A 144179-nucleotide genomic window follows, 5' to 3' on the forward strand; every position below is an offset into this window, starting at 1 on the left:
TCATTTTTTTTTCTCATATTTTGGACGAAATACAAAACTGTGTTTTTAGGTGCTTTCTAGGCACTTTTTGACGTTTTTAACCTATTTTGGACGTCATACCAAAGTATGACTTTTTTTCATTTTTTTTTCTCATATTTTGGACGAAATACAAAACTGTGTTTTTAGGTGCTTTCTAGGCACTTTTTGACGTTTTTAACCTATTTTGGACGTCATACCAAAGTATGACTTTTTTTCATTTTTTTTTCTCATATTTTGGACGAAATACAAAACTGTGTTTTTAGGTGCTTTCTAGGCACTTTTTGACGTTTTTAACCTATTTTGGACGTCATACCAAAGTATGACTTTTTTTCATTTTTTTTTCTCATATTTTGGACGAAATACAAAACTGTGTTTTTAGGTGCTTTCTAGCGACTTTTTGACGTTTTTAACCTATTTTGGACGTCATACCAAAGTATGACTTTTTTTCATTTTTTTTTCTCATATTTTGGACGAAATACAAAACTGTGTTTTTAGGTGCTTTCTAGCACTTTTTGACGTTTTTAACCTATTTTGGACGTCATACCAAAGTATGACTTTTTTTCATTTTTTTTTCTCATATTTTGGACGAAATACAAAACTGTGTTTTTAGGTGCTTTCTAGGCACTTTTTGACGTTTTTAACCTATTTTGGACGTCATACCAAAGTATGACTTTTTTTCATTTTTTTTTCTCATATTTTGGACGAAATACAAAACTGTGTTTTTAGGTGCTTTCTAGGCACTTTTTGACGTTTTTAACCTATTTTGGACGTCATACCAAAGTATGACTTTTTTTCATTTTTTTTCTCATATTTTGGACGAAATACAAAACTGTGTTTTTAGGTGCTTTCTAGCCACTTTTTGACGTTTTTAACCTATTTTGGACGTCATACCAAAGTATGACTTTTTTTCATTTTTTTTTCTCATATTTTGGACGAAATACAAAACTGTGTTTTTAGGTGCTTTCTAGGCCACTTTTTGACGTTTTTAACCTATTTTGGACGTCATACCAAAGTATGACTTTTTTTCATTTTTTTTTCTCATATTTTGGACGAAATACAAAACTGTGTTTTTAGGTGCTTTCTAGGCACTTTTTGACGTTTTTAACCTATTTTGGACGTCATACCAAAATATGACTTTTTTTCATTTTTTTTTCTCATATTTTGGACGAAATACAAAACTGTGTTTTTAGGTGCTTTCTAGGCACTTTTTGACGTTTTTAACCTATTTTGGACGTCATACCAAAGTATGACTTTTTTTCATTTTTTTTTCTCATATTTTGGACGAAATACAAAACTGTGTTTTTAGGTGCTTTCTAGGCACTTTTTGACGTTTTTAACCTATTTTGGACGTCATACCAAAGTATGACTTTTTTTCATTTTTTTTTCTCATATTTTGGACGAAATACAAAACTGTGTTTTTAGGTGCTTTCTAGGCACTTTTTGACGTTTTTAACCTATTTTGGACGTCATACCAAAGTATGACTTTTTTTCATTTTTTTTTCTCATATTTTGGACGAAATACAAAACTGTGTTTTTAGGTGCTTTCTAGGCACTTTTTGACGTTTTTAACCTATTTTGGACGTCATACCAAAATATGACTTTTTTTCATTTTTTTTTCTCATATTTTGGACGAAATACAAAACTGTGTTTTTAGGTGCTTTCTAGCCACTTTTTGACGTTTTTAACCTATTTTGGACGTCATACCAAAGTATGACTTTTTTTCATTTTTTTTTCTCATATTTTGGACGAAATACAAAACTGTGTTTTTAGGTGCTTTCTAGGCACTTTTTGACGTTTTTAACCTATTTTGGACGTCATACCAAAGTATGACTTTTTTTCATTTTTTTTTCTCATATTTTGGACGAAATACAAAACTGTGTTTTTAGGTGCTTTCTAGCACTTTTTGACGTTTTTAACCTATTTTGGACGTCATACCAAAGTATGACTTTTTTTCATTTTTTTTTCTCATATTTTGGACGAAATACAAAACTGTGTTTTTAGGTGCTTTCTAGGCACTTTTTGACGTTTTTAACCTATTTTGGACGTCATACCAAAGTATGACTTTTTTTCATTTTTTTTTCTCATATTTTGGACGAAATACAAAACTGTGTTTTTAGGTGCTTTCTAGGCACTTTTTGACGTTTTTAACCTATTTTGGACGTCATACCAAAATATGACTTTTTTTCATTTTTTTTTCTCATATTTTGGACGAAATACAAAACTGTGTTTTTAGGTGCTTTCTAGGCACTTTTTGACGTTTTTAACCTATTTTGGACGTCATACCAAAGTATGACTTTTTTTCATTTTTTTTTCTCATATTTTGGACGAAATACAAAACTGTGTTTTTAGGTGCTTTCTAGCCACTTTTTGACGTTTTTAACCTATTTTGGACGTCATACCAAAGTATGACTTTTTTTCATTTTTTTTTCTCATATTTTGGACGAAATACAAAACTGTGTTTTTAGGTGCTTTCTAGGCACTTTTTGACGTTTTTAACCTATTTTGGACGTCATACCAAAGTATGACTTTTTTTCATTTTTTTTTCTCATATTTTGGACGAAATACAAAACTGTGTTTTTAGGTGCTTTCTAGGCACTTTTTGACGTTTTTAACCTATTTTGGACGTCATACCAAAGTATGACTTTTTTTCATTTTTTTTTCTCATATTTTGGACGAAATACAAAACTGTGTTTTTAGGTGCTTTCTAGGCACTTTTTGACGTTTTTAACCTATTTTGGACGTCATACCAAAATATGACTTTTTTTCATTTTTTTTTCTCATATTTTGGACGAAATACAAAACTGTGTTTTTAGGTGCTTTCTAGGCACTTTTTGACGTTTTTAACCTATTTTGGACGTCATACCAAAGTATGACTTTTTTTCATTTTTTTTTCTCATATTTTGGACGAAATACAAAACTGTGTTTTTAGGTGCTTTCTAGGCACTTTTTGACGTTTTTAACCTATTTTGGACGTCATACCAAAGTATGACTTTTTTTCATTTTTTTTTCTCATATTTTGGACGAAATACAAAACTGTGTTTTTAGGTGCTTTCTAGGCACTTTTTGACGTTTTTAACCTATTTTGGACGTCATACCAAAGTATGACTTTTTTTCATTTTTTTTTCTCATATTTTGGACGAAATACAAAACTGTGTTTTTAGGTGCTTTCTAGGCACTTTTTGACGTTTTTAACCTATTTTGGACGTCATACCAAAGTATGACTTTTTTTCATTTTTTTTCTCATATTTTGGACGAAATACAAAACTGTGTTTTTAGGTGCTTTCTAGGCACTTTTTGACGTTTTTAACCTATTTTGGACGTCATACCAAAGTATGACTTTTTTTCATTTTTTTTTCTCATATTTTGGACGAAATACAAAACTGTGTTTTTAGGTGCTTTCTAGGCACTTTTTGACGTTTTTAACCTATTTTGGACGTCATACCAAAATATGACTTTTTTTCATTTTTTTTTCTCATATTTTGGACGAAATACAAAACTGTGTTTTTAGGTGCTTTCTAGGCACTTTTTGACGTTTTTAACCTATTTTGGACGTCATACCAAAGTATGACTTTTTTTCATTTTTTTTTCTCATATTTTGGACGAAATACAAAACTGTGTTTTTAGGTGCTTTCTAGGCACTTTTTGACGTTTTTAACCTATTTTGGACGTCATACCAAAGTATGACTTTTTTTCATTTTTTTTCTCATATTTTGGACGAAATACAAAACTGTGTTTTTAGGTGCTTTCTAGGCACTTTTTGACGTTTTTAACCTATTTTGGACGTCATACCAAAGTATGACTTTTTTTCATTTTTTTTTCTCATATTTTGGACGAAATACAAAACTGTGTTTTTAGGTGCTTTCTAGGCACTTTTTGACGTTTTTAACCTATTTTGGACGTCATACCAAAGTATGACTTTTTTTCATTTTTTTTTCTCATATTTTGGACGAAATACAAAACTGTGTTTTTAGGTGCTTTCTAGGCACTTTTTGACGTTTTTAACCTATTTTGGACGTCATACCAAAGTATGACTTTTTTTCATTTTTTTTTCTCATATTTTGGACGAAATACAAAACTGTGTTTTTAGGTGCTTTCTAGGCACTTTTTGACGTTTTTAACCTATTTTGGACGTCATACCAAAGTATGACTTTTTTTCATTTTTTTTTCTCATATTTTGGACGAAATACAAAACTGTGTTTTTAGGTGCTTTCTAGGCACTTTTTGACGTTTTTAACCTATTTTGGACGTCATACCAAAATATGACTTTTTTTCATTTTTTTTTCTCATATTTTGGACGAAATACAAAACTGTGTTTTTAGGTGCTTTCTAGGCACTTTTTGACGTTTTTAACCTATTTTGGACGTCATACCAAAGTATGACTTTTTTTCATTTTTTTTTCTCATATTTTGGACGAAATACAAAACTGTGTTTTTAGGTGCTTTCTAGGCACTTTTTGACGTTTTTAACCTATTTTGGACGTCATACCAAAGTATGACTTTTTTTCATTTTTTTTTCTCATATTTTGGACGAAATACAAAACTGTGTTTTTAGGTGCTTTCTAGGCACTTTTTGACGTTTTTAACCTATTTTGGACGTCATACCAAAGTATGACTTTTTTTCATTTTTTTTTCTCATATTTTGGACGTCATACCAAAATATGACTTTTTTTCATTTTTTTTTCTCATATTTTGGACGAAATACAAAACTGTGTTTTTAGGTGCTTTCTAGGCACTTTTTGACGTTTTTAACCTATTTTGGACGTCATACCAAAGTATGACTTTTTTTCATTTTTTTTTCTCATATTTTGGACGAAATACAAAACTGTGTTTTTAGGTGCTTTCTAGGCACTTTTTGACGTTTTTAACCTATTTTGGACGTCATACCAAAGTATGACTTTTTTTCATTTTTTTTTCTCATATTTTGGACGAAATACAAAACTGTGTTTTTAGGTGCTTTCTAGGCACTTTTTGACGTTTTTAACCTATTTTGGACGTCATACCAAAGTATGACTTTTTTTCATTTTTTTTTCTCATATTTTGGACGAAATACAAAACTGTGTTTTTAGGTGCTTTCTAGGCACTTTTTGACGTTTTTAACCTATTTTGGACGTCATACCAAAGTATGACTTTTTTTCATTTTTTTTTCTCATATTTTGGACGAAATACAAAACTGTGTTTTTAGGTGCTTTCTAGGCACTTTTTGACGTTTTTAACCTATTTTGGACGTCATACCAAAGTATGACTTTTTTTCATTTTTTTTTCTCATATTTTGGACGAAATACAAAACTGTGTTTTTAGGTGCTTTCTAGGCACTTTTTGACGTTTTTAACCTATTTTGGACGTCATACCAAAGTATGACTTTTTTTCATTTTTTTTTCTCATATTTTGGACGAAATACAAAACTGTGTTTTTAGGTGCTTTCTAGGCACTTTTTGACGTTTTTAACCTATTTTGGACGTCATACCAAAGTATGACTTTTTTTCATTTTTTTTTCTCATATTTTGGACGAAATACAAAACTGTGTTTTTAGGTGCTTTCTAGGCACTTTTTGACGTTTTTAACCTATTTTGGACGTCATACCAAAGTATGACTTTTTTTCATTTTTTTTTCTCATATTTTGGACGAAATACAAAACTGTGTTTTTAGGTGCTTTCTAGGCACTTTTTGACGTTTTTAACCTATTTTGGACGTCATACCAAAATATGACTTTTTTTCATTTTTTTTTCTCATATTTTGGACGAAATACAAAACTGTGTTTTTAGGTGCTTTCTAGGCACTTTTTGACGTTTTTAACCTATTTTGGACGTCATACCAAAGTATGACTTTTTTTCATTTTTTTTTCTCATATTTTGGACGAAATACAAAACTGTGTTTTTAGGTGCTTTCTAGGCACTTTTTGACGTTTTTAACCTATTTTGGACGTCATACCAAAATATGACTTTTTTTCATTTTTTTTTCTCATATTTTGGACGAAATACAAAACTGTGTTTTTAGGTGCTTTCTAGGCACTTTTTGACGTTTTTAACCTATTTTGGACGTCATACCAAAATATGACTTTTTTTCATTTTTTTTTCTCATATTTTGGACGAAATACAAAACTGTGTTTTTAGGTGCTTTCTAGGCACTTTTTGACGTTTTTAACCTATTTTGGACGTCATACCAAAATATGACTTTTTTTCATTTTTTTTTCTCATATTTTGGACGAAATACAAAACTGTGTTTTTAGGTGCTTTCTAGGCACTTTTTGACGTTTTTAACCTATTTTGGACGTCATACCAAAATATGACTTTTTTTCATTTTTTTTTCTCATATTTTGGACGAAATACAAAACTGTGTTTTTAGGTGCTTTCTAGGCACTTTTTGACGTTTTTAACCTATTTTGGACGTCATACCAAAGTATGACTTTTTTTCATTTTTTTTTCTCATATTTTGGACGAAATACAAAACTGTGTTTTTAGGTGCTTTCTAGGCACTTTTTGACGTTTTTAACCTATTTTGGACGTCATACCAAAATATGACTTTTTTTCATTTTTTTTTCTCATATTTTGGACGAAATACAAAACTGTGTTTTTAGGTGCTTTCTAGGCACTTTTTGACGTTTTTAACCTATTTTGGACGTCATACCAAAGTATGACTTTTTTTCATTTTTTTTTCTCATATTTTGGACGAAATACAAAACTGTGTTTTTAGGTGCTTTCTAGGCACTTTTTGACGTTTTTAACCTATTTTGGACGTCATACCAAAATATGACTTTTTTTCATTTTTTTTTCTCATATTTTGGACGAAATACAAAACTGTGTTTTTAGGTGCTTTCTAGGCACTTTTTGACGTTTTTAACCTATTTTGGACGTCATACCAAAATATGACTTTTTTTCATTTTTTTTTCTCATATTTTGGACGAAATACAAAACTGTGTTTTTAGGTGCTTTCTAGGCACTTTTTGACGTTTTTAACCTATTTTGGACGTCATACCAAAGTATGACTTTTTTTCATTTTTTTTTCTCATATTTTGGACGAAATACAAAACTGTGTTTTTAGGTGCTTTCTAGGCACTTTTTGACGTTTTTAACCTATTTTGGACGTCATACCAAAATATGACTTTTTTTCATTTTTTTTTCTCATATTTTGGACGAAATACAAAACTGTGTTTTTAGGTGCTTTCTAGGCACTTTTTGACGTTTTTAACCTATTTTGGACGTCATACCAAAGTATGACTTTTTTTCATTTTTTTTTCTCATATTTTGGACGAAATACAAAACTGTGTTTTTAGGTGCTTTCTAGGCACTTTTTGACGTTTTTAACCTATTTTGGACGTCATACCAAAGTATGACTTTTTTTCATTTTTTTTCTCATATTTTGGACGAAATACAAAACTGTGTTTTTAGGTGCTTTCTAGGCACTTTTTGACGTTTTTAACCTATTTTGGACGTCATACCAAAGTATGACTTTTTTTCATTTTTTTTTCTCATATTTTGGACGAAATACAAAACTGTGTTTTTAGGTGCTTTCTAGGCACTTTTTGACGTTTTTAACCTATTTTGGACGTCATACCAAAATATGACTTTTTTTCATTTTTTTTTCTCATATTTTGGACGAAATACAAAACTGTGTTTTTAGGTGCTTTCTAGGCACTTTTTGACGTTTTTAACCTATTTTGGACGTCATACCAAAGTATGACTTTTTTTCATTTTTTTTTCTCATATTTTGGACGAAATACAAAACTGTGTTTTTAGGTGCTTTCTAGGCACTTTTTGACGTTTTTAACCTATTTTGGACGTCATACCAAAGTATGACTTTTTTTCATTTTTTTTTCTCATATTTTGGACGAAATACAAAACTGTGTTTTTAGGTGCTTTCTAGGCACTTTTTGACGTTTTTAACCTATTTTGGACGTCATACCAAAGTATGACTTTTTTTCATTTTTTTTTCTCATATTTTGGACGAAATACAAAACTGTGTTTTTAGGTGCTTTCTAGGCACTTTTTGACGTTTTTAACCTATTTTGGACGTCATACCAAAGTATGACTTTTTTTCATTTTTTTTTCTCATATTTTGGACGAAATACAAAACTGTGTTTTTAGGTGCTTTCTAGGCACTTTTTGACGTTTTTAACCTATTTTGGACGTCATACCAAAGTATGACTTTTTTTCATTTTTTTTTCTCATATTTTGGACGAAATACAAAACTGTGTTTTTAGGTGCTTTCTAGGCACTTTTTGACGTTTTTAACCTATTTTGGACGTCATACCAAAGTATGACTTTTTTTCATTTTTTTTTCTCATATTTTGGACGAAATACAAAACTGTGTTTTTAGGTGCTTTCTAGGCACTTTTTGACGTTTTTAACCTATTTTGGACGTCATACCAAAGTATGACTTTTTTTCATTTTTTTTTCTCATATTTTGGACGAAATACAAAACTGTGTTTTTAGGTGCTTTCTAGGCACTTTTTGACGTTTTTAACCTATTTTGGACGTCATACCAAAATATGACTTTTTTTCATTTTTTTTTCTCATATTTTGGACGAAATACAAAACTGTGTTTTTAGGTGCTTTCTAGCACTTTTTGACGTTTTTAACCTATTTTGGACGTCATACCAAAATATGACTTTTTTTCATTTTTTTTTCTCATATTTTGGACGAAATACAAAACTGTGTTTTTAGGTGCTTTCTAGGCACTTTTTGACGTTTTTAACCTATTTTGGACGTCATACCAAAATATGACTTTTTTTCATTTTTTTTTCTCATATTTTGGACGAAATACAAAACTGTGTTTTTAGGTGCTTTCTAGGCACTTTTTGACGTTTTTAACCTATTTTGGACGTCATACCAAAGTATGACTTTTTTTCATTTTTTTTCTCATATTTTGGACGAAATACAAAACTGTGTTTTTAGGTGCTTTCTAGGCACTTTTTGACGTTTTTAACCTATTTTGGACGTCATACCAAAATATGACTTTTTTTCATTTTTTTTTCTCATATTTTGGACGAAATACAAAACTGTGTTTTTAGGTGCTTTCTAGGCACTTTTTGACGTTTTTAACCTATTTTGGACGTCATACCAAAATATGACTTTTTTTCATTTTTTTTTCTCATATTTTGGACGAAATACAAAACTGTGTTTTTAGGTGCTTTCTAGGCACTTTTTGACGTTTTTAACCTATTTTGGACGTCATACCAAAGTATGACTTTTTTTCATTTTTTTTTCTCATATTTTGGACGAAATACAAAACTGTGTTTTTAGGTGCTTTCTAGGCACTTTTTGACGTTTTTAACCTATTTTGGACGTCATACCAAAATATGACTTTTTTTCATTTTTTTTTCTCATATTTTGGACGAAATACAAAACTGTGTTTTTAGGTGCTTTCTAGGCACTTTTTGACGTTTTTAACCTATTTTGGACGTCATACCAAAGTATGACTTTTTTTCATTTTTTTTTCTCATATTTTGGACGAAATACAAAACTGTGTTTTTAGGTGCTTTCTAGGCACTTTTTGACGTTTTTAACCTATTTTGGACGTCATACCAAAATATGACTTTTTTTCATTTTTTTTTCTCATATTTTGGACGAAATACAAAACTGTGTTTTTAGGTGCTTTCTAGGCACTTTTTGACGTTTTTAACCTATTTTGGACGTCATACCAAAGTATGACTTTTTTTCATTTTTTTTTCTCATATTTTGGACGAAATACAAAACTGTGTTTTTAGGTGCTTTCTAGGCACTTTTTGACGTTTTTAACCTATTTTGGACGTCATACCAAAATATGACTTTTTTTCATTTTTTTTTCTCATATTTTGGACGAAATACAAAACTGTGTTTTTAGGTGCTTTCTAGGCACTTTTTGACGTTTTTAACCTATTTTGGACGTCATACCAAAGTATGACTTTTTTTCATTTTTTTTTCTCATATTTTGGACGAAATACAAAACTGTGTTTTTAGGTGCTTTCTAGGCACTTTTTGACGTTTTTAACCTATTTTGGACGTCATACCAAAGTATGACTTTTTTTCATTTTTTTTTCTCATATTTTGGACGAAATACAAAACTGTGTTTTTAGGTGCTTTCTAGGCACTTTTTGACGTTTTTAACCTATTTTGGACGTCATACCAAAGTATGACTTTTTTTCATTTTTTTTTCTCATATTTTGGACGAAATACAAAACTGTGTTTTTAGGTGCTTTCTAGGCACTTTTTGACGTTTTTAACCTATTTTGGACGTCATACCAAAATATGACTTTTTTTCATTTTTTTTTCTCATATTTTGGACGAAATACAAAACTGTGTTTTTAGGTGCTTTCTAGGCACTTTTTGACGTTTTTAACCTATTTTGGACGTCATACCAAAGTATGACTTTTTTTCATTTTTTTTTCTCATATTTTGGACGAAATACAAAACTGTGTTTTTAGGTGCTTTCTAGGCACTTTTTGACGTTTTTAACCTATTTTGGACGTCATACCAAAGTATGACTTTTTTTCATTTTTTTTTCTCATATTTTGGACGAAATACAAAACTGTGTTTTTAGGTGCTTTCTAGGCACTTTTTGACGTTTTTAACCTATTTTGGACGTCATACCAAAGTATGACTTTTTTTCATTTTTTTTTCTCATATTTTGGACGAAATACAAAACTGTGTTTTTAGGTGCTTTCTAGGCACTTTTTGACGTTTTTAACCTATTTTGGACGTCATACCAAAGTATGACTTTTTTTCATTTTTTTTTCTCATATTTTGGACGAAATACAAAACTGTGTTTTTAGGTGCTTTCTAGCGACTTTTTGACGTTTTTAACCTATTTTGGACGTCATACCAAAGTATGACTTTTTTTCATTTTTTTTTCTCATATTTTGGACGAAATACAAAACTGTGTTTTTAGGTGCTTTCTAGGCACTTTTTGACGTTTTTAACCTATTTTGGACGTCATACCAAAGTATGACTTTTTTTCATTTTTTTTTCTCATATTTTGGACGAAATACAAAACTGTGTTTTTAGGTGCTTTCTAGGCACTTTTTGACGTTTTTAACCTATTTTGGACGTCATACCAAAGTATGACTTTTTTTCATTTTTTTTTCTCATATTTTGGACGAAATACAAAACTGTGTTTTTAGGTGCTTTCTAGGCACTTTTTGACGTTTTTAACCTATTTTGGACGTCATACCAAAGTATGACTTTTTTTCATTTTTTTTTCTCATATTTTGGACGAAATACAAAACTGTGTTTTTAGGTGCTTTCTAGGCACTTTTTGACGTTTTTAACCTATTTTGGACGTCATACCAAAGTATGACTTTTTTTCATTTTTTTTTCTCATATTTTGGACGAAATACAAAACTGTGTTTTTAGGTGCTTTCTAGGCACTTTTTGACGTTTTTAACCTATTTTGGACGTCATACCAAAGTATGACTTTTTTTCATTTTTTTTTCTCATATTTTGGACGAAATACAAAACTGTGTTTTTAGGTGCTTTCTAGGCACTTTTTGACGTTTTTAACCTATTTTGGACGTCATACCAAAGTATGACTTTTTTTCATTTTTTTTTCTCATATTTTGGACGAAATACAAAACTGTGTTTTTAGGTGCTTTCTAGGCACTTTTTGACGTTTTTAACCTATTTTGGACGTCATACCAAAGTATGACTTTTTTTCATTTTTTTTTCTCATATTTTGGACGAAATACAAAACTGTGTTTTTAGGTGCTTTCTAGCACTTTTTGACGTTTTTAACCTATTTTGGACGTCATACCAAAGTATGACTTTTTTTCATTTTTTTTTCTCATATTTTGGACGAAATACAAAACTGTGTTTTTAGGTGCTTTCTAGGCACTTTTTGACGTTTTTAACCTATTTTGGACGTCATACCAAAGTATGACTTTTTTTCATTTTTTTTTCTCATATTTTGGACGAAATACAAAACTGTGTTTTTAGGTGCTTTCTAGGCACTTTTTGACGTTTTTAACCTATTTTGGACGTCATACCAAAGTATGACTTTTTTTCATTTTTTTTTCTCATATTTTGGACGAAATACAAAACTGTGTTTTTAGGTGCTTTCTAGCACTTTTTGACGTTTTTAACCTATTTTGGACGTCATACCAAAGTATGACTTTTTTTCATTTTTTTTTCTCATATTTTGGACGAAATACAAAACTGTGTTTTTAGGTGCTTTCTAGGCACTTTTTGACGTTTTTAACCTATTTTGGACGTCATACCAAAGTATGACTTTTTTTCATTTTTTTTTCTCATATTTTGGACGAAATACAAAACTGTGTTTTTAGGTGCTTTCTAGGCACTTTTTGACGTTTTTAACCTATTTTGGACGTCATACCAAAGTATGACTTTTTTTCATTTTTTTTCTCATATTTTGGACGAAATACAAAACTGTGTTTTTAGGTGCTTTCTAGCACTTTTTGACGTTTTTAACCTATTTTGGACGTCATACCAAAGTATGACTTTTTTTCATTTTTTTTTCTCATATTTTGGACGAAATACAAAACTGTGTTTTTAGGTGCTTTCTAGCGACTTTTTGACGTTTTTAACCTATTTTGGAGGTTTTTAACCTATTTTGGAGGTATATGAGTATATGGGTATATGAGTCTGAGGAGTGACTTCATTATCAAATACCAGATGTTTAGCTCAACATACTCACGGGTGGTTTTGAAAATAAAAACATCATCAAAGGCAGCAGGGATCCACTTTGAGTAAATTCATCCTCAGAGGACGACCACTCTTGAGTCACTGAGGCGCCAAATATGGCACCCAGCACTTTAGCGTGTCCATAACGTGTGATGCCATAGATTCTGACAGGAGGAGAGTGGTTGAGATAAGCAGGGGGGGGGCTGTTGAATCCACTGTATAAAGCTCTCACATCTTTCACATCGAGCAACAAAATGACCTTGACTACACTAACCTTTGCCCCTATTTCCTTAATGTTTATAGAATGCAGGTAGAACGGGTTGATCAATATTTCCATTTTAACATTGGATTAAATCACTAATGTGGAAAATGCTGCTTGACACCCAACTCTGCAGCTGTCCTCAGCTCTACAGAACATGTCAGCAGCATTATTGGTCAAATTCACTCTTATTTTTTTAGCTCTGTTTTTGGTCTCCAGCTATCCGTGAGGAAAAAATCTGTCTTCAGCTGTTAAATGGTTCACTAACTTGGACTGACTGTGGTTTGGTTCAGTCTTACTGCCCTTATTTACATTGTTTCCAGCCTCAGCAGGCAGCTGCATTCAAGGGGAAAAACTTGGAAGGCCCATTGTACTCGACTTGTTCAGCACCAAACAACATTTAACGGAGCATTCAGGACTTTCTTTCCTCTGGGATTGGTAGAGACCAAAAATAGAGCTAAAAAGAGAGCGGATTTGACTCCCTCCTGACAAGCCAGAGACTTTCTCACGCCCTTTTTCCCAGCGACGCTCAAGAAAATGATAGAAATTGTAGATGCAATGGCTGGTAGGCTAGAGCTTCCAGAGACAGTAGCCTACTACAGCCACAAGAGGGCGGCACAATGCAAACTGGCAATATCAGCTCAACAGGGAGAGATATCTCCTCCACAGCATCATTCTCTTTAATGTCCTGATCCCAGCCCACTGATGAACGCTGTAAGGTGATGATTTCAGTTGTGTTGACACCTTGGTCTGCTTCCCTCAAGTGGCCAAAACATACAACAACAAGCGAAACGCAAAAAGAACAATTGATGCGGCTTAAATCTAATCTATGCTACAAACCCTTAAAATAGACACATTAATCACTTTTCAAAATCTAGATTTTAGAAAACATAGCAGACCACGAGTCTGCAACTTTTCACTTGTCAAACACATATATCAGTAGCAACAGTACAAATGGCTGCATTCCATTTACGTGTGCCAGGGCTCTCGTATGGTGCATGCTGGCTTACTACTAAAATGGAACATAGTACTACTTGCACCTGTGCTCCTGCAGTACTTCCCCGTGCATTCTTGTATTTCAATTGACTCAGTGCAAAAATCACAGCATGTCCCAGCTCCAGTTCTGCAGTGTTCTATGACAGAGGGACACAGAGATTTGGTTGAGTCATATTAAGTCTGCTTGTCTTTAACTATTAGTACTGCCAGTAAGCAAATACAGACCAGCTGAGGAGACAGGTTATGGCTCATAAACGAGGTCAGGTGGGGTGGAGTGACTGTAAACTCTCTGTGGACACCTGGTGGGCAAAAGTCTTAACAACAAGCCCCACAAGGGAGCGTATGAAGCACAGTGAAAACATCTGCATGTTGGCAACACAGCTTTTTTTGCATTTTGTTTGCTCCAGTTACTACAGGAAAATCGAAATAGCGCTGAAATCATAACATTTGTCAAACCATGAAATGACTTATTGGGATTGCAACACGTGGTGGATCCTCTCCTCCCACAACGGAGGCCCTGATCAGACCAGTTATCTTGTGTCCAGATGTATCCAGAGTGTAACTCTCCTGGATCCAGCCGAGTTTAACTGCAGCTCACATCTGGCGTCTGAAGTGTGTCTCAAGTGAAATTTCATTTGAGACGCACTTCATTATCCACATTGTATTTTTACAATGTTGCTAAAGAGGCCCAATAGTTGGGTGGATCATTGAGTGTCCCACAGCTGAGAGCACAAGACTTCAATTTGATTCAATTATAAAAGTAATCACTTGTTTTTGAGATGAAAAAGAAGAGTTTCTTTTATACGTATGACGCACAATCCTGCAATTTTGTTGCAGAGAGGAAAATGCAAAAGATACCTCACAAAAACATCTTGTCCTTCAGATATGATTTCTATAATCTCATTAGGGTGGAAATCACCTTAGGGTGGAAATCACCTTTTCATTAAAAAATACCCAGAACTTCAGGTTTTCTCCTCTTTCTCAGTGTTTGCAATAACTAATAACGTTTTTTATTTAGCCCCAAATCAACGAAAGTATAGGCCAACTGAATACAGTGGGTGCCATATTCACAGAATCAATATGGTATCAGAACTACATCTAAATTACATTTTTTAGTAAATAAATATTCTGAGGGAATTCTGAGCAGAACGGATTTAAGTCAATCGTTCTTTGTCAGCTGGCTTGTGGTCTTTCGTCTTTCCTGTCAGACACCAGCAATGAGTGAGAAGAGATGGAGCAAGAAGCGAAAAGACTCATGCTACACTTCAATAAAAGTGGATCGTAAAAATACACCTACACTGCTCAATATCTTTGCATTTTACGTTTTTCTTATGAGCAAATGCAACTGTATTTCAGGGATCAGAGCAGTAGTGAACAATGTTCTTTACTCTGAAGTAAAGCCATTGTTGATGTCAGCTTGTTGGGCCCCAACAGGACAAAGCAATCTATTGTTACTTTTACTGCTTCTGCTTGCAAAATAAAAAGTGACATCTAACGTGAACCAACCACAGGAAATGACCCCAAAACTCAACTGCTGCTGGGTACAGACGGATCAATTTCGCAATCTTTAAATCTGCTTCATGCCCCACAAAGACGACTTTTACAGAATACAGAAATGTTTATCACTACTTTTATTACATTACATTTCATTTAGCTGAAGCTTTTATCCAAAGCAACTTACAATAAGTGTATTCAACCATGAGGGTACAAACCCAGAGCAACAAGAATCAAGTAAGTTCAATTTGTTTCACAAAAGCCAGACTACAAAGTGTTACATGCAATATAAGTGCAACTCAATTATTATTATTTCTTTTTTTTTCTTTTCTTATATATATTTTTAATAACAGATTTACTGCTTTATGAGCTGTTTCCTTAAATGTTACAAGATGATTTACTTTGTTGAACTGGAGGAAATGGAGCCAACACTTCCCAGGAGAGGACTGGAGATATTTGCAAATTACCCAGAAGTACATTTTATTTTAAAATTATCTGAGGATAAAAACGCTTTCCATTAACAAGCTTAAAAAACTTGTACTGTTTGTTAAAATGTCTCTCTGGAGAGTATCATCCAACAAGGCCAACTGTGGCTCAGCTACTGTGTTCTTCAAATTAAATCTTAAAATCAGATCAGGCAGTAACTAAGCAGCTTTTCAAGTCAATGTATTTCTTTTTCTGCACATATATAAAAATGCCAGTTTATTATGAAAATATAAAATATGTATGATATAATAATTGTTATAATAAAACGTGACATGGCGAGAGGACTCCTGCTGGTGGACTCAATCCAGCACTACCAGGTGAGTTGGCAGTTTCACTTTTAATCATATTCAGAATTTTCAAATATCCTGAATGTTACTTTTTTTCAACAAATGTAGTACAGAAGCTTTTATGTCTATTTACATATCATACAGTTACAGCCCAGTAGCAACTTGGACGAGAGGCTCCTGTAGCATCAGCAATGCTTATTAACTGTAGGCCACAGCATCATGCACTGAACGATGACATGTTGTTAGAGGCCTCGGAAGACTTGAGACCCGAGGTGCAAATATCAGAGGTTCCGGGTGACGAGCGAGCAGAGTAGATGTACTTTTTGCTGAAGCACCAGAGATCCACCACTATTTGCCTGAAGTGGCTCCTGAACTTCACCCCGATGAAGGCGTAGAGGATGGGATTCAGACAGCAGTGGAGGTAGGCTACGACCCTGGAGACGTCCAGAACGCTGAGATTAATCTTTTCCACCACACAACTTCTCACCTTAAACAGAGACAGGGTGTGTGTGAGCAGGGTCACGTTGTAGGGAAGGTGGCACACGATGAAAACCACCACGACTGCCAAAACCACACGCACAGCCTTGTGCTTCTGGCTGTTCTGTGCCCTCAGCAAGGTGCACATGATGCTGGAGTAGCAGAACACCATCACCACCAGAGGCAGCAGGAAGCCGACGGCCATTTGGAGGCTGGGAACCACCACCTTCATCAGCTTCGCTGTCTCATTCCTGCTGAAAGACAGCTGACACGTCACGGTGACGCCCTCAGACCCCATGTTCGGCTCTTCACTGCGCTGGGTGTAGAGGAGTGTGGGCAGCGTCAGGGCCACAGCAGACACCCAAACAGCAGAGCAGATGAGGCGGCCGTAGATCAGAGTGTGTGAGCGGGTGCCAAAGGATCTTCTGGCCTGAACTATTGCAATGTAACGATCGCCACTGATGCAGGCGAGCAGGAGCATGCCACTGTAGAGGTTGATGCTGTAGGCCGACCTCAGTATCTTGCAGGCCACAGAGCCCATTAGCCAGCTGTGCTGCTCGTTGTAGCTGATAAATGGCAGGGCCACCACAAAGATCAGGTCCGCCACGGCCACGTTGTAGAGGTAGACGTCCGTCATGGTCTTGGCTCTCTTGTAGAACATGTAGGTGACGATCACCAGGACGTTTCCGATCAGTCCGAAGGCACAGATGATGGAGTGGACGTATGTTTGGGTGATGACCTCCGTGGGGCTCGGTTCAAAGATGCAGAGGTCGCCATCTACATGCGTAAAGTAGTCATAGTCTGAAGTCGTCGACGCCATGTTTTTAATCTGGAGAAGAAAAGACAAAACATTTGCAACAAACAGCAACATCATTGAAAATATAATTAATTTATTTGACATCTTTATTCTGGTTAATTTACACATTAGACTATTATTTCAAAATAATGTATTTTGGCAAGTTACAAAATAAAGTAATAATACCCAGTATTACAGTACATTTGTGTAAATGTAACTTGTATGTTTTCGCATTTTGCTGATATTACCTCGTTACAGTAACTGAGCCGTAACTTTTATTAATTATTAAGACGATTAAAAATAAATAATATATTTGCTATATTCTGGTTAATTACACATTAGGATGCCACTTAAAAACCTATACAGTTCCTAACTTTATATAACTATATAAGTACATAACTCAATGTTTTAGCACTGCTGTAATTTTCTGCATCATTGTGTTTTTGTAATTCTTCCTATATAATTTTTTCCCCCTATTTTTATTCTCATCTATTTTTATTCTATTCTTTTTTATTCTATCCTTTTTTACCTGTATTTATTCTGAACTTGTGCTACTATAATCCTTGATTTTACCCCATGGGGATCAATAAAGGATTAACTTATTTTATGAATTCCAAAGTGATTTATTCCCAATTTATTTGTTAATGGTAAATTAAGAAATTTCATGGTCAATAAGTAATGTGTTCATTCTTTAACAGACCTGTAATGGGTGATCCTCATTGAAACAATACCCCAGTGGTAGTTTGTTGACACTGCGATTGCCAAACAATATATTCTAGTGCATCATTTTGACAGTTTAGTGCAAAGCCTTCACTTGACGGAGACAACTCAGTTTGCTTCTGTGTTCAGAATAAAAAACAGTTTCCTAGTTCAGATCTTCCTCCGGTTGAAAATGACCCACTTTCAGAACCCTTTGCCTTCAAGAGGATGCACGCAGAGACCGGCTGCTGGAGGCTGCACTCTGTGCTCTGTCTGATCCCAGCAGCTGATTAGATCTCAGCAGTGAAGATCTGAGATGTTTCACACGACATAGAACAAGGTCAACAAGCACTTACAAAGCTACTAATAAATACAAATGATTAAGGAAAAATAAATTAGGAAATAATTTATATATTAACTGATGAATATAAATGGACAGTATTATGTCTCATTCATGCAAATAACAGCATGTGAGAAACTTTGACTTCCTCGAAAACAGGATTTAATCTTTTGCTGATTATGTCTCTTGCTTCAGCACTTTCACGTCTCACAAATCACTATTTCAAGATTAGACATAGTACAGTGCAGCTGCACTCGTTGATAAGGAATGTATGCTGTGCCCATGCAGATCTTTTGAGGAAGATAACAACATGAGAAGGAAGAGCTGTTTGTATAGAAACACAATTTTAGAACTTGCACTTTGTAATTATTTTACAGGAGTGACAGTTCTGTAAAACTGTCTGTTGGAATCTGTATTTAACGGTGATCAATGACTGTCCAAATTCAAATTGATCAGTCGCTTTCAAACTTCAACTTACATAAATGAAACTTAAAGTTTTTTACATTAAAAACTAAACATCATGAACATTTCATATAAAACATATTCCAAAAAAATGATGGATCCAACTAAAACACTAAATTAAATAGTAAAATTGATAGTAGAAAAAGTTACATTACAGTAACAAAAAACGTGCCAAAATAAATAAGACCTCAGTAAACATTTAAAAATGTGGACAGAGCTTGCATTTCTAATTTTAGATAAACCACTCTTTCAGAATCCGGTAGTAGCTGAAGAAACTTTAAGAACAAGTCTCCGAGGACCTAAGGCCTCTCGGTGGTTGACAAGGAGTTAAAAGGTCCTTGATGTAAGAAGGTGCTTCATCATTCGTAGCTTTGTATACGAGTAAAAGGAGGTTAACATCAATTCAAATAGAAATGGGGAACAAGTGTGGAGCAGACGATGAGGAGCCGTGCTCTTGTCCTGTTCTTTGTGAAAAGGCTGTTGGTAGAGTTGTGAACTCACTGAGGTTTTCCTATCAACTTTTTTGCAGGCTAGCGAAGATTGCATTACACTGCACCAATGAGACCAAGAAAATGATACCGAGACTTTTCACTTCTGAGTTTTTCTGATTCCCAAATCTTCGTACAAAGCATCTGTTGTATTTTGCCCCTGTCAGCATTACCTTTGCACATCTCAAGCTCAAAAAGTGATCATTATATGTTTAAGTTTGAATTACCGCTCTTACTAAATGTATAACAAAGATACTGTAAAGGAATCAAAATACATTGTGCGATTACAAAATTGCATATAGTAAACAAATCGGTAGTGTGCCTGTTTTTTCAGAACATACATACCTTGTAAAATGATGACTTTCAATCACTTAATTTCTTTATCTTCTGGATAGGAAGTGTCAAAATAAAGCAATATTCCCCTCCAGCTGCCAGAGCTTTATTTGTCTCAGAGCTGCATATGAAGTAAAGAACTCAGTGCGAGAGCTTTATCTCACAGAAAAAAACGATGAAAATGAACAGAAGAACACGATAAAGAAAAAAAACCATTCTCAGAGGCTGTGTGACGACAATACATCAATGAGCTTCCTGCTTTTGATCTCACACTCAGCTTTGTCTTCTACCCACAGATGTACACACACTGTCCTTATCTGATGGTTCCACTAAGAAAATAACAGCTTGCAGGGACACCCCGCCCGCAAGACATGTTTTGTTCGCTTTGATTTACAGCAAAATTGCAAAATTGACTCTTCCGGCCACCTCCACCTAAAAGGTTATTTTTCAACGGAGAGGAGTTTGTTGTTTTGTGATCAACTCAGTGATTTGACATGTCATCAGTATTTCTGCCAATTTGAAATTGATACCATTACTGAAATTTGAAATATACAAAAAGGTGCTATTGGTTGTAATGTGGAAAAATTATGTCACGTGAATGACTGGGAGACAGTGGTGGATATAGGATTTTTCTAAATCAGGGGCCATAGAGGGGGCCACAGTTTAGACAATTATATGTCCAACCTCTATGCACAATTCCAGATTCAATACGTTTCACATTAAGTCACTCCTTGTTTACTCTGTAGCGTAGGTTTTCTAAATTGAAAAAATAAAAGAGTTGGGCGCCAGACAGGGCTTCTTCACCTGTCAAAAATTGTAATATCTCTGTAATAAGAGAATTAACCCGGATAGCTTATTTACCTAACTACAAAAGGCATCAAAGAAAAAGAAACCACAAACAATCAAATCGGTTAATCAATATATATTCAATTGAATTATTCAATCAAGTTAACAATCAAATCAAATAGGTATGATTGATAAACAGACAAAGAACTAATTTTGACCAAAATATCCAGTAATCAGTGCAAACAATTTCATTTCCAAATAAGAACAATTAACCGTCCATTAAATAAACATATGAAAGAAGCTTCCATTAAGAGTTCATGATGAGTATAGTTCGAGTTCAGATCAAGTGTGAGATTGTGTGGGTGTGTGGTTGTTGGAGAGGGGAGTTAGGGTCCAATGAAAAGGTAAAGTGAGGGAAATGTGTGTTCTTTTTGGTGGTCCTTTAATCTCCAGGTAGAGGGAAGATGAGGGGTGAAGTTTCAAGAGGCCAAGGGAAGTCGGTGAAGCCAGGAGAGTTTCAATAGGGAGACTTAGCTTGTTCGGTTCATCCAGGACAGAGGGAATCACGTTCCAATCCGAGCAGGTTAGATGGGTTTTTAAAATCCACTTCAGACTCCAGGGATCAGCTTTTTTGCCTCATGGTCCAGGACGTTTGTGAAATAAATCCAGCCGGTTCTTGGATCAACTTTCCAGAAACTAGTTTATCTTTTTCACATCACAGTGATGCTCTCAGCCCCCAGAGTCTCCTGCTAAGCGTTGTGTGTAGGTGAGTGTGGGCAGAATTAAAAACCACTGCAAACAGCAGAGCAGGTAAAGCAGCTGCACAGGTTGAAGCTGTACACTCACCTTAGCAGCTTGCAAACCACACAATGCTGGTTGTGATAAATGGCAGAGCCACCACAGAGATCAGAAGAGCCACAAACACACTGAGGAGAAAAACACGTGCCATCCTCAGGGTCTACAAACTGACAAATGAAAGCTTGTTTCCTTGCCCCCGCTTACTTTCTGTCTTTGAACGCCCCACGCACAAGAGCTGAATTTTCTCTTCTTCTCATGCCCCCAAAACCCAATTGGGTTTTCCCATGAATTCGTTTTTCCTTATCACATTACCATCTTATTATTTGCTCTCCTTTGTTTTCTCTTTCTTTTTCTTTCATCTACATTCACCCACATAATCTGTCTTTTGGTGTTTTTTCTGCATAATCTAGTTTATGTGTCAGGTTAGTGGTTCAAATGGGTGAATATGAACCTGACCGTACAGTACGCAATAATCAAGACTGTTGCTTTTCCCCAACACAGCCAGCAGATGGAGCTGTGATTATAGGGTACACTCGATAATAAGACTTTCTGAAATGAAAGACCTGTGGGAAAAAATGCATCATAACTTATAATTACTTCAGGTTCAAACAGAATAGATCTAATGTGTAATTTTCAGATCTTAAATTGTAGGGATATAATAAAGACTAAATCCATCACTACTGAGCTTTTACTTTAGGAAGCAAACATCAGTTGGACCTCATTTATATTCACACTATTCAACTTTTTAACCTGAAAATAGCAGCGTCAGAATTAGATTGATGTTCACTGACTTGGAATATGGAGAACGGTGCAGATTTCATTCCCGCTCCTCACTTTGAACGCCTGTCCTCGCTCTATGTGACGTTGTTGAGTGGGTCCTGTGGGAAGTGTGGAGCTGACTGATACTTGCAGCATAAATAACCAGGATCAGACACAGCGAGCTCATGAGTAATGCAGAATGGTAGATCAGTTAGAAAGATTGAGAATACCTAAAAAATATCTCCAATATTCAGTGAGGAAACTTAAAGTATCAAACATTCTGAACAGAGTTTAATGTATTTGTCACAGCAGCAGCTCTTCTGGTTCAGAAAGCAGAGGATTGTGGGTAATATCCACCGTTGAGTTGTGTTTAAGTTCAGGGAGTGGGACTCCAGTCAACTTATTCACATGACCCACTTACATTTCTATTTACATGACCCAATGACAGAATAAATCACCACATGTGGCTGCAGAGGGCGCTGTTGCTCAGTAGAAGTTACACAGTGTTGCTTTAAATTCTCATGACACACAGTGCAATTCAAATCTACGTCACAGTGAGTAGTTACAAACTGATATATGAGACATAAATACAGATGTTTTGTAGGGGAAAAACTATATTTAATAGTCAGTTAAATCATTTTCAAGTTGTACAGAAGTTTGTTGCGCAGAGAAGGACCTTCACATTGTCGGTAGAAATGAAGAAAGAGACTTTAATTATCATGATTTTCCACACAACTAATATCTTTGACTTTCATGGAGAGAAACTTTTATCACTTAAGATCTTATAGATTTATATACAAACATACTTTTGCAGGAGATCAAACTAGAAAGGCATGTGAGGTGGTACAAGCCGCATCAAGCAGCAAGCTAAGAGTTAAATGTTTGCTTTCAAAATAAAAGCTTCTTAGTGTAGTATTCTCAACCACTTGTGTGACACTGTTGATGAAGTTGGGGTTAACCTGTTTCCATCGCCCCCGGACTAAGTAGTGATGACTAGTACTGACAGTGGTGACTCATATGCTTTTGTGGCATCTCAAGAGTCAGTCACGACATACCTGTTTCATTATGCCTGCAGCCTTCCTGCATTATATCATGTGTATGTGTTAATAAAGTCCTTGTTAAAGGACCTTGGTGCATTCTTCTTATGATTGTTTTTATTGCATTTATTTCTAACAAAATAATATTTTGACAGATAACAGGACACTGAGGTGATGACATTTTACCCTTTTAGTGACATCATATTAAAAACAGTGACTAAATTGATTACATCCATCCATTATCTTATAACTATCTTATTCTTTAAGGGTCGTGACGTGGCTATGGTCATATTAATTACAAAAAACGTAAGCATCTCAAACATGATGGTTTAATTATTTACCATGTCATCCTGTATATGAGACTTAATAGCATGAACTGTCTTTGAATTTGAATATGTGACCCTGGACCATTTTAATTTCGAATCGCTGATTAATCAAGAAAATATGAATATAAAGTTCATATAGCTAAATAACTCATGATGATGTAATCATTAGTGGCAGCGCTTATAAAAAAAAACATTTTACATGCAGTATTTGTGAAAATTTAAGTTGTTCTTTTACCGGCAATTTTCTTTTTTGTTTGTCCCCAATACATTTAAACTTTTAACAAAACAAAACAAAAACAAAAAATAATATACTTTATTTATAAATCAACTTTCAAAACGCAGTTATAATGTGCTTAACAAGTCAAAAATGAAACAATAGGAAATTGTCAAAATGCAAACAAGAAACACTTAAAAAAAAGTAATTTGAAGATCAGACAGCTTTAGAGCACAGATACGGAAATAAACGAAAGTTGCAAATGAGAAAAGAGTGAAGACAAGATAAAATATAACATTATAAAATGATTTATATAGACAGTGAGAGCAGAACTGAAGCAAACTATACAGCTGTGTCTGTAAATAAGGGACTCTGTTAATCTCCACCTAAAACAACTAAAGATAAATGACCACACAGCCTTGCTGCTTGCTCACTCGTGGACGTGCTCGGTTATAATATATTAGTTTACTCGAGGACACACTGTTGGTCTATTTGTATTTTTTGTACATATATAAAAAAGAAAGTAAAGACGGAAGGGTAGTTTTATTTGATTTATTCTGAAGGTTACGGCCGGAAGTGTTTCCTGTGGGCAACTTTACGCAGCTGCACCTCTCTCACCTGCACAGAGCTCCGCACCTCCTCCCGCCCGCAGCTGCACTCGGTCCCCAGCAGCAGCAGCCTGTAGTCGGACCCCTCTCCTCTCCTCTCCTCTCCTCTCCTCATGGTCCGCTGCTCCCCTCTGCTCCGCACACCATGAGTAAGTCCAGCACGCTCAAAGTCAAGAGTCTGTTCAAGTTGAAGTCACCTGAGAAGGAGAGCAAGGAGCTCCAGCGCGCGGCGACCCTCAGAGATGGAGCTGCCGCCGGCCACAAAGACATGTCCGGGACGGTACCGACGAGCCCCGGTCCCCTCAGCCCGGGAGACGGCGTCACGCCGCCCGAAGAAGCGTCGCCCGTTTCCCCGAAAGATAAGAAGAAGCGACGGCTGCTGTCGTTCAAGCTGAAACGGAAGAAATCCAAGAGCAAAACTGTGGAGGGGGACGTGTTTTTCCCTGAGACTGATGAACTGGACAGTTTCAGCCGACCCATGTGAGATCAAGTTCATTTATTCATCTCTTTTCTACTTCTAGGGCTGACAGGTCGTCTGAAGAAGTCCTGGAGCTCAATAAACAGCAGCAGAGGTCTTAAGGACCCTTATCAGAGAACATCATAGTAGTTACACTGACTCATGTTGTTGTTATCTAAGTGGTTTGAGAAAGCAATGGGACCCTGGTCTCTCCTCAGTCCCTTGACCCCCCCCCCCCCCTCTCCTCCTCCTCCTCCCCTCCTCCTCCTCCTCCTCTCTCCTTATTTCACAGATTCACAGCATGAAGCAGCAGAGACGTTTTTGCCCGCTGGCACTTTTTTTTTAAATCTAAGCACAATGTCATTGAGTTGTGGCTGTATCACGTGGGTTGGTTTCCAGTTTGGAAAAAAATATATATACAGTGAGAACTAGGGCTTTTCCAATACCAGCTTTTCACTATACGATTATAGTGACTAAAATATTGATGATTATCGTGATATCTATCGGGAAAAACAAGGGAGACGCCCCCCCCATCCCCCATTATCGTTAATCTGGGATAACCTTGTCATCCCTCATGGTCTATTTTTGTGGCACAGGAGAGGTTTTTTTGATTTTACAAATAATATCCTTTACTTTGTGGGAAGATGAAGAGAGTGAATGTGAAATGCAGATTGACCCCATTCTGCTTAGGTGCCCTTGAGCAAGGCACGTGATCTCCCATCTCGTCTATGCTGTGGCTCACTGACCAGCCGTGGGTATAGCTCCCTGATGGGAACTGTGTGTCAATGTGAAGCAGTAAATATCCTCTCTGACTCACTCTCCCCTGGACAAATGAAAGATTGAAAACAACAAACTGGTTAACCTCAGATGGCCACGATAATGACAGAGGAATTTCCAGTGCTCTTAATTGTTTATTCCACGCATGCCCTGTTCCCTTTTTATTTTTGTTCCTTGTCTCAAACCAGTCAGATGATGGGCTGAGACTCTGCATCTGACACGGGTGTTGTTGTCACACATTGTCAGGTTAACCTACTCTGACATATGCTGTTGTGTGCTGAGGAGGAAGGCAGGCATGGCGTAACACGTAAGGCTGGAAAACCTGCCGTGCAGGTATGACACATTAACATGTTCAGTCCAATTTAATGTGGCTTGTTCAAGTTGATTTAGTGTCTGAGCTGGTCTGGATGTGAGGGAACATGTCTCGTACAGAGGACTGACAGAGGGCTCATTTTGTCAGCTATTTTGAGATTTAGTCCTAAAATTTGGCCTGAGCTGGAATAGTCCATGTTAGATTTAGTCCTATTTGGTCAAACTCACCCTTTTAGCTTTGAGTCAGTTTTCACACCTGAAAGTTGGAACCATGGAACTGAACCATTCCGATCTGGTTAGTTTTGGTTGCACGTTGCAATTGAGGTATCAGACTTAAGACTTTGGTGTGATATGTGCATCCTGTTGTAATCATCTACGTGGACTGTGACCCCTACTTGACCCTGATTGGTTGGTCGACGGGAAAGCATCTGAGGTCAGCGTGTCAGTTTGGACCTTGTTTCTGTTTCAAATGAGGAAATGGATTACCCGGTTGATATTGTTGTTTTTGTTGCCACTGTAATATTATTATGGTGTTACTACCAGCATCACCAACATCAGGGGCAGCACTCCACACTAGTTCAATTCCCCCGCATGAATGTCCTCGCCATTCAAACTATATATTGTCAGAAGCAAATCTACAAGTAATCCTGCGCGCCACTTTGCTTCTTTTTCTTCTTCTGTTGTTTGATGCTGTCTGAACTTCCTGCCACTCCTCCGAAAAGCTGAACTATCCCAAACAATGTTTTCACGAACCATGGTTTGTTTGATCTGGACTGAGACCATGCACCTCTGTGGTCCTGCAGACAGTTCAGACCAAACAAGGCTGGTGTGAAAGCGCCCTAAAAGTCTGACTAAGACAAGACTAAAATGTGGAAGGAAAAACAATTTAGTCTAGTTTTAGTGGAAGAATGAGCCCTTCAGCAAGCTGCTTTCAAATTAGATTTGATGACAACTGATTGTAACTGTCAAATCTGGACTGATGCAACATTAGAAGAATCCAAAGCGGTTAACTCTTTGGGAGGGAATCAGAGAACTCAACCCCGTACAACAGCGCTGAGATAAATCCTCCATTTATTGGTTGAGTTGTGCCAGGAAGGGGTTGCTTTTGTTCAGTTATTTTGTCGGCCTCAGTGTCAGTGCTGCACTAGACCTCATAGTGTAAGTGTTTGTAATAGGCGGCACACTAGCATTTAAAACCATTTGTAAAGACAACATTTGAAACGTCTCTTTGCACACAAAGCCAGCAGACTATTAGACACCTACAGGGACTACTGCCCAACAGTGTTCCACATTACAAGCTGTGCCTTTTAAATACCCAGCTGTAGATGCTGCATGTCCATGTTTGTAATGTAACCGTAAACCTTCAGTTGGTAATTTAGTATAATGAGATTATATAAATGTGGCTACTGTCAAAGATTAGGCCTTTTACTGTAAATGCTGCAGAAGCTCTCCCTTTAATACTGTATGGACAACACTGTGGGTAAACATCTAAATGAACAAGAAGGCATTCCAACCTATAGTGATATAGATAATGGAGTTTTGCATGAATGAGGTAAATAGTACTTTTTCAGGTATATAATTCCCTGGATAAGCTAAAAACAGACATTCCTGTCTATAAGCAGTTTTACCATTTCAGAAATTGTGTCTTATCATGAAACATATAAGCTGCACATGTGTGTAAGAACGCAAAGGTTTGAGTCAGGTGTTTCAGACATTTCCCTGAACTGTTCAGACAATTCACCGCGAGCAAGTGGGTGTGTTGACGTTTTTTACAAGCAACAGACGCAAAATGATAAAAAAACAATGAGAAAACACATATCTCAGGATGAAACAGATATGTCACACATGTAGAAGACGCCGATAAAGATGTCAAATCAGAAAGACAACTAGATTCAAGATTGTCTTTGTGCTGTAAACAAAAATATGTGATTTCCGCAGAAGATCTTTTTCCTTCATGTCCTGCCTCCACCCCTCACCTGAATGCTGCGGACATTTACATGTTATTGTGAATGCATCTGACCTGCGCAATATCCTGCTGCGTTCTTCATAATGTGAAAGGCAAACTCAGAAAAATGTCCGCAAAAAATCGGGGCTAGACATGTCTGTAAACGTATCACAATTTAAAGTTACCACTCCCTTATTACCCAAAAAATTAGTAAAACACTTCCTGCTAAGACGAAACCTAATGTGGTTTATTGTGAAACAACTCTGAAAGTAATATCAGTTGGGAGAGTAGCTCTGTATCCAGCCAATTTCAGTGTGGTTGCTCTGTGTGTTTACATAATTTGCACCAACGTGAGGCGTGTGTTAGCTTTGGCAGATTTCAGTTCTTACTCTTCTAATAGTTAAGGGAGTAAATCTAACCTTTATTTACCTCCAAAGACGTTTTGTTTTCACCCCTGTCTATTTGTTTGTTAGTTTGTTTGTTTGTCAGCAACATTTTCCAAAAACTCCTGCACGGTTTACTCTGAGATTTGGTGGAAAGATGTGGTAACGGTCAGGAAAGAACCCATTAACATCGGACATTTCTCAAAATTTTCGTTAATTTCTCAAAGATCAAATTCAAGGACCTTGAAGAAAAGGGGACTGATATTTGTGAGTGTGTGCTGTTTGGTGCAGATCCAAATAAGACTCCGGATCTATTGAATTTAAATGTGATTTCATAAGGGGACTATTGGGCCTTGGCTGAGGTATTGTGCTCTGAGTGCCATTCTAGTTCTATAATAACTGATAAAATAGACTTCATCAATATTCCAGTAACATAAGCTCAACTGCCTAAACACAAACACATATTGGTTTCCAGTTTAGTCACTTTAATCGTAGCCACACTTTGCGTAACTGTAACTCTTCATACCACTGTTTGTTTTGACAGTACTGTGTACACACAGACCTTTCAGGCATGTGTCACCTATTCTAAAACCTGATGTACAGAGGCAGATGGTGGTGATATCAGTGTTTTGGAAGAGAATGAGATCACTTCGCTTCCAGGTATGCTTGTTCTGTAAGATGTGAGGTTTCAAATGACAGGGGTTTGGGGCTTTTCTTTGGGATGTGACAGCAGCAGCAGCAGCACAAAAAGGTCCGTAAGGTATCCATTTCACTGAAACGTGTGGACTAAAGTATTTGAGAGTAGAGCACGAGGAAGCTAATCCAAAACAATCTAATCTAGCAGACAAGATAGAGCCGTCACACCCACCAACGGAGGCAGGGGAGTCCCGCTCTTACAATTTCTAGACAATCCCTAAGGTGAGGGTGTGGACACTGAAAACCAAAATGAACAAGTCAACATTTTTGCAGTGTGTGGTCGCATAGCAATGCAGGAATTTACAAGTGAAACACCTTTAATGCAATCATTAGACGCAGGCCTTTATTCATCAATTACTTGATTGCACATCCATTTATTAGATATAACTTATCCTTTGAAGGGGTCCCACGGTCGGTAGTGGAGGGGTCTGCAATCCCAGCTGATAGTGGGTGACAGGTGGGTTACACTCTGGACAATGTCCCAGGGCTGACAGATGAGCTGAGGAAATCCCATGTTGTTGTTTACAGCATGACACAGACGTCGGCCCTTATCACAAAAAGCTGTTGAATCTCTTTTTTGCAAGTTGACATCTTTTGCTGCGTCTTCTTTAAGGACACTCTTCATAAATACACAAACCTTCAGGGGCTATAATATTTTACTATAAGACCTGTTTCTACCTGAGAGGTTTCTGTAGGTGGGATTTATTTCTAATTATTCCCCTTACCCCACTTCCTGTAAGTAGTGATTGCACACTAGTATTTATATCCACAGGTTTCTCATATCCTGAGTTTGGAGGGAATTTCATCTTGACTCGTGAATTCCTGGAGAGCAATGCATTGTTTGCACCATATGCATTCAGCAGGGGGGCAGACGGAAATTTCTCTTTGGCCATAACTTATCTTACATGATACTGCTGCGGGGAAAGTGACGGTTTTGTGACGTGATGACGGTGGAGATAAAATTCACTAAATGCTTCCGATCAAATCTTCTTATCACAGTAACATTCAAGGCAGAAGTGACAGACAGCACAGGACAACAGCCCGAATGCACAGACAGGTGCGGCCGGCTGTGGCGGCTCAGCCCGTCTATGAAAGTGAAAGTGTTTGTATGCATGGCGTGGAATGAGAAGGTGTTGACTGGCTGACGTGAGCTGTGGCTAAGTGCTTTAAACACACGGCTGCTCATTCATTTGCAAACATATATGAAGCTGGTGTCCGTAGGAGGAGACACTTGCATCAGAGCCACTCTCAGATGATTACATCATACAAATACAGGGTTATATCTTGATATTAATGTCATTTATATAATCAAAGATGAATAGATGGTAAACAGTCCCTATGAATATATATTTGAACTTTGACAATTATAGGTGCAAGAAAAGAGACTTTTTGGGGAATTATCTGCAATCATCTGTAAATGAGTTAAATCAAATATGGTCAGATGGAACTTTAAGTGACATTAATGGCCAAACACATCTATTTAAACTACTAACAAATGATTGTGATGTTCTTGTTTGGCTCCTAGTACTGGAGAAATTAGCGAAGTAGGTTGTCTGTTTATTGACACATAAAAGTTATATTTTATCTCATCCATAGGACATTGGACTATGTACATTGGAGGGAGGTCAAGTTCAGAAGTGGTAACACTTAGTTGTCTGAGCAATCTGTTGAAACAATAATAAAAGCATGGTAAATATTTTATTAGTTACTTATTAGTGTATAAGTATTGTATCAATAAGCAGCAGATTATGTATTTCTTTGACCATTTATTTATCTGTAATTATCCATATTGTGACTGATTTGAGCCATAGTACTTGCACCATTATTGTACTTCAAATGTTACTGACTAAGAATCTTTGTAAAGGTCAAACATGTATGTTAGACTATCCACCTGATGTAATTTTTTACTGAAGAAGAGAGTGTCAATGACGTTTTATTAGAGCCCATTACACTTAGCTGTGTGTCATAAAGATAACATGGTGACCTGGTATCAATATTACAAAGCTCTCTAAAACGATACTTGAAATTTATTGTGCCCCACTGCTGACAATACTTTAAGACTGAGAAGTGAACTACACCTTACAACCCTAATGCATTTTCCACTGACACCTGTCGCTCAAACCAGTAGCAGTGCAGTCAGTCTGTCATTGACGGGCAGCAGCACATCAGAGAAGATGAAGTTCCTCAAAACAGAATGATCCTGTTTTGCGTATCAGTGAGAAACTCGGTTCGTGACAGAGAATGTGAAGGGGGGGGGGGGGGGAGCTCATTAGGGCTACTCCTGTTTTCTAAGTGAATTGTTAAGAACTGGTTATTATGAGGAAGTTACAAATAATATGATAAAATCAATGATGAAAAAAAACAGTTTGCATGTCACGTTTTTGGCAAGACAGTGTTTTGGTGTAGTGATCAAAGCCAGTACAGTCACACACTAGGTCTTACATTTATATGATTGTTTAGTTATTTGCTGGTTCTCTCCTTCCCTTTGGCTCGGCTGCTCTTCATCATTCTACCTCTTCTATTTGTTAAAAGCCTCTCCGTGCAGGGCTGAGATAAGTATCTAGTGCTGACTGATTCACTGCCGTTGTCCAACCTTTAGGGGCCTTAAACAGGTTTTGTCACATGATCCTTAAAAGGGAGATTTATGAAGCTGTTTTTGTAGACATAAACTCCAGAAAATGGTTCGAGACTATTTCCAGAGTTTGCCTTTCCCATGTGAAGAACACAGCAGGAGATTGTACGGGTCAGACCTGTACACAACAGCAATACAATGTCTAGAACCTTCAGGCGAGGGGTGGCGCCTGTGCATGCAGGAGGCAGAACATGATGCATAAATTCTGGAAATGTGTTTTTTCTTTTCTGCACATTGACACTGGCGTTGGCCCTTATCGCTCAAAGTTGGTAGGAAAATGTCAGGAGTATGTCTGGAGTTTGGTGCATGTCTGAAAGCAGCTCAAGAGTGACTATATCTATAAGTATTAAGTATTGTTACTACGAGTGCTGGCTGTCTGACCAGAACAGAAATTGCTGAGTGATTTGGAGAAAGTGGGCGTTGAAGTAGAGTTAAACAGACTTTCTGGAGCTGTGAGAGACATCGCTCCAGGGCGATGCTCGAGTGAAATTTGGTTTTTCAAGTTTTAACCATTTAGAAGGATTTGTGAAGTTGACAAGTGAAGCTTGACAAAAGATTTGCAGGTTGAGAAGTATTTTTCTCTCTCTACATTAAGTCTAAAGCAAAAACAAAAATTATAATTATTGTCATGCCCCTGCGATGTTCATGAAGTGCTGTTCAGTCTTCGGATGTTGTGTAAAACGTGATCTGTTGTGATACATAACCACTTATACAACTACCGAATGTCTTGCCAAATGATTAGAGTCTTTGTTTTCCGGATTAATTAAGCACAGGTTCCAGAGCAATGTTTGTCTTCCTGCTGCCACCCAGCATTGTTACTGACAGGTGCAGTTAAAAAAGAGCCCTTGGCCTCACGTGCAGTGCTCTTCCTTCTATGTGATTATAGTTGAAAGGTGTGTCCTCAGCTAAGTGAGGAGGTGATGGAGAGAAATGCCAAACACACACAGCCCCTGTCATTAGCCTAATTCCTAACGTTTTCCTGAAGTCTTGCTCATAGTATTTTTCGTAATACTAGTGGTGTCGCAATGCTGCAGGAAAAACATCAGTTGGTTGGTCAACACTTTCGGTACAGAGTGACATGTCTTATAGGTCAAATAGGTAATGTTTGCACGAATTATACACAGATGTTCCTGGTCTTCAGAGGAGGAATCTCAGTGAGAGTGATGACTCTAACTTTCCCTCTCGCAACGTAAGGTTGCCATTTTGGGTTTGGAGTGAAATGTTTTCTTGACTACAATTGGATTGATTGACGTACTGTAAAACTGCATTAGATATTCATGGTCCCCAGAGGATGAACACAAAATAATTGTAGTGTCTCTAAACTGGCAACATTAGCACCACTATAAGCACCACTTATACAGTTAAATATCTCACCATCTTGATGGATTGATCCAAAAATGTGATCGAGACATTCAGACAGACTTTTTGTGTCATTCTATCAGCTGGCTGGTCCAGACTCGAACACTTCTCTGAAAAAAAAACTACTTGTAACAGTGAACGATGCATTGCATACGTGGAAAGCACCTACAGCGCAGTGTAAAAGGTGAACATGTTTCAGAGGGCTAAAATGCTCACAGTTTTGAGTGTCAGTCATACTCACTGAGGCTAAATACTTGTCTTTAGAGAAGCCAATTTGCTTCATTCTTAGCAAACACACAAGGAGGGATCCATAGTTAAAGACGTGGAGACTCCGACGTTTCCATACATCAAAAGATAATTATGAGTGGGGCAATTTCCCTTTTCTCTGTATAAAGCTCTCTTCCTCGTCTTCCTTGTAGTTTTGCCAGTGCAATTGCTCTTTGCATGAACATGTAAAAGCCACGGCTGAATACAGCTCTACAAATTACAGCCCTCTCCTTCTGGTTATAGTCTGTGGTGTAAAGTCATTTAGGAAAATTTTGGAAATCAGTGATCCAGTTGTGGTTTGGTTTGGTGAATCACAACTTCTTCTTTTTGTTTTTTTTCTAGCTGCACAAATTGGAAACCAATTTTCTCACTCGCAGTAATTTGAAAGTGTGTTCTGTGTTAGAGGAGTAATGTCTCGATCAGTGACAGCTTATTGTTGTGCCAGGTGATGGTGACAGGTAGAGTAATAAATGAGCCTCATCACCACACCTCTATGGATTGTTTCAGTTCACATCCACAATTAAACAAATTAAAAGCTCATTTTTGCCAAACAACATTGTTCTGCTCCTGTGTGAAAGAGTGAAAATAAAAGTAGTCAAAATCGAAGGAGACTTGTGAGGTGGTGATGTGATGAGATCCTGACGTCAGCAGGTGGAGGCTCAGAAATGAGAAAAAAAGTGTATGAATGTTTTCTTTATTGAGTAAATAGAACGTTCCTGAGAATCATCATGTTCTCTGATAGATATATTATATATATATATATATATAATATAATATATATATATATATATATATATATATATATATATATATATATATATATATATATATATATATATATATATATATATATATATATATATATATATATTATATTATATCTTATATCTTGTATCAAAGTGATAACTTTTACATCTTTGGATTTGTTACAAACAAGAAATAGCTTCTGAAAGCTATTGCTATTGTTGTTTACGGTCTGACTATTTTCTTTCATCACAAACCACAAACAGTAATTTTTTTGTCTGTGTTTTAGCTCCAGATGACATCTTAGCTAATCTCTATTAACAGCTATCTGCATATAAATGAATATAGATTAAAATGTTGATAGCCAATGCATTTCGGTCAATGTGTTCCGCCTCTTTTGCTCTTCACACGGACTGTTTATCTGCTGGTAACCAAAGGCTGCTCAAACATGATTGTTCAGACGGGAACCAGAAGGCTTGCAGACCCAAAATCCTGTCCTTCACCTACAGATTCATATGCACATGCAGAATCTGTTATAGAGGTTAATGTAGATATATCTGTGCACATACTGCTCTTTGATAAATCAGTTGCAAATGGGACAGTAAGTTGGATCAGCCTTCATTTAAGCCTTGGTGTCGTATGGGGCCTGATACTAGTACAGCGACTCGATTATTCAGGGTGATTTGTCCCCTTCCTCAGTAGATTGACTAAAGAAATTCCAAGTTTGTAGTTAGGGATGAAGTGGCCATGTGTTTCTTTACGAGCTGAGTCGTGAAATCTTGGCACTCGAATCCACAGTTATGACTGTTAATCCTCGTGTGTGTATGCGTGTGTGTGTGTGTGCGCACCTGGTGTTATTGAGTTGTGTGCACTCACAGTGGGACCAGTGCTCTGCTGACTGTGTGCAAGCCTCTTGTTTTGTTTAACTCATAATTTGACTAAGTCATTCAGTTTATTCTCAGTGTCGATGGTTGTTTGCCATAGAGGGAAGTATAGGATCTGTCATCGTAACTGCAGTTATGAGGAAAGTTGCAGAAGCCGGATAATGATTTTTTTCGTGTTTTGTTTTCATAGATTCTCATGTTAGTGTTTGCATGACGGAAACATTTAAAATTGTAACGTTAACTCCAGCATACGTACTGTATCTCATGGTTTACCCTTTGTTTTATCAGAAGACCCACAAACAAAATCAGCAAGAAGGAGCAGCAAGGCTTAAGTCATTGGTATATTTCAAACAGAAACTAATATACAGTAAGACATACTGTACACCTAAGCACACATCCATGTAGTTGTGCATAACTGTGACAGAAACACACCTCCAGGACTGGAAAATGAGTCATTTCAGTTCAGTTGGAATTAGGCAAGCTCTGTTGACTGACTCAGGTTTTTAGTTCTTATTTTTAAGTAATATTCGACACCAATACTGCAACACGATGAGCACAGGTGCCAGCTTTGTGAAGACACTCAGTTTTTACTGCCACAGTTTGAAAATCTGTTCCTTCAACTTCTTTTCTTCTCGCCACTTTGCATTTTTATTTTTGAAACAGAAAAAAGAGGCCTAAGGCAAGAATAAACCTGGCAGTTTAATTCATCAGTGAGAAAGTATTGTCTTACATGTACCGTAGAAACAAGTAATATTTTGTGAGCATAAATAAAACAGAGAAGCTTGCTGTCAGCGTGTAAAATTATTGTTTTGAAAATCCTAGTTAGAATTTGACTGTAACAAATATATGTTATGACAATTACTAAGTCTAAACTATATTATACTTATTACTAATAACATAGAGTATCTACCAGAATTTGTACTTTATGCAACTATATATCGGTTCCTGTTTCCCCTTCCAAAGTCAACATGTCAGCATTGTGAGCTGCCTTTGTAACTCTGCCATCTGCATGTAGTTGTGGTAACATCACAGCTGGCTCTGATCCTGAATGGGACTGTCTGTGACAGTGATATACTGTGTGCATTTTATTACCACTACACTGTGCTTTCTGCAGGTGGGAGAACATATGCCCTTGGCTCTGTTCTGCAAGTCACCGTGCAAGTTTTTCAAACGATGCATCATGTCTTCACTGAAAATATTTCCAAACCTTTGTTGGCTTGGCTTTCACCGCTCTGGTTATTGGTCCATGTGGAAATGTGGGGACTGCAGCCTACTGGTTGTTACGGACCCGCCCAGCATCTGGCAAACACTGGGCCCTGCTAGAGTTGCTCAGGCACTCCCAGTAACTCTTATTGTGCACTGCTGTTTTGGAAGCACAGTGCGAAGCCAATTCAGATCCTATTTATATCTTGTCATTATCACTTCAGCTCATCGTAGTATTTTGTTTTGTAGGTGCATTATTTGTTGCATGTCAGGCTTGTTTCAGCTGCCGTGTTGTCTGAACATGAAATTGTAAAGAAACAAAGAGTGTGACATGTTTTTCTCAGCTCAGTGGCTGGCTCCAAGTTTCTTGTTGGGCAATATGGCCCTAGAACTTACTTCAGGCAAATATAGGAACAAGATATCTTCCATCAACAGCCTCCAGTGACTCATTATACCCCTCATATACCCGACCGAGGGTGAGTCAGTGTTTGACATCTTTCCATCCCTTGTTTGAGTTTATCCAGTAGATCTACGCAGAGCTGCAGGTTTGCAGAGCTAACTGAAATCTGTTTGTTTAATTTGCCTTGTTGTTGCTGAGGTGAAATATGAGTGTGTGTTGATAACCCTCTTTGTGGCACCACTCTGGTTTGCATGAGAGCCATCAGTAGATTAGGTTTGGTGGATGTTTCAGCATGCATGTATGTCATCCTACCGAATAGTAAATAGATAGATAGATAAATAGATATATGTGCATAACACATAGATGAAAAAGGCAAGTGAGGTTACCATGCTATTTACAGTGTGTTCTCTATAGTTACAAACTGAGACTGTATAGATGGACAAAATGTCTACTTCCTTCCATTGTACAAAAATGAAGCCAAATTTCCAGAATACGGAGACTGCCATCTTGTTGTGCTGTGGATCCACAGTATCGAGGTCCGACCAATACCGACCAATTGTGAGTCAGTTTCAGCTATTTCATCCTGCTTTTATAGCACCAGATAATAAGTCAAAACCAAACTTAGACATACATTTGTGTGCTAACTACCTAAAATAAAAGAAATCCTATTTGAATAAACATATTTGACTTGTACTTTGAGTTTTTAGTTTGATTTTATGTCCTATCTGCTAACATGGAGGAGATGGGGCTTATTACCTATACTGCAGCCAGCCACAAGGGGCAATCAAAATTGTATGCCTCATGTAGCCAAATTTAATTATTTCTGGTGATTCTTTGTATTTCTCATCAATGGCTTATTTTTCTCTGGATTGGGTAGAAATTTCCACTGAAGATTCAAGAAACCCTAAGGGTCATTTGCAAAAATGTTTTCATTTGTATCCTATTATTATACTTCAATGAAATATAGTTATATGGTTCATAACAAATAATTGTTGCTACAATCTGACAAACTTGACTTTAAAGATATTTTGACTGTATATATCTTCTATTTTTTTTCCTTGAATCATTTCAATGGGAAAATGCTAACATTCATTGCAGATGTTGGTATGTTTGTACTTTTAACTGGCGGTCTTTCTAGTGGTTTTATTTCAGTTTAGCCATTTCTGCACAATGTTGATTTCAAGGTTTTCTTTCTCTGTGGGATTTCTTTTGAGACAGTTTTTCCTTTGATTCAGGAATTTTGCAGGTTGTAGCTTGTAATAGCTTGGTTTGCTGCATACTAGATGATGTCATCTATGTGTGGGGTCATATGTAAGGGATCCGTTGACAGTTATGGAAAATAGGGAGCAATTGAGAGAAGGGATTGCATATGAGAAATGTCACTTGTCGGATTTTAACTGGTGACTTTATAGTCAGTCTCGGTACTGACTATAAGTGCGCTTTGAGAGGACATACCTCAGCTAAGGCTAATGCTCTATCTGGCCATGTCAAAGTAGTCTTTCCCATTATTTATCTAGACTGGTGGCCATCCATATTCTAATTCCCTGCCACAGTTTCATAAGGTTTTTTCACTTCTCACAATAAACATTAGATGATCTCTAACTTTGTGTTTTGTACAGTTGCTGCATTTTATATCTGTGTGCACTGTTGGCTCGTGCTATCACCTATAAAGTTTTTATCATCCACGCAGACCTCATAGTTTGAAGTTGTGAACATAACCGCTAGTGGAATGCAATACAGTTCTGTCTCACACGAGAACTTGTTTTTCACCTTTCAGTACCTGTCATTTGGAATCTGTCACGTGTGAGAGCAGGAGTGACAGTTAACCCCACAACCGCCATAGATTTAATCAATTCTGTGGGAAAAGCTGCAGAGAAAGTGCAACAAAATTCCTGAATCCATCCATTTATTTGAATCCGCACCAAACTTTAATGGGTTCTTTCCTGACGTATGCAGCATCTGTCCAAAAAGTTTCATGTTAATCCATCCAGTAGTTTCTGCTTAATCCTGCTATAATTTACAGACAATGTTAAAACATAACCTCCATGGTGATAATAATAATGTGATATTATTTGGCCATATTGCCCGTATAATGGTCAAGATTTAAATCGCTAACTTCAGCTGCTTTACACTATTTCACAGTGCCTTAGATTTGCAGCACTGAGATGCATTACTGAGGGGGAAAGTTTTGACAATGTAGACTTGCAACATTGCTACACTGAAACAACCCTTATCTATCATTCCGGGGCTAAAATTGTCTGTTTACTAATCTAAGGGTTAGATAACAGGCCAGCCACAGTGAGCAAATCGGCCGTCCGACACTTTGCCATCGTGCCTCAAAGACCTAACAGCAAATATTCCTTGCTAAATTCTCATAAATGGTGTGCTCTCAACAGTAGAGCTTTTGTCTTTGTGCAACAAACAGAGGCTTCAGACAAGTCAGAGCTGGTTTGTTCCTGCATTATGACGTTGAGCAAGTGTGAGGGAGACGGATTTCAACTCAATGTGATTCTGCAACTTTTATTTAACAAGGTCAGGGTTTAGTCTCCTGTGGTCTTTTTTCACAGGGATGCATAGGCTGCATTTTTCTCCTACAATTAACTTTCTTAGTAGATGTCATCTAAGCTGTAACCCCAACGGCTTCCAGACATTCAACCTCTTTTGAAATTCAGCCTAAGGGCTGTGTTGGGGTCAAAGGTTGCAGAAGGCTTTGGTCACCTTTCCCCTCTCATTCAACTCAAAACTGCCCATCCCTAAAACGACCAGCCCTGACTCAGATTGTGGAGTGTTTGTGTTCATTTCTTTTCTTTTGTATTGACATTTACGTCAAGGTTTGCTTCAAATTGAAATCATTACAAGGCAAAGTGCAGCGCGATCACCGACAAACCCAGAGTGAAAGAAAAGCATCGGCAGGTTCACTCTCTCCACATACATGTTGGAGCATGATCAGACTCACATGTAATTTTTATTCCTATACTCCCATGTTTGATTGATTGAAGACAACATGTCCTTGCTTGCTTCTTGAGGGCTAATCTATGGAAATGACTTGTCTGTGCCCCCGAGTTTTTATCCTCCCTGTTTCTCCTTAGTCAAGTTAAGTATATTTATATAGCAAATTTAAATAAATTGCTTAGATATACAATATGCATACTGACATGCACCACCATTGTTAGAACAAATTATTATTGTCATTGCCGCTCCTTTTATCTCTGACACTTTCTTATGTACAAATACTTCAAACGTGGATACACCTCACCATTTATGTTAGACACTCAACATCTGTTGCACTTCTGTCTGTCCTGGGAGAGAGATCCCTCACTTGTCTGATTATGACCTCTAACCGACTTAATGTTGCTCGTGACGGTTAATTCAGTTAATACTGTACCCAATGCGCACATAAACGAACTGTCGGGTTTCCGCTACGTTCTGTGCAGTATCACTTGGCTGCATGTCCTCCTTCGTCATTCCCCCGCTGACCTGTGCTCACTTTACACATTAACAATAAACACCAACACTACCCAGAAGTTATTGGGACACGTACAGGAACGTCAACTTTGTGTGTGTTTGATTCGCTCAACAGTTTATGAGACACGTATTTAAACACAGTGGAAGAAGACAAGACGAGAGGTAATGTGATGTGCACAGCCACGACATCAGGGTAACAGTGAGCGGAACGATCCGGATTCATGATCCGACACCATCCATTAATAACCAAAAAAATGTGTGAATAGCGATAGACGAGGCGACACACACACTCAAGCAGACAGGAGAGAAGTTCTTCCAGCAGATTATGAAGGAATGCAGTGATTTAACATTATTGTTGCAGAAGCCTCGTTTATCCAGGAACATTATTATGAATTCAGCAGGTTATTATAAAGATCAGTTCTAAGTGTGAGTGATTAGAAAAGAGCAGTGGAGCAGAGTCACCTTTTGACCAGCGCTGAGTGACGCGCCTCATGCGTGGGGGATCGTGATATTGATTTGAAGTCATATCGCCCGGCCCTAAGGAGTTCTATCCTCTATCCTCCTGGCTCATGTCCTCCTCCACTGGAGAGTGATGTCAAACACCAACAGCCACTGCTCCCTGGAATTCAGCCCCCTCTGCCGGCCCACCACCTCCACATATAGGCCACTTTTGTCTTTTCCCTCTGTTATGCTTTTGCATTAGATATTGCAAAGTGACATGAGTCTCCATGCAGAAAATGCCCGTATTCTGTCCTAACAATTCCCCTATCTGTTAAATGAAATGCTGGTGTCACTGTTAAATCACCTTTTAGGTTTTTGTCTTGCTTCATCAGGACAGCAGTGGTAGCGTAACAAGGCCAATCACCAGAGGGGACTTTGTTGTGCAGTACAGATGTAACAAGTTTGGGCAAAAAGACACCAATTATTAGAATAGTTAACCTGTTAATTTAAGAAACAATAGTAATCATCAAAGCTGTTTTAAACAAAAACTGAAGACATGGCTTGAAACAAACCAAACTTTTATCTTATGTGATTTAGTTTACATGCATATTTGTAGCTTTGTGTTGTATGAGTGCTGCGTTATATTGTTGTATTGTATTTTAATCATGGTTTTGTCGTTCACTTAGTTTGGATGGGATGAATAATGCGAGATATATCATAGAAGATATGCCATTTTGTTTTATGTCAGGTTGCCTTTTAAAAACTGGCTATCGGGACAACAGATAAAAATAAGCCTACACCGGTAACTCTGGCTCATTTACAATATTCTGTCTGTTGATTAATGAGCACTGTCCCGATCAAATATATAAACAAATGAAATCAATGAAAAATTGTTTAATAGGACAAATGGCCAAAGAAAACCGTTGCTTTGTCTGTGTTGGATCACATGTAGATTTGTTTTTCATACGTACAGCAGACTGCGCAGTCTGATGATTGGCCTGTTTATCAAGCATTATGTAAAAGGTGCATGAGGTTCATATCAGGTGAGGTGTGGTGGACTCATCCTACAGGTCATGCTGCGTGAAAAGAATGTAAACATCATGGATGAGCTCTCTGAGCGTCTTGAAGCTGCAGTGATCTGAATGTGCACAGTTTGGAATCAGATAATGGATCTTATCCAGTTTTCTACTGTACATTGATTACTGAGACTAGTGTATCTGTACCACCCAGTCATTGTGTGCAAGGAGACGGCTGGCTGTTTATCTCCATGTTGGTCACAATGTGTTTCTCAGTCGTGCAACAGCCATTAACTGAAGTGGTTTCACTTTCTACCACAGACAAATCCCACTAAAACACTAAGTCATGTCAACTGGAAAATGAATCCAACTCTGACCCCTTGTGGGTAAACACAGTACTGCACAGGCCTGTGTCCTGGTCTGGGGACATTCTGGAACAGGTTATGTAAGATTACAGACGCGCATGCAAAGAATATACATTCATAATTCACCTATGTGTTCACATCCTGGAGTAGGTTGAAGTTGTTTTCTACCACAGCTGCAGAGTGAAATGCTGACATCTTGAGGAAAACATCACAGAACTCACAGCTGGAGGCTCTGTTTTGTGCACTGTGTTGACAACAGCACCTCACACTGAGTCACATGACGTGACACCACCTCTTAGCCGTGCATGTTCAGACAGTTCAGAATGCCCTGTGTTATTGTACAACACTGCTCGCTGCGCAGGAGGTGATTGTTGGGTCCAGACTGGGTTTGCTGCGTCTGTCAATGCTTTGAAGCGACGCACTAACTTTGGCAGCAGGAGAAGAAAAAGGCCACTCCTCTACCTCCTCATGCCACACACGTGTTCTAGAATCCTCGGCTGCCCTCTAATTGGGCGGCGTGCATGGCTCGGCGTTCTCTCTCAGGTGTCATATTGTCTGCCTGTGTGTGTTTTTCCAACTCCACGCCACAATTATGTTGAACAATCAGAGGTGTCAGCACTGAGGAGCTCTAACTTGTCTCTTCAAAAGCTGAGTCAGGGTTGGGTCTGAGGTTTTAATTTTATGTTTGCACTGGAGATGGCTCATTATCCTTTTTCTTCTTTATTATAAACCAACACAAGAACTTATGCTGCAACTACCATGTGCTCGTATCATTTGACTTTATTGTCTTATCTTATATTTTTAACCAGAAACTGTAAATAATCAAAGACATGGAAATCCCCAAAAGTTTTAATGTCAGGCTGTTTGATGAATACATAACAAAAACATTAGCTTTATACATTGAGAAGCGGAACAATAACCGATGACCTAACATCCTCCCTGTCCCTCTCCCCACGTCTCCCCCTCTGTGTTTCCTGCCTCCCTCTACCAGGAGCTTCGACCAGATGAGCATTGCCACAGAGTGCAGTTTCCGCACTGAGCCGGACTGGGACCCTCAGTTGGATTCCACCTCCATGATCAGCTTCGACATGACTCATCCAAACAGCCAGATTTCACCCTCCAAACTTTCCAAGGTTGGTTTTACACATATATGTTCTCATAGTTGAAATGAAAACTGAAGATGTTACAGATTAGTACTTGAATTTTGTACTTGTATTTGTTTCCAGGGGCAAAACGCAGCTGCATTTATCCAATAGCTCTAGTTGCTATAGTAACTTTTCTGGTAGCATCACAACATTTGAAATGACAGAGAATACTTTAAAATATCTTTACCTCAATTAGATTATATATGATTTTTACTTTGTACTTTTGTAGTTTGATTAACAACTGGAAGAAAACACACTGGATTATAGTCCAAATATAAATTCCATGAATTACTAAATTTAATAGCTCCAGGAAATCTTGGATATTTGAAGAAAAATGACAAATTCTGTTCCCGGATGGCAGGATGGTTGCATCTAATGTAGTCTGCTGACCGGGAGTGTAAGAGCTTCATCCACCTTTTATAGGATATGAGGACTCAACAAATGCTAAGAGCGATTAGGTCACAGGTAAAAGAATGTGTGGCAGCGTTCAGTTGATAGGTTTATATTTTAAGTACCTACCTACAAAGATCCAGCTCAGATAATCATTTTACACTTTTTATAAGCTGTCAAACCTGCTCACCTTGATATTTATTTGACTTTCATTACGTTTACAGTAGGGCCGAAGTGTCCTTGGGCAAGATACCAAACCGCAAATATCCCCTTCTCATAGAGAAAGCACATCGATGCACTGTATGAATGAGTGTGTGAATGGATGAATGTAAAACTGTTCTGTGAAGCACTTTGAGTGGTCATCAGGGTTAGAAAGGCGCTGCATAAATACAGGGCATTTACCATAAAAAAGAGTTTAAACTCACGAACTTCAGTCAAGAGTAAAAAAATCTGTCTTTAAACTTAAAAGAAAAAATTATGTGGAATTTATTGTGATAATTTCTGATATTGACAGGTGGTATTAGCTCATTATATAAGATTCATAGCTGAAAAAAGTAACTGTAAACTCATTTCATGTACATTGTGTCGCGCAGCCTTTCAGACCCCAGTGCCCTGCAGCGCTTTACAGTAATATCACAACATCGGTGTTGCTGTGTGTTTTTATATCAGAGAATGCAGAGCAGAGCTTTTGCTGACAGATAAGGAAGTGAGCCAACGTGCTCACAGGTTCAGTGCGGTATCTCCACCTACCTGACATTTGTCATTGCTATGAGTAAATCGACTCGGTGGAGAGCTTGTTCTACTGTGGTCGCTTGGCATTGAGGGCCGACAAGTAGCTATTCAAGACACAGGATATTACATTTTTTTCAACGTCCTCTTCCCTTCAGCTCGGTGGATTTGTGAATGAGTCAAGACAGCCAGGTACAGTGTCACAGCTTCGACTATATGATACTAGATCCAAGCGAGGACTTGGTTTGGTTTGGTTTTTGTGTATTTCACTCTGTTTAGACATGAACTGGAAAACCCGGCCACAGACCGCCTGTACCTGCTGTTTGCTCAGTGAAATTATGTGAATGTTTAACAACGCTGGAGAGTGTGGGGACTGTTTTTTTTTACTGACACATTTCAGCCCAGAAAGCACCTGGGGAATGCTCAGGTTTAACCCATACATCGGTTGATTTGCCTTCAAATGTATTTACTTACTATTACAGCACAAAACCTTTGACCCGTGTCGCTGTACTGCTCCAATCTGAATGAAACAAGTTGAATTCTTCTAAAAGCCACAGTAGATAACAGACGTCCTATTGATTTTTCCAGCCGCTGCATGTTGAAGGGTGGGGTTGTCTCCAGCACTCCTCTCCACACCCCTTCAGTTTCACTGGAGTGAGAGGATTTCTTTGGGCTTGTTTGCCATGTGATCCTCGTTTCACAATATTCGCTTCTCTCCACACTGTTGCTTTGATGCAAATGACCATGCCCTCAGGTCAGTCACTTTGTTCAGAGCTGGGACTCTCTGGAGAAACTCACAAGCGAGTGCTGCTCATCTGCTCAGGAGGGACGACTGATCATTTGAGTCTTTTTTTATGTAATTCACATGAAGAATTAGGACACTGGCTTTTATATTTAACTTTACAAGCACATTTGTGACTTCCTAGTGTAAGGATCATTCCGAGGATCATTATATGTCTTCATTAACTTCTTTGGGCTGCGATTTTTACATTTTAACCATTAATCAGACACTTGCTCCTCAGGAATTCTTCAACTTAGACTCCAGGAAGTCCCAATGGTATGTAACTGATGTTTGTTTAAATGTGGTTTCTAACAGTTTTTTTCAAAGTGTGATTCATGCTTCTTGCCTTAACATGTGCTCAGGTTACTGTTGCTCTACTGTGCCAGGTTTTCCAAGGTGTGTTATGGTGGCACAATATTTTCTTCCTTTGTGTCAGGGCTTCTTTGCTGTGAAGTAAATCCTGTTTCATATGTTTCGTGGAAACAATAAGACGTGGTTTATATTTGACGACAGCTGCCGCTTAACACTGAACCCTACTTGTTCAACTTAATTTGTTCTTATTGTGTTTGTGCACTTAGTAGCGTTGGTGAGTGACCCTTGAGCTAAACAATAACAGGTTTTATATCTAGTTGGTCATTAGTGCATGTTGTTATTGACACGGGGATTCTCGATTTCACCAGGCTCTCTTCGTAAAGATAAGAAAATAAAATCTTAAAGAAAACTTTTTTACTGTCAACTTGAAAAAACAGTACCCTGACAACTGAGTATTTTGGCAAAATAAACAAGCTCAAAGAGGAACAAAAATACTAAGTATATATATATATTTTTTTACGTGCTTTTGGCGATTCCCACTGTCACTTTCATTTCTTACCTAGTCCATCTGTTACATAGTTTAGGCACAATTCCGAAAACATTTTTTGTCATATATATTAGAGTGTTGATACCTGACCCGAGGATATTCAAATTTGAGTCAGGTTAGGTCACATTGGCTTGGCTAGCTACTTCTTTTTATTTTTTGCACTGCACATGGCTGTAATGTGGGAAAAGATCAGGCGCACAGAACAGAGTATCTGTTGGGTTGTGGTCACAGGCTCTGCTCATTTTCTCACTGGCTCAGTTGGGTTTGGACAACAACTTGCAGCCAGAGCCGCTCTCTGATATACTTTAGACCTCCACACTTTTCAATTTTCTAACCCCCTTCAGCTTTACTTTCATCCACGCACGTGTTCAAAGCCTTTAACCGATCATACACATCTTCACATCTGCCTTCATCCATTGCCCTCTGCCCCTTCATTGTCTCAATTCTGTTGACAGGACATTATAATCCAGGGAAAAGGTTTTTTGTACAACCCTTAGTTACCCAATAACAACTGCGGGGGGGGGGGGGGAGAAAAAAAGACAAAGAAAAACAAAAACAAAGAACAAACAGACAGATCAAACAGAAACTATACAGCATACACACCAAATGTACTTTTAAAACCATAACACAGACATTAGCGGCTTAAATAACCCATCATCACATCACCAGAAAGCTACTCGCAATATAGGTTGATGAAACATAACAATTTTTTAGGACATGCCTTGTTCCATGCCTCCCCTAGAGCCTTGAGTAAATGTGACCATAGGTCTGCTAACTGCGCAATTTGTCAGTCTGAGCATGAACACATAGATACTTTTGTATCTTTTTCTAACAAGTTCATCTTTATCGTGTTCTTGTTCTCAAGCTTTTATTTTTAAGTTAATGGCAGTGTATAATTGAATATGATGGCACAAATATATGTGAATTCACTTTGGATTCCAGTTTGTGTAAATCGCCTCTGGCCTGGAGATTTCTAAAAAATATTGTAGTCCATATTTTATATATATATAAGTGCAGTTTCAGGGAAATGTGTGGTGAATTAAATTAGGTCTGTTTGTCTCATAAGCTTTTTGGTTTTCTATCAGCTCAAGAGTATATTTGGAGTTTTCATTTTCATTTCTCCTTTTATATTGAAGCCAGAGAAAACATGATGTGCTCGCTGCTCTCTCCCCACCTCAACATTTGTCTTTCTGTCTGCTTCTTGTCTGTCTGTCTTTCAGAATTCGGAGGAGAAGCGAGGAGTGTTAGATCGCCTCAGCAGCTTCTTCAACAAGAGAAAGAAGAGCAGTAGCAGGCACCATTCAGATGCCTCCAACGATGCACGCTCCCCAGCATCCCCCTTGTCTTCGCGTTCAACGCAGTCTGAGGATGAGGAGGATGGGCAAAAGACACCAACCCCTTCTCGAAAAGCTAGCGAGCTGCCCCTTTATGGCGAGGCCAAGACGGGAGCAGAGCAGGGCAATGCCCGCAGCCAATGCTCCAGTCCCAGCGCCTCGAGCACAGTCTCTCTGTTGACAGATGACGCAGATCTCCCATTCGCTGACAGTAACAGCAGCGGCCGCAGCAGTGTGAGGGAGATAAATGTGTGCAGGATCAGCACAGCCAGCGGTGAAAGGAATTCTGGGAATGTGACTCCCGCCACTCGGAAACTTGCTTCTACCACCCATCCAAGTGCTGATTCAGGCACAGAAATAGGCTTTGCAGAGTCAGTGGTGGAGGAAGTAAACAAGAAGCTGCAGGTTAATTTAGAAGAACGCATCCAGACAAATGCAAAGGCTTCCACCAAGGACAGTACAGTTAGATCGACCACACGGAAAACCCCACTTCCCAAAACAGCTGAGGGTCCAAAGTCACCTAATTTAACTTCTATAAGCTTAGCATCAAAGAAAAGCTCTGTGAAAGTTGGAGGGAGGGGGCACAGCACTGCGCTAACAGGAATACGTTTAGGCTCTCAGTCTTCCACCTCAACGGAAGAAGGAGAATCTGTAGACAAAGGGAAGGAAAAGTCCAGAGACAGGAGGAGAGGTCAGATATTTCTTGAAACTAAACCTATAGCATGGGACCATTCATGTGAGAGCGGGGAAATAGCCAGAAGGGATTCTCCTGTCGGACTCCACAAAGCCATCTGGGTTGAAACACACATGGGCGAGGAGGAGACAGTGGTGAGGGAGGGGGAGAAAGAGAATGATGCAATGACAGAAAGGGAGGAGGGCTTCAGAGCAGACTCGCCCCCTGTCTTTGCCATACCTGTCATGGTAATACCTGAGGACGATTCCATCTCTCAGGACACTGCAGACGGCCCCTCAGAGACGTTGCCGCCCAGTGGCAGCCTGCCAGAACCTGCCATCTCCTCGAGAGGGGAGTTCCAAACAAGCTCGCCGCCGCCAGAGGAGCCTGACGCCGGTACAGACTCACAGGAAAGTTCCCTCCCGGAGAGGCGCAAGTCGAGAGAGGTTCGCATCACACGCAAGACTGTGAATCTGCCTTCAAAGCACAAGGTTTTTGCTGAGAAGGTGTACGTTAGCGAAGAGCCGGGTTTGGAGGACAACGAACTGACGGGAGAGGAGTGCAGCAGAGATTCAGCTTCAAAGGATTCAGATACAACAGAAGTCCAACTGTGAGTTTCTGTCTATTTTACCTTTCTGCGGTTATTGTGTTAAAGCCCATTTGATCCTGGGAGAAACAGAAAGCCGGGGAGGTAAATAGAGCTGAGCTGACATGCAACCTGAGCTCTGAGTTCCCATGCTCCATTGTACCAGAGGAGAACAAAACAAACCAAACCTGCGCTTAGGCACTGAAATATTCATACCCAGCCCATCTAATCATACAGAAACAGCGAATCTATAATGGACTCCTTAAAAATGCTTCAAAAGTAATTGTTGGTTACGAAACAATAAATTGCAGTAGAGAAGATCTTCTTTGCTGTGTTTACCTATGGTGTATATTCACTACCTGAATGAGTTGGTCATTACAGAACTTGACAGGCAACTGGTGAGTACAGCCTGCAAACGTTTGTTTGACTTCAAATACATGGATACGGTTCTGAAACGGATAAAGAATGAGTAATGGGGTGAACATGGTAATGCCTTGTAAAACTTTGAGTTACTGTGCAAAACCAGGATAGAGATGACCATGCATGCCTGGAATATTCCTGAATACTGGGACTAATTTATGGTTTCAGAGCTACTGCAGGGTTGAAAAGTTTAAACTTCAGCCCAGCTAAAGGTTAACTGTTTCAATCTAACTAGTTCATTTTCTGCCTGTCAAGTTTAAACTCTCTCCCAAAACACTGAAAACTTCACAATATAAATAAAAGTTTTAGATACTTTGCAAAAATATAAAAAATGTAGATGACAGGATTGGCACCACTGTCACATCTGCATGCTAATATTATCGCTACTGCCACAGTTGGTTGGCTTAGCTTAGCATTAAGACTGTAACGTTAAAAATAACAATAATTAATGTGTAAAAACCAGAAAGTATACAAAAGCATGTGCGTCCAAATTTGATAAAAATACCAGGTGCTGGACAGAAGAGACAAAAATCAGAAGAGGAGAATGTTGAGGCTTCCACAGTTATTTATTTTAGCTCCCAGGTAGGTATTGTTTGTGGCTTAGATCTGAAAAAGGTCCTGTTACCTACCTGGGAGGTAAAATAAATATAACATATTAGTTTTTCCCTTGTGTCCAGTCTTAATGCAAACAAACACATTGTTCTTATCAAGTGTCTATGCCAGAAAGCAAACTAGCCACTTACATCAAAGTAGCAACATTAAACCATAAATCTAATCTATTTTGAAGAAAATAAAAAAGGTACTTCAAGTATCAAAAGTAACTGCACTGTACTTACTGTGCATACCATATGTTTAATGTGTAAAATCTCACTGGGAAATTAATGTAGAGTAGTACTAGTGCAATTTTCTAGTAGTATAAAATTGAAATACTCAAGTACAGCACCTCAAAGTTCTACTAAAGTACATGCCTCCATGTAAAGTACTGTGTTTGTATGTTTTAAAGACTGTGGTTCTAATGATTTTTTTAGAGAGATGGTGCACACTCAAATATATGAGTTGTAAAGTAAATAATATGATTGTTATTAGATAAAATACATTAATGCTGCTTTTAATATGGCACTTGGGACAAAACTTGTGTGAAGTTGCACTTTAATATTTCTGTTAAATTGTCTCCCTCTCCCCTGACAGAGCGCCAAGTCTCCAAAACAACGACCATGCAGAACTCAAGGACGCCGACCTAGAGCCATTCACGACAACAGATGAGACGCCGCTCACTGACACAAACACTCCTGAACTTCTAGGTGAAGAAGAAGCAGACTCTGAGTCCTCCAACATTGATGACACCTCTGCTCCTTCAGACATGTACAAAGCAAAGTCACAAGCGTCCGGGTCTGGGATAAGAGGCAAAGAGACAAATCAAGCTACACCCTCCAAACAAGGGCCTAAAGCAGCGACAGAAAGTCGACATACCACAGCAAGTGGAGCAAAGACCCCATCCTCTGTAGCCGGAAGCAAGACCAAAAATGTCACAACAAAGGCCAAGGTCTCCACAGAGGCAACAAAAGTGGGAACTTCCAGTGATATTCCACTACCGAGGGAACACAGCAGTGAGAAAACGGCTTCTATGTTACCAACATTAAAAGACCAAAGCACTAACGGTTCCTCAAGCGCAGAGACTTCAAAGTCCAAAATCCCTAAAAGGTCATCATCAGATGCTGATGTGAAATCACCAGTGACACCAGATAAAACATCAGTGACCGACGCCTCAGTGGTTACCTCCAAACTACAAAAGCAACCTCGAACCAAAGAATCTCTAAAATCTTCCATCAGTCCAACCAAAGCTGTCAGGAAACCAAGTTTTGAGGAAGCTAAGGGAGGGAAACCTGAGGCGAGAGACATTTCTCCAACAAAAACCACCCACAAGACAGGAACAAAGATTATTAAAGAGAAGTCGGAGGACATTAACCTGGTAAATGGCGTGGCGAGAGACTATAGCGAGAGAAGTGAAAGCCTGGAAGTTCAAAAACAGCCGCAGAACCATGTGGAAAATAATGCCTCCTTGTCATCAAAGAGCCGGTTACCCATTACATCTCCAACAAGAAAGAATAATGATGATGTAATGCAAACCGCCGCCACCGGCCACAAAAATAATTCATCCGGTCAGACGGACTCAGACAGACCAAAGAAGAGCTCAGACAAACAGGAAGTACCTGATCGAGAGAGAGCTGGGAGTGACAGACCTTCCCCTCTACCTGAAAGTCCCACGAAAGGTAAAACTGCACAATCACATTGACATCGTCACATAATTAAATCACGTTAGCTCTGCTGTTGAAAGTGAATAAAAGATCAGCTTTGTAGAAACACTTCAATCGAGGATTAAACATTGTTCAGGAAAAAGAAAAAAGTTTAAAAATGCTTTTTTACCTGATAATAATCAAAAGATTGTTGTATAGCCTGGCTCAGGTTTAACCCTTTGAAAAACTCGTTAATGTCCGAGCCGGCATTTTGGGGCAGTACAGGAGGCATTTCCGAAGCTGGTTATCGGTTTCTGAACATCTCTACACATATTACAAAGTACTTTCTATGTAAAAACTGTGCCCAGCCAAATTGTTGAACTATTCCTTTATGGCATTTTTACATGTGTTTCTCTGTTGCATTAAAACGGTGTGTGTATGTGTTTCAAACAGGAGGCACGTCATCAACAAGACCATTCAAACACCTTTCTAAAGGAAGCATCAGCCATGAAGAGGAAGACACACCCACCTCACATGCCTCTCCTCTGCCCACATCAAGGTTTTCCAAACAAAGCGAAAACATCAAACAACAACAAAAGAGTCTAGTGAAGGATTCAGCTGATCCCTTCATATCTGGGAGCAAACTTCCGACACTGGGTCTGAAAGGCTCCAACAAAATAAAAGTCGGGAAAACTCAAGATTCCCAAGAGAAAGGATCTGATAGTGTGTTAGCAGAGAAGGACGGTACCAGTGATGACAGATTTAAATTCGAGAGTGTGTCTACAGAAGAAGAAGAACACGTTGTAAAACCGTCAGACACACAGTCTAGTACCTTTGCGTTCAGAATGAAAGGAAAAGAGACAAGCGAATTAGAGAGTGCTGCAATCAAAGAGATTTCAGAAATCCAGCCAATACAAAAGAATGATGCGATTATCACAGCAAACGCTCAGGTAGACGTAACACCAGGAACAGAGTTAGTATCCACGTTATTGTCTAGCAGTGAGGCCGTTAAAGTAATTCCAGCTCAATTACCAGTCACTGATGTAAACAACGCTGAGGCAGATAACCAGGAAAGACAGCAAGTAAAAATTGAGTATTCAGCTGAAAATGCATCTCACATACAAAGTGAAAACACCACACAGGAAAAGCAAACTCAGCGATCACTAGAAAGTTCTCAGGGAGAAGTAGACATATTAAAAACAACCCAGATAATAAGTAACGTAACACCAGATTTAATTCAGGAGAAAGAGCCACAGCCTGCTGTGGTGGCTCAGGACACAATACCAGCTCATGAGCATGTAACTGATACGTCAGCTGAACCTGTTGTGGGTGACAGCAAACACCGTGACATAATGACCCACTCTGATGGGGATGGTGTTTTGCCCGATAATGTTTCTCTTAAAGCGATAGCTGATCCCCCAAATAGTCCTCCTTCTGAATCGGCCTTGAAAGATGCTGAGCCAAAGGATGATGTTGTTGATGCTGACCTGAAAAATACAGAGCAGCAAAAGGAAAACAAGTTATTTAAGGATCAAACCACAAATGTCATTCTTGCAATTGACAGACCACGATCCACATTAGACAGAGAGTCAGTGAAAAATGTTGAGGTGCAGGAGAAAAGTAAAGAGGAGCTTGGCAAGAAAACACCCAAGGCTTCGGACATTCAAACAGAGGCTGTGACTGTTTGTGAATTACCCAAGAATGTTGAAAATAAGCCGGACAAAGAGCCTCTTTTACTGGCAGAAAAATTTGAAAAGCAGAAGAAAGACTCTAAACTGAAAGACGCAGCAGTGGAAAGCACTGACTCACAGAGCAGTCGCAGCGAGGAGCTCAAGGGCAGTGCCATCAGCGACGAAGCTGAGACAGATTTTACAAAACCAGAGAAGCCGTATGATCTATCGTCAGAGCAGAAGTGTTTACAGCCCGACTCAAAGGAGGGACAACAGGTAGTTACAGATACCCTGGAAGAGAAGAGGACAGAGGCAGAGGAAGGAGGAAGTTTAATTAATGAAGCTACTTCCATTGTGGTTGATACAAATCATGAAAGTGAGATCTTAAAGACAGAAAATGCAGAGAGTGGCGGCGAGGAAACCCAGCGAGCAGAGAAGGTGATTATGACATCAACAGTGAAAACTGAACAGGAGCCTAAACTACTTGTAACCAAAGAGGAGGTGAGGAACGACAACACAAATGAGGAGGACAAACATGCAAATGATGTGAAGGAAAGTCAAACTCTAGAAATGACAGGTGTAAGCACTGAAACGCAGGATGCTGCAGATGATAAAAAAGAGAAGAGTTTATCAGACGAGATTTCAAATGAGACTGTTGACAGTAATAAAGCAAATGCCATCGCTAACCTAGAACAGAAACCGGGGGCACAAAAAGCTCCAGAGAAGACAACAGAAAGCCATAGTTTGGATACAACTCAAGAACTGTTAACACTGAGCACTAAAGATCAGAGTGATAAAAACTCTGAAGAAAAGACTGAAACGAAGACTTCATCAGTAAAGACTTTGGAGAATGAGACTGCACCTGTGACTGCTAACAGTGAAGTTAACATCCAACAAGTCCAGAGGTCCATAGTCGTTGGAGATGTTGAGGACGTCAGTAAACCAGACAAAATCAAATCGACGGAATCCAAAGTTCCAAAGATAGATCAGGAACCAGAGGGAACTAAAGTTCAAGAGAACCAAGAAACAGGTACAAGTCAAGGACTCAAATCTGTAAGCATTAGTACTGAAGGTACCAAAGAACAGACTGAAATAAAGGATTCATCTTTAAAGACTTTGAATGAGACTGCTAACTTAGAAATTTGCAACCTCACGGACGAAGCAGAGAAAGGGAAAACAACAGAACCCAAACATCCAACTTCCAATCAAAAACCAGAAACAGCACAAGTTTTGGAAAAGACCAAGGGTGTAAAAATGGACACAACTCAAGAACTTGACTCTATAAGCACTGATGCTAAAGATACCAAAGACAATATTGAAACGAAGACTTCATCAGTAAAGACTTTGGAGAATGAGACTGCACCTGTGACTGCTAACAGTGAAGTTAACATCCAACAAGTCCAGAGGTCCATAGTCGTTGGAGACGTTGAGGACGTCAGTAAACCAGACAAAATAAAATCGACGGAATCCAAAGTTCCAAAGGTAGATCAGGAACCAGAGGGAACTAAAGTTCAAGAGAACCAAGAAACAGGTACAAGTCAAGGACTCAAATCTGTAAGCATTAGTAGTGAAGGTACCAAAGACCAGACTGAAATAAAGGATTCATCTTTAAAGACTTTGAATGAGACTGCTAACTTAGAAATTTGCAACCTCACGGACGAAGCAGAGAAAGGGAAAACAACAGAACCCAAACATCCAACTTCCAATCAAAAACCAGAAACAGCACAAGTTTTGAAAAAGACCAAGGGTGTAAAAATGGACACAACTCAAGAACTTGACTCTATAAGCACTGATGCTAAAGATACCAAAGACAATACTGAAACGAAGACTTCATCAGTAAAGACTTTGGAGAATGAGACTGCACCTGTGACTGCTAACAGTGAAGTTAACATCCAACATGTCCAGAGGTCCATAGTCGTTGGAGACGTTGAGGACGTCAGTAAACCAGACAAAATAAAATCAACGGAATCCAAAGTTCCAAAGGTAGATCAGGAACCAGAGGGAACTAAAGTTCAAGAGAACCAAGAAACAGGTACAAGTCAAGGACTCAAATCTGTAAGCATTAGTAGTGAAGGTACCAAAGACCAGACTGAAATAAAGGATTCATCTTTAAAGACTTTGAATGAGACTGCTAACTTAGAAATTTGCAACCTCACGGACGAAGCAGAGAAAGGGAAAACAACAGAACCCAAACATCCAACTTCCAATCAAAAACCAGAAACAGCACAAGTTTTGAAAAAGACCAAGGGTGTAAAAATGGACACAACTCAAGAACTTGACTCTATAAGTACTGATGCTAAAGATACCAAAGACAATACTGAAACGAAGACTTCATCAGTAAAGACTTTGGAGAATGAGACTGCACCTGTGACTGCTAACAGTGAAGTTAACATCCAACAAGTCCAGAGGTCCATAGTCGTTGGAGACGTTGAGGGCGTCAGTAAACCAGACAAAATCAAATCGACGGAATCCAAAGTTCCAAAGATAGATCAGGAACCAGAGGGAACTAAAGTTCAAGAGAACCAAGAAACAGGTACAAGTCAAGGACTCAAATCTGTAAGCATTAGTACTGAAGGTACCAAAGACCAGACTGAAATAAAGGATTCCTCTTTAAAGACTTTGAATGAGACTGCTAACTTAGAAATTTGCAACCTGACGGACAAAGCAGAGAAAAGGAAAACAACAGAACCCAAACATCCAACTTCCAACCAAAAACCAGAAACAGCACAAGTTTTGGAAAAAACCAAGGGTGTAAAAATAGACACAACTCAAGAACTTGACTCTATAAGTACTGATGCTAAAGATACCAAAGACAATACTGAAACCAAGGACTCCTCAGTAAAGAGTTTAAATGCTAAAGTTAGCAACCAACAGGAACCAGAAACAGTAAGAACAGAGAAGAGATCAGAAACTCAAATTCAAGAACGGGAGGTAGAAAGCAAAAAAGCTCAGCGTGCTGAGGAAGCACAAGAAAAGACTGAAACAAAGGATCCCTCAGCAAAGAGTTTGGTGAAAGAGGTTGTAAATATGAACGTTGACTCTGCAGTTAGAAACCAAGAAGACCAGAAGCCCTCAGTTGAACATGTGGAGATAAAGCAACCAGAGAAAAACACGGATCACTCCACAGACTCTAAGGCTCATGGAAGTCAAGAACAGGAACCAAAGACTGTGACCAAAGTATCAACAGAGTCAGCATCAAATGTTTCCACAGTCGTTAGTAAGAGTGACAAGATACAGAAACAGAAAAGCCTCATTAAAGAACGTCTTCAAGATGAAAATGAAGTGATGAAGAAAGAGGATAAGCTGAAAAACACAGCAAAGATAGATGTCAAGCAAAAGGCAGAACCCATTTTTGTAAAAGATGCAGCTAGCAAAACAGTTTATGGAAAAGAAAAGGATAAGTCCAACATTGTCTCAGATAAAATACTCATTAGTACTGATGCCCAGAAGAATGATGAAGGAATGAAAGAAAAGATAAAAACAGATCGTGGTTTGAAACAGGAATTCCAGGTTTTCAACGGTAGTTCGTCAAAATCTCCATCTCAAAGTCATCAGATAAAGACTGAATCTCCATCAAGCTGGTTGGATGTGGAACATCAACAAAAACAGAAGAAGGAAAACAAAAAACGACTAAATGCGTCAGCCAGTGAAGATGAATCAACTGAGCGCGATGATTTTGACGAGTTTATCAGCAGCATTAATAAAGGTGGAATTCCTTTCTCGCTACCTCCAAAGAGGCACATCCGTAAAAAGTCCCCATCGCCACCTTTTGCCATGCCGGCCATTAAGGAAGATCATTTCGAGAGAACATTCGATCCTGGGCAATTCCAGTTTGGCTTAAGGAAAAATAGCAACATTTCGAGGGATCCTTCACCAGCTATGGTAATAAAACAATATGCAGCCAACAGGAAAGGACGGACCCTGGAAAAACGTGGACAAGAAAATGCCCTGCCCTCACCTGGAGACAAACAGAAATCACTTGATGAGGTGGAAGAAAAAGATGGAGTCAAAGAGGCGTCCAAAGCTGAAGCAGGAAAAGAATTGCAAAGCGAGGAGCCTGGAAAGTTAACGTCAAGGCTTGGAAGGATGTCGATCCTCTCCAGCTTACTGAGCTCCCCCAGGAAAACCAAAGAGGAAACACCCTCTGCCTTAAATGGCTCATTTTCTTTCAAGAAACAACAAGACCTGCCCGCTCCTGGAACGCACGGTGTTGATTCACCTCTGCCTGGCGTCAGAGCAGATAAGGAGGGCGTGACGAGTGGAGATCAAGGCTCTCTTGTGGGTGGTGGTGGTAATGGTACATTTAATGAGTCAGCGCTTAGCTCCTCCTCTCCTCCTTTTCCAACGTTCTCGGAGATAAAGCTGCCCGATCATTTAGATAAGTACCTCAAGATGAACAAACAAGAACCCGAGGCTTCCCAGGGCTCCACACAAATGACTAAAATGAAACCGAATCCTGAGGGGGGTGCTGCTATGGACCAGGCCTTGATATCAGAAGCTCCTAATGTGGATGTGGCCCTGAGGGACCCCGCTGCACTGCCTCCAACCACCAACTTCAGCCAGCAGACTTCACAAAATACACTTCCAAGGACTAAGGCAAAGGCAAGTATTTATATATTTGAAATTTGGAGTTCCGTAGATACAATGGAGAAATAACAGCCCAAAGCCTGAATGGGTTTTAACTTGCTAGGCTTTTTAAAAAAAGCATTTCCTGATTTATTTCCATGGTGATATGTGCCCTAGTTTCATATCCTGTTCTTTCTGACTTGTCATGAAGTTGCAACTAAGTCATGAATCATTTACAAGTGAGGACACGTGAAAAGGCACATGTCTTCAATCTGGAATTCTGCACAGTAAATCTTTGTCAAGATCTACTCATCAAAAGATTCACTGTCACATCATGATGAGATATTTGCATCAACATGCAAATAGAGTAGAACAATGCAAAAACATATTTGTTTGTTTAAATGATCACAATGTACACTACAATACCTGCAACACGCTAAGGTTTATTTCTCTTTGTCTTTGGCTTCTTCCAATCAAAATGTATATTTTACCTCATTCTTGTACTCCAGGGGTAGTTCTGTAGATGATATTCGGTATGTGGAAGGATTGTAGAGTAGCTCAACAGATTGAAACATTTACCATGATTTGATTATTTTAAAAGAAACTCTTTTAAAATATCACCTAGACTGGGCTGTGCTTTATAGTGCATGAAACAAGCAGAGGGGTCCACAACATTTATCTTGTTTTGTTTTTATTTATTTGACCTGTAACCAGAAAGATCCCATTGAGATACACTGTCTCTTCTGCCAGGGAGGCCTGGGCAACACGGGCAGCGAATTAAATAAAAACGCAAGCAGGGTCAAAGATAACAAAGAAAACAGCAAACAGATTTAAATAAAACAGACAGAAACACTGCAATCAATGACAAAAATGAATTATGGAAATAAAAATCACACGTTTACAGCAATGACATTGTTTTATGAAAACTGATGTTTGAAATACTTGGCTTAAGTTAATCTATTAATGGTTGACTGTGTCATTTTTGTGCTAAATACTTTTTTTAAGCACAGGATACAAAAAATTCCTAATTGAAATATTACCTTTCCTCACAGACACCTGCAGTGAGAGGAATCCACAAAAGACCTGGAAAGGTAGGATTAAATAACCTTTACACATGTGTTTTTTTGTTTTGTTACATTCTTGCACTGGAATAAAAAAGCCAATTGTTGTAATGAAATGTCTTTTCACATTTCCTGATTTTCCTGATTTCCAGATTGTCGTACACGAACAAGCTCAGTTTGGAGGTGAAGCGATGGAGTTCTTCTGTGATGTAGAAGATGCCACCACGATGAAGCTGTCCCCTGTCATCTCAGTCAGAGTCATCAGAGGATGGTAAGGGTCTTCTCGTTAAAGTCGTTATGAGAAAATGATTTTTCTGTTTGTAACTGTGGAAGTGTCACTGATGAGTATCGTAACTTAAATAGTTCAAGTTTGATGTTTGCTTCAGCTTGTTTCCAGAAGAGATTGTCGTTTGTTCTCCAATCCAGTCCATGTTTTCTCTATGTTCCCATTAGCATGTACAGTATCTCCTGGAGCCTCCACAGCAGTGATGTAGCCAATAAACTTTCCCTTCTTCTATTCACATGGTAACATTAATAAGTTTCTCTCCTCATCTCTCTTCAGCTGGCTTCTCTATGAGAAACCCGGCTTCCAGGGCCGTGTCATAGCGCTTGAGGAAGGTCCAACAGAGCACATAGTGAATGTATGGGCGGATCAGGAGACTCCAACAACACTGGACCAGAATGGTCAACCTGTTCCAACTGCACCCATGGTCATAGGTTCTCTCCGACTGGCAGTGAGGGTAAGTTACCGCGTTCATTTGTCATTTTAGGTAGTTCTTGTCACACTGATGTTTGTTCAGGTTTTCATGTTTTTAATAAGTTTGGTTTGAGTCAGTTATTTGATGCTTTAAAAAATCAGGTGAAACGCCATGATTGACAGCTGAGACTTTACGTACTTGTTGTTTGCAGCCGTATCCGGGAAGTTTTAGCTCAATATTTTCACAATGGGAGGAAGTGGAGACACGTTGTTCATCTTTTTTATAAAATCTATGATATCAATCAAATATTGAATGAAGCTCTTGCACATGTGGGTGGAGTTCTTATATTTAGACATTTAGAAAAGTTAAGTTTCTTTTTTAAAGTAAATAAAAAGTTTGTGATTTTTTTCAGTATCAGTTAAATACAAGTTTATGTATTGCTATGCAACTTTACAACATTTTCCCATCCTTATTTGTTCTTTTTCTAATTAAAAACTTTCTCACACACTTAAATATTTACTTTCTGTTGTGCAGGACTACAGCATGGCCCGGATCGACCTGTTTACAGAGGTTAATGGGATGGGGAGGATGTCATCTTACTGTGATGATGTTGTAGAGATCGGCTCCTATGCGATGCCTCAGACCACTGGCTCCATCAAGGTCCATTCTGGAGTGTAAGTTCAGCTGTGCACTTTTTATCCCTTTTTATTTGGTGAAATGTGACATAACCGGTGAGACATGATGAAATAGACCTGATTACAGGGTGACAGAATTAACATGAGGGGGAAACATTGGGTAAAATATAAACTGCTATAGCAACAGGAAAAAACACAAAAGATAAAAGGAAATTAAATGGACTAGATTTGTTTGTGTGAGAAAGTGCATTTGGTTTTGTAGAATGTATGTGTATGTGGGTGCGTGCGTGCGCGTGCACACAGGTGTAGAGCTTAGTAAGAACTGAGAAACCTGAACTGAATAGTTAAATGGGCAGGAAAGGAAGACATAATAAAAAAAATTTAATAAAAACCAAACAAACAAAACAGGGGAATTAAGTTTTTTATTTTTTCTTCTTCCCTATTTTTTTATTTTTTACCTCTGCCAGAAAGTTAAAGTTTAAAGTATAAAAGAGAGGATGGAAAGACAAGGAAAAAAAGAAAAGAAAAAAAGGAGGTTTGTGTATATGTTCTTATGATAAGGTGTGGTATACTAGTTGGAATAGAGGGTGGAGAGGAGGGAGTAGTAGAAGTAGATATTAACAATGTATCAAATAACTTTCTATAATATTAAAAAGGTAGATATTTAAGTATTTGTTTATTATATATTACATATTAAATATTTAAGAACATAATACGTATAAAAAGGAGAAAACCTATGTCTCTCATTTAAAGTAACAGGGAACATATGTAGCTGACGGTGTTGCATAATGGGAACATCCCATATATAGTACTATATATCTGATGCCCAATAAGTGGCCTAGTTTGCATCAAAAAAAGGTCACAAAGACGTCATTTTTCAGGGGACTGCAGGGGAAGGGTCTGTGTGTGTGCAGCATCTGTTTTGTGTCTGTGAAGGAATGCAGGCCGCAGGGCTTGTGCTGCTGATAACGGATGGTTAGCATGTCAACTGGCTCATGGTGTGTAGAGAGTGAAAGTACTGTTTTTAGTCCCTTCACTCTGTAAAAGGATCAGAAAGAACTGTGAAGAAAAAGGTCACGAAAGGTTCATTACACTCCATATGTTCACCCGCTCACCTTCACTCTCCTTTTTCCCCCTGTCTCACGCTGACGCTGTGTATCTGTAGCTGGCTGGTGTACACCGATCCAGGCTTTGGAGGTTTTGTAGGAGTGCTGGAGGTGGGCGAGTACCCCTGCCCAGAGGGCTGGGGTTTCTCCGAGCCCTTCATCGGCTCTCTCAGACCCCTCCGAATGGTACAGCACATGAAGCATGCATTGTTTCTTGTATAGTGTCATCTTGTTGCTTGTCTTTTAGTTACAAATGTGTGTCTCTTCATTCCAGGGAGCAATAAGGGTGGAGCATCCGCATGATGTCAAGGTTCGTTTTGCTTTATATAACAACTCCTGTATCTATGAATATCTGCGGTGAATATAAACTACACTATGCTTCCTCTTTTTCTCTTTCACCATCTCTTCTTATCTCTCTCCTTCTTATAAAAGTAGTAGCCAACTACATAGATACGATTTAGTTTTGATATCTCCCAATTTCCACACTGCAAACTCTTCCCAGTTAATTCCTGAATGATTACAAAGTACTACCCCTCTTTTATTTACACCCCAAACTATCCTAGGCCCCGTTCAGACCTGGTATTAACATCCGTCCGGAGAGATCTAATCACAAATGGACAGTGTTGAGCTCGTCTGTTTTGCAAATAGTATTAAAATGTGTCCTGAATGGGACTCCTGTAAACACTTGTGATTGGATCTCACTTCCCTGTGCTGTATGCAAATAATTACATTGTGTTTGCAAAGACCAAATTATGTTGTTTTCATCCCGTCGGACTTTAGAGATGTCTTCAATGTGTCAGTGTCAGTTTGTGTCGATGGGTTAGGGTTAGGGGTTGTGTCATGTGTCCACACGAGCGAGAGAGAGGAGTTGGGAGGAGCTGAATGAATATTGGATGGACACAGAGTAGAGTGAAATTACATTAGATCCATTGTGAAACTGTAACAGGTCAGAGGACCTCAGCTGAGTAGGAGGTCCTTCATATGTGGCCCAGGACGCATTTGCATTCACACAGCTAAAATAATGAGGCTGCATGCATCCCAGGCCAACTACGAATGTGATCAGATCTCAGGACGCATCTGGGGGCATTCAGACCTGGATGTTAATAACAGGTGTTAACAGGGTTCTAAAAGAACTAAATACAGATCTCCAGTTTCCTTCAGAAGAAACACATGTAAAATCCCAGAGTTTCTCAACAGGTTCTTGCATACTGGACTTTATTGTCCTTATGTAGTGATCCTGTATTTTATCTCCATCATCTGTCAGGTATTTCTTTTTAATGTTGTATTTATTATGGTCTGTATGTATTTCCCTCGGAAGGCATAATAAATTGGACTTGACTTGGTTCCCTGGGAATCTCCCTGCAGTGGAATTACCCCAGTTTCAGCTCAAAGAAAGAGACGTATCACCGTATCCAATAACCTTTTTACGTTGTGCCCTTGCTATGCTGGCATAAATGTGAGCTACACTATAATACAGTATAATATATACTGTATTCCATGGAATTAGTGGTATTCTGCCTTTGGATAAGAAATGGGCCCAAAACAAATGCATGGGGTTAAGGCTATGATGATAACTCTTCTTCTTCTTCCTCTCCTTCCCTGTTCCAGGCTTTAGTTTTTGAGAAACCCAACTTTGATGGAGAGTGCATAGAAGTGGACGGTGATGTGTACAATTTGCAAGAAGCAGAAGAGGAGGAATCAGACAAACATGATGAGAATAAGAAAACATTGCCTTCAGTGGGTTCTGTAAAGATACTCGGTGGTCTGTGAGTAAATCCACCTCTGTGTGTGTGTGTGTGTGCTTTATTACACTATTAAATCATATTCAATGATGAATATTTGATGATATTTCTTTGTTTTGTCCTTGCAGCTGGGTGGGCTATTTGGAGGCAGACTTCGAGGGTCAGCAGTACATCCTTGAGGAGGGGGAGTATCCTCACTGCAGTGACTGGGGAGGATCTGAGGACGGGATCCAGTCCCTTCGGCCTGCGTGCAAAGTAAAATCTGTTTGTTTATTTCCATATTTCCATAAACTTCTCCTGCTGATACGACAAGAACTTGAATTATATAAAACTAAATGTCCTGTATGGAAGAGTTTAATCCTGGACAGTGAGACGTTTTAAATGAGAGGACTGCCTTTTCACTTACTAATTGTTTTACCATGTGACTTGTTTCTCCCTAAGGATTTCCAGTCTCCACATGTTAAACTCTTTAGTGAGCCGAACTTTGATCAGCTGGGGCTCCATGCCGACCTACTGGGTCCCATCCTCAACATGGGGGACATCAGCCATGGTATAAGGACCCAGTCCGTCGACGTCATGGGCGGAGTGTAAGTCCAAAACGAAAGAAAAACAATAACAAGGTTAAAATTCATAAGAAAGGGAGTGTCCTGCTTGCTGAATAATTACAATGAATGCCGCCTAACAGCCACGGCCGTGCGTGGTTTGAATCCAGCTTGGGATCACACCCATTCTCTCCCTCGTGCTTCCTGCTTACCGCTCCACTGCTGACTTCAAATAAAACAAAAACATGAAAAAACCAGAAGGTCGCTCGGAGAGAGCATACCTCAGTCAACGCCCTATCTCACCCTTTTAAAAAAACTGGGGAAAAAAACCTTTATCTGATGATAATAATAATTGTTGAGTAGTGTCAGATCTGGATCCTGCAGAGCTGGAGAAACGCTGATGGAAACATAACCTCCTTGGCGAAGATAATTATAAATAGATTATTTTTTAATCATAACAAAGGAGGTAAACATTTGACTCTGCCTTGCGCACAGCTTTACAGTTTGTGAATTTGTGTTCCTCACTTCAAAGACATGACTAAGTGTTCTGTCACTCAACACACGCCTACACACATACAGCCCTTTATAAATAATTATTGGTTTGTGAAATTAAGGTCAGGTTTGATAAAGGCTTCCATCTCTGGAAGGCAAAGATTTACACTGATGATATTTAATCAGTAAATGTCCAGTTACTATTGTAGATATACTGTACGTACATATTAGAAGTTTAAGCAAAAAGAAGGATCCAATTTGACTGGTGATCCGACATGGCTGCCGTGTGGCATGACAAACACAAGGACTTTGATACTGCACAGATTGTCACATTCAAAGTCAATGATTTTATCTTAAATAACACCTGTAATATATGACACGTTATCTGTCAGTCAACATGTTTGAGCGTCTGCATTCTTCACACCTTTATAGTGTTTGCTTCACTCTGCCTCGCCTGCTGAATGGTTTTACAACCTCTTAGAGGAGTAGACTTCCTCTTCTTTTAATGATTCACAGTTCAAGTCAGTGATTTAATCAGAGAATGAATCACATCACGTTGGCCTGCTTTTACATCATGTGATTGTCAAGTGACAGTATTATTCCTTATTTTTGTCTAATAGAAGAGTTCTGCTGAATTAGTCAGTCACTGTGGTTTTGTGCATCTGAGGAAGTTGTGTTTTGTGTGTCGCTGGCAGATGGGTGGCATTTGAAAATCCTGGATTCAGTGGAGAGCTCTATGTGCTGGAGAAAGGCCTGTATGCCAGCCCGGACGACTGGGGAGCCCAGAACTTCAATATCTCATCCATACAGCCAGTCTTCAATGTAAGAAGGGATCTGTGGTGAAGCTGCAACAATGAGTCGACTGACAGTCAATTCAAAATCAATTAAACAACATCAATGAGTCATTTTCAAGCAAAATCATTTAACGGTTCCAGTTTCAAAAATATTAGAATATGTTGCTTTTCATTTTCTTATTATTATAGTAAATTTACCCTTTTTTCATTTTGGACAATTAGTCATACAAAAAAATATATTTTATGACATCAACTTGCCTCGACTAAGCATTTAATTACAAAAACAAGCATTTCTTCGAATATGTTACAAACGTTCAGGTGGTCTCAGGGATGAATAGATTTGATTTTGGTGGCCGAAGGTCAAAGATAAAGGTCACAGTGACCTCATGAGTCTGAAAAAACAAATGTATATATCGTCTTAAACTGCACTGGTTGGCGGAGACATTAAACAAACAGGATTATGTTTTTTTTTATTGTGATGTTATTATATAGAAGTGTAATGTGTAATGATAAGTTCAAACTTTAAAATTGATGTTAGAAACAGCTAAATATTTTTCTCCAAGAAGTCCAATAGTGCAGAGCCTATGTTCCTAATGCTCCCTTCCTCTCTGTTCTGTAGGAGATGCTGATGGGATCGACAAAAAACAAGGTACCATCCAACCATTCGAGGCTTCATATCAAATGGAGAAGACCACTTCTCTTCAGTCGTCCTGGTTGTGTTTGTTGTCAGGGTCACTAAAGTGTATGTTATGTTACTGTATGTTACAGGTGCAGCTCTACTCTGAGCCAGACTTCCAGGGAAGGATGGTGGCTCTGGAGGAGAACACAGAAGCTCTGGATGACGACTTTATGCCCAGGTCCTGTAAGGTGGTGGTTGGCAGGTAATTATTAATGCTTGTTAAAGTTGGCTGTAAACACCTAATGGTATAAGAGCAGACTTAATACTGTAAAAGTTTTCTTGATTAATGTTCAAAAGAGACAGAATTTAAGTATCTGCCTGCGTGTCTGGCACGCCCCCAAACAAAGCCAAGTAAAGTGAAAGAGAGAGGAGGCGGATATTTACTGCTCGCTCTCGAAGCGAGTAACCAATCAAAACAGATTGGACCAGCTGGCCAATCAGAGCAGACAGGGCTTCAGTGTGAGGGGGCTCTTAAAGAGACAGTAGCTAGAAACATCTGTGTCAGACAGAGGCTGAGAAGAGGAGCTGTAGCAACGAACACTATGAGGAAAGGGATGTTTTCTGAACATTAGAGCTTGTTAAACTTTTTCAAGTAATAACAAATTAAAATCATGAACCTGAATATGAGCATAGTCGAGCGTACAATGTGACATCGCCCTTTTTCTTAATTACCGCTGTTACCTTTCCGCCAAGTTCTGGGACTACTCACACACAAGCTGCACAACTGGGTTATATTAGTAATCTCAAGTTATAGTTTCTAGGAGTACTTGCCTGACAATTACATGTGCCATTGAGTTAAATGGAAAAAACTAAAACGTAGCCTACAGAGGTTTGGCAAAATGAAGAAGATTAATGACAACCATTATGTGTGTATGTGTTTGTTTCAGCTGGGTGGCCTATGAAGGAGCAAAGTTCACAGAGAACATGTATGTGCTGGAGGAGGGAGACTATCCCAACCCAGAGGCCATGGGCTTCCTGTCCTCAGATTCTACCATCCGCTCCATACACACCTCTGGACATGTGAGTACAGCATATGTGTGTATATAGAAAAGAATATGAAAATGTATATTTGTGCCCTTTGGATTTGGATATGAGAATATCAGTGATTTAAACTCTCCTCCTCTCTCCAGGCGCCGTCTCTGCCCTCCGTCATCTTGTTCAGTAAGATCGGCTGCAGAGGTCGCAGGGTGGTGTTATGTAATGGAATTGTGAATCTGCTGCAGACGGGCCTGGACACACGCATACGCTCCCTGGTGGTGGAGGGAGGAATGTAGGTCTCCCTTTTTAAATTTCTACTGATATATTTATGTTAACTTTAAAGGTGCCATTTAATCCTAACGCTAGCTATGTGGCGATAGAAACATATTTTATCTTATCTTGGTTGAAACATCATAAAATAGCAAACAACAAATTGAATTCATTAATATGTTATAGTTATGTAAAAATTGTCTTGATCAAAATACTTCTAGAAAACAGACATTTTAGCATTTTTTGAACTACTTTGAACCACACATTAAATGTTTTTTCTATAAATTAAACTCTTCAGTTATATACGAGTATACTTTAAATATATGTAGAAAAACTTGTCATTGATTTTAACCTAAGCACTTAAACCAAAGTCTTAGCTACTGATGTTTTGAGGAAAAAAAAAAGGCAAAGAGTTTGTGGTGAACATTCAGATCATTATAATACTACAAGGACTTACGAAATTCCCAAAAATGGTGTTAGCTTAGTTTTTAGAACTGGACAAGTTCATGTTGAGAGCACTTAAGATGTCAAAAATGTGAGGAACCCACTGAGTGTAAAAATGACAGCTGTAAATCATGGAGCTCAGCTTGGAATATACACAGACTGTTATTTTAATTAATTTTTTGTTTTACATTATCCTGGATTTTTCATACAGATTTATAAATCTGAACTAACATGGGTGGTTGCCCGTCTTCTCTCCAGGTGGGTGTTGTATGAAAGAAGTAACTACCGTGGTCGACAGCTGCTTCTTCAGCCAGGTGAAGTGCCTGACTTGTGCAAGTTAAGCAGCTTGCAGCAAATAGGATCCCTGCGTCCTTTACACCAGGTACACAGGGAGAGATAAGAAATGATAATACCTGTATTCTAGAGCTTATATGTCTCATACATACTCTCATGAACAACATCAAACATTGAGCTTGTGCGTGTTTTCCTCCAACAGAAGCAGATGTGCTTCTGCCTGCGGAACAGGGAGACAGGATGTATCATGTCCCTGACAGGAACTTTGGATGACATTAAGCTGATGAGGGTTCAGGCTGTGGAGGAGACCGGAGGAGTGGAGCAGGTCTGGCTCTATCGGGACGGACACATCACATGCAAGGTACTGAGCTACATCAACAACACACAAACCTGCAAGAACACTGGTCAGGGTCAGCTTGAGGGAATCTAGTTGTCTAATTACTCTCACATTTGTGGGACGTTGCATCTAAATCTACTTTATGAACAGAGAAGCGAACAGGAGCATTTTTACATAGCTCTGCAGAATGCAAACAATTCACATCCAAATTCTCCAAACATCCAAACAGTTGTAGTGTGTGCTGAAGAGTTGAGTATCTCCACCCCCCCACCCCCCCACCACAGTGACAAGCTCAGTCATAAGATGTGCGCTGAGCAATAGCCAAAGAATAAGTGGTGCTCGCACACGCAACAACAAGGAAGAGAACCTTCACCTACTTTCCCCCAACAAACACGTCGGATTGTGTTCACAGGAAAGACACAACCTGACCCAGAAGTACTGAATAACAAACCCCACGTCTCTGTAGTGGAATCTTGTCGACGTATGCAACATCCAAAACAGGAAATCACTTATATTCCCTACAGACCTCATTCATTCCACTGGTTACCGCCATATCAGAGGTTATGTTTTCAGTCCAGTTCTTCATCTTCTAGGAGGATGTATCAATAAAACTGATTTAATACAAGTTGGTAGTAATGCAATTGGATTGAGCACTTAAATGTAGTACTTTTCTATATATATCAACATTTTAACTGCTGAGTTTTTTACACACAGAATCATGCACATTTATCCTGCATCGCCATCTGTAACTATCACTGTGTATTTTGATGGAGGTTTAAAATGTTTTCTATAATGAAACATCACACTAAGGGGATGGTGGTATATACTGTAAGGCTTTCACCACGCGCTCGCTCTGTAATTTAGAGTTTGTGTTTAACTTAGAAAAATAGAAGAAAAAATTGGCTTCAGACGTTTTTTTATTTGTAGAACAAAGAGATGAAACGGAGTGAAAATAATTATTGAAAATTATAGTTCTATTGCTGTATTGTTAGAATGTCCATGTTCAATAACTACTGATACACAAAATTAAGTAATTTCACCTTATTTTATATATACATAATTCAATTTAATAATAACAGTAATAACAATAATAATTGACTATATTTATATAGTTTAGTCAAATAAAGCGATTGAACAAACAAAAGTGAGAAGTTAAAAGCCATTGAAAGTTGAAAGCCATTTTAAAAGCCATTTTGTAAAAATGAGTTTTCAAAATATAAAACTATATAACACCATATCAAATGTGCAACGTTTACACTTTAACTTTCTATAGAAGTCATTTCAGAATATCTTAATAGTGCCTACGACAGTAAATGAAATAGTAGTTTTAGATTATGTTCAGCTTTCCCTTTCAGTAAAGTGACTCAAGATTAAGAGTTTTAACGATTTACTAAACTTCAGACAAACACAAATAATGACGTCACATAGACTCGCTGTTAGAATCCAACAGAAGAAGGAAACAAACTGGTTTAAGAGCACGAGCAGCTCTCCTGCTGTCACAGCCCCACTGACCCTGCCTGCTGGGACAATCTGTGCTGCTTTCTGCACCTGATATGCAACTAACTGGTTATTTACCACCGACGCCATGAAACCAGGGACCATTTCATCACTTGTAGATTATGTTGAGAGACTATTTGCTGTAATATCATAACTGGTTAAACCAGCCCTCTAATGCATCTCCGTCCTCCCTGCAGCTGATCGAGGACTGTTTCCTGGTTACCTCAGGCAGTTTGGTGATGGCAGGGAGTCGGCTTTGTGTCTCCCCGGAGCGCGGCAAGGACAACCAGCTGTGGAACATTACACCCGACGGCCTGGTGCGCTTCCACCTCCAACCTGAACTGGTCATGGAGGTCAAAGGTCAGAGAGCTTTCTCTTTACTGCCCCACCCATCATCATTGTTGAGCAAATTTTTATGGAATACATTAAAATTATTACTTTGGGGCACAGTTCCTGTGTCTGAGACTCAGTCCTCATCCAGCAGCTTCATCTGCTGGTGTGTTGGGGAGGTGCATTTTATAAAACCTTTCTTACATGTTTCATCATGTAAAACATGTGTTTTACCGTCTCGGTTTCAGGTGGTCAACAATATGACAAGAACCAGGTGATCCTCAACACGTTTGATGAGAGAAAGCTGAACCAAAGATGGACCGTGGAGATGCTGTGAGAAGAGAGGCTCTGTGCTGCAGCTGCATCACAGGGGAACTGAGCCGTGTGATGCAGCTGCAGGGTGGGACCTCCTCTTATTGAGGAGTGCAACTATTGACTGGACCAATGTTCTTATATTATTAACTTTGAAAAAACAACATGCACTCATGAAGCAGCGGATGAAATAGTTTCCTCTTTTTCAGAATGAATGTGTAAATAATACGTTGCTCATTTTTGGCCTCTTGATTTTAAACACTGTACAATAACCAAAGACTCCATCATGGCCTGTGTGATAGAACTGCATGTAGTGAAAACTCCGCCCTGTTCCAATGCTGCAAACCTGTCTTTACTCTACGGTACCTTTCTACTGCATGGTTTCTCTGGTCTTATCGTGGACAAATCTGAATGTATGCTTCACACTGATGGCTGCAATATGAAGTCCGACGTGCCTACACTCCAAAGATGTCTTCTTTTTCTAATAACTGTGGATCAAAGAAGGTCTATTGTAAAGTTTTGATATATTTTTAGGATTTCATAGGTTTTACACTTTTTAAACCAACTGTTCTTTACTTCTTTAGGTTGTACATAAGCATCAAGTGTATAGATTAGAGTTTAAATGTCAAAGCAGGACTGCAATGATGATGCTGCCCACTGTTAATTGTAAATATGTGAATGTAAAAGAGGAAACTGTTACACATGAAAATAAAAAAAGTTTCTCTATGCTGCAACCTTTTTGAAAGAAGTGTTTTTCTTCAGCTTTTAAAAACCTGCTGCTACAGAAGAGTATTCTTTTCCCTTGAGAAAAAGAAATCTGAATTAACGAGAGCTCAAATTCCTGAGGTGTCTGCGAAAAGCCGACAAACTTGAACAATGCCATCTACAGCTGTAGAAAAAATTAAGAGACAGCTGTAAGATTGTTTATACTGTTTATAGTTACATGGTCAAATAAAGTAAATTTGTTCTTTTCTTCAAACTACTGACCAATTCTCCCAAAATTGTTAATTCAGAAAAGTTTTTCTTCCCCTAGTGAATGCACTCGCAAACTAGTTTGTTAAATATCTTGAGGAGTTGGACAGTCCAGCTGCCTTTGCTCCTGTGTACATAGGCACCATGACTTGCTTTTGTTGCCTTGTCCAGTTCCTGATGTGCACATGTACATCTCCTGTAGAGAGCATGACCTGGACCTCTGAGAATCGAGGCACAAAAACATGTTTGTGAGCACAGAACATTTTAACAACCAGGCAGTAGCACAGGCAGCTGCAAGAGAGGAAGTCAAAAAACACCTGCAAGCAGCCTCCGGAGGGCGCCGGTGCTCTCAGATTTGAATTCTGCTGGTGTGAATCGACTTGGGTCCCTAATAAAGTGCTCAGATGGTAATCATACACAGTAAAGCTACAAAACCCACAAGGGAACAGCAATAACTGTAGTGACCATGTTTACTGTTTATATACAGTATGTATGTTTGCAGCTGTGGATGCAACAACCCAGGACCTGAAGTTTTTTTTTCATTCACTGATTTCATCTGTTTCATAGTCGTTCAGAGGAAAGCACAGTGTCCAAGAGCCATCGCTATGAGTCATCGCCCTCGTTGATGACCTGGACTACAGTCTTTCCTCGGGCGTGACCCTTCTCCATCTTCTCCAGGGCCTGGGGCACCTGGGAAAATCTGAACGTTTCCTCCACCACAGGTCGGATCTGAGAAAGAGAGAGAGGGGGGGGGGGAATGCTGAGTTGACAGGTTTTTATTTTCAATATCTTCAGAGGATGTAAATTAGCTGAAGGCTTTTATAGCAGAATGTGAATATACCATCAGGCCAAATTCTCCACAGTCAGCGGAAATTTGAGTTAACAGACTATGGTGATGTTCTATATCTCAAACAAAGAAGAGCATGTTCAGATAAGGAGGGAGTCGTCTGCATAGAGATTAAGAAAAAGTGAACTCACTAAAATTTAATTTGGTGAGATGTAAAATACATTCATAATGTGACACATAGTCCTGGTGCTTTCGTGATTCCTTTTATGCAATTCACAGTCAATCATTTCTAATAATCACACAGACATAGCCTTTTTTATTTTAAATTCTGCTGTTTTAAATTCATCAGCAGTCAATCGGCAGTTAGAGAATAAACCCAGTACCTGTCCTGCATCCACCATTTCCCTAATTTCATCCAGTGCAGGGCCACTTGGTGCAAAGAATCCCCAACGGTAGTGAACTCCTTTAACGAGGTGCTGCGAGAACATGTAAAAACAGAAAAAGCAGGGAATTAAAAAATCCCGAATTACAATGTTTTTCACTGCAGGAACTTTCATTTTGATGATGTTAACTTGACAGTGTATGATCGGGTCTGACAAACAGTCTCAGTCACATCGCTAAACAAGAAATCATGCTACAGCCTTATTTCATATGACCAGTGGCTTCTTACCAGCAAATGTTAGAAGCCTCTACACAGATATTGTCATGTAACTGACTCTTCTCTCCAATTCACATCTTCCAGGATGCACACAGACACTAAGTGTGCTCTCTACAGCTGCTGTACATAAAATTATATTCGTCAGCAGAGACATTCAAACAGTCCCATGTGTGTCAGGTGCATGAGGGTGGAGACACACGCCCTTTTCCTTTAAGCCTTTAACAGCTGGGTCGGATTCATTGCAGCTCCCCAACTCCCAGAAAAAGGGACTTGACTCAGTCTTTTGTTATGTTTGACCTTTTGTGTGTGTGTGTGTGTGTGTGTGTGTGTGTGTGTGTGTGTGTGTGTGTGTGTGTGTGTGTGTGTGTGTGTGTGTGTGTGTGTGTGTGGGGATTACAAAGGAGTTACCTTACATGTTTCCTTCAGGCCTATGTAGAAATGAGGACAGTGCGATAACCGAGCCACCTGTGGGCGCTCTAGTTTTTCTTTTACTAACCGTACAGTGTGTTTTTGTGAGCAGACATGACGTGGTGGTACATGAAGGTGCACAGCAATTTTTTGGCTTCCTGTTTGGTAAACCCACAGAACCTCTCCTAATCTTTTTTACTCAAAGATGTCATCATTCTGCTGCTCCTCTATTGTCTTGAGAGAATCTCCAACCAATAGCTTGTCACTTCTGCCAGAAAACCCCAGTTATCAACACTGAAACAATGGAGCGACAGGAAATAGACACCTCCGCTGCATCAGTCTGAATGATCTCTCTCATTGTGGTTCTCATTGGATGGTGTGTGACCTTGTTTAAAAAACAAATAAATCAGCTAAGCCCTTCACACGTCAATTCAGGGAGTTGCAATGAATTTGAGCAGGAGGTATGTGGGCCACATGGCTGCTGATGCCATTTGCATGGAAACAGGAAACAGAATGAACAGTTCTATGGCGCCGCTAAGGCCTCACAGTACATGACACACTATCCTCTCTGGTTCCACTTTGTGAGGAGGACAGGGAGAACAGGTTAAGGGCTGGAAGAAGAGGGAGGAGAGACTGGAAGGTTTCTATACTGAAAGGGAAGTGGAGAAAGGGAGCGCCCACACAGGAGTAAAACTCCGTGCAGGCAGAGTTAGAGAAGAAGTGTCTCTGGGACTGTCTCCTTTTAATCCTCCCACTCTTATTTGTTAAGAGTTCATGAGGAATTTAAATCCAGCCATACTTCGGCAATCCAACTTGCAGGGTTTACGATAATTCACATGATCAGTGACATTAGTCCACAGCAACAACAAATTTTATAATTTGAGAGGTTTGGTCGAAGACTAGAACATCTCAATGTGTGTGTATGATGTGTCTGGGATGGTGGTAACATATCCATGTTTGAAGAACATGTGTAAAACACATACAGTGCCCTGCCCTGACTGACAATGGGAAAAACACAGAATAATGCCACCCTTGTGTTTTAACATTATAATGTGATAAAAAATGTTAGTAAATTATTCTTACAACAATGTAGAGTGATCTACTTAATAAAAATGCCAAAAATATGCCACTGACATAACCCTTCATTATTATTTAAATGTGAAGCAGACATGTGTCAGCATTCATCGGTCTCTCTCTCTCTCTGTTAAGCAATTTTGTTTATTATTTGGCCAATTAGCTGTTGATGTTGGGCGTGTGCAGTGTGTTTATCAGCTTTAATAGCTGATAACAGCTGCTGGTGAAAACAAGGCTGATAAAGTGGAGTTGCAGAAAATCTAAACAATGAGCTTAAAGATGCTTAAAACCCTGAGCAGAACTAAGGAAGAGGTCGGAGTCGGATGATAACTTGATCTTGACTAGAAATACTTTTTATGTTACTTTTGATTCACTTTGAAGATAAAATAATGACTGAGCAGCTTTAAAAAGCATTAGCTGTGGCTATTTAAACAAAACAATTATGTGTTTTGGCTGTTATTGGCTGAATACGAGCCAGCTTTATGAGCAAAGTTCAGTGGAAGAAGTTTTCCTCAGTACTTCCGGCACACTTTGTTTCAGGTGGAAATGTAAGAAGACAGTTTCCTTGCTACTTTGAAAATGTACAGAGCTGTCCTTAAGATCTTCTGTATGATTATATGTTGGTATTATTGGTATTATACAGCTATAATGGCAATTATTATAATCCTACAGGACCTTGATTAAAAAAGGAGACATGTTTGGCTTGAGGTGAAACAAGCAAGAAGGAAGCAGAGTTGTTCACTTTTCTTCTCACCACTGTAAACCACAATGAGACATATTCTAGTCAGTTTACCTCGACGATTTTGTGGTTAAGACTTAGGTGGAAAAAAGTATTGATGGTAATGCACAGCTGTGACACACACACACACACACACACACACACACACACACACACACACACACACACACACACACACACACACACACACACACACACACACACACACACACACACACACACACACACACACACACACACACACCACAGATGCACTGCAAGCTCTGCTCCCCTTGGCTGTTCACCACAGTCAACACAGCGATGGCATGACAGGATACAACTAGCAGGCGTGGGTGTGTGTGTATGTGTATGTGTATGTGTGAGTGAGTGAGTGAGTGAGTGAGAGAGAGAGAGAGAGATAATGGATAATATTATATATTGTCCTGACCTGTACCTGAATGAATGAAGAAAGATGTGTATGACGTAGCATGTTCACACTACAAACACGCTGTAACCATAGCAACTGGAAAGATATAATTGTATCTTTCCCCTCACTTAAGAAAGACAATGACTGGGGGCTTTTTTACACACAGTTCACCTCGGTGCAGGTATTCTGACCGGAGTCAGGCAGGTTAACTGAGCAGCATAAAGAGGAAATCCGAGAAGCACGTTCATCATTTCAACTCCAGCTCTGGACTTAATGGTGAGTATTTCATTCAACGTTAAACATGTACAGTAATGAACCAAACTGCCTCGGTGTTTTCCTGCCATGGATACCTTGAGGGCCTTGGTGGCCACGGTAGCAGCAGTCTGCATCATGCCATCAGCAATGCCCAGCAAGTCGGTGTTCTGGAGGAACGGTGTCACAAGTGTGACATACTTGGCGCCGCTCCAGGGCTTAAGCAGATCCAACGCCCAACGCTCCGTGTCCCCACCGACATTATCCAGGATCAGGTTGAATCTGGAGGTGAAGAGGGGGGAAGAGGGGGGGGGGGGGGGGGGCGAGGGTGAAAACAACAGACGACACAAGCGAAGATACGCAAGTGTGGCGTGATCATGAATTAAAGTAAACGAGGAGAAGATGTAGGTGAGGAACGATGAGGACACTTGAACAGACCTGAAGAGAGAGAGATACACTCTGAATGTGATTAAGTTCATTAGAAAATTAAAGGGCTCAGGTTTCCCACACTAATGAGCCTACTACAGCTTGGGAGACAGGGTTGCCGTGACGACAAGGGCAAGCTAGTATAGACACCAACTCCAATTAAATACCAACATGAATGAAAAACCCCTGTAGACGTGTTTGTGTGTGATTCTCTCACTTCTCCAGGGCACTGAGCGGCACCTCGACAGGTCCAGCTGTGTAGTCCACCACGTGGTCCGCCCCCAGCCCCCTTACAAGCCGCTCGGCATCCTGGGAGCAGGTAACAGTCACATGGGCCCCCCACGCCTTCAGCATCTGGACACACAGCGATAGTCCTATCATCCAATATGAGCATATTAATGAAATTTGTGTAATTTATGTTGTAAGAAGACAGCACATGTACAGTATATCTGGGTTATTGTGGGCGGCTGAATGTGATTACATCTGTGTAATGTGAGCAGTTTTACTCAGGTCACAGAGAGAGGTGACCTGAATGTTAGTTTTATGTCATGATCAGTGTTCTTGCTTTGTACCTCCACCAAGGAGAACATATTTTCATTTGTTTCTTTGTCCAAATTTTGGTGCGGATTTGGATCAGAGGGCAGATAAAGGAGATTTTTTTCGCCATTTTTCTTGATTTCTCAGAGAATGATTCATGGATCCTTCATCCATTGTCTTCCACTTATCCAAGCCCGGATCGCAGAGGTAGCTGGCTAAGTAGAGTATCCCAGACGTCCCTGTCCCTAGCCACACTTTCCACTAACTTCCTGGGGGATCCCGTGGTGTTCCCAGGTCAGATGGGATATGTGGTCCCTACAGCGAGTTCTGGGTCTTCCCCGGGATCTCCTCCTCCTGCCTGGTAAACCTCCAGAACCACGTCAACTGTTCCTTTTCAACATGAAGGACCAGCGGTTCTACTCCGAGCACACTCCAGATGTCTGAACTCATCACTCTATCTCTAAGCCGTTACATCACACTGAGCTCTTGACCATAGGTGAGCGTTAAAACATAGATCAACAGGTAAATCCAAAGCTTTGCCTTGTGGATCAGCTCCTTCTTCACCACAATGGTCCGGTACAACCCTCATTACTGCCGACGCCGCATGGATCAGGCATTTTAGGGGACTGATATTTGTGAGCGTGTATAATTTGGTGCAGATCCAAATAAAAATCCATATCTGGTTCATTGAAATGTAGTTTCATTGAACTGTTTCGTGGGGGAATGTGCTCTCTCTAAGTGTCCTTCTAGTTTTCATACTGCTCTCACTGAGAATAGGTGAACATATTCATTTTCGTATGTAAAGCAGGTCACTTTAGCCTGATGCACCTACAAAAACATCCCATAATAATAACGTAAATGCTGCTTGGCCTTCATCATCCACCTCTTCATCCATACCTGTATAGCGAAGGTTCCCACGCCCCCAGATCCTCCGAGGATCAAAATCCTGTGGGTTAGAGGAGAAGCAGACGTGTTGAATAAAAAACTGTGTCAACAGTGTTTTTCAAATTATGGATGCACAGACTCTCCCTCATTAGGATTCATGTCAGATGTAGTAGCATGTCAGGTCCGTGGTGGTGTGAGGGAGTGTTTGAGCTGCTGCCAGAGAAGCAGAGAACATCACCCGGAGGCTCATTACAGAGAGGGCCAACAAGGGCTAAGCTGAGACGGAGCGATGAGTGAAATAATCGACTAGATCAAAGACAAGGAGCCTCTCTGGGGTGGAGAGGGATTAACAACAAGTGGAATGTGTGTGTGTGTGTGTGTGTGTGTGTGTGTGTGTGTGTGTGTGTGTGTGTGTGTGTGTGTGTGTGTGTGTGTGTGGCAGCGTTTATCACTCACCGCTTCTTGGCACAGTTGTCCTTACTGAGACCACCGGTGTTGACCAGTGCTGACCAGGCGGTGGTTGCCACATATGGAATGGCTGCTGCCTCTGGGTGGCTCAGTGACTTTGGTTTGTGGGACACCTGCGCACAACACACATTTATAAGAATGGCATTTATCATAAGATCAGCACCTTTCCAAAATAACCCCTGCGTCAGCTATAGCTCATCTTGACGTACTTAATAAGTTGTTGGGCAGCTTGCAGGTCAGGTCTTTTAATTTTAGAAAGAAAAAACAAGCGTGTCACTGAGACAAGCCACAATCTACAAGGAGGAAACTGAAAACATTGAACTGATCATTTCCACAAAGACACGAGCAAAACTATGACACTTACTGGAAAATTCACAGGAAAAGTAATGTAATGTGAGCTCAAAGTGTTTTTAATACCTTCTACTAAACATACCTGCCAGTACAATAATTTATCTGAATGTGATCTTTTTAGGAGTATTTATAGTCATTTTTTGTAGGAATATATATATGTTTATAGAAAATTGTATATTTCTGGGAATTTGTATCGGAATTTTAATATATTTATAGGGATTTTTCTTTTGGTGAATTCCCTTTTTGTCTGTGTGTCAATGCACATCTGCACTGCTGAAAACAATCTAATACTCTATACAATGACAATAAATGGCATCCATCCATCCACCCACCCACCCACCCAGTATGAGTCCATGATCAGAACAATACCTCATTGGCACTTAGCACCACAAACTCCGCCAAGCTGCCCTGTTTCCATGGTGGGATCGCTGCCCAAACCTGGAGGAGACACACAACAACACAAAACTCATTTACCAAACATATAATGATGATGAGATAAAGTAATATATTCAATTCTCTTCATCACAGTATGAGTCACTCATTGGCCAGCAAACATGTGGTTAGAAAAGCACAATACGATGACAGGAAGTGCTAAAACTGGTCTACTTAAAACCCCAGTTTACCTTCACACTAAAAGTGTGACAGTACACCATGGTTTTTTAAAAATATTATTAATTTAAATCATATCTGAGATGGAAACTTGTTGTAAAACACTGAAATAAAAGTGACTGAATAGGTGAATAATAATGGTATTTATGTAAATAATTACAAAGGAACTGTGAGGTGACTGAGGAAAGCTGAGGAGGATTTATTATCAATGAATACAAATAATAACAAATAACAATAATAATAATAACTTTATGTGTATAGCACTTTCCAATAAAGTATCTGAGTGCTTTACAGAGTAAAATGAAACAGTGCCCACAGTCAAGATAAAAACAGAAAAACATGAAAAAAGGACATAGTCAAGATAAAAACAGCAGAACATATGGAAAAACAACATCTAAGATCAGTTAATCTGCTTATTGTTTGTTCATCATTATTATCTCATAATTAAATTATTTAAGCTCTTCACTTTGGTGCACTGATATTATCCAAGATCAGCTTCTGTTTCTCAGCCAAGTGAAGCTGTAACAAAACGCACTGTGACCAGGTCATAAGATGCACTGTAGTGATGATGATGCAGGATTTACTGGAGTCTGTAAATAATCTTCAGACTATTTTTTCACAAACTATAATCTGAAAGAATCATCTCAGAACCAATTCACATCCTCCACTGTTAAAATAAGTGGATCTTTTTTGTGTGTAAATCTTGTAGATGAACGTGTGATGGATGATTCTAATCTCATTTTATTTTATCTTGTTATCTTCCCTCAGTGAGTGGTAACTGAGGCTGCATCTCTGCGGTTTGCTTCACTGTACCTCGTCCCTTTCACTGAAGTACTTCACATCCAAGCCACACTCCATGATGACCCCCGACACGTCCCTCCCCAGGGTGAGAGGGAACTCGCTGCCCGACTGCTTGATATTCAGAGGGTCCCTCTTCATAGAGAGTGTAGCGGCACCATAGCCCCCTGAGAGGGAGAGAGTTAGTAATTAGAGCTTATACAGTACAGTTAAAGATGAGAAAAGGGAAGGTGGTTATAGGAGATTATTTGCTGTAACAAAAATGTTTATATAAAAATTGATTGATTAAAATTGGTAATTGATTAATTGTTTGATCGACATCAGTTGATCAAACAATTAATCGACAAGAGTGAAAAATAACAAGAGTGAAAAATAACCATTTATACTTGCTAAAGCTAGGTGTTGTTTTAAGTGAAATTTGGGAAACTACCTTTGGTCATTCAATTGAACAAAAATGGCCTCAATAGAATAGAATACAATAGAATAGAAAAGACACCATTTATTGTCATTGTATAAAAGAAAGCATTACAGTGAAATTAGAGGGGCTACTTCTGACAAAGAATTTATAAAATAAACAAGTCTAAACCTCGAATAAAGGCTTTTTTTTGTTGTTTTCTAAGTACATTTAATTTCACATTGTAAACTTGTTCTAAGTTTGAGCTGAAAACACAAGGCTGCATTACCAACCAGGCAAGTGGGACTCAGACTACCAGGAGCCCCAATTGTTTCAGTTTCACAAAAAAAAAAAGAATTTGGGGTAATTTGATTAATCAAACAGTTTCTTCTTAAAGTGGATATTATTAACAAATGACCTAAAGACAGGTCCCACTGAATCAAAGATGAATAAAGGGGTTTATGACCTTTAGTTTGACATGAGATATGATTTTGAAACAATAAGGTTGTTTACATGTTCATTGTCTGAGCGTGGACATTTTTTTGTGCTTATTTGTTTTGTGCATACAGTTTGGTGGCCAAATGTTGTGTAATATGCGAGAGCATGATGTGGGGGTTTCCCACCACAACGTTCGGATTTAAGTTGTCATATTCATGTTAGTCACTAATTGTTTGCACCAAAAATGAAATGAATGTAGGGACAAAATAACGCCCACGTGTGAAACTTGCATTTTCATGAAACAACCTCAAAAACTGTCACTGCTGTTGGCCCACTCTGTCCTCCCCCACACTCTTGCACTATTTCCTTGAAGAGCACAGTGTGGTGTAACGAGCCCTGGCTGTGTGGGAGAGGATGCTGAAGTCCTATGAACTATTTCAAATAAACTGAAAAGCGGCAGAAACATCAGTCTAACGGCCTCTGACTGAGTAGGAGTCAGAGGGAAAAAAGACTTTAATCAAGGTGCATGTTCGTTTCTAAACCTGGATATACAATCTGGGCTGGGAGATGAAACAATGTGAATAATTATCTCAATATACTTCAACCCTTCATCAATAGCAATATAACAGAAGTCTAATATATATCCATGTAATGCCAAGATAATATAACACATAACTGATCCACCTAAGATTTGTAAAAATGTTTTGCTTTTGTCACATGTCATAAGTGGATATTAAATCATGTGTTCACCTCAGCTGCAGGTGTAACCGTGACGTCACTCACCCCTCATGCTGACGTCCAGTGGGTTCAGTCCTGCCGCACACACTTTGACGATGACCTCGTTGGGGTAGTTGATGACGGGGAAACTGGCGTTTTTAGTGAACCGTAGAACATCATTGCCTCCATATTGGTCAATGACCCAGGCTGGCATGATGTTCCTGCGTGTGCTGGAGGTGGTGAGCGACCTGCTGAGCCTGGGAACAGCTGGTGATCTACCGAGACGACACAACCACCACCTGCACACGCAGTGTCCGACAGAAGCCATCTTTACACTCTTAAAGGTCTGGACACTGTCGAATAAATGGGTGCGACAGTAAATCAGCAACACACCACCGAACAGTGCAGCAAGCAGCTGAATTAAACTCTTATGAGTTCGTTATAAGCCCACTTCTGCCTTCTGACTATAAACATTTTCTTCTAGTGCAAACAGGTCTTAATATTCCTTCACATAGCTGCAGTAATACGTCTATAACCATTTCAAAAACAACGTCCTCTTCCGTAAAATGCTTCTTCCTCGACCGGCGCCTCGGTCACCGCTCAGCGTCTCCAGCCAATCAGAGCGCGCCTTACTCCACAGCTGTCCAATCAAAGCCAGCGCTGCTGGACGGTGGACCGCCAAAACAAACATGGCGGATTCCTGCTGTCACTTCTGCACGCGACTGAAGGTTGTTGTTAAATTTTGAGGCTTAACAGCAGAAACAGTGTCAACATGCTCAGCCTGACAATAAAGCAGGTAGTAGAGTTGTTCTCTGAGCTCAGCTTCTCCATGTTTGTTGTTTGTGTTGGATTTCAGCTCAACACTGTATCTTTTACAACTAGCTTCGGTTTCATTATAGCTTTAGAATCTTATTACTGGACTACATACTTTATTTATGGAAACTCTATTACACAGTTAAATGCATGTAGAACCAATACAGCTAACAAACTGTGTAATTATGAACTGCAGTATTTCCATGTGTCGTTAGCCTTAAAATGATGCCTGTCTGTGCTGTGACACAATTTCATTTCATTGTGGCGGAAGCATTGCAAAGACCTTTAATCTAAATACCAATGATACCGTTTAGTTTAAAAAAAAAAAAAAAAAAAACGTGTTAACAGACCAGCTTTAAAAAGGTAGTGTAGGTTTAGCCGTGATGCAGAATGTCACCATTCAGTGTTGTATTTGTCATTATGACTCAACATGTAATATTTTAATATGATTGTGGAGGTGGGTGCAATACAATTGTCATCAGTAGCAACATAAACAAAGTTCTATATATATATCCCACAGTGAGGAGGTTTAACGCATAATTGATCTTCGTCAGATTTTAGATCAAAAGTTTTTCCCTTTGTCTTTGTCATTATCTGTCATAAAGAAGAGTTTAAAACCACAACCTTCACTAAAAAATAAGACTTTAACCGAAAAAAGGACATTTATCATAATATTATCATATCCTTATCCATTGATATATACTTTGTTTTATCCAGCCTACTTCAGTGTTATAGTTGTCATTATGTACTGATGTGTCAACATGTAGGCTGCATTTTTAACGTCATCAGGGAGAATGTCGGGCAGTTAAATATGTATCAAGAGATCATCATTTTAATCTCACTATTTTTGTAAAATCTTCACCTGTGAACGAATTCACAACTAACAGTCTAATAAATCCAGTGGAGTAAAGTACAACAGAATAGTACTAAAATACAGCATCAGGCTTTTTTCATGTTACACATTTTGACAAAGGTGTAAATAATGAAACATATTGTTGGCTGAATTCTATTTATCTGCTTCAGTTTCGGGTTGTTGTTTATCGTGCAAGCTGGCTCTCTCGTCACACTGCTATGGCATCTGGACAATGAATAGAATAGATATTATTATACCATTTAATTCAGGGCGAATATAGTAATAAGTCGGTATGTCCATCCATCCATAATCATTTCATTTCTGGATAAAACTTTTTTTAAAATAATATTTCATAATTATGTTAAGGTATTTTAGTGGTGCCTTTTGATATTATAGGGTTTCTTGAGAGAATATTGACAGCAGCATTAAAACTGTGATGGCAGCAAATGATCTGCTCCTTTTATGTGGGTGCCGGAGGGGAATATGTCAGCTTCCGAGGATTCTTATTGTATTAATAACATCTGTTCTTTTCTACTAGGGTTCTATGTCTGCTTTGAAAAATCCCTTTGGAGTAAATGAAGTTAGTCACATTCCACTTCTGGTGTTTCATTGCTCTCCAGGTGTCTTTGGCGCTCAGGGAGGGAAGGATCTCCCCGACAGAGCTGTGTAGAAGGTGTCTGAACCGCATCAAGAAACTAACATCTCAATGCTTACATCACCGTGACAGAGGAGCTGGCACTGAAGCAGGCTCAAGAAGCAGAAACCAGACTGCTGCAAGGTGCGGACACATGGGTGTTCATTTTATTCTGTCTTGAGTGGAGTCATAAGTGTTACAGTCTGAACTTGTCACCCATCAGGTGCCCCCAAAGGTCCTCTGGATGGAATCCCCTTTGCAGTCAAAGATAACTACTGCACAGAGAATATCAGGACCACATGTGCTTCCAGGATGCTCAGAGGTAAATTAATATGAGTTGCCCCATCTTATATTTACCAGCTAATGTAATCCAGTAATGATAACCTGCCTCTATTTTTGCTACAGACTACACTCCTCCATACACTGCTACAGTCGTCCAGAAGCTCATAGACCAAGGGGCTGTTCTGGTGGGGAAGACAAACATGGATGAGTTTGCAATGGGGTAAGGCCGTAGTTTTATTATTTTACTAACAGCTACTTACAAATCCCAGTATATGTTCTTTATTGCTTGAGAAAAGCTGTTACAGGCGTTAAAACCTGCAGAAAGAGAAACTTATCTATATATTTATTTATCTCAAAGTTCAGGGAGTACCGACGGGGTTTGGGGTCCAGTGAGGAACCCTTGGAGCTACGCGGCTCCCTACAGAGAGCAGACAGGGGCGTCACCGGACTCTGACTGGGTCATAACTGGAGGAAGTTCAGGAGGAAGTGCTGCGGCTGTGGCCTCACTCTCCAGCTACCTGTGAGGGAACAGAACCATGTTCACTGGTTCGGCAAAACTGTTTAAAAAATATATAAACACAGACGTAAAGATTTGATTCAAATTAGTGTTTTCAATCGTAAATGAGGTGTTTTGGTGATTACTTCGCAGAGCTCTGGGTTCAGACACAGGTGGTTCTAATCGTCATCCTGGAGCATTTTGTGGCCTTGTGGCCCTAAAGCCGACCTACGGTCTGCTGTCCAGGCACGGTCTGATCCCTCTGGTCAACTCCATGGACGTCCCCGGCATTATGACACGCAGCGTCAGTGATGCAGCCGTTGTCCTAGGTAGGACAACTTTTCATCTGTGCAGCATCAGTGCACAGATATAAGCAGTCTATGCTTACTGACACCGTTCAAACCCTGGTATTAACACCAATCCTGAGTGATTCGATCACACGTGGTCAGCTGTAAGAGCAAATGTGTCCTGAATACATCCTTAGTTCTCATCACACAGACCACATTCAGAGGTGTTCTGGGACACAGTCTTTTAACAATGTGAATGCCAATGTGTCCTGGGCCACATATGAAGGACCAGCTGTCATCATGCTCCTGGTTTTGCAATAATCGAGCAGTTACACACCAATAGATACAGCAGTGTGCCACAAAGGCTAGCAGGCAAACATTAGTATTTTCATTGCACACTTGAAAATGTTAAAAAGGAAATTTGCAAATCTTTCATTCGGAAAACAAAATACATTTCACTATGTTTGTTTGATCTTAAAGATACACACACCGCATTTTGGTGAAAAACACAGACACTGAACATTACTTTTCTACACAGGGCACCTTTTATATCTGTCTGAGAATATGTGTCATGAATAAATCAGTATAGCTGCTCATATGAGATACAGTACTTTCTTTTAATAGTTGACCTTATCTGGGATTTTTTTTTGAAATGTTGCACAGGTATCCTCCAAGGCCTTGATATTAGAGACTCAACAACAATCCCTCCCCCATCATCCCTGGCCGAGCTGCCTGAAGACTTTGACGTGAAGAACATCTGTGTCGGTATCCCTAAAGTGAGTTGGGCTCTGGCGCGAAGCTTCGATCTCTTGTCTGTATTATCTCAGCATCACTGGCAACAAATACTCCTCACACATTCAAAGTGGAGCAGTCAGAGGGAACTTAAATCCTCATTCTACCAGGGGGAAAAAATCCAGGAAGTAAAATACTGATTTAGATACACAGAGAAAGACCACATGAAAAACAAAAACAAAAAACTGTGGAAGAAAACATCTTTCACAGTATACATTTTTAATGAAAAAGAGCTGTTGATAGTATGAAATCCAGGGTTTTTTAACTGACGTATGTGTCACAAAGATAAATTCCTTGTACAGTATATTACAGTATGGTGTTTACAATTAAGAAGATTGAAACATTTTTAATTGCCGTTATGAACTCAGTTGCATAAAGCTCCTTGTCTTCCTTGTCTTGTCAGGAGTACCACGCCCCGGGGCTGTCTGAGGAGACTGTAGCTCAGTGGAGTCGAGTTGCTGACATGTTTGAGAGAGCAGGGGCGAAGGTGGAGCAAGTCTCGCTCCCCCACACCCAGTACTCCATTGTGTGCTACCACGTCCTGTGCTGCGCGGAAGTGGCGTCTAACATGGCCCGTTTTGACGGCCTTGAATATGGTATGAAACCGGCCTCCAATATGGTCGATTTGTGGTGAGAAGCAATTTGCGGTGTGTCAAACATCACGAGTTAGATTACACCAAATCCTATGTGTTGGCAACATGTCACAAGATGGTGATGAAGCTAATGTTATTGATTTCTGTCCCTCCTCTGTCAGGCCACCGTAGTGAGGTGAACAGCTCAACAGAGGCCATGTACGCGTCAACCCGACATGAGGGCTTCAACGACGTGGTGAGAGGGAGGATTCTTTCTGGGAACTACTTCCTGCTTAAACAGTGAGACAAACACACTGAACCCTCTCACACCATCGTTCTTCACTTACCTCTGACTGTATAGAGCCTAATAGAGATCACCCCCTTTTAAACAGCTCTCGTTCTGAAAGTAAATTTCCATTCACGTTTCAGAAAATCTGTTTTAAGTCTTCAACCAGGCCAACAGCTACCAGATGAATCCAGACCATAAAACATTTGATTCTGGGGGAAAAAAATATTGGAAAGGCAAAAGTGCAAGACTGTTAACAGAATTATTTTAAGAGTGAAGGAAATGCGCATCCCATAAACCATTACGAATGATCCCTTTCCAATGACCTCCAGTGCTTCTTCTTGAATTTGACCTTGTTGTGGTGACTTTAGAAAGGGCAATCATGGTTAATCTGTGGTAAACATAATGTAACGATCCAATCGTAGCCGATATGATTTTATCTTGAAGTAGTGGTAAACTTTTCCATGGTAACAGCGAGCACCACCAATCACAGACATTGCTATTACACCTGAGAATTGTGGGAAGTTTCTATAGCCGTCAGCGTGGGACTTCATCTCTTTGACCTTTTCTCTACCCTCAGATCTCTGTCATCATGAGACTCCACAACTAGAGTGGAGCACTTTTGGTTATTTAAGTTGTATTTCTAAATTTAGGGGGGCATAAATATTGTGTGGTGATGCTGTAATATTTCAAAAACGTCCAGGATGAACTGATTGACACGATCAGTCTGATTTTTCCAGGAGCTACCAGCACTACTATGTAAAGGCCCAGAAAGTCCGCCGGCTGATAGCGGATGATTTCAAGCGTGTGTTCAGCTCAGGTGTTGACGTGCTGCTGACACCCACCACTCTGACCGATGCAGCCCGGTACTCGGACTTCACGCAGGAAGACAACCAAACACGCAGCACACAGGAAGATGTCTTCACCCAACCGGCCAACATGGCAGGTACTGAGACAAAACCAAAACTTAAGGCAGAACGTGAAGCATTGTTCATGCATTTGTAGAAAGTTTGGGAGGATTCATTCATTAACTTGTATTCTGTACGCAGGGATAAACATACACACAGTCACAAATGTAACTGAAAACATGTCCTCTAATAGGATTTAAGTATAATTACTACTTCTTTGCTGATCAAAGGCAGTTCTCTGAAGGCACCAATCGCAACATTCAACATTCAACCTCAACACTTCCTAATTTCAGCTCAGATTAAGGTGTAATCCAGTGTGTTTGCATTCAATTAAACCTTGTCCTGTCCAATCCTAACCTCTAACTAACCTTAACATCTTAATCATTGTCTTCCCATGAACGATCTTTTGTCTTCCGTCCCTCTTCTTTACCCCAGGTCTTCCAGCTGTGTCACTGCCAATTGCATTGTCAAGACGAGGGCTTCCCATTGGTTTGCAGCTCATCGGCCCCGCCGTCCAAGACATGAAGCTGCTCAGTGTCGCCCAATGGATCGAGCAAAGGGTTGGGTTTCCCTCCATCAGTGACCATGGAGACTCCAGCAAGAGCAGCATTGACACAAGAAGGACTGACAGGGAACAAACTTCAGCTGCATAACTTTAACTGAGGACGCAAAGAACCAACTGTTGACCAAGTCACTAGGTACAGGCACACCATGACCTAACAGTGTGACCGTTATGGACATTCTTTGCTTCTGTGATGTCTTTTTAGGACGTTTTCAGTAGGGTAATCTCCCTCGATCACATGCTACAGTAGCTTGAGGTTTTCTTGATGGAATTAAAATAATTACAGCACATGAAAACCTCATTATTGAACAATATACATCATATGTCAGGTGGAGGGATGTGGTGTTCAAATGCTGCTGTATCTGTTGTCTGAAGGTGCAACGGTTATATACTTTGATGGAGCGGTACTTATCAAAAGTGTGTATGTTTCATTGTATGTTGGTGATGTTATTACACCTGATCTCGGCTTTTATTGTCAAAAGTCTAAGAAAACAATTTTAAGCGAAATCGATTCTTTCAATTTTTTTGGTTTCATTCAGCTCCCTTCCTTATTTTCATCGACATGAACCTTGAGGAGATTACAACCACCTCAAGTGAAGATGCACGGTTCAGATTGGACTCTGTGACTTTTCAGGTTATCCATCCATCCAATTCTTGTGAACCATTATCTCAGAAATGCCGTGAGGGAATTTCTACAAAAGACCTTGTCCTCGATTTCCTCCTCAAACTCTTCCAAACAGTCAAAGTGATCCTGTTTAAGAATGTAATGAATAAGCGTCTTCTTTTTCAAAATAAAATGAAACAGAGGTGAACCAAAAACCTCAAAGTGTTGACATCCAACGCCATCAAAACAACACAACTAGCTCAATTTGCCTGAATTCATGTGATACAGTCTAAACATTTTGACTAGTCTTATTGACCGAGCTTTACTGTACAAGTTGTATTCATCCTCTTACACACACATTCATACAGTGCTTCTAAATGCAGCACCTTTTCTATCACACACCATTCATACACTGTTTGAACAGCCGTCAGAGGCAATAAGGGGTTCAAGGACACTTCAGAATTCAAACTGGAGGAGATGCCAGGTATCAAACTGCGACCATTTAATGGTATTTAACCTGTGCTGCATTTTCAGAAGATAAAGGCTCGTTTTAATTTACAAAGCAAAGAGAGCAACAAAGAGACAGATGGCCGATGGACACAGGTGTCCACTAGATGTGTCCACTGGAGGGCACAGTTCAACTGTGTTAGGGAAAACATGTTGCCTCCTTCCCTTTTTGACCTCTTGTCAGTCTCTATGTCACAAGTCTAGACTTTGACTCAAACTTCTCTCTCCAATCCAGTTTGACAAACTGTTCAGCCATTCAAGTTATATAAACGTAAAGACATATTTCCTCTGCAGGTTTAGTAAGTCTGAGAAGAAGGGAACAAAAGGCTGTTTCCACTGCGTTGAGATGAGTAACAACTTGCCATGACCAAACACCAGCCGACTCTTCAAACCATTTGGGCTCGACTAGATACTTTCCCTGACATACAGCATCAGTGTCGATCCACATTAAAAGGCTGGAGTCAACTCAAGTGAAATTTATCCAGTCAGCCAATTACAGTTCTGGAAACTGGCCTAAAGTAGTGCCCATTATAACCTGCTCTCAGCTGACTCCTGTACAACATAATCCTGACCACTTTCCCCTGCAGGAGGGAATCTATACTTGATCCTTGTACTTAATTAATCCCAATACAAGTTTTCTTTTTAAGTTCACAAGTGTAAAGTGTACTATATTATTTATTAAATCCAATGAGTTTAAATGAATGTCGTGCTGTTTTTTGCTCCCTGTATGCTAAAGCACAGACCTTCAAAATAGTTAGCATGTTATAAATGCTGACCATTTGTTGAGTTGATACTGAAGCAGCTTTATTTACATGACTTACTCACAAAACCATTAAATACTATTCACCTACGCTGCGTTTTTCTTGTAATACATACATTGCATTTCAATATAGTGGGTTGTCTTTAACAAAATTGCAGTAGTCATAACTTCCTTCTGTATTCTAGGTAAATTCTAGGTCAATCTAAGTAAATTATTTAAATATTAAATTATAAATATAATTTTTAAAGATCTAATCAGGCTGGTTTAATAAAAAATAAAAACATTAGCAGATTTGATCCTTACAATGTAAATTTGGCTGACGCTCTTGCTCTTCGGTAACAAAGAAAGCCATATCACTGGTCAGCGTCGCTACATGAAGAAAACGTTGCATCATTTCTGCTAATGTTCCTGTAACATGAATATTTTTTGGCAAAGGTCACTGACATAAAGGGTGATGAGTCACCTCATGAGCTACCTCTGTTGTTTTCAGTGTCTCATACACACACAGCAGAATTCAGAGAGCACATACAGGGCTCTTGTTTCCTTTGACATTCTCCTCTCCGGATGTGTGGATTTGCAGGGTGTCCCCCCTTCTCCCCTCTTTCATCCTCACTCCATCCCTTCCACCTGCCCGGCTTTTTCCAGAGCTTGTCATTTGATCCCGACTCCTGATCATTATACAAATGTAAATTTTGAGCTGACAGCGAAGGATGTGCTATAATGAGAAGCACAGACTCTTCACATAAGCCATGTCTCCACCACATATGACATGATTCTGTTTCTCATTCATCGTCACTGTAAGACAGCAAGACATGCCTTTAATTTGTACTGGATAATCGCAGACACTGGTCCCCCAGTTATAGTCCTATGCTTTCTTTTCACACTGGACTACAAGACATTAAAGGGCTTTTCACTCTCGGATATACTTGGGTTCCCCCTACAGGTGGGATATGTAACTCAACATCATAACTCAGAGTTTTGGTCCGAGCCTCCCCTGTGCAAACAGCTGTACAGCTGACAACCTGACCGAGAAGAAACCGGCAACCTCAGAATCCAAAGAACTATGTCAACTGACAAGGGAGAGATTTTACACAAATATGACCAAATTTAGCGGCTTAAACTCCAATTGGGTTGCCTTGGCTTCAGATGATAAACTAGCGAATCGACAACTTCACTTACACAACCCAACGTCAAGCAGGCGAGCAAAAACAGCACAAGACATTGCAAGCAACTTATTCGTCCAATGACAACCACGCCAGGTCGACATCTGTCCTGCATCCTTTGGCCTCTTTTGCCAACAAAATGAAAATATGCTCCGATATTCCCTCTTGTTTGGTTTCTTACTCAGTCACTTTCTTTTTTCCTCTTCTTCGTTTCCTCCAACAATGTCCTCTTTGGTTTGTTCAGGTGGATCTGCCATGATGCCCACACTGAGAGTGGAGAGCCAGTTGTCTCTTGTAGTTAACATTGTGTAAAGTGGGTTGTAATGTTCCAGCGCGGCACACCAGAGTAACATGGTGCAGTTCCAGGCCTCCAGGGGGCGCTTTGGCATTGACAGGCATGCCATTCTTCCCATTATACCTTTTTTCGACCATCCCAATGATTATGGAGCTCTTATTCTAAGGTATAAAAAACACTTAATGTTGCTTTAAATAATACACAGGGCATCTTCATGTATGAAGCAGTACACTTTAACAGTACCATGAATCAACACCTCTCTGTAACAATGTCAGTCAAAATAAAACATTTGTGTTGGGAGGATTTATTACAGGGCTGTTGTTTTATTTTGAGCTAAAGTGTAACTAATAAATGAGTGTATGGCCAACTGACCGTGAAGAACGTCACACCTCACAAAGTAGTTCCCTTCAGACGACACATTGACCTTCATAGAGCTCAGCAAAATGAGATTAGTCACCACAGGAGAGAAGGCATCCAAACAGTGAGCATAGTTATATTGGTTAGAGAGGGGGACTTTGTATCACAAATGACAAATCGTGTCTTTCCCTGGAAAAACCATGGAGGTGTTCTATTTTAAAGACATAAAAACAAGCAACAATTGTGTGTGTACGTGTGTGTGTGTGTCTGCGTTGTGTCGGCTTGTTTCTCTTTCAACCAGATGATTAGTGACACAGCCGGGTGGTGCCAGGTGAAGGGATTTCCCAAACACACAGTTTGGTTCCTTTGGCTTTGTGCACCTTCCACAGATTAACCTGTGGTAGCATGAGCTCGGCATTCTTTTAAAAGGCTGTTTCAGATTCCATTCAAACATCACACGCGTGTGTGTGTGTGTGTGTGTGTGTGTGTGTCTGTGTTTGGCTGCTGACCTGTTCAGGATGTACTCTGCTTGTTGTCCTGTGCTTGTATAACACACAGGTCCCTGAGGGAATGGAGTGAGGGAGGGATGGAGGGATGGGTGAATAGATGGATGGATACATTCTTTTTGCCTTAAGCTATAGAGAGGTAATATAAGTAGCATGTACTGTAAATGTAAAGCTAGTTTATGTAACAGGCCTCCGCCCCCTCATCTGCCTCCTTTCAAATAGCCTGCTATTTGAACTACTACTACTACTCCACGAATATTGTGCTTAATGAATAACACAAAATGATACTGGAACAGTGAAAGTAACGATACATAATTTGGGCTGTTCTAATCATACTTTTATATGACATCTCAGTTGATTTTACAGAATAGAGGAATACACAGAATTAAGAAAACAAAATGTGTTTTTCCAGTTTTATTTTGCCTAATCATGTTAAATCTGTCCTGTCAAGTATTCAGAAATATAACTTTTTCTTGACTATACAAACCCTCATTTGATGCAAATGTTTATCAGACAACAAAGATGCGTCTGCAAATTTTATTTGATTAGTTTCAGTCAGTGATCCTGTCCAAAGCTTCCCACCCAAGTGGTAACTGGTCAGCAGTATTGATAAAGCCATTCTCGCACATTCATACAGGGCAGCACACACAGCAGCCAGGGGCAATATGGAGTTAAGCATCTTGTCCAATACAGGCCGCGTTCAAACCGCCGACTTTCTGGTTAGTGGACGACCCACTCAACCTCCTGAGCCACAGCGAGTCCCAGCTGACATAAGGCGAGGGGGAGGGGGGTACACCCTGAACAGGTCACCAGTGAATCACACAGCCAACAAACAGAGACAACAATTCACACTCACATTTACACCTACAGACAATTTAGAGTCTCCAGTTAACAGGTCCCGGCCAAGCTGGGATTCGAAACGAGAACCTTCTTGCTGTGAGGCGATGTACTAACCAAAAATAATAAATTTCCAAATAATTCAGTATTTATTATTTGAAGTAAGTTACTCACTTTGAGTAATCTAGCAGAATATAGCATTGTTTAGAAACCACATTTGAGAACATTTTATTCTGTAATCTGCACGGAAGTACACCCACTCCAACACTGCTTACAGATGGTTGCCACAGTAACCAGATACACGGCCATTTCGTGCTCGCATTTGATCCTCATTCAGAGATGTTGCATTGTTAATTGTCTCTTCCTACTGGAAGTAGACATTTGAAATAATTTGACACCATAATCTTGGTGTGAAAAACAGAAACACTGACTGTGTTATAGTGACAGAACATTCATGGTATTCTCTTTGAATTATAGCTCAGGTTTGCACAGGATGTGGTGACAGAGCTCATATGAAATTCCCCTGAAGCGATTATTCACGCCATGATGTTTCATATCAATACAATAAACTCAGTAAGCGCAGGGAAATCATGTGATGACCAACATCAAATCATCAATATGCTCCTTTCGAAACCGAAGATTTTACGTTTTAACAACAAATGGAAAACATGAAAGATGCTCCCTGTTGCTTTAATGCAGCCACTAAGCTGCAAAACGTCTCTTCCCCACACGACGTCTGAATCTGTCAAAATCAACAAATCCACATTGTGACTCGACCTCTCCTGTCATATTAAGATTTACTCCACTGATCTGACCATGGAATGACCAGAATGTAAGGAATAAAAGGAGAAACCTTTCGAGTATGATTTTAAGAAACTCTGTACATCTGTTTTTCAGCAGCCTGTAACATGCTGATGTTGGTTTTGTTGGTCAGAGATAATACCTAGATTTAATCTCAAGTGAAGATACAACTATGACGCGGTGATGAGCCATAAGAAACTGCGTGGACATTTAGATGGTGACACTTAAGCACTTCAGAGACTGAAACCTCATTGTCTGAACTGTGCTGAAATGCAGATTCCCGCTTTGAGAAGAGCGAGGTCGAGAGCTGCTCAGCACTGGAGTGTCCTTCACATGCCCTTCATTCCTCTTCCCCCCCTCACTTTATTTGATTCTTTGCATGTGCTCACTCCCCCCACCAGCAAACAAACACCTAAATCCAAACTCGGGTTGCTTAGGTTTCAGGTGGACAGGAGGGTGCTTGAGTGGTCACACTCTGGTGGTTGACTAGAGCGAGAACTCTTCTCTGGATCAAGTGACCACACTAGTGCCTTTGGACATTTCATGGCTGTGATACAGGAATGTGGCTTATGCCTATTACACAGTACAGTGTCAGAGGAAAAGTAAAGATGGTAGTCTCCAAAACAATGAGGTTTAGGTACCTGGTGAAGAGGGAGACGGGGTCACCTGATGAGTCTATACCTCTGGAGCAGATAGGAGCTGGACAATGCAGCCTTTGTCACGTGATCAGTGGGATGTGGTTCCCACAGAGATCAAGCGTGCATGTATGCTCAGGTGGGGGTTACAGCTGAATTCCAGCAGCCAGCTCACAGAGGGGCCCTTTGATGAAACCATGCATCAGGTACATAGGATACAGGGCTCACTGGAATTTAGAGCATTTGAATGCAAAGGTTTAACCTCATCCAGCAATGTCATCATTTCTCCAATGAAGGTGGTTCAACAGGGGTTTAAAAGCCACAACACTCAGCTCACTGCACAAGGAGGCCAAATAACTAGATTTAAATTTTCCAACGGCTGAAGTGCCAACTCAACTTGAGCTTTAAGACTGGTAGTTAAACTTGTTTCTTGTCAAACTGTATGGACTCAGGGTTCCAGCACTGAGGCGTTTACGTGACTTATGGCAGATAAGGCGCTTTAGTTTAAAAGCAGCGCTATAATCCATCCAAGGTGCAATTGAGACAAACACCAGTTGATATACTGAAGTTGAAACTGTACATTAAGCTTTCAAGCGCAACCCCATGTGCAACAAAGGATTTAAAAAAGGAGTCAATTTCACCAAATAGAAATTAAAGCTTTATTCAACACAATTTACAAAAATTCAAGATCTAAAATGCACGATCATGTTTTTACAATTGTCACACATTTCCAGAATGCAATTAAAAAAACTTTCTAAACTGGTTTACAATCACTTTCAGGCTTAAAGGCTGCACCAAGTATCCATGAATCAGAACCTGTGCAAATGGAAATTGAAAGTTTTTCAACTAGTTCTGCATTTATACAGGAAGTGGTACCCTTTTTAAACACCCCCACCCACCCCCCAAAAGACAGCACCAGTGCCAACATGGTGGTTTCTCCCCCCCCCCCCCCATGTAGTCCATGAAGGGGCCCAGCTGAGAACAGGGGCAGGGCATGTGCCTGGTTGCTGCACTCTTTGGGTGAAATCCAAGACCCATGTGTGAGGGAATTTTTTTAATTTTTTTTATAAATACTTCAATAACATTTGGCCCTCAGTCAGTGCAGATAATAAATCAGTTCGGTCACTGTGACCAACCGTGGAGCAGAGTGGCTCCCAGGGCCACGGGCAGCAGCAGCAGCACCAGGCCTCCGGTCCTCTCTGCGGCGTTCTTGTCTCCGAACGTGGAGTTCACTGTCACAAGGGAACTCACAGTGTTGTTGGCCTCAGTGGTAGTCGTGTTGAGGGTGGTGTTCTGGGCTAGAACCACCTGGAAACACACGGCAACATTTTAAATTTTACAGGAACAACCAATTTACTGCAGTGGCTTTACCCACATTGTAAGGGGTGCATTAAAAGAATTGGTTACATTTATAACTACAACACATGTACATCAGGTATAGTGAGGAGCTGAGAAGCCCGTCATGCAGCCTACATGACCGAGTCTCAAGGAAGGCTAAAGTCACCTGGACTATTTTAAACAATCTTTAAATAAGTTTAAAAATAAACTGATTTGATTGATCTAACCTTAAATTTACAACTCATGATTCTTGAATTAAAAATATGTCATATTAGGGGACACTTCACTGTCACAGGCAAGTGAATCTACATTATATTTCAGATCCATAGATTACTGCCCCCACTACAAGGGAAATGTTGTTACAGTAGCACAGGGGATAGTGAAAAGAGAATCAGGAGACAAAAGTAATAGATTGATAAATAATTAAGCAAATATAACAAATTCAAAACACACTACGAGTCTGTATTGTAACAGTTTAAATTAATCTACTGCTGAGTCATCCTCCATTTGCAAGTGACGGCCACCTGTGGCAGAGGCTTTAAAAGAAGGGTTCAAGTGTTCTCAAACATTTTATCCCCAAACAAACAAAAGCGCAAACATATTTACAATTAGTATCCTTCAGCTAAAATGAAGTGATAAAAGAAACTGACCGGTGTAGAGAAATGAAAACAAAGTAATAATCTACCAAATATAAATGTAATATAGCTGCACCATTTAACGTTAGAATTAAGTCGGTTTAAAGATCGCAATCAGGGCACCAGTTCACATTTCAGCACAGATTGAGACCTGCGACAAGAGCTTAAATAGAACAAACTCAAACTCAATTGTTCTCAATGTGAACGTTTTGTCCCCAAAAAAGCAAAAGCGAGTCAACAAGTACACTTTAAAACGTTAAAATGGGAAAAGGGAGAGAAAGAAGAAACGAACCTGTGAGGAGAGCAGCAGAGCCAGCAGCAGAACTGCGAGGAGGGTCACACACATGGTCTTCATGTTTGCAGGGTGGAGGCTGAGGTGCTAGATCGGGAGAAGGAGCTGTGGTGTGTTTGTCTGTAGGAGCAGCAGAATCCTGTGATCAGTCAGTGAACGACACCACAGACGCTGCTGAGGGCTTTATACCCACCGTGACGTCATCAGCCACTTAAACCACCTGCTGCAGCCTGCACCGTGCTGCCTTCAGGTGCTGCAGGGAATAGTCAGCATTTAGTTACATATAAATACATTTATATTGAGGGAAACATAAATGTATATTAGTATTTAGTCAAATATAAATATATTTAGACTGTATGTGGAGGAATAAAAAAGTATGTTTATACGAATATATCTGAATTTAATCAAATATACATATATCCTATATAATATATGCGTATTTAGTAAAATAATTATATTTATGTTCAGTAAATGATTAATATATTTGAATTAAGTGAAATATAAATATATATTTTGCCTATATTTCTTGAAATATACATTTATTTGGTGACATGTAACTTACATTAAAATACCTGCAATTAAATAAGATGTTTTTTTTCCTTCCTTTTATGAAGACGGAGATACGTGGATAATTAAATTGAATGGGCACTGGACAGTCCACCATAATTCGTATAATGAGGGAAAGTAACTGAATGACCATTTCTGCATAAACCCATCTACTTTTATGTGTCTAGACGTATATTAATGTGCCAGTATGAATCTCAGCATCTGTATCTATATCCCCTAAGCATGAAAATACAGTCATCACTCTTGATGTGAATATTCTTCCAGAAAAAGCACATTGCTGGTACTTTATATACAGTCTATGGCTGGTACTTACTCTAAAACATAGATAAACAGCGCCTCCCAGTGACCACCTGCGTATTACGGTTAAAATGCATATGGTTGGATTACTTTTCCCCCTCAGTTCTTTGTTAGAGATAGTTTACATAGTAAACATAGTAACAAAAACACTATATAAAAGACAATAACTAAAACAGAAGACCAACATTAGTTACATTACACAAAGACAATCAAAGAAATGTATGTAATGGGTTTAAATAGCCTTTTTGTTTCTACCTTTAGAAATCTGATTCATGTATGGTTCAACATCTTCAGAAAATAACAAAAATATATTTTACCATCAAATTTACATTGATGACAAAATGTCAAAGGATTAATGTTTAGAATAAAGAAATATTTTATATTTTGGTTTCAGCGAAATCAAACCATCCATCCTTCCAAAATAAAACAAATTCTTCGAAATTGATTGTCAATGTAAATGATGATGATGATGATGATGATGATGGTGATTATTATGATTATAATTACTATGATTATAATTACTATTATTATTATTATAATACTTATTATTATTATTATTATTATTATTATTATTATTATTATTATTATTATTATTATTATTATAAATATTAATTTTAATTTTAATTTAGATGAGGTAATTACGAGGAATCATCCACACTTGATAGTTGATGTCATTTGCAAAGTACTGGTTGGATTGGTAATGACCTCGCTGGGTTTCCGTAGTTGTCCGCTCTCTTATTTCTTCCGGAAGAAACACAGCAGTGAGGAGAGCGGAACTCAGCGCCAGGTGAGCCCACTCCGGTCACAACAAGGAAGCAGCCTCACATTTCTCACTGTTTTAGTGCTTTTGCCCCAGTTCCGCGGCCGCAGAGCTTCCTCGCCTCTCCATGCTGCTGTGCCGGGTTTCGGCAGTGAGCCATGCGCTGGCGAGGTGGACACGGAGGTCACAGCGGGCAGTCGGCCTCCTCCACCCGGCTCTCCCCTTCAGCTCCAGCCGCTGTCATGGTGTCAGCTCCGGAGAAGGCAGCGCTCAGCCGTCAGAGAACGGCTCTGCTCGGGTCTGTACCGGGACACGGTGCTCTCCCCCGGACCGAGTTCCCAATGAAACTGACCGGACAGAAGCTGCTGCACCGGGAGCTGCAGATCCAGCAGGTACGACTTCCAGGCATGAGGCTGACGAACCTCCGCTCAAAAACGGACAAGTTTATTATAAAGTGCCTGTTGGCAGCTGACAGACACTGTAGCTCATAAACTAACATCTCCTACATTTATTATGGGCTCAGTCTTTAATTCGGCTTAATTCGCATTTGACAAAAGGTTATGATTTTCAACTTCCTCCTTACTTTGAAGAGAAACAGACATAAGTCTGGATCATGCAGAATGTAAATATTGCCTGTCACTCACTTATCAGAGCCTCTATGTCTCTGTGATGTGTGTGTTTACTTTACTTTTCACAACACAAACCCTAACTTTATTGATAACATTATGTTGTTTTGTCACATTATACATGACACTCTCTCTCTCTCTCTGTGTATTGCAGGAGTGTGGATTTGCAGATTTGTACTCCTGGCAGAGAGAGAGGAAGGTCAAGAAGGAGTTCTGCCTTCATGATGGACCCCCGTATGCCAATGGAGACCCTCATGTTGGACACGCACTCAATAAGGTCTTTTATTTGTAGTGTTTACTTTTTGTATTTTATTTATTTCCTCCTGTTATGGTACAACAAACAATTACAATTGGCTCAAGCAGCCAAAGTAATTGTTAACTTGTTTGATACAGATCCTAAAGGACATCCGTAATCGCTTTGAGATGCTGAGGGGCCGACAGGTCCACTACATCCCTGGCTGGGACTGCCATGGGCTGCCCATCGAGCTGAAGGCTCTGGGGGAGCTGGGGACCAGCGGCCTCACACCACTACAAATCAGACAGAAAGGTAAGAAATGGCCGATAGTCCCCAGAACATGAGCAATATTAGATTTGCAGTTGCTCAAAAGTTATGTTTCTATCTCCGCTAGCACGGGAGTTTGCAGATGGAGCCATAGCTCGTCAGAGGGCTGCTTTCCAGCGCTGGGGGGTGATGGCTGACTGGGACCAGTGTTACTACACTTATGATGGGGCCTATGAGGCTGCTCAGCTGAAAGTCTTCCAGGAAATGCACACTAAGGTGACCAATCGTATGCTATTCATCAGAGTTTATGCTTGGATCTAATCCTCAATATCTAATAACAAAATTAGTGACAGTATTATTCATTTACTTACTATAGTGAGTAAATAATTGAAATTTACCTCCAACTGTCAGTGGCTGTAGAAGATGATCATTATTGGATTGGATTTCTCTGCCTGGATCAATATTTTTTTCGTACTATGTTTATCTGCAGGGATTCATCTACCAGGACTACAAGCCAATCTTCTGGTCTCCTTCATCAAGGTAATGAGTTGATATGTTGAATACATTTTAATTTTCCTTTGACAATACTTGATAACTTCTTGTATAATGAGATATTAAGATGATCCTTTAGTCCTAATTTACCTACAGTGGGTAAGTTTGCTATGCTACAGCACCAATGGAGATAATAATAAAATAAATATAATGAATAAACTAATAAATATGTGAATAGATATTGAAAAATATTTTAAATATAAAATAAAGCAATATGATATACAATGTATACCTAGTTTATGTAGTGTGAACCAAATTGTACATATAAGATTTTGCTTGTTATCTTGACTCCTGTCTCTGTGCCTCTTTAGGACGGCCCTAGCAGAAGCAGAGTTGGAATACAACCCTGAACATGTGAGCCGAGCCATTTATGCCACATTTCCCCTGATCACACTACCACCTAAAATGGCAGAAGAAGGTAATAGAAACACATTCACATTGGTAATTCTGAAATTTGTGTTTCTCACCTGTGGAAGAATGTTCTTCATTGTGTGTGTCTGCATGTGTGGCCTCGGCAGGTCTGGAGAATGTCTCTGTGTTGGTGTGGACCACTCAGCCTTGGACCCTTCCTGCAAATCAGGCTGTTTGCTACATGCCCAATGCTCAGTAAGTACCTGCACCAAAAGATTGTATTCATGCACTCACTCATCACACTCACACAGCTCTTAAATGTTTAGTCCAAAACCCAATTGTATTATCATAGAGGACCAAGAAAACTTCAAAACATTCATATTTGAGAAATAGATTTTAACATTTAATAATCTAAATAGTTTTTTTTTTTACAAATGTGCCACATTTCCATCCACTCTGGGTTGTTTTCGTGTCCGAAAAGGATGTTTCAACATTTCCTCTCACTTCTACGGTTGTTACTACACTGCATTTGTGTTGAGGATTAATAGCAGCTGCAAAGCAGAACAACAACGTTCCTAGTTAAAAAAAATCATGTCATAAGTCAGCAGCCTCTTCTTGTTTTGTGTCTGCAGGTACTCGGTGGTGAAGAGGGCGGACAACTCTCAGCTTCTCCTGTTGGCCTCTGAACGTACAGCCAGCGTCTCAGCTCTTCTGGGCACAGAGCTGGAGAGTGTCGGCACCTTCACAGGTAAAAATCACATTTACACAAAGAGACACACAAAAGTCTTAAGTGCGTTTATTGTGTTCTTTCAGTTACAAATATAACCACGCACATGTCCTGTGACTTTCTCCTCTAAGGCCCCCAACTTGAAGGTGGAATCTGCAAACATCCCACAATTCCTGACAAGGAAGTGCCGCTGTTGCCAGCCAATCATGTGACCATGGCGAAGGGAACAGGATTGGTCCACACAGCACCAGCTCACGGCATGGACGACTACAGTGTGGCTTCACAGTTTAAACTGTCTGTGGTGCGTTGTGTTTTTAAAAACTCAACCTTTCAGAAATAAGAAAATCTTCTCTTTGGAATATTTATACTATTGTTGTTTTAAAACCCTTATTGTGAACTAGAGACAGATATGTTAGGTTAGCCATTTCAAATCAATGATGTCAATCAATAAATAGTTTTTTGAGAAAACAACATTTCTTGCTTCTCAAAGTGTAAGATTCTCTTAAATTTGGTTTAATCAATGTCAAATAACTTATCTATGTTTATTTTATGTTGCGAAGATTTTGGTAGGACTTGGTTAAACAGAGTTACACCTGTAAGACTGTATGTTTTGCTTCCCCCTCAGGAGTGTATGGTGGATGAGGATGGCAAGTTCACTGAAGCAGCAGGTCCTGAGCTACAGAATCTGTCGGTGATGATTGAAGGCACAGATAAAGGTAACAGCATAAAGAGGATATAACACTCTCCATGAGAGCAGGTGGATCTGTGAGCTCTTAAAGTATTATTATTATAATTTTTTTTTTTTATATTGTCTGTCTGTTTCTTCTCGTCCATGCTCTTCTATGTAATTCCCCTGCCTACCCTGTGTGAAGTGATTTCCATGCTGAAGGAGTGCGGGGCTCTGGTGAAAGAGGAGCAGTGTGTCCACAGTTACCCGTACGACTGGAGGACAAAGCAGCCTGTGGTCATCAGGCCCAGTAAACAGTGGTTCATCAACACAGCGTCGCTCAAAGACAAAGCTAAGGTGAGCTGCTCAGTCACATCATGGTAAAACTAGTTTTTATTAAGATCCGGTTTGCCTTATTAAAAAAGGAAAACACACAAAAAAAGTTAGTTTGTTTCCAAAGAAAACACATCTACTTGCATGCATGTGTGTTTCCAGGAGGCGCTGCAGAAGGTGCGTGTTTTGCCTGAGTCGGCGAAGAGCAGCCTGCTGGCCATGCTGGACAGACGGACGTACTGGTGCATCTCCAGACAGCGAAGCTGGGGCGTCCCGATCCCCGTCTTCTACCACAAAGAGACCGGAGAGCCACTCATGAACAAGTGAGCCCACACACAACACACAACACACAACACACGTGCTGACTAACAGGTGGACACACACACATGAACACACACTCTTTTTAGAGATATTTTATAGACAAACATAAAATCTATTTTACACTCAAACACACACACACACTGTGAGGACCGGCCAAAATGGCCTTGCTTCGTAAGATCAAGCCTCAAAACAAACATGTTTGCGCGGACACACACACACACACACACACACACGCACACGCACACGCACGCACACATACACATCCACATGTTGTACACTGAACCTAATTCCTGTTTCTGGCCTCTGCAGAAACACAGTTTCCCACATAGCAAAGCTTTTCGAAGAAAAAGGAAGTGACTGCTGGTGGGAGCTTCCTATTGAGACTTTACTGCCTCCCGAAGTCCTCAAGAAGGTGTGTGTGTGTGTGTGTGTGTGTGTGTGTGTGTGTGTGTGTGTGTGTGTGTGTGTGTGTGTGTGTGTGTGTGTGTGTGTGTGTGTGTGTGTGTGTGTGTGTGTGTGTGGAGCGAGGTGTGGGTTTGAATGAGTGACAGTAACCCATCTGCTGACACTGACCAAGTATAATCCCACTGTCTTCTGATGAATGCTATTCCAGTGGCTTTTGCAACCTGCCAAGAGCAGAACACTATTTCCCTTCAACTATTGGTCATTAATTTAGTGGAATTTAAAGATATTGACATTTGTGATAATCAGGAACTTCAGTCAAAATAAATTTAAACCCCTGTATGTATGCATAAAGAGCAATAATAGTCATTACAAGTTTATCCGAACACAATTCATTTATTTAAACCCCTTAATTAACCCATTTCACCAATAGCTGGGGAAAACCAACTTAAAGGTGTTCATTTAAAACATGGAACAACGCCCTGACACTCAGAAGTAGCACAGTCCATTTCATCTATGTGTCGTCACTAATCTTTGTTTGTAGAGCCGTGATAATTTAGGGACTATTCCGAGGGCTAGACTGTGAACTAATGTGTCTGTTAACCTAGCCACTAATACGCTAGCTAGTTGGGGCCATGCTGATGGACGTCACAATGGATCCTGTTGCTTCTAACTACAGTTCACGTGTGTGTGTCTGTGTGTGTCTGTGTCTCAGAGTAAAGCAGGTCCAGTGAGTGACTATGTTCGTGGAGAGGACGTGTTGGACATCTGGTTTGACAGCGGAGCATCATGGGCTGCTGTACTAGAAGGTACATGTGGGATCTCTTCAGTCTGTCCTGTTCCACAGATCACACAGGACAACGGATTTTCTTTACTTTGTGTTTTTGTTGCACTTTCCTCCATTTAATCAGGGTTGATTCCATTCGCTAAAGTATCATCAGAGTAGTATCAGAGTATCATGGCTACTTGAAGAGAAAATAAATCTGAGATTTCAATAAAAAAGTCATAATATTACAAGACGAAACTCATAATATTAGGCTACGTGTCATTTTAGAAGGAGGAAATCGGAAGATCAGTGTATCGCCTGTGTTAAAATGAGGAATATGGAGCATCTTGTTTAGTTATACTTTAGTACAGGTTTCACAAATAACAAATATTTCATATTTTGGTTCATCAGCACATTTCCTAGAATTGTTTATTTTTCATCCCAAAATATTAGGACTGCTTTATTCTTGTTATATTACAACCTTATTCTCAAAATATCTACATTTCTTTGTCCTTCAATATGGCCCTAACACTCCATCGTACTAAGGAAAGTGTGAATCAAAACAATTTATATATTCTGCAATTAAGTGACTACTCTGATTGTGTATTGATGTGATCATGCTGCTCCTCTGCACTTTCTCTCCCCTGACCCTCACCAGGGAGGTTCTAAATGACGCAGCAGTTAAGTCTCTGCTCACTTTAATGACTCCAGGCTTTCAAAACTCCTTGAATCAAGCCTCATTTAATTAGTGTTATTGTAGAGAAAGCTTCTTAATCCAACTTTACATAGTCCACCATTAAATTAAGGTTCTGTGCAAAGTGTATCGTAAGCAGAAGCTGTAGTTTGCTGACCACAAACCTGGATTAGAGGGAAGTGCAGTCTCAGCACAGCAGGGTCCCTGCGCTGGTGTTTTCTCTTCAACACTAATACGACTGCAAACATTGAGTGATCAGTGAAATAGACGTGATGTTGCAGATCTGTCGAGCAGTAGAAAATGATCCCCCTTGTTTTGAACACATCAGACAATATGACACCAGCAGATTTGGCAGAGCAGACATATTTTTGCTTGTGTTTTCATTTCCAGAGGAGCTGGAGGGAGACTCTGCGGAGCCTGAGTCCCGTCTCAGCTGGCTCCCCGCTCAGCTCCGCAAACCTCTGGTCACAGGTTGTTTGACCATCCACCTACTGAGGCCGACTGCGGCTTTCACTCCCGCTGTTTCTCACTCTGCTTCTGCTCCCTCTTTTTGCTTTCAGATGCTCTTGGATATGTTGTGATTATTGTTGGAAGACTGTTCTAAAGTACCAGCGCTAGTTAGGATGTCAGTTACATGGTCAGTTACTAAAACCAGACATCCTGCTGCAATTCATCAAATTAAAACCAAAAGCATTTGAATGTAATTTAAGGAATATCTGAGGACACCAGACATGGGAACGGGAAATTATAAAAGTGCTGAATGCAGCATGAATCTCTGTTCACTCTCCTCCTCTCTCTCTGTCTCTCCTTTGCATGCAGGTTTTATACAGAGCAACTGGCTCGCGAGAACATTGAAGGAGTTTGTTTCTGTTTCTAGGGATGTTCCAAACTCTGCACTTCTTCTTTGCTATTAGTTTTCTCTGTGAAGGGCTTGGCGGTGGATGAGGTTGAAAGCCTGTGATGCCATGGCTGCACCACTTCTATGTTAGATGGCTGTCTGTATGGAACCTATAACCATTCAGAGTTTTAAAAAAAGGCTGTTTTGGTTATTTCCTCACTAATATTGCCTCGTCTCTTTTTTTCTAGACACTCTTCCCAAATGCTAACCATTTGCTTCACCATTGTTTTGTGTAGATCAAGTGCAGAACTAATTATTAATCTCTTATGTCTCTGCTTCCTCCTCCAGAGTCAGACTCCAGGGCAGATGTGTACGTGGAGGGAAAGGACCAGATTGGAGGCTGGTTTCAGTCGTCACTGCTCACCAGTATAGCTGTCAGCAACAAGGCCCCTTACAAGTGAGTGGCCCATCCTGTGACTGTGTATATGTACTGTGATCCATGTGGAGATGGTGTCATAGCAAAGGCTTTGAATACTTATGTCGATGTGATATTTTAGTTTTTACTCTTTAATAAGCAGTCTGAATCTGCTGTATTGAGTTGAACTCTGGTGGACAATGATCTGCCTACAAAGTATAACAGGGTCTCCATGAGCTCCTAAAAATTCTAAATTCAATTATCTGAACTTTTACATATGTTCAAATATTATGCACTAGGTGTTATTACGGTCCTATGTATTGGCAGGTATTAATTAGCTAATGTTAATTTAATGCTACTTCTGTCGCACTTACATTTTATATTTTCATTCATTAAAGTCTAATAGTCTTCTGTGTATCTGTTCAGTCACTAAAATTAATTTAGTAACATTATTATGATTTGTTTATTTGCAAAAAGCTGAATATGCTTTTTCTTAATATAAAATCTAACCTAGTCAAACAAATTTTGAATGAGCTGTTCCCTGATGTTAACGTGACAGTTGTGGCAAGAAACAAACAATGCACCAAATACCTTTTTTAAAACGCATTCGTCGTAAGTGAAATCATTTTGCTGATATGCGACGCTGATGTGTTTGTGTGTGTGCAGGTCTCTGGTGGTCCATGGCTTTGCTGTCAATGAGAAGGGAGAGAAGATGTCCAAGTCTCTGGGCAACGTTGTGGATCCTGATGTGGTCATTAATGGAGGGAAGGTGAGATGACGATGGGAGAGATGAAGAACATTGAACAAAATGGATTCGACCAGTCTCGTGTTTCTCTTTTGTCTTCCTCAGGACCTGCCGGCCTACGGGGCAGATGTGTTGCGTTGGTGGGTGGCGGAGTCCAACATCTTCTCTGAGGTCCAGATCGGACCCACTGCCCTCAACTCAGCCAGAGAGAGCATCAGCAAGGTACCACAGCAACAGGGAGTGAAGATTGTAGGGTTCTTTTCCCCGAGTGGTTCTCTCTGTTTCTTCATTCCCTCTCTGTCCCTCTGTATCTCTCTCCCAGTTAAGAAACACTCTGAAGTTCCTGCTTGGGAACCTGCACGGCTTCGACCCGCTGTCTCAGACTGTGGACTCCAAAGAGATGCACTTCATCGACCAGTACATGCTGCACCTGCTCCGTGAATTCAGCATGAAGGTGCGGATAGAAGCATTTTATTGTGTGTCCACAGTTTGACCCAATGACTGACGGTAGCTGGTTTGTGTGTCTGTGTGCACAGGTTACAGACGCCTACAGTGAGTTTGACGCTGGCAGGGTCATCCGTGTCCTCCAGGCGTTCATCACCAGAGACCTCTCCAGTTTTTACTTCAGCATCATCAAAGACAGGTGAAAACTGACCACAACATGACATCCACACACGCTTTTTCTGCCAATAGTTTTAAAATGTTAAAGCATCTTTTAACCTCATGGGTTTTTTCCCTATCGAGTGTGGTCTTTCAGTTTGAGAGCAGGACTGTTCAAATCTTATAATGCTTTCACGCAAAACCCTGTGTACGCACTCAAATAGCTCTGCTTGTACTCATTGTGCTCTCAGATTGCCTAAACTCTAGCTTCAACTCTTGTCCTCACGCTGCTTCTGTTCAAGCGTGAAATGTCTGCTGAGGGATTTCTCCTTTTTGTGCATGGATTCCTCAGCCAATAGAATGCCAGGAGTAGTGATGACAAATTAAACTGTCCCGCCCTCGCAGACTTGCACAGAAGCAGCGGGAGAGCAAGGAGAAGAGCTGGAGCTGGAGTGCATGATATCTGAGTGCAAAAGCAAGCAAGGCTTTTTTAAGTGTGGGAGCGCAGGGTTTCGAGTGAAAGCCCACGCTCTTGAATCAAGATAGGAAAAAACCACCATACTCAGACATACTGTCTTTTTAAATCAGGTTGTACTGCGACCCAGGGAACTCGCTGGGCAGAAGATCGTGTCAGACTGTTTTAGAGGAAGTTCTGGACGGAGTTACCAGATCCATATCCCCCATCCTGCCACATCTAGCTGAAGAAGTGTACCTACACGCACCCGGACATGACAGTATGTGCCTGATGCTTTGTGTTGTGCAGTTACTCCTACGTCTGTGCATGACTGTACCGTCCATGTGGATGTGTCGCATCCGCTTCCTGACAGAAAGAAACTGTTTGTTTTGACCATTGCAGAAGGGGAGACATTATTCCGGAGCGGCTGGATAAAAAGCAGTTCAGTGTGGCGGCGGCCGGGACTGGAGGAGGTAGTGGAGGGAGCGTGTGCCATCAGAGACTCGTTCCTGTCGTCCATTCCTGGCAAAAATGCAGCTCAGTACGACCTCACTGTGGCCATCGAGCCTGGTCTGCTGTTTGAACTCATGGAGGTGAGTTTACTCTGGTGTGTAGGGATAAGGTCCAGAGTATTTGGGACCAATAAATGCATCAATGAAAAAAATAAAATAATAATTAGATCGGTGAAAATACATATGTATGCCCACACATCCGATAAATACAATACAATCTCTCACCCTCCTTCACTTCCAGTCTCTCCAGGAGGAGCCGACCTCCTCCTCCTCCCAGCTGGCCGAGCTGATGATGACAGCGCAGGTCACCCTGACCAGTGAGCTGCCCCGCGACCTGCCCCCAGACGCACTACTGAGCCACGGCACCTTCCTCATCAACCTGGAGGGTGAGGAACATCAACGCCGAGCTGGTTATCTAATGACACTAATTGTAATCAGCCATGATTGGAGAGACGGTACAAAGAGAGAGAGATGTTAGCTGAGTTCAAAACAAGACCTCTTTCAAATTAAGATGACTAATAGTGCTATTCTACAGGATGACTTGTGTTTGGCTCAGCGAACCAACCGAACTTTGCAGAACTTGCTTTGTGATACAGGCTCTTGTGCTTCTCCTGTTTTGACAAATCTAAATGTCTGACGTCTGTACCACTATGGGGAGAATGCTGTGATTCCAACATGCTCAGTACGTGTGTATCTGTCCTGTCAGGTGGCGTAATCCGCGAGGACAGCCCCTATAGCATCGCTGTGGTGCCCACCTCTGCTGCCCGTTGTCCGCGGTGCCGCCGCTACACAGCCGATTCGGCGGACTGCCTTTGCCCACGCTGCCAGGCCATCGTCTCACAGGCTCACTGACCTGCCAGACGTCCTCACCACGACGACGACCTCCAAACATCAACAACACTGTCTCGCTTCGCTGCATTTTGTTTACATTGCCCGACGGCTGAACAGAGACCGGGGTTCACGCTCCACTGTCACCATCGACATGAAACCTGACTCCGAATCAGTCAGGCTTGAACTCTGAAGAGAGAGAGAGAGCAGCTTGGCACAGGGTCGATACTGGCAGAGCTTGATAATATCAGATAACTAACCATGCTGTTCCTTATGTGCTTCAGGCGTCACTATTTTAATCGACAGACACGTTATTTTGTTTGAACAGCATGTGGGAACTTTAAAACAAAGATTTCCTGGTCACCTGGCTGTGGCATGAAGGTCTCGACTGCACATTTGATTTGAAGCACTCTGATACAACATGTAAAGGGTTATTTACTGTATATATGATGTGGAACTGAAAACACTGTCTGGAGGATGCCTTTCTGCGCACTCTGTTTTTTTTTTCTTCAATGTGTAAATGTATAGAAGGAATTGACCGGAGTGTCACTATGTGACAGCAGCACAGAATATATAGTCCAGAAAGGATGATATCTTTGTATGATAATTAACAAATGGAGTTTTGTGTGGTACGTGTTGGGGTTGAATGAAATGAGCAGCGAGGAACGAACATCTGCAGTTTTAGAAACCTCTTTATTCTGCGTTGGATTAGCCCAGTGGGAGCAGCTGGACGTAAGGACTACAGAAAAGGCGGTGTACAGGCACAGCTAGTACAGTACTGTCTCTATATTATAAATAAAAAATAAAGGTCCATATTTCTTTATGATACATCTCTTGTCTGTGAGAGGGAAGAAGGAAGGAGAAATGTCACACAGAACTCTGATATGACCCAAAGGACAGATTTTTAAGTCGCATTGTTGTGAAATGAAGCAAAAGTGACAAACATGTAGACATTCTTAATAACACTTCAATTACACAAGTTCTCAATTTAATTTATGTTAAATGCCCAAAAATTCTGGGTTAAAAAACTTAAAAGCACATTAACATGAGCTGCATGACAAAACCTCTGTGACAATGACCAAAGAACATGAGGACGCATTTCTTCTTTCCCTGTGTCGACAGTCTCTTAAATACTGCACGTGAGTAAGCTTCACCACAATCTGTAAATTTGTGGTGGTGGAGTCGGTCTCCCCCCTTCCTCCCCCATAGGGTCAGTCCTCAGTGGTCAGAGCCTCTACGGCCTCCAGAAGGTGCAGGGCCAGGCTGTACTGGGCGTGGTTCTCGGGCAGGATTTCAATGAGACGACCGACCAGCCGACTGCTCTGGGACAAAGGGACCAGGGGGCAGCGCAGCTCACTGGGGTCCTGCAGTACAAACAAAATAAAGAATGATAACTCATACATAGTTAAACAGGCAGTTAGAGCTATTAGTGCAAAACTGCTTTGAATTGATATCTAGGGTTGCTGTAGTCGACAGTACAGTGTTTAGACACATACCAATTACACAACATCGCCCACTCGTCTGGTTCTATTTTTACAGAGCATTTGGTGCATTTTTGTGTATCGTGATAGTGCTCATGTTCATTAGTTAAAAAATTTAAAGTAATAGTTATCAAAACTTAGGCTGATGTTTTGGTTTTAAATTATCTGCTCCGTGCTGGAGCAGAGCCACATCACAGAGTAATGTACTGTAGTCCTAACACATGACGAGAGGAGAGTTGACCGATAAGGATTTGGTGCCAAAGAATGGTCTCATCATTTATACTCGTAAATGTGACTGTTGCTGACACTTTCACTTTATAACTGCAGTGTCAGATTGAGCATTGATAACTAGTAACTGATTATTAACCGTGTACACAATGTAACACCTGTAACGCAGACTACCAAGGTAATCCTAGTTCAGACAAGGGTCAACATAATGACAAATGCTGGGTCTGTGGATACAGTAACAGGATGAAACATCAGAGGTCATGGAGCTGGGTGTCTCACCATAGCCTTGAGCCATGTGCAGAGGGTGGGGGGAAGGCGGGCCAGAAGCTCCATAGCAGCCTGCGTCTGACTCTGGCTGTGCAGCAGCATGAAGCTCAGTCTCTGTCCAGTCAGCACCAACAGCTGAGAGCCCAGCACGTCTTTATCCTCCACTTCTAACATCACCTGGACGAACAAACAGGAGTTATCAGTCTAATCGTAGCTTCTGTCTGCAGCAAATACAGAACATTTGTATTTTACCTCCTCTGCCCGGAGGTCCAGACCCTGGTTATAGAGCTCACAGACGAGGTGCCGCCGCAGGATGTCGGGGTTGACCTGCAGCAGGGAGCCCAGCTCCAGACACAGCGAGGGCCACCAGTCAGCTTTAGGGCCACTGGATGGTAGAGGGGGGCACCCAGTGCCAGAGGCAGAGCTGGAAGTATCATCTATTGCCTGCACCCAGCCAGTGAGCACCCGCAGGAGGAACTGAGACAAAAAGAGGGAAACGGATGAGATGTATTTTGTAGTTTTCCTCTCACCCTTTGCACTTAAATGTATATTATGCAGGATGGTCCCCCAAAAAATCAATGTAAAGACAATCATCACTTAACATAAAGCCTCCCCCAGCCTCTTCCCCCGTTACCTGAATCTAATCTTCACCCTGAAACCAAATCGAAACCCTCTAACAGCTGTTTGAATGTGTGTCACAAAGTGAGGACCAACTAAAATATCCTCACTCCATGGGTAAAAGCTCATAACGTAAACCTAATTCTAACCTAACCCTAAAAACAAGTCTTAACCCTCAAACAGTCCTTTGAAGAAGTGAGGACCAGCCACAATGCCCTCATATTTCAAAAATGTCCTCACACTGTAGGGTCTCTGCTTAAAATGGTTCTCACTAAGATATACTGCAAGTACAGGAACACACACACTCCTGCAGAACTGTGTGAGTTTGAGCATGATTATTTATTCAGGGTGAACATTATATTTCTCAGAATCACATCTTTGGGAGGAGGGATCAACTTTGCAACTGACGTGTGATGTGTTTAGGTTTCGCTCGCACCTCCTGTCGTAGTGACACCAGGCCTGGGTCCATGTCTCCACTGGGCATCAGCTGGATTGTCGTCAGATCTCTGAAGAAGGCATTCTTACCCTTGAACACATAAATACATAGGTGCACAAATGAAGCAGGTCTTCTGTGGGTAGTTTTTAAAATGCATTTCCACATAAATTACATTACAGCTACACTAATAGCAATAATGAGGTCATGAGTGACACGTTAATTACATCTGCAGAGGAGGTCACAGATTTTTGTAATGAAACTTGGTTGAACGATGGGACATGAGCCAAGAAAGAACCCACTAAAGTTTGGGGCTGAGCCTGGAATTTCACCAGGGAATTATTTATTAATATCAATAATTCATGGGTCGGGATGAAAAAAATTGTGCGTATTTAGGGGACTGATACCGATGAGTGTGTGAAACAGGTGCTGCTTGACAGTGGGATGTTGGTGGAGGTATACGCATCACTGAATGCCATTCTAGTTTCAGTAATAATTCAAAGTGTAGACAAAATCAACAATATCTAGACAGAAAGACAAAGAAGAAAAAAAGTATAATATAATTCACCCTTCAGGCTCAGGCAGTTTTTGACTGAGGTCACAGAGAACAGGTCAGTTGTGTGTGTGCTGGTGCTGTCTCCTCACCTTGCTGTCAAACAGATTGAGTGGTTTGACTTTCAGATTGAAGGTCAGGGCAGCGTGAAGCAGGGAGGCTAACAGGCAGTGGTGTTGGACCAGGGGGTAGTGGACACCTTTCTGCTCCAGGGCCAGCTCGGCTATGGAGGCGGGGCCCTCCGCTCCGCACCACGACTCCTCCACCGACAGCTCGGGAACGGACTCCTCCTCCACCGCTGAGTCCGCCTGCATGAATGACAAAGTGAGTAGATAGATAAGTAGACTTGAAGATCACAGGTGGTTGCAAGCTTTGTCAGTTCAGCTTTTAGTTAAGATACTTGATAGAGCAGATGCACAAATTTAAATAATTCTCCTCCAGTCAAAAATGGGTTTTGCTTTTCGCCACTGGTTGTGCAGAGCAGTGAGATATGTGCAGTTTGAAACTATAAGGCAGTTTTCATATTCATCTGGTTTCTCTGTGCTCAACGTAAATCTCAGTTTAACATGCTCACACATGAGAAAAGTTTGTGACATCACAACTAGTTTGGAAGCCAATCAGAGTTCAGTATCCAGAAAGGATGAGAAAACCTCCGGGTTGCATTAACCGAGAATGAATGACTGGACTTTCCAGTCAACCCTGACACATCTTGTCTATTATCTAGAGATTCTGGATTATTTTCACTGAGGGAGAAGGAGATAAAAAAGATGCCTGGAGGGGATCTTTAAGAAGGCTAGCTGCCAAACAAATTAAAAACATGCTAAGTATAGGAATAGTTTATTAGTGGTAATGATAGTACTAATATCTTAAGAAGTAGCAGTAACAGTGTTGTTTTAATTAGCAGCAGTGTAAGTTAGTAGCGACAGTAGCAATGACATTGATGACATTGATCTCACTTCTTTCCTCCACGTGCGGATCACGGCAAAAATAATGACCTTTTACCACAATGTCTATGTCTGTCGAATATGTCACAAATACAACACTTCCTGTGTGAACAACAGACGCATGCGAGACGCAGCAGATCAGCGACGCAGCCGTCACACGCTGCACACACTCCCAGGCTGGCCCAGGCAATATGTACCATGTATATGCTTTACATTAAAAACTGATTTATTTAAAATGTATAAATCTCACTTTCTTTCACCACAAGTCAATAAAGCCAACACACTTCATAATGCATTCTCAAAAACGCCTCTGATCTTTTTTAAAATGAAGCACAAAAAAGATAGTTGGTTTTGACCACGTTTCACTGACCATGCTTTGAGCTGGCTTATGCGAGGCGCTGCTCATTCTTCATGCTTTTCTCGGATTTCTTTTTACTTACATAGTAATTTATAAAAGTCAAAGGGGAGTGATATTTAACCAATTCTCCAGTCACCTCCATGAGGATCTGCAGCAGCTGGACACAGCAGCCCAGGAAAGACGTCACGGCTTTGTCTCCCATCCCCACATCCTGCACAGAGACACACGCGTCATTCATGAATCATAATCTGAAATTACCTCATCAACGAATACGTAAATCTGTCACTTATCAAACTGGCGTCGTATATTTTTATCTAGAATCATATTTCAGAATCCGTACTGAAACACAAACTTACCCTTCGACATAAACGATCTTTGGGTGCTTTCCCCACCTGAAAAAAAACAAGTACAAACATTTTATATTGTACCTCACAGACTCAATGACATCCCCCCACAGATAAACAGGCTCACTGCAGTACTGTACATGCATGATTTACCTTCTCCATGAGGTAGGCCGCTGCCGAGAATCGTTTGACAATGAAGGTACTCCACATCATTGTAGAAATACCTGTGGGAATGATACAGGTAAGTCCAATGGCAACCTATCACTTTAAGAGCATCAGCAAGAATACTTGTAATATAGAGCTTATAGAGGCAAACCTGAAGAAAATGTCACCAATTCCTTCACAGTTATAGATAAAAAACTCAAACACTGATTATAACCTTGAATAGCAGCATTGACAAACAGGTAACAAAAAGCCATTGAACTGCTGACCTAGTTGGATGTGTGGACTGGAGATCAACTTCAAATGTTCCACAGCCGAGCACAAGCATTGACCCTCCTAGGAAGAGAAGCAGTTGTGAGAGGTTCTTTGTCATCCTTGTTCCTAAAGGCCTTTGCACACTGTGCGACAGACCAAGTAGTTAAACTCATCAAGTTTTTCTCTTTATCAATACTCGGTATGTGGGTAGGTATTTCTTCTTTTTGCCAAAAGGAGCACAAGATCATCATCACCTGATGTTGTTTCCATATTTCTTTTCCCATTTTTTCGATCCTTATAATTCATTTGCTTAATCACGTCACACTTCATGTGAATAGTGATGTGCATCAAAATTTGCCTCTGAATTATTCACTCTTTCGTGCGATTTAATCACATCGCTGTGGATGTGCAAAGGTTTTTAGACTAACGGAAAATTGCCTTTGAAAATTGAGACGCGACCAAATTATGTCTGATTATATACTGTACATATCTGTTTGTTTGTTTGTGTACCTCTGGGTCTTTGTTCCACTGAACGACATATTCCCAGCAGCAGTGGGCGAAGAGCAGGTCAGGGGAGAGCGAGTGTGGGAACCGCTCCCACACCGCCACCAACAGCTCTGGAAAAAAAAAGAGTGGACAGTGTTAGACTTGGATTTAACTTCAGGATATAAATAAGTAACAGTTAAAGCACAGTTAATGCTGGTTAACGTGAGAGCAAATGTGTCATTAATATCTAAATTTCTATATGTCAGGGGGAGACACTTTGACCAGTTATTGTAAAGACTTCATTGCAGCTGCCAGATGTTTCCTATTCCTGACCTGCTGTCCTGTCTGTGTCCTCTTGGCTCTGCTCCTTCTTCTCGTTTCCTTCTTCTCTTTCCTTCTGCTCCAGTTGGTCATCCGCGTCTTTGTCTACTCTCTTCTGGAGAATTTCCTTCAGCCGCTGAGGAGCCAAGTTTTGCCTGAACACCCACTTGGAGACACTGTCGGCTATGCCACCTTTGCATTGAAAAAAAAAAAAGGAAATATATGAGAATCTGTCTTGTAGCCACAACTGGAATATGAATAGTAAACGGAAAAAAGACAAAATAGTGAAGGAACAAAAGGGAAATTTAGGAATTTCAGCTAATTTAGAAAGAAATAATGAGATTATAAAGAGGGCAGGAAAGAAAAAAAAAAAAAAAGAGCCAGCCCCACATCCAGGAAATTATTGTTGGGCAGACACATTTGACCTCTGATCTTAAAAAAACATAACAATGAGCAATATTTGAAATAGTGATATTTCCATTTCATTAAAAGAATGTTAGGGTTAGGGTTAGGGGGTTAGGGTTTACAATTCATTTTTGTGAGAGGTTGCTGTGTTTTTTGTGTGAGGTTTTCTTTATATTCACTAATTTTGCCAGATTGCATCAGGTCCATAAAGTGGGTGGAGGGGCCAGCGATGCACCGTGGGCAGGCATGGTAGCTTAATGCTTCTTGGCGACAACATGAAATATTTCTTGTTTACATCCTACCAGTGCCTCCCTCCAACAGCGTTTTGATGGAACACTGTGATGCAGCACCCGCCGCCGCTCCCTGAGGAGGGGGCACCAACAGCAGCGTCTGCAGCACGAGCACGTCCTCCAGCTGCCGAACACACACCACCCACTGCTCCAGCTCCAGGGACACCGCCTCCCACTCTGAATGCAACTGACACGCACATACACAATGGTGTTAATGGTTGAAAATGTTTGACTGGTTGTTGTAGTGCAGGATCATTTTAAAGGGGGAGTTTTCCTATTTTTGCCTGCAGAGGGAGCTCTGTGTGTGTGTGTTGTACCTTGGTGTCAGCGTGGTTGGTGATGCTAGCCTTGGCAGCGCGGTGAGCAACGAAGGCAGCCAGCAGTGCAGCGGCAGCATTGTGGGACTGGATACACGTGGTGCGGACTTGCTGCCACCAGGGGGAGACGGACTGGGGGTCCCACGACTCCTCAACTGCACCTAAGGAAAAGAAGAACAATTAGAAACTCTCTCCTTATCCCTTTTTATTGACTTTCATTGGTTGTAATGAATTGTAACCTAAACCAAGCTGAGACTTAGAGTGTCCCGCACACAGGATAAGAAAACAGTCCCAACCTTTTATGTTGCTGAGGGCGATGAGTAGTGTGTGAAGGTTTCTAACTGTTTCCTCTGTTTTCTGTAGCACCTCCTTCTCCCTCAGCAACCACACACTCAGCAGCAAAGCCTGACAGGAAGAGAAACAGGATAGGTAAAAATGAAATAAAGAAAAAAACACATGAAAAATACATTAATTTAGAATGAAAAAAATGATGATGCATGTTCTGGATTGGAGCTGTTCACATTGTTATATTGTTTTATTCATGGTGATACCTTCAACTATTCACAACGTGCACAACCTGACAAATAGAAGGCAATGTGAAGATGCACAATCCAATACAAATTTAAGAAATGATACATATCACCAGTGTATATTTACATTTTAAACCTTTTTATTAATGTGATTATTATAATATTGTGTATAATAACATTTGATTGATGAGGGAGATGAGCCTAATGAACTGAATCTACAGATTATCACCATAAATTACCAACATCTTTTTTTATGGCAGATTGGAATTGGATATTTCAGAAGACCTTCAAACGTGCAAAGTATATTCACCAACTTCCAATGTTCTAAAATGATTTCATTCAATTATAAAACATTTTTCTATCAGTCAGTCTTTTCCTGCATCTTACCAGTAGCTGCTGTGGACTGATGCCAGCCTGCTGCAGTGTGCCACAGACTTTGTGTATTGGACTTTTTCCAGACAGACAACCCCAGAACAGAAAGTTTCCTGCAAAGACAAAGAGCAAAGAGCAAAGATCTCAGGTTGAATTCATGTGGTGTCCTCACTCCTTCCCTAAAGTCAGATTTTTCTGAAGAGTAAAGATTATTTCGATCAGTTTCTCTTCTGCTACTTGGTGTGTATTTCTATCAGGATAACTGGGTAAGAGTCAAGGCGTAGAATGTGGATACTTATGTTGTCATACCTAACTGATTCCATTCAGCTTCAGCCCCGCGGTTCACCTTCAACTGCCCGTCCTCGCTGCACTCCATCTGGGAGAGAAAGGCTTGGGCAGTGAGGGGTGAGTCAGGGGAGTCCTGGGCAAAACTCACACTGGGTCTAGAGGTGAACTGGGCGTAGCGTTGCAGAGTGGGACCAATACGGGACAGTTCCTCATTCATGCCTTCTAGGGAATCCTGTGGGATCACAAAAATATATGTGATAATAAAAGAATTGGGAGGAAATAGAATGAGGTGACCACCAATAAAAATACTGACATAATTTACATTGTATTAGTTGTATTACTATAATTTAGTATATTACATTGTGGCTAAAGAAAAAAAGCCTAGCTACTCCAGGTAGTGGGTTAATATTCTGAAGAAAAACTATGAATTGCAAACATTAGTCGCAAATTTATGAGAAATTAACATGAATATATTTTTGAGATTATAAAGTTATAAATCCACAAGAACAAAATTACGAAATTATGAAAGATTTAAGTCACAAATTTATAAGGAACTAGAACGCAATGTAGGCTGTTGGTATGGGACGGTATTTTATTTTTGATTGTGCGCTACTGCATAAGATAAAGTCTTGAGATCCAAGGATAACACTGGTTACATCTGCAGTAATTTGTGGCTCAACAGGACACAGTCCGACAGATAAAAAAATGTATTAACCTCAATATTTAATACGCCTTATTAAGCAATGTCTCTTCAAAGTTTGGCTGCTTGTGATACTATGGCTATCCTCATGTTGTGGCGTGGCACCTCTCCAGCACTCCTGGCGGCCAGTCTGTCAACAAACTTGTCAATCATCAGCCCTAATACAATTTGTGTGAATACCATTGACCAAGTGTGTGTGTGTGTGTGTGTGTGTGTGTGTGTGTTGTGTGTGTGTGTGTGTGTGGTGTGTGTGTGTGTGTGTGTGTGGTGTGTGTTGTGTGTGTGTGTGTGTGTGTACGTTGTCAGAGCAGGGTTTCTGTGTCTGCAGAAGAGTGCAGCTGCTGGATGTCACTGTAAAGACTGCAGCAGTTTCAACTGTGAAGAGCAGAGCTGGAGTAACTGTGGATCCACGTCCTCAGTGTCTGTGATACAGAAATAAATCACCAGAATAAAGAGTTTGTTATGACGTAATAACTTCATCTAAAACCAGAGAACATTTGAATTCAACTAACATTTCAAGCATTTACCTGAGCAAATCATTTGTCAACCAGTTTACGACAGTTATAGTTCTATATATTAAATCTCTATATATCTATATAGAATAAATCTCAAACATAATGAAATGACTCTTACCTTGTTTCTTCAGAGTGTCGTATAAGGTGCTTGTGATATTGTGAGACAGGAGACAGGAGCATTCTTATTTGACAGCAGAGACTCTAGAGCCTGAAAGGAAACACAAAGGATGGAGTTCAAATTTCACTTGCTGAACACTAAGCACAGTCATTAGTGTGTGAATGCATATGTACTGATCTTTAGTCGTACCTGCTTTTAATCGCAGGATGTTTAATATCCAGCAGCACACTTTTGCCTTCGCTCTCCAAAACATCTATAAAGAAAAGGTGAGTAAACACACAGACAAACATTTTCTTTAGTTACGGTGTCCTTTATCCCCATTCAGCTCTCACTCTCATATCTCTTACCAGGGTCCACATGTCTGCTCTTTAGTAAAGGCCGTCAGTCTCTTAAGCAGGTGCATATCTTTGGCTCGTTCACATCTTCTTGTCACTGAAATGGACACAGAAAGATGGGGTGTAAGTGGATTGTTGGCACTATTCCTTTAAAAAAACTGTTGATCTAACAACGTCTGTAATATTAATGTACAGTATGTGTTTGTTTGTCAGTCTGTGTACAAACCTAAGTGCCAGGTGAAAGGGGATGTTCACAGTCCTCAGAGCTCCTGTGACGGGATCCAGCAGACAGACCTGCTGTGTGTGGAGCTGCCAGCCCTGACTGGTCACACTGTTCACACCCATCAGACGGTAGCCAGCATACAGCAGCCTGAAGGTACATGTACACACAGACACAATGTATTTTACATTATATTATATGTGTGTGATACCTCTGACACTAAGAAATAGATGAAGGAAAAAGTTAACAGATCTGTTTTGGAAAGTGCATTGTTCATACCTGCAGTGTTTACCCACAGTAAACGCTCCAACCCGAGGCCCTGCTGCATCCCCCACACCTCCAGGATTCCCCTGCGGGGGGCGTAGATCACGAGGAACATAGCATGCCGTCTTGGAAGGGAGGTAGGGGGGGAGAACTCCCGATCACTGCGCTCCTCTGGAACCTGCAGCCATCCCAGCTGGGCGTCTCGGTAACCTGCAGTTAAGTTGAATTAATGAATGGTTATCTTTCCATGAAAGGGACACGTTAAACTATGATTCAGATAAATGCATGGAGTGGAATATTTTAAAGAAGGAACAGATGCTATGAATGTTTGATAGAAAGCATTTAAGGCTAATGACATGTTCATGGGCAGAATATGTTCACTAGAAAAGCTCAAATTTCTTAACCTAATCAGCTCTTTACAAAAATGCCTTTTCAAAACCTTAATATTATTAATTATTAATATTATATCTTAGTCTTTGATTGTTTCGCATCACCTTTCCACATGCGGATGGCGATGCCCCTGGCCAGGTCCAGCAGTGAGACTCGACCAAAGTCGTCCGTCACCCCAGCCAGCGTGTTGCATGGGGACAGACAGATAGACTCTCCGTGGCGACGAGAGTCTGGGAGACCAAATCTGGAAGAGAGAGAGGGCAGGTCAAGGGAATTAAATCAGCAAGCTTTGTATTACCAGCATCAATAGGACACAATAGATGATCGCGGCATTTGTGTAATACATGTAACATGATTGGTACCTGATTGTTAAAGGCGTTGCTGGCTCCACCTTGGGCTTCTGTTTCTGAGGAGCATCGTCTTCATTCTTGTTCTTTTTCCAGCCCAGCCACCCACTGAGAGGAAGACAGGGAGGATGATAGAGAGAGGAAGAGGAGACAAGTAAGATGATGAGTACAAGTAAAAAATAAAAAATAAAGATTAAGGGAGAAGTAGTAAATGTGAGAGGTGGGAGAGGGAAAAGATATATTGGAAAGCAGGTGAAAGGAGATTTAAGGGAGGATGAAATCAAACATCCTCCTTTTATGGGCTACACTGACACTGAGGAGAATAAGCTTTGATTAAGAATATCTATTGGGCTTCTTTTTGCTGTTAGAGCCATTGAAAACTCCACATTCCAGGATTCTGTCCCTAAGTGTGTCAGACAGGAATCAAGTGCACACAGGAGACGAAGGTTGTACAATTGTTGTCTCGCTCCACTGGCATCATTAATCACTCACTTAGCTTTGTTTCTTTGACTTTTAAGCTTATTTTAGACAAGCAGCAAAGTCCAGACATTTTCCTGAAATTGTTTTTGAAAATGGCTTTATTATTTTATACGTCTAAATGACTTGAGGACGAAAGAAGAAAAGTGTTAGGGCGCTTATAAAGACAGATATAGACGTACCTGGCAGCACTGAAAAGGGCTGAGGTGAGTTTACTGGCCACAGCCATGGCCACATGAGAGAGAAGAGGCTGGGAGCTTCCCTGTGAAACAGATAAAAGCCAAATTTATTAAAAGTAAGGGTGTTTGTATGTAATGTTATTACAGCGCGAGTGTGGCACATACACACCTCGACAGAATAATAAAAGCCTGTGTATGGTCCTCCTCCCACAGTGACATACTGGCTCATGGCAGGTGGGTTGCCCTTGACTGAAGCAGTAAATCCCCCCAGGATAGATGCATTCTTCATCTGGTCAAACACACACAGCGGCATGATGCCTAAGAGAAGGAAGAAGAGACAGACAGAGACAGGTTGAACAGAGCAGTGGGAAAATGGTACAATACAAACAAAACAATACACTCGATTATTTCAAGTATCAGAATCTTCCCAGCATATGACAACTATACAGTGAATTTTACTATTTACTTCATCATAATGCTTATACATGAAAAATCTTTGTTTGCTTCTTCTCCAGCAAGATTTCATTGTGAAAATACTGTGAAAAGTTAATATCAACAGTGAAAAAATGCTGCAATACCACTCAGAATCCCCTCACATCACTGAAACTCTGTGAGGGAATAAGCCATGACCACCAGTCTTTCTCTCATACGGCAATCAACCAATATTGTGAACAAAAATCAGTTAGCATTTCACAAATCTCTTACCCACACTACTGTGGTCCACAATGGTGTCCATGTCCTTCAGACCCCACTTCTTATAGGCCAGGGGAGGAGGCTGGATGACATCACTACCTGCTGCAGCAGCTGGAGGAACAAGGAGCAGGTGATGACCCACAAAGCAACAACTTCAAAATAAAAGAGAATTGACATGTTTTTTTCCGTATTCATTACAGACTAGTTTCTTGGAGCTAGCAGGCATGAGTTGCGTTTAGCTCAATATAAAACTGCAGCACTAGTGTCATAGAATTGTAAGACAGCTTGGATAAAAAGCCTCTAGAAGCTGACTAAAGGTGTACACGTGTGTGTGATGGTGTTAGAAGTGAAGGTACTCTCCTTAGTACCTGAATGCCTTGTGGCAAACACTATCCACCCGCCAGCAAGTGAAAACACATTTAATGTGAACACAATGCAACAATATTGTAACATTTGAAAGTGGATAACTGTAACTCTGATCCCATAGTGGAAACATAAAAACCCAGTTCCATGAACCCACACACACACATTACCTCTCGCCACCTGGTTCCTGCAGGCACGCAGAGACTGAAAGAGGCTGAAGCCATCGATGGTGACCAGAGCGACGGGGTAGAGGATGCTCAACTCCTCATGCTGTGGTGGGATAAAAATCAATAAACACACATTGGCTTAAGAATATGGTGGGATGTAAGTGATAGCTCCTGAAATATCCAGTAAATAAAATCAAAATGTAGAATTGTTTATCACACATAATTGAAGAAGGAATCTCCATAATCAATAATCACACAGGAGAATAGTTTTTATGATTTTTATGTTTATTTGCTGTTGTGTTCACGTCACTTTCCCTTCTGTCTAACCACAAAAAGCAAATGGGCATCTGTCCTGCCCCGTTTGTCTGCGTGACATACACACAAACGCACAATACTGCAGCCGTGGCAACTTCAACAGTTCAAGAGGTGTTGAAACTTTAAAGCATGTGAATTAAGTGCAGTGCCACAGCAGTAATAGATAAAGCCAAGTGTTAATTAGTTAAGGCACATGATCGATACTGGTATTTTAATGACTGAAAAAGACACATTGACATATTTGTTTATGATTATTATATATTTCAGGAATCTCCTTGTACAGAAAATCCCAGTCTGTAACTCGTTACAAAAGTAGACAATGTTTCAGAGCTCCCACAAGTAGTCATTCAGTCTCATGTCGTTTTCTCTCCTTAGTTCCCCTGTAATTCGAGCCATGTATAAAAAAAAGTGTAGAAGTGTCGCAACAACACAATCTACAGGCACACTATCTAAGCTAAGCTAACTGGCAGATGGCAGTAACTTTGCTGTGCAGGTTTGAGAATTGAGCGTGTCATCCAACTCTCCCTAAAACAGCGAATAACCCCCCTAAATTTAAACATAACCTTTTACACAGTTCTGAAAGCAGTGTCCAGTGTGTACATTATTACCTGCTCAGTTACTCCAGGATGACGAGGGATCTCATATGTGCGACACTTGAGTCTCAGGACGGGGTCCTCGTGCAGGAAGCTGGGCCAGGAGCAGAACCCCGTTCTGATGAGACACAATCAGTTTACTGCACTGAACCGTTCCATAAGACACTTATTTCACTGCTGAGAATGTACTTTTGATTGTTGAGGTACCTCTGTGTAGAAGCGGACTTGGCCAGAGGTGAAACCCACGAACACACATGTCCAGTCAGGCCGCCCTGTGGAGCTCCTAGAAAAGCATAAACAAACATTCACTGTTAAAATGAATTGTAATCACAAGTATATGTGCATGTAAGCATTTGCACTTCCACAGAAATCTTCTCTACCACTAACATAAGTATGTTTTACCTCTTCTGACTTGCCAGGGGGGATACAGATGCAGCTGCTCACACACTCTCTGGAGAAAGAGGACACACAAAGTAAAGTGTTATATCTACATGAATGAGCACTCATTTCTCTATCTCTTGAAAGATGGTGCACACATTCTCATGTATCATTTGTTTCCACATGGTCATAACACTTATTCAATGCAATTCAATCTGGACCGTTTTCTCATGTCCTCCTAAAATGTATTTCTTTCCTCGCTGTAAAGATTATTTAGTTTTCTCTTCCCATGTAGAGCCATCTACCGATTTAACTCGTCCTTAGATATGCTCTTTTCAGCATTCTTATCCCATCTCGTATTAACAGAGTTTAGTCTCACCCATCTTCAGTACTGAGGGTCCCACTCCAGGAAACACCCAGAGTCATCTCCTCTCTGCCACTGTCATCTGTGCGCCACTTTGCTGCAAGAAACCAATAAGCATTAACAGCAATGTATAAATCCACAGTGCACTTACACCTCTTTTACACTGACAATAGCAGTATATATATGCAGGTTTTTGAAATGTGGGTAAACCCGTTGAAAAAAGCTCATTGACCTTCTCCCATTGCCAATAGAGCGGTTTTCCTTCCTGCTTTTTCCCCCCTGGTCAGTCAAGTTTGACTTCATGAATGAGCCGGAAACTGAGTAGTTTTTGCACGTTGTTCTCAAGACACAGAAATGAGTATGTTCACCTGGGTGTCATGTTTCCATCACTGCCGATTGGAGGCCGGAGCTAGTAAAACCTGTGTCTACTGTGGAGTCCATTTGACCCGGGTGTGAATGCTGACTGTATCCATTCCCATTGCAGACAAAAGCCATATGTTAGTGGGTATTTTTACCAGTGGAAAAAGGGTTTTTAGATATAAAGGTGTGTGTGTTTGCATGTTAGAATATCTGACCTGAGAGAAAGACTGCCTTGTGTTCACGGGCGACCACTAGCAGATCAGAGCAGGGCGACAGGGCGACTACACAGTCCTGCAGCCAGGGTGCAGTCTGCCCCTTGGTCTCCTCCTCCACCTGCGGAGCAAAGAAGAGAGTCAGTGGAAAGTGTTTTTTCCTTAAACTCTGCAAACAATGTTAACTACAACCCCCCCATGGAACAGTATCAATCCATTAGTTGTAGTGGTTCTAACAAATTAAGTTAACCAGAAAATGCGCTTACAAAATACACAGTAAGTATGTGACAACTACAACTCTCAAAAACCAAACGACCCCTGCAGCTGAATATTCTTAAGAGGTAAAATAAGAATTTAGAATGAAATACAGCTAAAGGCAGACCTTTGTGGTGGAGGTGGTTCCTCCTCTTGGTTGTCACCATTGTCCCATGACGACTCCCAGTCAGACGTTTCCCAAGACATCTGATTATCTGTTGAGGAAAAAGGGAACAAAAAGGGAAATCCAATTAAAAATGTGTTTAGTTTGTGAGGTCATGCTGCTGGAGCTTGTGCTGTGGTTTTTAAGTGATCTCTCTTTGCTCAACACTTGAAAACCAGGGGATGAATTCAGGTGTCTTTGTGTGCATGCCTGTTCTGCAGTGATGTGTTATTTGTTTTGTGTTTTGTGTTTTACTTGTGTGTGTTTTTATTTGTGAAGTACTTTGTAACTTTGTTGCAAGACTTGCTATATACATAAAGACATTATTGTTATTAAAGGCAGATGTTTCCCTCGGCTCTTTCCCACCTTGCAGGATCTTACTATTGAATATGTTAATGTTAATCAGTCAAGTCCCCACAAGCCACTAATATCACATTGTACAGTATCTTGTATATTATAACATCACATAAGATGCATTTGAGGTATATGTCAGACACGAAAGACTTTACTTTGAATCCTATTTACAGAAGCTGAAATGAAATAAGAGGAAGGTTTCACCAACTGCAACCTGTAACCAGAAAAATAACTCAAATCCACCATCCAGTCACAACCACTGATTCCTGCCACATTCAGCCACATTGACAATAGTCTGAAACATTATTTAGCTAGATGTGTAGTTAGCGGGTGCTCTGTTTACATTGGTTCTGTGGTAAAGTGGTTCCAGAGGGAGCTAGCTGTGTTGCAGTGACTTTACATGGACACTAACAGAGAGATAACACATGATATCTGAAGCACTGGTACCTGCTTCATTCTTCTCCTCCACCGGCTCGTCTCTCTGGTTGTGGAACAAAAAGTCTCGGACCGTTCTGAGCTCCTGGAGCCGACAGAACTCCAACAAGCTGCAGGACATGTCTCCCTGCTCGTCCCGTCAGGACCGTCCGCTCACAGGGAGGCAGCCAGTTAGCACAGCTGGCTAACAGTCCAGTGGTGGAGCGACCAACGCAGCTTCGCAGCCCGGAGTCCGTTAGCACGAGTTAACTCGGTGACAGCTAATTCACAAGGGCAGTCACACTGACGTGTCTCTATCTGCCCCCCGCAGAAGTAACAGTACGAGTCTGGTGCTCTTCTTTCTCCTGTTATGCGCAGTTTCCACCCGAGCTCCGATGACACCTCGTTAGCATCACAACACTCGTTTGCTTCCGGGTTGAGGGTGAGCGGAACTTTTCAAAATAATAGCGACTGGGTTTAGATTTGTCAACAAATGAGAACAAAAAATGCTGTAATTTGATGATGATGATGATGATGATGATGATGATGATGATGATGATGATGATGATGATGATGATTATTATTACTTTTTTATTAAAATAATAACCGCAACAATAACATACATTTTTATTAATATAATATAAATAAGTACAATGATAATATTAATAATTTTAATATCGTCAATATATAAAATACAAGTGTGAATTAAAAAAGTAGTCATTTGAAAAAGTGTATTGGTATAGTTTCTTTCGCTAGATGGCGGTAGAGAAACATTTTTCAAGTGGAAGGCCTCCTCTTCCTCCCAGATGTCACATGTGTCACCACTCCTCATCTTCAGTGTTCTGTTCCGACCTATGGTTCCAACACAAGAACATTATGCTGTTTGTCATTGCACTTTAAGCTCACTGAAGTATTATCTGTAATCCCAATCCAAAATCCAAACTCATTCATTCAAATTGCATTCATAGAACTATTTTGGTTGTTGCTAGATGAAGATTTGGAAAACAAATATGATTTGACCTTGTTTTCTAATCAATTACATACATTTTTATTGTTGTCTTACTGCATATGGTTTCAAGGATACACTGCATGAATGCAATATTGTAACATAGATTATAGCACTGATTGATTTCATGAGCACATAACACAAATATGTTATCTAGGTCATGACATCTCACACATAGACTTGTAAAAAGTATTACATAATGACCCCACATAACTTCTTCAGGGGAAGTTTTATTATTTACTGTATTTCTCTGTGTGGTATTTGGCCTTAGTCTGTTTTGAGTCTTGTGATTGCTTTTCATTTTGGTCTTTTGTTTTCTAGAGGGATTAATACCAATCTATGATAATTATGATCTTTATGTACCAAGAGAATCTGAATGCAACACTATGTTAAGTCATGATTGGCAAAAACTAACTATGCCCTCAGCAACAGAGCACGTTTAAGTTAAAATTTGTCCTTTAAATGATTTGGTACAACTGACTGGCTACCTGGCTACTTTGAAAAGGCCATAGACTATTTAATATGGTCTTGTTGCCCTGGATACAGCAGGCGATTTATTACTGTCCTGAGATAAAAAAGTTAAGTGAAAATGTTCCCAGAGCACAAACTACCATTCTTTAAAAGCATCATGTGACTCTCTTGACCCCTCAGAAAGTATTGTATTGGGCGGAGTCTGGTGAGGTCAAAGGTCAGGGTAACTACTTTCTTTCCTCTGTGAACAAACTCAAATGACTGAGGTCAACACGAGTAGCTGTGTGCTGCATTGTTCCACACAGCTCAGTGTCTTTTCCCCATCCTTTTCTACACGCTCTTTAAAAAGCAACAGGCATTCTGCAAGTGTACTTCCTGCGTCTTCACTAACAATCCCACCTCGCTCCCACACACTTACACACACTTACTGTACTGTGTGTGCAAATGTAAACACACAAATACAAACTCACCTTCGGGGGTTGCCCAACAGTTTCCGCTTCGGAAGGCCGGACACAGAAAACTCAGGAAACAATTGGGTGTCAGAGAGGACCTTGGGCCCTGTCACACATTTCCACATCCTGGGCTGTTGCTCAGCCATTTCACAGGCCACAGAAACTACTCTCCATCTGGTTCCCCCTTTTCCTTTGTTGACAAGGAGCTGGCATCGCTCTGTCCCAGGATGGAAATGTTGTCGATGCACTAAAAGAGATGGGAATGATTTATTTGTGTACACCGGGTGTAAGTCACCGCTTTAAGGCCTTGGGCACTTTGAAAATAGTTTTATGCTGCAGGTATTCAAGATCAAGATGTTCGTCTTGAAAGCCAGTCGAGGAAACATAGCGCACCCCTGAGATTCATATGGTGGAATTAAAATAAATCAAATCAAGAAGAGAATTTTCTTCATCATTTATTGCCATGTAAGACACTGTAATATTGACATTAAATGATTTGGTTTCTGTAGGTTCTGAGTGTATTTGCCAACCAGTCCTGAACACTGCCTCGCTGTAATCTCTTCACAAGTACACTCAACATCTGGAACACAAACTTTGGAGGAAGTAGTGCAGTGTGAAAGAGGGAGGCCGGCGCGCTCGCTGGTTTCAGGACTACTACTTACATAACTCGGACTCTCCAAATAAATAATGTTCAAACATACGCCCACGCAGGCTAAAAAATCCTGCAGGTCACCTGGAGTGAAAAATTAGGATTCCGGGTTACTTATATAAGGAAGAGATTAGAGAATTTCTTAAGGATAAAATCAAACCAAATATAACATTTTGGATTTCTCTCATATTAGTTGCAAAGTTTATATGTGTATGTGTTTGGTATATGCTATGTATATGTATATATAGTTGACAGATCTTTTCAATAGCTCATCACAGCAGAGGGTAATTTTCCATTCTGCTTTTCAGATGCAGTGGAAATCACTGACCCTTTGCATATTTTACACGATTACATTGTTGATTTATTTTGAAATCTTATACAAAGAGTAGGTAGTTAAGAATACTGTATAGCATAACATAAATATATACTTGAACTTTAAAGGGAACTTCCTCATAACTCAGTATTTGAAAAATAGCATGAAAATAACCAATTTGTTAAATATGCATCTTCCAGAAATACATTTAATCTGTTGCAATCAGAATATGTGCATTCTTTTGTTTTCGGGTTTTATATGAACTTTATGGTTAACTTTAAAATGGTAATACAGATCCAAAGGTCAAACTCTTAACAGGTCGTAACTTGTGAGCTGTGACAAATAAAATCTGTTCTCTGAACCCTGCCTGTCGTGGAAGTTTCTCAGTGTTCTGTAACAATATGTGACCAGTTAATGCTTCTGTGGAATTCAGCTTCAAGATAGATAGTTGTTTATTGCCATTTGCACAGGTACAAGACATTGCAGCTACATTGGAATTCTTGACTCAGCTTTTATAGAAAAAAATTTAAAACAGACAGGTAAATTGAAAGAGAAGCACAAAATTATTAATAAAAACACAAAATCCTTAAAGAAAATATCAGTCAAACTAAGACAAAAAATATATAAAAATATCAAATAAATACACAAAATATAATATAGGCTGTGAAGTTCTGGTTTATTGCACAAAAGGACACATTGAAATATTGCGTAAAAGACATAGAAATGTGGTTTTGTGTCCAGATCCTATCAGTAAGGAAGAAGAGAACCAAATCGTGAGGAGCTCTATTATCTGAAAAGAGGAAAGGTCTCCTGACCTCTTTATCCTTGTCTATTCTTGCTCTTAAATCCCCCTGAAACTACACATAGATCATGGCTGCTGCAGAGGTCGTAAAATGTGTTATTTTCAATTGTTAAAGTGAAGACGTAAAACTCCCTTATTCTCTTTTTGAATGTAGTCATTATGAAATGTGTATGAGGGCATTCACACCCATGAGACAAGTCTATACTGTATCTCCCTTTTTAGCTGACCAGCAGACAACACTGGCTGAGAATCGTCCTTTTGATGCTCATCACAGAGAGACACTACATTTCCACTGTCCCGAGGCCTCTATCAAATCCCAGTTATTCTGATGACAACAAGGACATTCATATAGTAATGTGTACTTTATGAGGGGGTGAGTCTTATGTGCCACCTTGTCCAGTGTTCAACGTGACGCTTTGCACACAGCACCTCCTGTAAGTCATAGAAATAATCCTCAAATATAAACCTTCCTCACATAGGCAGCACTTTACGACTGCTCCAAAGTTCACAGTCTACTAGAGCCGTTGTGTGATTTCTTCTTTTTTTTTCATTTGACCAACTTTCTGTGGTCGCAGCTTTAATGAAGCTGTTATTTCAGACACATTTCATGGTTTATTAAAACTTTCAAAGGAACATCATGTGCCCGACGGCGAAGTCATTTTTAAAAGCTACAGCAACTAGAGCTGCAGTAAAAGTCCCAAAAAGGCCCAGAATACTTTGCTGTTCCCAAATTTTGGAATCCTAAATGCCTGAAAAACCTCTATCAGATTCTTATTTTGAGTTTTCTGCCTGAGTTTATAGTTTTGATTGATCTTATCTGAAGATTTCAGTAACATTTCCAGAAGGTCGGGGGTTTGATACCCGGCTCCTCCTGTCCGCATGCCGAAGTGTGATTGGACAAGATACCAAACGTCAAAATTTCCCCTGACGTCTCTGCTGACAGTGTATGAATGGAATAAAAAGGAAAAGCGCAGGAAGTAGTGCTGTATGAATGTGTGTGATTGATTGATAAGATCAGAAAAGTGCTATATAAATACAGTCAATATACCTTTGTTACCTTGTTACATATACCCATGGACCAATTAGGATTTAACTTTATTTCACTCAGAATCTGGTTGCAGTTGGTGGGTAAACAACTTCTGTTGCCAAACTCTTGTCAATCAAATCTGATCCAACCATAATCACAAAGTCTGGAACATAGACTGTATATACACTGAAATCCGAAATTGTTGGACCAACTTAAAAATTACTTCACTTGGTAACACATAGATTAATAAAGTTTGTACCACTTAAATTTAAAAAACAAAACTTAACTTAAGTTGGCCAATTGAGTGATTCTTTAAAGGTAATAACCAATTCTTTTTTTTTCAGTGTAAAAATGGATGATGTGTCCCTACTTCCTCCCAATGTACAAACATGTTGCCAAGATATCTTGGGTACGGGTGCTGCCATCTTGGACTGATGACATAATGATGAGGGTCAGGTGCAGCCGTCGATCGTGATTTATGACCCTGTTTTTAATAGCAATAAAATAAGTAATTCAAACCAAACTTACCAGAAAAATTTACATTGGGACTTTTTGAATTGGCCAATGTCCCATCCTATCTAGGCAGGTTTGTGACTTATACTGCAACCAGCCACCAGGGGGCAATCAACATGTTTTGATGTCATTTCGTCAATCTCTATGTACAGTCTATGGTTTGTATTGAGATTTCCTAACCTAAGTAATATTTTAAGATGTTGATGGTCAGAATTCTTTAAGGAAATGTTGGAGAAGTTTCTTCTCAGTGATGAAGGTTCAATTCAGACACGAAAGAAGAGGATTCTCAGGTGAGGCACTTTAATACAGAGCTGGTACAATATTCATTCTGAGCATGTTTTTAAGAAGAAATAAACTCAGACAAACAAGTGTAGCTGGTCTTACCACACACACCTGTGTGGTAAGACCAGCTACACATGAGACATAGCTGATGAGGAATTCAACCACTCAAAGCACATTACAATACAAGTCACAAACTACAAACCACCGCCCTAGTGAGTCGGTAACCCACACTGCCTCCTGAGTCACAGTAGCCAAATATAGACTTGTTTACTTCCTTATGTGTAAATAGAAAGCTAGGAAAGTGTTCAGCTTCTAAGTAAGAGCATCATGAGGTACGCATGTCGAGTGACCTTGACCTTTCTTGACGTGAAACATGAAATCATCCTCCAGGGAGAACAACAGTCCATATGGACATGACCTTAAAAAGAAAGTGGGCCTAATATATATTCTTTTTTTTTTTGTTGTTGTGGATTATTGAATTTTATTAACAAAATCTTGAAATACAAACCCAAGATTTCTTTATAATATGTGGATGATTTGCCCTGATCGTTTTAGAATTGGTTCTAAATATAGCGATGTACTGGAATTTACATTTGAGCATGAATCATGGCATCCATACAAAAAATACCCCAAACAGTATAAAAGAGGTTTACTATCCTAGAATTAAACAACAACAGCCTCATAATCTCCTCTACATAAAGGATCAAACTTTGGAGTGAGGAACTTGAAGACATGAGGGTGGATTAAAGTTGCGTCTGGAATCCCACAGAAACAGGAGACGCTCTGCTTTCCACCAGGCTCAGCACATTTTCAAAGTCTTCAGTCCGCTTCAGTAACCATCATCAGTTAAGGCCTCGACACTGAACATTTATAAGGGCGAAGTCCTGGAACGCCACAAATCCCAGTCAAACATTGATGCTGGAAATGTGAAGTCAAAAGTTTCTCTATTTATAAATTGTGAATCAGTGTTGAACATGGCACCAGATTGAGAGGCAGCGACACTATTTAGGTATTACAAGAAAATATCAACATGTTGCCTAGTTCATTTCTTCCTAAACACCTGAAACACTTCAACGTGTTTCTGAGGTGAAATCATCTTAATCCATTCAGGCAATCTATTTTTTATCTGCGACAACAACACCTGACTTAAGTGCACATGCCAATCTCGTGTTCTCTCGTCAGATCAGTAAATGTCAGCACCTTGACTCCACACTTATTAAAATCTACCTTTGTTCCAGGCATTAACTGAGCATCTGCTGAGGTAAGACTCAAAAACATATTATGCAGGAATTCACTGTGTTTTTAAATATATCACGCATTATTCAGTTTGCTTATATCAGTTGTTGTTATATCTGGGTTTGTGTGTGCGTCCTGCTCCAGTGTGGTTTACTTTCCTGACAGCATGACCTTGAAGTGTGTGATAATGAGCAATGTCCGGTGTCACCAGGGTAACAAGTTCATTCACTACGTAAACTGAATGAATAGTTTAGTTAAGAATATTTACAGGAAACCAGCAGGTGAGTTGTTATCATGCTACCTGTGTATTAACAATTCAATTCTCTGTTTCAGAAACAGAAAACAAGGAACTGGTTATAACCTTAAATCTTCCTTCATTCAACAACTGGAAGTAAATTGTGAACAATGTTCTAGAAATGGATAGAATCTCCTGTAGAGTCAGATATCAAGAACTGGAATATCTTAAACGATGAAATAACTGGATCAAATGCACTATCCTTTTTTTTGATTCATCTAAAACACATAAATATTGTAAGACTGCTACAAGTAGGATTAACATTATACAAGTAAATGTAAAAGTATAAAAAACAATTAAATTCTAAATATACAAAGACTGAAATACTGTTCCTTGTAGTCACTTTTTTTCTGCTTGCAGGTAAATAGTCATTCTATATACAGTATAATATGTATGTAAGCATATAGAGCATTTACATCCTCGAGTTATCTTTATACATTTGATTATATAAAGTAATGGAGTATCACAAAATTGGATCTGCTCCAATATAAGAAAGTTTTTTCCAGTTTACTCCAGCACTCACAGTAGAATGGCTAAAACAGATGCAGCAGAGGCCAATATCCTGACTTTAAGTCCCGCAGGGTTCAACTCTAAACATAGTTGATCCTACTTTCCCATAACACAACTCAAGAGCATCATCTATAAGACCCTCCCTCGCTGCCTTATAAACTCCTCTCAAATGTCAACTCCTGGTTCTTTGAGCTTAATGCTAACATCAGCATGCTGACAGTGACAACACTAACAAGCAGATGCTAGATCTTTGTTATCATGATCTTTGTCTCATGTTTAACATCAGGGTTTCTTTACAAAGCTTCGGAAAGACACTGACAAACTAAATTTCATGCATTACATATTCATAATATTAGTATAATGCAATGATCACAAAATCAAGTTTTATTAAACGTTTATTTTACATGAAATATACAGTTTTGTTTGGAATTAATATACAAACATGAATAATTTAATCATAAAAAACACAACTATAGTGGAGTTTTTACACAATGGAGCAACATTAACAAGAAAACAACACAACTAGGGACAATGGGTTAAACCAGCCTAACCTGTTCTTAGTCAATGATCTAGAGACATGCTTTCAGTCCAGATAAAGTACCGTGGCTGCATCCCAATGCAGCACTGAGACATCCAGAAAAAACTGAAATGAAAAGGGGGGAAATGGAAACCACAAAAATAAAGATGTCCCTGTAATGAAATACACAAAGAGAAGGGAGAGGCGAAAGAAAAACACTGAGCGTGAAAGATTACACCTCTTCAGTGAGTCACTGCAAAGTACATTCAACAGATGTTTTATTGTACTACATGTCCTCTGCTATGCAGTGGACTTTAGGCAGAGTTAGGAGTCAAAACGGTGCCACATGTTTACAGAAATCTACAAATATTGGAATATATTTAGAATATAAATTCCAACTGAATCTGGTATGAATGAGGAAACTGGTTAAAATTCAGTGTGTCCTTGTCTGACACTGCCTCACTGCCATTCAAAGTAACACTGTTAAAAAGTTATTGTGTGCAAGTTTATTACTCGCAAAAGGCAGTGGGTTAGCAGGGTCTGAAAAAACTGAAATGCAACGGATGTTCGATTTTGGTGTGTTGAGAGTACAGTTGTATTCACGTGAAACGAAAAAGGGTAATACAATAATTGACAGCGCCAATACTGCCGATTTTGTCTTATGACAAAACGTACGTCAAAAGGACCATTGATCGGTTACAGGTTAACCTTGGCTACCAGTCGTGGGCGGCACTTCAGTCATACATGCCAGTGTGAGCCCCCCGAAGGCAAACAAGTAGCAAGGCCATGTCCTGAGCTGAGCTGTGTTTGTGGCCACCCATCGATGGGCTTCCAGCCAACGTTTACATGGCAAACACAATGAAATGAAAGGGTGCTAGAGAGAGAGAGGGAGAGAAGGGGGAATATTGTCATTTCATTGACATCGTGCACTACCGTGGTAAAAGAAGCTAGACGCTACAGATTTGACAATCAGCAAACGAGAGTGCAAAGTATGTCGACAAGTTTGGAAAGAAGAAAGAAAAAAACAAAACCTCAGTTTAAACCATGTTTCTGGTGGAATCATTCAGATTTAACCATAAAACTTAATGAAATGATGAGTTTCTAATTTTCCTCACATGTGACCTTCGCATAACTGATGACCTCTAGTGCAGTCACAAATCTGTCCCATACAGTCAAAAAACAGCAATCACAGACACAACAAGTTATCAAGGACTTCACTAAATACAAATAAATCTCAAAAGGGAAAAAAACGGGGATTGGCACATTAACCATTCTAGAACATTTACTTCAAGGACAAATGTTTGGCTCAGGTTTTAAGACAATCTGTAATGGAGTGGACATTGAACCGTCCTTTTTTGGTGGAATTGTGCAATCGGAGACATATAAACCCATGTCGATTTTTCTCTTTTAAATAAAAAGCTACATTGTCCTTCATTTGAATAAATATTAAAAACAATATGGTGAATATGTATTTAAGAAACTACGGGAAAAGAAATACATTTCCACATATAATTCCTTATCAGCCATTGAGTAAAAAAAAAAAAAAAAAAAAAAAAAAAAAAGCACTGGTGGTCAATAGCACTAAAATGTGTAGCGTATCATTTCTCAAACTGTATAAAACACAGAAATAGAGCAGATGGTTAATACTCATGGGATTACATGTCGTGTTCTGTAATGAAGATGATAGACATCAGTTGTTCAAGAGTTTACAGGAAGCTCAACTTAAAAAAAAAACAATCAGGCAATATGACGTGAATAGTCAAGAAATCATCGATTTGAAATTTGATCTTGGCAGTGTCATTATCAGACCCCCTGAAGTTGCAATGGGACATCTGATATCCATTCAAATGGCTCACATTAGAATTCATATACTTCAATGCCAAACTAGTCAACGACAGATGAACAGTACGTTGTGTTGACTTAAGTTTTAAGAGTCTACATTTTCTTCCTTTGCATATTCCTCTACAAGTGTCTCGTACGAGTGGCTGTGTTCTGAACCGTCACTAGTGAACACGGAGCCTTCGGATTCAGAGCTATGCTCCTCCTTGGAATTCGTTTCAATGTTTTCGTCACATGTCGTGATCGATAGTTTTGCTTTGGAATCACCATCACCATCATCATCGCCCTCCTCCTCCTCCTCCAGGTTATTGCTGAGGAAATTCTCCTCGTCAATAAAAGTAATGTTTGCATTTTGGAACGTCAGGGGGTGGTACTCTTTTGAGTCCCACGTCCTTCGACCACCCGTTCCACATTCTCCCACTCCTCGTTTCTCAATATCGACGTCCTTATCAAGTTGGTTCTCGTACATTTGGTCCTGGTCCAGCTCTAGGTCGCCCTCCACCTGATCTTCTGTTAGCAGCAAACCGTTGTCTGAGCCCAGGAGGTAGTTCTTGGACTTTGAAAAGGCAACAGTGACGCGGTCACTGAAACTGTAGCGTCTCTTCTGTCGAGGCGAACGGTCCAGACTGAGGATGGTGTTATACATGGGAGCATCATTGCAACTCTTGGAGCGGTTGATGTCTTTGGATTTATCAATGGTGTTACCGACACTGCCAGAAATTCGGTCCTTTTCTTGCTGCCGATCTGTTTTATCAGGTCGTTGTAGCCTTCCTGCTTCTTGGACAGAAAGCTGAAGATGTTTGACATCGTTGGGAGTGGGGTGGCAGACGAAGGGCGGCCTTGTGAGACTCTTTGTAGTGACGGAGCTCGTCTAAAGAGAGCTTGCGCAGCTTACGGCGTTTCTTCAGTGCCTTGTGAGCTTCGATGACCATCCGCACTTTCCAGTTGAAGAACAAAGACAGCCAGGGCCAACCCAAGATAAATCCACACCTCCACAAAGTAACGGTACAGAGTTGGGTATTCTTTATTTGGTTCCACACCTGTAGAGCAAATACATTTGTTTTGAGTCATTTGAAATCTGGCCTGCTATCATCTGACTGGTTTAATAAAGAGATTAACTATAATTCCCTTGTTATTTGTGCATGATTTAAATGTGATTACATGACTGATTCAATAAGTCTGTTCAAGGCCATCAGAAAGAAGCTGCTTTTATCTACAGGTTTTCTATGTCTCAACTCACCTGCTACTAGGTCTCCAAAGCCGATTGTAGTCAAGGTGACAAAAAGAGAAGTACAAGCCTTCAATGTATGTCCAACCCTCCTGGGACATAAACACAAAAGGTGGAAGCACTAAATGGACCAGCACGCCCCAGAGGAGGAAAATGGCTGTGCAGGTAAACTGAGCCTTTCTCTGGAAAAAGGAAAGAGAAACGGTTACTTGAGCTCAACATTTTATACCAGAGGTAAAAATAAGTTTGCCAGAAATAAAAAAATGTCATCATCAACATACCAGTGAAAACCCTTTCTTGGTCAGGTACTGGCCCAAGTGCTTGGCTCTGCCACCAAAGAACTTTCCCAGCTCACTGATCCAGGTGAGACACAGCGGCACACCGAACAGCCCATAGAAGATGCAAAATACACGGCCTGCTGGCGTTTTGGGGGCAATGTTGCCATATCCTTTAAATAAAAAAAGAGGTTGTTACAGCTATATATAGATAATTCAATAATTTCATGCACATAGACATTTTAGAAGGGCTTCAGGAGAAGGTTCTTCAGCATTAAAGTGTAATATTGTTTATCACAGTAAAACAGTGTTAAACGAATGCCTGACAGCCCAGCGCATATTTGTGCCTATTAGAGCAAATTGCGAAATCTTATTTTCACATGAATGTTCAGAAAACATTTGTCAAAAACCAAATTTAAAAGAAGAGCCCCTTATCTGAGCAGAACTAGATGCGTTACTCCTGAACCTCTAAAAGCTCTTACCGATCGTGGTGATGACTGTGGCAGCAAAGATGACAGCATTTGGCCAATTCCAATTGTTGAAAAACTTGCTGCCCGTTATAGTGACCCCCTGGCCTGCAGCATCGGACACCACCTGAGGACAAGGAAAGAAAAAAAACACGACAACTGAGTAAAACGATGGAAAAACATGCCATTAATTGGCTGTTATAAAAGAGTCTAATCTGATTCATCTAAAGGAAGACAGGAAGTGTGTTGTGTGCAAGCTCAATTTCTTGCACTGCATCCTTCCTGCCGGACGATCGCATCTCGTGCGGCACTGATGAGCCGAAACGACACGGCACCCTGGAGAGTTGCCTTTACCCGAGGGCTCGGTAGTTCCAACTGATGCTTACTTTAGAATGGAACAGGAAGGCAAATGCTGCATCCCTAAACAGCTAGTTCTTAAACACGATGGAATTTGGAATTAAAAAGAACCAGGTTATTCAACGATTGCCGTCTCTTGTTTGTCTTTTCAAACATCCGAAGATGCACAAAGAAAATCTGTATCATGATGTGCTGAAGCCATAGGAGATATTTGTCTCCAACCACCTTGAACATGACATACTGTACATCGGCTTACAAGCAAGTTTTAGTGCTGAAATCAAGCGGAGGCAGAAAACACTTAAATCATTCCCGACCAAATGTGTGCTCGAAAGGCCACAACAGAAACTGAAGTGTCCCTTGTGTCTTTACAAACACTTGGCCATGTGTGCTGGGACAATTCACCCCCCCGCACGCACGCACGCACGCACACACCAAAGTTATTCTTTCTTCAAATGTGCTAGAAGTGAAGGAGGGGAGTGGGGGTGAAATGTGCAGGGGTTGGCAAAATTCACATAAGCCCTAAAGTACTAGAGGATGCTTGGCTCTTTTAATAATAACAGGTCTGTGACAGTTCTGCAGTGTAATTACCGGCACAAGGGGAGGCCATTCTTTTGTCTGCTGCAACAACACAGCTCTTCCACTGGGCTTTAGGATGACAGTAGTGGTGAGCCAGTTTGTGTTCAAATCATGACAGGAAATTAAAGAGCAAAAACCTCAAGTCGAGTGGATAACTGTACGTTTTTACATTTGCCAGTTCTTGTGACAGCATCTGTAATGATTGCTGTACGCATGGGGGTAAACTAAAGGGATGAATACTAAGAAATAAATATATTTTGATCTACTGGGAATTGATCGACCATTCTTTGAATAACATAAAACTAGCCAAGTTCAGGCCATTGATGGATCTAGTATTTTTCTGTAAAAAATCTAAATAAATAAAAGGGCACAATGGGACCTTGATTCAGTAAGGTGCACATTTAAGTCCTTGTTTACTCTTAGGTATATAGCTTGGGGCAAAGCAACACACATATATATATATATATATATATATATCAAAAGGAAGAAAAGGTTATACATGTGTTATATTGGCTATTTGGGCTAATTGAATATACACAGGAAAGACATATCTTTGCCAATGACCTGTGCAAAAACCTAAATGTATGCACATTTCCACCCACTACAGCTATGTGAATATTAGTGGATTTATTGCGATAAGCAGTGAGCGTCGCCAATTTCCAGTCAGGTAACAATGTTCCACTATAGAGGAAGAGGGTCCATCGAGATGTGTCAATCAAACCTCAAGTAGACCCCGAAGCACAGTAAGTAGTAAGTCAAGAAATCTTCAGTCCCCTCATCTACACATTCCGGACGTTTTTGAGAGGGACATTTAAGCTCCTCGATTCCTGCACGTCATTATTCATTTGCTGAATCTGTTTCCATTCCACTTTTCCAAATGTGTTTTTTGTGCAATATTATCTTTTTTTCAAATTTACAGCATTTCCACACTGGTTTTTATGACTTTGGTCATAAAAACAGCTGGATGGAAACACACCTTGTGATACAGTAATTCCTCCATTGCAGCCAGTATGAAATCTGAATCCCCTCCCCTCCTACACCCTTCCACAGTTACGACTGTTTTAACAGCTTGAGGTTTGTTTGCTGTGTGGAAAAAAGAAAAAGAAAGTGACACGTTTAATCTTTTGTGGGTCACGTCTATGAACTGTGAGTGTTCAGTCTGCACCTTAACTTGAGCCCAGTGAGGGCGACTCATGCACATGTTCAGTCTGTCTGCCAGATAAAATGTGCTGAAATTTCAGACATGCAAACTGCTGATTCATAGGAATGCAATGGGAACAGATTGCAAGCAGAAATATAGGTGTGAGGACAAAGAATATGACCTCGAAAACTAAATGTAGACTATGGAGGTTAAATGTTAACATGCTTATGCATTTGTTAAACATTCATTGAACTAACTTGATTTCAGCTTACACAACACTGGGAGGAGAAGCAGTTCATTTTCCTTATGAGCACTAAGTGTGTAAAAGTGAGCACAAACCAGCTGATGAGGAAGTTGTTTCACTGACGTCTTCACAAATCTGACCTCTGGACACTTAGTCATCAAATCACAGCTACCAAAATGAATAAAAGTTTGTGACAATTAAAATATGCAAAAAATTAAATAAAGGGTTAAAGAAGTGTTTATATTAAACACCTTCATTTGACAGGTCTTCATTTTTCTTCTTAGTGTCAAAGTTAGTTCTGGAAAATAAAAAATTTTAAAAAGGGAAAAAACAACAAATTAAATCAGCAATCTTTGTGAATAAATTCTGCAGATAAATCTCTCCAAATAATTTTTTTAGCGAAGTAGCACTGTGCCAGGAGGGATAACCAGAGCATGACAAATGGAACGAAGGAGGGAAAATATGTGAAGATATTTTGCCAAATAAAATGAAACCACAGGCACAAAGACTTTCTGAGCTCACTGATGATGAACTTCTACAAGCAGCAGAATATATGGCAGAGAGGTATCCTAGCTTTTACTAAAGTTAACACTTCACCAGTATTAAACAGTGGCAGACATTTGTTGTTGACCTTGTTTAAAATCAGAATAAACTCACGGGATATCTTTGGGTTTGGGACTATGTACCAACAATTCAAGACATCTCACCATCATTGATTGATCAAAAATTAAGGGATAATGAAAATCTTATTTAGATACAGCCCCAAGTATGTTACATTACATCATTGTATCATAGTATGAAACATTGTTTGTTGTATTTTGAAAACATTCATATATATATATAAAAAGGTTTTGCATGGACTTGCTGCAAATTATTTTGTTACTGACATTTGCACTATAGTGCCTCTGCTAAATAGGACTGTATGGTGTCATTTTTATACACCACAATTGTACAGACTGTGCTGACTGCAAGGGGAAGTATATGTTGGAAATGAAAATAGCTCGCCATAAGGGAAAGTCTTACATACTTTCAAGACCCATGGCAAACCAGAACTGTGCTCACAAGGTCACATGTTCTTTCTAGTTAAAACACAAAGTTTGCTAAAAATGTGAAGCTGTCAGCTGGAAGTTGCAGTAAGTAGAAGAGACAGAGAGAGACGGTGCCAGAGTGGAAACAGAAATTCCAGCACTTCATTTGTCTTTGTGATTTTTATATTTTCTGAAACAAAATAATAATTGTGGAAATAAAAATGTATCCATTGAACATACACTTTCAGTGAAAAAGAAATCAACTATAGACAAATGTTGCCACTGTTGTAAACTGAGGATTGCACGAAGATGTGAAAATGGATGCTATGAAATACATGAAGTTGAATTACATTCAAACTGAAAGCAACATGTTACACAAATCCCATGACTAAACCAGAGCCTGTGCCACACAAGCTCCTCTAATGAAACAACTCCTAACTTCTGGGGAAGTGAAACAATTGCTTAACTGCAGACTTAGCAGTTAGCACTGCCACATTCTGATAACCAGAGGACAGCATAAACCACAGTGTCAAACTCTTATCAGCACAGCTGGCAGTGCAGCACACCGCTCCAGCTCCGAGGTACTTTTTCCACTTCCAGCAAACAAGCAACAGCTTATCGTGAGCAGGATTGACCGACTTCCAAACAGTGGAGTCACTCCAGCTCGTCCATATCACTCCATATTGATTTCTGATATTGGAGGTGGATGAATTAGAGAACAATGGCTCCAAGAAATCAAATTAAATTTGACTGTCTGCAGTGCAACAATCAAAAGAGCCAACACAGTGCGTGAGGGGTGGTGGAAAATCTAGAAAGGTTCCGGGATAGAGTTTATTCCAAAGCATAAACCAATCAAGTCTTCACAAACTAACATTAACAAGAACTGATGTTAATTAAGTCAAAGTACAGACAAATTGGGACGGTTTTACAGCTTTTTCTTGAATTTGGTAAAGACATAAATGGACGAGCTGTAAAATCCTAAAACAGCGAAACCATTCTTATATCACATCTGGTTAACAGATGTCATACCATTAACAGATCTGAAAGCATTAATGCCAAACATGTTAATTCTCCTAATTCTTTGGTGAGTTTGATCAACATTTAATCAAACTCAAATTTTTAGTTTGTTGCAAGTTTGTTGCTAAACTAGGTTAAGGACCTCCTGAACAGTGTACTGACATTGAAAGTAGACAGTCCACTGTGGAGTAAAATCTAACTAATCACTGAGGTCAACAAAGTTATTTGTGTCTTGCTTATAATTAGCCTTGAATTCTAAACTCGTGATGTTAACGTCCACTGCTACCCTTCCTTAACTAATTTTCATAAAGAGGAAGAAAGTCTTTACCATTTCTAACCAGCGCCACGTAGCAGCCTCGACACATGACAAAGTTAACTATCCCCCAAACAGTGCATCACTTCATTCATCTGCGCTTTCCATTCTGACCAGAGGCCTTGTTCCCTTTAAGCGTGTGACAGCAGTGTGTTGATAAACAGCATTTGCAAGCATCTTCTTTGACCACAGAAACGTGATCTTCCAGTCATGTGCAGGGGGAATACTGGAGCAACTTAAAGTAGTCATGCACGCAAGTGAAATCAATGCAACACAATGTCCTCAGAAAAGTCAAAAGGCAACAAGTGCAGAGAAAAGCCACACTGAGGAAAAAGGCTAATTGAAAAGTGTGCTTCACTGGTTACAGTTTGACTCGTGACCCTAGTCAAACTGACCCTACTATTCTGGCAATTAAAAAAAGTTGATATCTTCTAAAGATGCTACATTTGTCCTTTAGAAGAAAATTGGGACATTTGGCTGCAGACATGGTCTAACATTAAATAATATAGGGCTATTATTAATTACAACTTTACATTTTCATGATTTGCAGATGTTATAATAAAGTGTTTGTGACATCAAGGATTAGGTAGCAAAATCCGGCAACGGTTCTTGTACTGTCGGTATCAGATCTGGTACCATCACAACGCAGGTTTCGGTACTCGAGCTTTGTACCAAAATAGTTGCTCTGCTTACAATTCAATGTAATTTGTATAGGGCCAACATCCACTGTCGTTTTCTGTAATTTCCCCCCCCCCAGAAAACTATCAATTTAGCACCAGTTTTGAAGAAAAAAAGAAAACGACAACCAACCCAAGTGACATGATCTCACATGTGGCTTTGACGTACAACTGAATATATAGATTGTATGATACATTTTGCAGGCTACCACTAATAGCACAGTTGGAAGGTAACTCTAAAACACGACCTCTTTGAATAAAGCCACTCAGGTCCAACAGCAATAAAAACTGCCGCCTCAAAAACCATATTACACCTGAATAAACACCTCTTTCACACAGCTTCAAAACGAAATAGAGATTTACATTCAAGTGGGGGAGTATGTGTTATTAGTTCTACCACCCCCCACCTCCGCAACCCCCCCACTGAGATTTTACAACCCCTTCTCAAGAGCCAACATTGATGGGCCATAAAATACAATGTTTAAAGTGTGACCACTTCAAGGGTCCTATAGTTAATAGTAAACTCCTTGTTAATAAAAACAGAGAAGACTAACTTTTACAGCCGTGCAGTCGCCTTCTCTTGTTAAGCCAGCTTATATATTTTAATTGTTAACAAGCTGAGCATAGTTTCCACAGTGGAAACCCAATAGAACTCGCTGCTCCTAACACAAATGAGGCCGATAAAGTCAACTCGATGGCAACACACTGCACGTTTCTCCGTTTTATATACTGACAGCAGGAAAAAAAAGCCTCTAGAGCAGGTGTCTTGGCAAACTGCTAAAGAGGAAAAATACTGGGAGACTGCACATCTAGAACGGTGGTAACACGATAGCTCAACTGTCTGTGTAGGTGAGGAAAGAGTTAAGAAGTGATTTAATATCATCTTCTGACAATGCCCTCAAAACCCCCACACGTGGTATTAAGTGGTCTTTGTCACAGGGAGAGCGGAGCAGCAGGGAATATTTCAGCTGCAGTCGAGGAGCCTCTGAGGAGTTCAACCTCGAGCCTTCCAGCTGTTGTTGCAGCCGCAGCAAACTGTTGGAGGTAAAATTCCCAAATCTCTCAATGATTATATTCCTGCAGCAGATTTTGGCCGGTGCAGCCATTTGGCTGTTACAGAGGTGCCATGAGTGGGGGGAGGTTCAGGGACATATCCCTTTCAGAGAAGGAGAGGGTGAAGGAAGCAGGAGGGGCCGGGAGCGAGAGAGAGAAGGGGGTTGTAATAGTAACTCCCCAATACTGATGTGGGCCCACAGAAGGGTAACAGGTTGAGACATGTTTCTGGTCATAGGGCTACAGCCATACAACTACATTTTTGTTTGGAAAACGTATCAACTCTGCCACGGTTACGCCTGGCGTCCACACTCAGGAGTTTTAGAGCAAATAAAATGGGGAAGTTTAGAAACCTTTTCCGGAAGAAAACAAATCGGCATTGGCCTCGACATCCAGTGTAAATCACAACATGACTTATCACTTACAAGTGTTGTGACCCTGTTGTCTTTACCAACAGCTGCTCAGCAGTTACATTCTGCATGTAAACAGTGATACAACAGCTTACATGCTTTGGAGACAAGCTGTTATTCGAGCAATCTGCGACAATGTGTCCAGTGGGACCTGCAAGCCTTCCTGTTCAGTGTACGTGCGTGGTCACGTGATATGCATTTTCAGGCACGTTAGTATTAAAACTAATACTGAGCCATAACACTGTTGTGGACAGATTGTTTCACGTAGTACGACGAAAAACTAACAATGCGTAGGTCCTGGACCCCATAAAAGAGAATATATTTTGGGGACACTCATGTATGTGCCTTGAAATCATTTTACATGTGTACAAAATATTTTCACCATGTCAACACAGAATTCCCTTTAAGTCATGATCATTTAAATAGATGCATGTGGAAACTTTTCTCAGATCCCCTGGCTGTGTGCCATGGGCCCCCAATTTGAGAACCACTGGTGCGAAACACACACAAACGTGTCTTCTTGTTATGCTTGAAAAATATCAAGGTCTTAAAGCAAGTGGACAAACACCTGTGAAACCACAGTGGGTGACATAGTGCGTGTTCATTCAGAGCTGAAAGTAAAACCTCTGGAGGTCAATGGCACCACATTTACTACTAGTTAAAGAATTGCAATTTTGATAAGAAATTGGCAATGGAACACCATGTACTGTGTCTGCAGCAGCTGTGGTGGGCTACAGGTTACAGGCCCTCCACATCTGGCTATCAGGACCACACACACACACACACACACACACACACACACACAGGTAATAAAATAATTATCTGCATTAACTATGGACACACAGTCAGGCTTCATGCACCAGAGATAACAGGAGGGATCATATCTGTGGCAGACTGGGAGACAAGTGTGTGTGTGTGTGTGTGTTTGTGTATTGACCCACAAAGCTGAACAGTGGACTGACAACACCTCATTCCTCAGAGGCTTGTGTGTGCGTGTGTGTGTGTTTGATGAGAGTTAGAGACACACCAGCTGAGACCCATTAAGCCCTCGTGTCTTCCCTTTCAAATTAAGAGTCGAAGTGCAGCACAATGTGAAAACAGTTGAAAGTTGGAAAAAAAATGTAAAGTTGAAGAACATACCTCAAGTATTCTGTCCAAGTCATCTTTCGTCAGACACGGATACTGCTCCAGTATTTTATCCTTTTCGGAACTATACTGCCTTGCAGCCAGCTTCCAATTGGGCTCCTCCAGGACTTGAAAAATGGCCGCCCCAATGGACAGGTAAAAAATAATGGCAGAAGTCAACAAGGGGCCTTTATCTACCATACTTTAAGTGCAACGACTC

At 40.0% G+C, this 144179-nt stretch overlaps 7 protein-coding genes across 8 annotated transcripts in view; 3 read left to right on the plus strand and 4 right to left on the minus strand.

Moving 5' to 3' along the window:
- Positions 1–16132: 16132 nt before the first annotated feature.
- ccr6b (chemokine (C-C motif) receptor 6b) lies at positions 16133–20115 on the minus strand. The gene is made up of 2 exons (XM_034577115.1): positions 19758–20115; positions 16133–17456 (listed from the first exon to the last, which is right to left on the minus strand). The coding sequence occupies exon 2, from the start codon at positions 17445–17447 to the stop codon at positions 16368–16370; it is 1080 nt and encodes a 359-aa protein (XP_034433006.1). The 5' UTR covers positions 17448–17456; positions 19758–20115; the 3' UTR covers positions 16133–16367.
- Positions 20116–24269: 4154 nt separating this feature from the next.
- On the plus strand, positions 24270–69948 carry crybg1a (crystallin beta-gamma domain containing 1a). Its single transcript, XM_034575753.1, has 23 exons — positions 24270–24753; positions 42611–42752; positions 46744–48140; positions 49725–50806; positions 51224–57042; positions 58059–58097; positions 58220–58338; positions 58630–58807; positions 59300–59439; positions 60566–60692; positions 60781–60816; positions 62115–62272; positions 62377–62503; positions 62690–62835; positions 63978–64104; positions 64696–64725; positions 64845–64957; positions 65643–65775; positions 65886–66025; positions 66706–66829; positions 66944–67102; positions 68773–68935; positions 69154–69948. The coding sequence occupies exons 1-23, from the start codon at positions 24419–24421 to the stop codon at positions 69240–69242; spliced, it is 10923 nt and encodes a 3640-aa protein (XP_034431644.1). The 5' UTR covers positions 24270–24418; the 3' UTR covers positions 69243–69948.
- rtn4ip1 (reticulon 4 interacting protein 1) lies at positions 69700–80744 on the minus strand. Of its 2 annotated transcripts, XM_034575756.1 has the most exons (10): positions 80673–80726; positions 80203–80435; positions 78603–78754; positions 77550–77618; positions 76818–76942; positions 76374–76422; positions 75157–75293; positions 74612–74795; positions 71360–71452; positions 70675–70918 (listed from the first exon to the last, which is right to left on the minus strand). In XM_034575756.1, exons 2-10 carry the CDS (start codon positions 80348–80350, stop codon positions 70793–70795), a joined length of 1083 nt encoding a protein of 360 aa, XP_034431647.1. In that variant the 5' UTR covers positions 80351–80435; positions 80673–80726; the 3' UTR covers positions 70675–70792. The 2 variants fall into 2 exon arrangements, with proteins under 2 accessions (XP_034431646.1, XP_034431647.1); XM_034575755.1 differs by having other exon boundaries at positions 69700–70918; positions 80203–80744.
- A 44-nt stretch (positions 80745–80788) lies between these two features.
- On the plus strand, positions 80789–87129 carry qrsl1 (glutaminyl-tRNA amidotransferase subunit QRSL1). The gene is given in 12 exon segments (XM_034575754.1): positions 80789–80932; positions 82423–82499; positions 82501–82580; positions 82660–82758; positions 82842–82938; positions 83077–83238; positions 83368–83543; positions 84165–84277; positions 84697–84889; positions 85048–85165; positions 85892–86097; positions 86495–87129. Coding segments are annotated over 12 exon segments (1563 nt in total). The 5' UTR covers positions 80789–80908; the 3' UTR covers positions 86713–87129.
- Positions 87130–96955: 9826 nt separating this feature from the next.
- On the plus strand, positions 96956–107583 carry iars2 (isoleucyl-tRNA synthetase 2, mitochondrial). The gene is given in 26 exon segments (XM_034575612.1): positions 96956–97268; positions 97271–97291; positions 97294–97367; positions 97756–97878; positions 97995–98148; positions 98231–98379; positions 98594–98643; positions 98967–99073; positions 99174–99261; positions 99639–99754; positions 99865–100034; positions 100359–100449; positions 100606–100757; positions 100896–101056; positions 101364–101466; positions 102172–102265; positions 103307–103387; positions 104103–104211; positions 104836–104938; positions 105020–105136; positions 105237–105368; positions 105451–105557; positions 106103–106248; positions 106371–106561; positions 106722–106866; positions 107187–107583. Coding segments are annotated over 26 exon segments (3096 nt in total). The 5' UTR covers positions 96956–97102; the 3' UTR covers positions 107333–107583.
- Positions 107584–107982: 399 nt separating this feature from the next.
- On the minus strand, positions 107983–124576 carry rab3gap2 (RAB3 GTPase activating protein subunit 2 (non-catalytic)). Its single transcript, XM_034575614.1, is given in 42 exon segments — positions 107983–108672; positions 109297–109461; positions 109537–109761; positions 110339–110428; positions 110981–111196; positions 112273–112401; positions 112547–112582; positions 112688–112758; positions 112966–113032; positions 113462–113568; positions 113771–113950; positions 114466–114640; positions 114771–114931; positions 115067–115175; positions 115688–115785; positions 115982–116197; positions 116965–117019; positions 117021–117082; positions 117294–117332; positions 117335–117383; positions 117467–117546; positions 117641–117668; positions 117670–117718; positions 117855–117998; positions 118128–118170; positions 118173–118322; positions 118607–118746; positions 118865–118957; positions 119509–119588; positions 119675–119823; positions 120211–120309; positions 120732–120831; positions 121652–121726; positions 121728–121754; positions 121844–121919; positions 122039–122058; positions 122060–122087; positions 122394–122475; positions 122954–123071; positions 123333–123349; positions 123352–123420; positions 124170–124576. Coding segments are annotated over 42 exon segments (4179 nt in total). The 5' UTR covers positions 124279–124576; the 3' UTR covers positions 107983–108519.
- Positions 124577–132055: 7479 nt separating this feature from the next.
- kcnk5a (potassium channel, subfamily K, member 5a) overlaps positions 132056–144179 on the minus strand; it is a 12463-nt gene continuing 339 nt past the window's right edge. Inside the window, 9 exon segments of the mRNA XM_034575613.1 lie at positions 132056–134777; positions 134780–134867; positions 134870–135013; positions 135015–135088; positions 135289–135331; positions 135333–135458; positions 135558–135724; positions 136034–136145; positions 143975–144179. The exon segment at positions 143975–144179 is cut by the window's right edge and continues 339 nt beyond it. Of these exon segments, the coding sequence (XP_034431504.1) occupies positions 134137–134777; positions 134780–134867; positions 134870–135013; positions 135015–135088; positions 135289–135331; positions 135333–135458; positions 135558–135724; positions 136034–136145; positions 143975–144160 (1581 nt within the window). The 5' untranslated portion in view covers positions 144161–144179 and the 3' untranslated portion in view covers positions 132056–134136.

This window comes from Hippoglossus hippoglossus, chromosome 22 (assembly GCF_009819705.1).
Source record: "Hippoglossus hippoglossus isolate fHipHip1 chromosome 22, fHipHip1.pri, whole genome shotgun sequence".
Classification (NCBI taxonomy): Eukaryota; Metazoa; Chordata; class Actinopteri; order Pleuronectiformes; family Pleuronectidae; genus Hippoglossus; species Hippoglossus hippoglossus.

Bases quoted from the DNA above. Each gene is read 5' to 3' on its own strand.
- ccr6b (XM_034577115.1), bottom strand. From the start codon at position 17,447: ATGGCGTCGACGACTTCAGACTATGACTACTTTACGCATGTAGATGGC.
- crybg1a (XM_034575753.1), top strand. From the start codon at position 24,419: ATGAGTAAGTCCAGCACGCTCAAAGTCAAGAGTCTGTTCAAGTTGAAG. The intron at 64,958-65,642 runs GTAATTATTAAT...TGTTTGTTTCAG, and splicing joins TGTAAGGTGGTGGTTGGCAG to CTGGGTGGCCTATGAAGGAG. The intron at 66,830-66,943 runs GTACACAGGGAG...TTCCTCCAACAG, and splicing joins CCCTGCGTCCTTTACACCAG to AAGCAGATGTGCTTCTGCCT.
- rtn4ip1 (XM_034575755.1), bottom strand. From the start codon at position 80,464: ATGGCTTCTGTCGGACACTGCGTGTGCAGGTGGTGGTTGTGTCGTCTC. The intron at 78,755-80,202 runs GTGAGTGACGTC...TCTCCCTCTCAG, and splicing joins ACTGGACGTCAGCATGAGGG to GGGGCTATGGTGCCGCTACA. The intron at 77,619-78,602 runs GTACAGTGAAGC...TGTCTCCTCCAG, and splicing joins ACTTCAGTGAAAGGGACGAG to GTTTGGGCAGCGATCCCACC.